Source organism: Schistocerca piceifrons, chromosome 2 (assembly GCF_021461385.2).
Source record: "Schistocerca piceifrons isolate TAMUIC-IGC-003096 chromosome 2, iqSchPice1.1, whole genome shotgun sequence".
In the NCBI taxonomy this organism is placed as follows: domain Eukaryota; kingdom Metazoa; phylum Arthropoda; class Insecta; order Orthoptera; family Acrididae; genus Schistocerca; species Schistocerca piceifrons.
The window spans coordinates 71,884,448-72,028,626 of NC_060139.1; the positions used below are offsets into that span (position 1 = coordinate 71,884,448).

Sequence of the window (144,179 nt, forward strand, 5' to 3'; positions counted from 1 at the left end):
TCATTAAAGCGTAATGAATCCCCTGAGGTCAATTACGCACTGCAAATCAATTTTAGCTTTTGCGTTACAGGCAATAGCGGTAAAATTCCAAAAGCAAATTGCTGTATTCTTGCTAATTCAAGTTTCCTCATTACAGGCAATGCTGATAAAAATGCAATAGCAAATTGTCGCATCAGGTTCAAAGCTCGTTTCTGCATTACAGGTAATAGTGGTGAAAGTACAAAAATAAATTGTCGTATACAGCTCAAAGCGTGTACCTGTGTTCTGTCATTATTAAATTCTTTACATTTTCTCGCGGATAAAAATTGCTCGTAATCTACGTTCTCGTCATTGAATTTTAGAACACGTTCAGGTTTGTGTGAAAGTCTGTTTGTCTGTGTCATTTCGTACTTCAAGTTGCGTAGCTTTTCAGATTTTAAGTCGCGTAGCTTTTGGATTTTAATTCGCGTAGTCTCTGTAAATTGTTCACATTATACACGCTGCGCGACTCTGACAAATGCTCGCAACGTGGCGGATTCTGTGACGTATTGGTGACTGAAATAGTTTTCAACTCTGTTACTGTAACACTTTCGTCAATTTGGTTGATCTGTCGTGCAAATTTCTCATCAACTTCCGTATTCGGAGTGTGTGAAACTTCCACTGACTCTAAATTAACTTCATCGCGAATCTGTACTGCGTTTTTAGGGCATTGTTCGGTGACTGCATTAATTTCGTGTATCTGTGTTGCGTTTGCTGAACATTGTTCAGTGACTGCATTAACTTCGTCTTTATGTAATTCTGTTGTGCTTACACGTGTACTACTTAATTCTTGTGCAACAGTGCCAACTTCTTCATTACTGTTATTAGCACAAGCCTCAGTATCCTCACGTAATTGTCTTGTATTATCACAATATTGCGCGGCAATGGCTTTAATCTGTTCACTAATCTGTTCATTCCGTTCACTAAGTTGTTTGATTTTTTTATTAATGTTGTCTTGTTCTTCATTCGATTGTTTATACCTTTCATTAATCAGTTACTTTGTTTAAGATTGTTATCCAGTTTTTCATTGATTAGTCGTAATACTGCCAAAATTTGACCCAAGCCATTATTACCTTCTCTATTCACTGTGGATCTGGAATTGTCTTGCTTTCTGTAACCATTTGGTTATTCTGAGATTTACACAAAGGTTTGCCAGTCGAATTGACACTGTCAGTCACTATTTCGGAATTAAATGGATCCGTCGTACTTTGTGTATTCTGTTCATTTTCATTGGACAAATTTGTGTCTTCGTCACGTGAATTTAGTAAACCGGGTGTGTTAAGCTGGGCAGCGCTCATTACAATAGTGCGTCCCGCGTCATCAATTGTCGTCAAATCAACACAAGACATAGCCGAGTTCGTTTGTTCATCATTAAGACAAAAGTCATCATTAGTGGTTGGAACGCATTGATTGTCAGTGGACGCAGGATTGTCATCATTACACTGCGTGTCACAAGTACTATCAGTCACGTTGTTTAAGTCGTTAAATTCATTCATAATACCTCGCGATACACTATTCATAGTCTTTCGCGGCATTTTTACAATAGTCACAATTATTCACAAAACAATAATCACAATGCAAAAACAACACACAAATACAACAGAGCAACGAATTGCCGTTGACCTGTAGAGAGAAAGTCACAAGATTAGTAAAAGCGTTGCGCCAAATCCTAATTATATTTAAGCAAATAAGAGCAGATATCTGACTGTCTTTCAAAAGATTCTCAACGATATACGATCCTGGACTGGGTGTCGCCAAGTGTAATAGAAATGGGACCAAACGCAACCTCCCAGCAATGAAAATCTACTGACAATGACAATTAAATGTTTGAATCGCAATCTGACTCAGGTGTAAGCTCCCACAAAAAAAATGAAAGACAATTCAGTGCTAATGAAACTTCAGTGACAATGAAAATTCAGTTAAACCGAAATATCGGTCTTTGGCCCTGTGCAAATAATCATAATTAATTTCTTACCTCATTGAAACTGCATGTCAAATTTCTGCTCTTATTGTTGGCCACGGCTTGGAGGAAATGCATTGCAAATAATATTTTTTTTTTGAAATTTAACTGAAACTTTTCTTTAAAGGAAATGGAATGAGATCGTTGGTTCAATTAAAAGGTTCTTTTGTAAAAATTGCTTTGAAATCAGAATTATTATTGGGGCGATTATTGCACAAATTAGTTACAGTTAATTTACATTATTAGCTGAGCGCATTTAAAAATAATATACCTCATCCTGAATCTTGACCAGAATGCCGTGTCGATGCCCGCCGACTCCCCACACACAACTGTACTCGACTGCTACTACCGACATACTGCTCTGCTCACAGACTGCCCACTGACAGACTGCTCGCAACTGTACTGCACGACGACTACCGACCGAACTGGACGCAACTGAACTGAGCTACTGCTACCGACAGAGTGCTCTGCACGACGACTACTGGAGTACTGCTCGCAACACTCGCGCGGTGAAGCCCAGACTAACCATGATAAAAGGCTCTCTGGTCAAAGATTTTATCATGCCTCACCATCGCTGCTACGTTACATACGTGTTTCAGTGTGCATAAAGAGGTATTTGCTCGTGTGAAAGGAGCAGATGTTTTGGAAAAGGATGTGACATTCGTGCCATGCCATGAGGGGAAGAGAGGAAGGCAAAGGGAGAGGAGAGGAGAGGAGAGGCTTAAACGAGGGTGTCGAGGTAGGTGGAGGTGAAGTGGGCTTGGTTGTGTAAGTGGTGAAGGTGTTGAGATGAAAGACTGAGCAGGTGGTGAGGGAGATCTGTTGGAGGGTGTGGGGGCTTGGAAAGGGTGAATGTTTTGGAGAACTATAGTTAGAAAACAGATGATGTCGTCAGCTGTGGGGGGCAGACAGAGGGAAATGTTGGGATGAACGGGGGAGGGGGTCGATGGGATGGACAGGGACAGCAAGCTTGGGGTGGTAGGAGGGGGCTCAGCCTTACACTTGTGGGAGTAGGTAGGATGGGGGCCATTGCAGGTGTCACAGGAAGGAGGGGTGGCGAGGTTGGGGCAATTTTTGAGAAAATGGGAGGTTTTGCAATGGGGACAGATAGGGAGTGGGGATTTGCAGTTGGGGGTCAGGTGATAATTATACATGAGGTAGTACTGGCAGTGGAAGGATGGGGGAGGGGATTTGGAGGATTCAGCTGGGTGGTGGTGTTGGAAAATCAGGGCTCCCTGGGTGAGGAGACCCACATGAGATAACTGGAACTGGAGGCATTGTGGATACTGCGGGCAGAGTGGATTTCCAGATCAGAGTGCCAATGCCTCATCCTCTGTGATCACTGGGCTGAGATTAATGATCACAGTTGTGTAGACTGGGGGCGATGGGGGGGGGGGCGGGGCTGATGAGGAAAGGAAGAGGAGAGGATGGTGTCAGGGACACGTGGGAGCCAAACATGATGCGTGGGAGTTTACTGAGTAGGTCTGTATGAAAGGAGAGGGAGGGGTACTTTATGAGGATGGAGTCGCTGCAGGGAATCATTTGGGGGGATGGGCGTGCCAGGGAGATACATATCTCCATGGTGAGGGTACGGGCATAAAAAGAACTTGGAGTCCAGAGATGACAGGACAAAGGTGTGGAGGGTAGGGCCAGGGCATGGGTCACAGGAGTGGTGGTATCCATGGAGATGGTGGTGGGAGGGGGAAGGGCCAGTGATTTTTTTCTGGGAATTGGCCAGAGCGGAGTCGGCATTGACGTGCTTCTGGGGTTTTTTGGAGAGGGCAGGCTGGGAGGAGGGAAGAGGGACATGGAGGAGAGGGAGGTGGGAGCTGGCAGATTCTATAGGTGTGGTGGGGGCACTGGGACGTGCAGTCGGTTCTGTTGTGGCAATGGCGGCCCAGTGTGACATGATGCGGGCAGGGGAGGCAGATGATGAAGTGACGGGGATGAGAGGGGGGAAGACAACCAGCTGAGGGGTTGCAACAGAGGCGGCAGCAGAGGCACATGGGATGGTGGGAGCAGATGTGGGAGCTTTTGCGGGTGTGGAGGCTGGGGGAAGACTGTAGATGTGGAGCTAAGCAGCAGGGGAGGAAATGGAGGAATGGGTGAGTGGGAGGGGTGGAGGGGCGGCGAGGTGTAAGGGGGGAGGCCAGGGGCGCCACTCCTGAAAGTGATAGTGGAAGTGGGGGAGGGGGGGTGTAGGTGACAGTGAAGGTGGGAAGGCTCATGACGGACGGACGGCGGCAGACGGACGGACAGCTGGCTGTTAGGTCAAGTCAGCATCCAATCTAAGGTGACAACTGTTTAAACTGCAGTGTCAGGGGGTGAGGAGAAATTGTCCAAACACACCACAAGTGGACTTAAACTTAGGACAAGCAATCTGTGTCACATGAAAACCAAGGATTTTTGAATTTTCCGCCAGATAGGTCGTAATGTAGAACACATATGAAATCTGTCAACCAAGCAGGCTGGACACGTGTCCTCTGGTCTGTCATCTTGGATTCTCATGTCACTGGGTTGGAGCAGAAAACCCAGTAGCCATATTGGATCATGTTCTTTGACTCTGACATCATAGCGCTGGGGGAAATCTGACAACAATGGGCGAGCACCGGAACGCAGCTTGGCGGACGGACGACAGTGGTCGACCGGCAAGCAGGCAGACGGACAGACAGATGGCAACAGCAACAACAAGGGTCTCTTCCAAAGCGTAGATGCACCCTGAGTGTAGCCCAGGCAGCGTAATCCTTCGACTTGGAATTGAGGGGATCTAACCCTCGAGATGTGATCATGAAGCTGTCTACCTGTAATATGTAAGTGAAGAGAAATAACGATTGTGATGACTGAATCAGAAACTGGATCAGCTGTTTTACAGACGCCATATTTTACTAGGCTAGAAAATCCGCTTCAGATCTTAACATGTAAACACGACAGCAAAAAAAGGTTTCATAAATTCGGCTTTCGTCTTTCGGAAGATGTATTGCTTGTAAACATAGTGATTAAAGAAAATGGTTTGAAAGTTTTCGACTTGGTCGACATGTGAACTCACGATGTGTCAAAAGTATTCGATAGTCGATTTATCAGTTCCAAGTTGCATGTAAACATAAACATAAAAGCGTAGTGAGTACAATACAAATACAAATGTAATATGTTTGTGACATTCACTGTAGAGGTTGTTTCCAAGAAATATTTTATTCATTAATTCAAGGTAATTACAACGCTTCGAACGTTTCCAGAACAATATGCTGTGTTACACTTTGTACTATTGACGTCATTGTCTTTGGCGTTTTTGCAGAAATGTGTTGTCTGCTACGCAACTTACGAACACTAAACCAAATTCTGTATGTCAACGTTTCTACGAAAGGAAATAGTGTATTCAAGAACTGGTCGAGATGCGTTTCTTATGTGCAAGGGCAGTCACCAGAACCGAACATAAGGGAATATTTTTACTACGTAGACCACCAAGGAATGGTAAGAATTTCTGCATTGTCGTGCCTTATCATCTCACGATCATTTTGACAGATCTTAATATTTCTTTTCAGCTGTTCCTGGATGACTCCAGAATGAAGAATTTCACTTCCTGTTTCAAAGGTATGTTTAAAAGCATAACGAAATACGCGCATTGACAAATATATAGGCCTGCTTGATTGTGAATGGATGTTTTACAGACAAAAAGTTCCTGGAATTCTTTTTTAAACGCCTGAGGATGAATACAACAGGGCGCTACACAGAAGACTTTCCTTACTTGTCACTTTGTGGTCGAGAACGAAATTACGTTAGATGTGATGATTATCCTATTGTATTCACTCATGTAATGAAAGACGCGCAGATGAATAATGTCTTAAGTTATGGCCATGCTGGAAATTTACTGACTGTTAAGTTTGAACCGGAGAAAGTTATAATGCTTCCAGAGACTGGGCGTGTTTATCATCCCGCACCGGAAAGAGTCGGTGGTATTGGCTTAATTAGATCCAAGTTAGCAATTGAATTAAGTAAGTTTTTTATATTTGAAAATGGTGAGCAACAAGAACCAACACATTTATCATGGGATGGTAAGATATATGAGTTAATAACGGATTGGTACAAAGAAGCAAAACAGCAGGAACTTGAGTGTTCAAATTAAATTAGATTCACCCATATATTATTGTGAGAGAAATTACTGACATGTTCAAATCCACTTCCAAAGACAAATATTTCTAGCAACTTGCCTGATGCTGAATATGTCATCAGGCTTGCTTGGATTGGAAGATAAGTGATTGTTTATTGTAAAATGTTGAGCTTCTTAATTTCTTCATAAAATAAGATGTAAATTGGTTTATACAATAACTACTTCTTGTTACATAGTACCTTTGGAGTAGCAAGTCACCAGTTCAATTGTTAATTGGCATTGTTTAGTCCAGTATTTGTGATTGTTATTAACACTGTTGTATTTTTACAGAATAAAGTTATGTTTTTCCAAAAACTCCATTGCAGAATAAAGTTACCTTTTCCAAAAACTCTATTTATTTATTAGACTTACCTACTGCGTTGAATCCTCAGCATCATTACAGCAAGGTGAAGTGAACTGGTGAAAAGTGGTAATGTCTCTGTGATTAATGCTTTTTTGTTTAACAGACATATGGAATAGTTTGTTCTCTTGAGCACTTGCATATCAAGAGCCTACTACTTCTTTTTTCAAATCTCATTAAAACTCATAGATGCCTTGTTCCATCAGAGCTCAGACTTTGTAACCTACACGAATTTCTCAAAAATGAATCGTAATCACTCAGAGTGTGAGGGTACATTAACTGACCATACTCAAAATATTGTTGGTGTACTGTATATTGTGAATCATTGCCTAGATTGAAGTAGGCAATCTTAACTGGCAGTGAGTCTTGAAATCAGGTGCAAGTTTTGTGTGATTTACGACTACTTAACTACGTAAATTAGTAACATAACCAGCTATTGCAAATTAATTAAAACAGACACTGATTGTGATGAGATTATGATAAAATTGTGATAACAGTTGGAAACATATTTGAAATAATTAAATGTTCATATACTTGCCAAATTGAGCAATTACAGGAACAATGAAAACAAGTAAGCTATGCTGTTCAGCATGAATATGACTACTGCGCAAAGTAGGAATGAACTCCAATGTGTAAATAATTAGCGAAAATGGAATCAATTGATTAAAATATGAATTTGACTATTGCCCAAAATAGGAATGAACTCCAGTGTGAAAATAATGAGCTAAAATGGAATCAATTGATCAAAGTCTCATCTCTGTATGCTTTGCACTTGGATGTCTCCCTCACTTTTTAGTCCTAAGATACATATTTTATTCACATAGTTACATTTCTTATTGTTGTAAGGAAATGTCTTTTGAAGTTAATAGCTTTAGCCAATGAAGCAATCATTCTGGAAAAGTCAGCAGTAAGAAACCTTTGTAATGAAGTGTGACATGGTCATAATGATGGGACAGCAATTCAAGTTTTTGTCTTTGATCACTAGAATTATTTGGTTTGGTTATTAATTTTAATTAATAATGATCATTTCCTGATAAGTCGTGTTCATAAAATCGTATGAAAATTAAATTTGAGCCACGAATGGCAGTGTCAGAAGTACAAACATGATAAAACTAATGGAGAAACAATTTACGTGACCATACAGTGGGACCATAGATGGTGTCATGCCCAGAACATGAAGGAATTAAAAGACTATGCAAGGTTGTACAACAGATAAGTACAGAAGCAATTGCATTTAGTCACTGGCCCACCATACGAGTCACATACAGTTGTTCAGTTGTTTGCCCTTCAGTTTTATCATGTAAAATATTTTTGATGCAATTGTTGACTCTTTTTATGTTGTTTTTTATACAATTTTACTAACACAGTCTGATATGAAGATGATCATTACTGATCTAAACCAGTCTCTGTATATGAAAGGAAATCAAGAGGCCGATTACCTCTTCGTTGCACAGCCCAAACCAATAAGGATAGAAAGTTGAAATTTGGAGATTATGGTGAGCTTATACTATAGGCACAGTTTACCAAGACTTTTTCAAAATTCCACCCATAGGGGGATGAATGATTTTTTAAAGTAAATCATTATTAAAGCATTTTGAAGCTTTAAATTCAACCATTAAGGGGGTAAATAGCAGGTGAAAGATTTTTTTAATAAATAATTATTAAAGTTCAAATAAAGCATTTTAAACCTACATCTATGAAAACTGCTATTTGATTCAGTTAAAAATTTAAAAAAACTGTTTCAAAATTCAACCTCGAAGGGAGGCGAAACAGGGAATCAAAAGTTTTACGAAAATATTTCATTATGAAAGCATTTTTAAAGCTAAACCTAAGAAACCAGTTAGAAATTTTGAAAAATATATGTGTTTCAGTGTTCTTGGAAATTCAACCCCTAAAGGGGTACAATAAGGAATGGAAGTTTTTAGGCAAATATTTCACTGCAAGAGCAATTTTTAAAACTAACTCTCTGAAAATTTGTATTTGGCTTCTACGTTAGAATAAAAAAATACTTGTTTCTGTGTTTTTTGGAAATTCATCCTGAAAGTTTCTATGGAAATATCGCCACAAGAACTGAAAAAGCAGAATTAACAAAGACCTCTGACTCCAGCTACCAGAACAGCTTTTGGCAAGGACTACAATTGGAAAAGACCAAACTTGTATGTTGTTAATTAGCATGAAAAGTTTGTAAGTTGTTGCCATTTGTGATCAACATAAAAATTTGGTTAAATAGAAACAAAAAAAATCTGTTTAAAACATACACCTACACGAGCAAAGCAGCAGGTGCTAAGCTAGTAATCAAATAAAATCTAAAAACTTCTGATCAAATACTACAAGAACATCTCAATTGCTCTCTATCACTTTTTATTAATCCAATCTAGTAAGGGATCCATACTATTGAGCAGTACTCAATAAATGGTCAAACAAGTATTTTGTAAGGCACTTCTGCCATGGATGAATTACATTCCTTTAAGATTTTTTCTATGAGTCTCAAGTCTGCCAATTTGTCCTTCACATTATTTGTTTTATGTGGACATTCCACTTAAGGGTGCTCCAGATGGTTACGCCTAGATATTTTACGGTAGTCATTGTTTTCACCAATAGTGTAATTGTACAATAGTGCATTACTCCCATGGAAGGGCAAAATGTTATATTTATTTGTGTTCAGGGTAAACTGCCAGTCTGTACACCAATCAACAACCCACTACAGATCTTCATGCAATTCACTACAGCCTTCTGCCATTGCCACCTTCTTACAGACAGTGTCTGCAAACAGCCTCATGGAGCTTCTGAAATTATCCACTAGATCATTTATATATACTGCAAACAGTAATAGTCCTATGACACTTACCTGTACATCTGTTGATTTTGTTTCATTGTGAGTGACAAATGAAGTTGTACCTGCAAGGGAGTCTTCTGTCTAGTCACAAATGTGTTCTGATATTCAAAATGCTTGAATTTTTTTTACCAAATGGCAGTGAGGAACTGTATCAAATGCATGTACAGACTGAAGTGACAAATGAAAATTTGTACCAAATTCTCATTCTCTGCTTCAGTGTACACACAAACATCATAGATGTTAGTGACTTGCAAAGGTCTCTGGAACCACATAATTTCATCTGCATCAAATGCTTTTGTATAGTCAAGAAACAAAGCATCAACCTGAGTGTTGATGTCTGTGGCACTCTGGATCCATTGCTGAACAGCGCTGTCTGTGCTTTGTTAAGATCTCCATTTGCAGAATCCATGTTGATTTTTACAGAGGAAATTTTTATTCTCCAAAAACGTCATAATACACGAACGTAAAACCTGTTCCATAGTTCAACGACAGATTGATGTCAGAAATACTGGCCTATAATTATGGGCATCTGTTCTATGATCCTGTTGAGAAACAGTAATGAACTAGTTTTTTTGTTCCGCTATAGTTTGCTACGACTGAAAGGACGGAACATATTCAAAATCTTCAGCTGTTTCAGATTTCAGTATTTTGGGCTTCTTTCTATGTTTTGGTGCCAGTATGGTCATTGAGTGACTGAATAGGTGAGTTTGATCTGCTTAATGATTTTATGTAAGACCAAAACTTCTTAGGGTTTTTAGTCAGATCGGTTGGCAAAATTATATTTTCCAAATCATTGAGAGCTTCTCTGATTGCTCTTCTTGCACTCATTTTCACATCATTCATCTTTTGCTTGTCAGGTAGGTTTTGACATTTCCTAAATCTGAAATGAAGCTTCCTTTGCTTCTGTAGCAGCTTTCTATCATGTCTACTGAAGCACAGTGGGTCTTTCTCAACCCTTAAAATCTTGCTCAGAACATACTTCTCTAAGGCATATTGAATTGTGCTTTTGGGTTTCATCAGAATATAGACAAACCACGGTTTGTATCCTGTTACTCTTGCTAAACAAAAATATTTTCCTATGTTTCTTAACAGTCCTCATAACACCTGATTCTGTCACAGCCGTATGATCACATGCCCTCTTCTATGTTAACAGGTTTGAAAAGTTCAGGTCTGTTTGTTGCTACAGGCTCTAAGATGTTGCCTTCACAACAGAGTAATATCACATGAAACCCTGTCTCTGGCAACAGTTTTAATTACAAGACTTTCCCATTCTATAGCTGGTTAATTGAGATCCTCTCTGTTACAATAGTGTGATCAGGAAATTTATTCACAAAATTCTGCAAGTTTTCTCTGAAGTGCTTGGCCACATTTCCTGATGGAAGTGGTATATTAAAAACACCCAATTACCATGTCTGACCTGCCTTTGATGCTTAACTTCACCCAGATTATTTCACACTCGGGTTCTGTAATAACCTCACTAGATGTTATTGAATTCTTTACTGTAATAAATAAGCTGCCACCATTGACATCTAACCTACCTTTACAATATATATAAAAAACAAAGATGCTGTGACTTAACAAACGAGAAAGCGCTGGTAGATAGACAGAATAAAAAACACACACACAAATTTCAAGCTTTCGCAACCCAAGGTTGCTTCATCAGGAAAGAGGGAAAGACGAAAGGATGTGGGTTTTAAGAGAGAGGGTAAGGAGTCATTCCAATCCCGGGAGCAGAAAGACTTACCTTTGGGGGAAAAAAGGACAGGTATACACTCGCACACACACACATATCCATCCGCTCATATACAGACACAGGCAGAAATATGTAAAGGCAAAGAGGTTGGGCAGAGATGTCAGTTGAGGCGGAAGTACAGAGGCAAAGATGTTGAATGACAAGTGATGTACGAGGGGCGGCAACTTGAAATTAGCGGAGGTTGAGGCCTGGTGGGTAATGGTAAGAGAGAATATATTGAAGGGCAAGTTCCCATCTCCGTAGTTCTGATAGGTTGGTGTTAATGGGAAGTATCCAGATAACCCGGACGGTGTAACACTGTGCCAAGATGTGCTGCCCGTGCACCAAGGCATGTTTAGCCACAGGGTGGTCCTCATTACCAACAAACACTGTCTGCCTGTGTCCGTTCATGCGAATGGACAGTTTGTTGCTGGTCATTCCCACATAGAAGGCTTCACAGTGTAGGCAGGTCAGTTGGTAAATCACATGGGTGCTTTCACACGTGGCTCTGCCTTTGATCGTGTACACCTTCTGGGTTACAGGACTGGAGTAGGTGGTGGTGGGAGGGTGCATGGGACACGTTTTACACCGGGGGCAGTTACAAGGGTAGGAGCCAGAGGGTAGGGAAGGTGGTTTGGGGATTTCATAGGGATGAACCAAGAGGTTACGAAGGTTAGGTGGACGGTGGAAAGACACTCTTGGTGGAGTGGGGAGCTTTTCATGAAGGATGGATCTCATTTCAGGGCAGGATTTGAGGAACTCATATCCCTGCTGGAGAGCCCCATTCAGAGTCTGATCCAGTCCCAGAAAGTATCCTGTCACAAGTGGGGCACTTTTGGGGTTCTTCTGTGGGAGGTTCTGGGTTTGAGGGGATGAGGAAGTGGCTCTGGTTATTTGCTTCTGTACCAGGTCGGGAGGGTAGTTGCGGGATGCAAAAGCTGTTATTGGTGTAATGGTTCAGGACTGGAGCAGATTTGTTAGCCACGAAGAACTAAGCTGTAGGGAAGGGACCGTATTCCAGTCTCTATTTAGGAATTTGTTGCTATTCACTTCGGTTTTAAGCAACCTTCTGGCCCTAACACTATCTGGCCATTATTATCTTTAATAATCAATACAGTGACTTTATTTAGTATAGATTAAGGAATGGTTTGTTTCATTAAAAACACTGAGCTTAGCAATGTTGCCATTCAATCTTTCTCAGTCAAACTGATACTCTCTAGATTTCAGCATTTGCAGCCAAGTTCATTGACAATCCCCTCAAACATTGTTTGGCAGATCCCTTGCCTGGCTTCCACAGGAGTGTGATGCACTGGTTTTCTTTCTGAAATCAAACCAAATTGTGAACTGGACAGACTGTGAGCCACCTTTATAATAGTAACTGTTTGTTGGTACTGACAGTAGTGTTCCATCGCAATTCTCATTGGTAATGCAGTTTTGAAAATCTTTTGTGAGATACACAGAACTGTTGTATATACTGCTTTTTTAAAAAAAAATATTTGTGGTAGTGAAATTTATTTATTCATCCATCCAGGGAAATTATCATCTTAAAACAATGAAAATAAATAACTCATAAGATACATTGTATAAATAAGGATGTTTTTATGGGGATAAGACAGGCAATTGGCCATGGCCTTGCTGATTGAGCCACCCAGACATCTGCCCAAAATGATTTAGGAAAATATAAATCATGATGACTGGACAGAGCACACTCCATTCTTCTGAATATTAGATCAGTCTATTAACACCTTCACTGCCTTGTCTGGTTGGTCCAAATTGTACAATGTTCTTTTGTTCATACACAATTTTCACAAGATAACCTGTAATATAAAAATGTGTGATGTAATGGAAAAGGATGGATTGCTGCTCACCATACACAGGTGTGGCATTCATATGGGGTAAAGGCTTGTCACTTAGTTGAATGGAAACATGAAGAAATGACATTTTATTCTAATAATCTATCAGGTTCCCTGGGACCATGCGAGGAAGAGCTATTTGGTATTGGGCAAGTCAGTACATAGTTTACAGGATTCTTATTAGAAAATTAATAAACAAAATAATTAATGAAACATAAAAAATGAGAGAGAATATACAAGTAAATAACAGATTACAGAGAAAAGTTCTCAATTACTCTAAGGGATTACCATACCACCATGTGTCACAAGGAAACCTTTCAACATGGATTTGAATACCTGGGGTTTATCAATCCTTTTTTATCTCTGCAGTTCCGCTGGAGCCTACTGAAAATGAAACCCGCTGGATAGAGCACACATTTCTGTGCAGTGGTTAAGGAAGTGTTGTCCAACTGTTTATTGTGTTTTGACTATTGTTTACTGAATGAATGTTGCAGTGTCTTCTTCAATGAATCAGTATTAACAACAACAAATTCTGTGATGGTACTGACGTAGAGGGGTGGGAGAATTCCAGGTCACTTCAACAACAGTCTACATGAAGCCTGTGAACTTACACTGCAGATCAGTCTTATCATCCTTTTCTAAGCTAAGAATATTCTTGGTGAGTACATAGTACTCCCCCAAAATATAACACCATGTGAGATAATAGAGTAACCAAAGTAAACAAGCCTTTGAATTTCAGTTTCAGAGACTGTGGGTTCATTCCCGTCATTCTTATAATGAAAATAGTAGCATTTAGTTTCTGCATGAGATCTTGAATGTGGTACTGCCAAGAAAGTCTTCTTCTACCTCGCATACTAAAAATGTATAATGGTCAATTCCACTGACTGACCGCCTTCAGACAGCAAAAACTTGCTTTTATGAGAGTTCCGCATCAGGTACTGTTTGCATTGTGTTTTGTTGCAGTTAAGCATTAATCTCTTCTCAGAAAGCCACATGACGATGATACTGACTACCCTATTAGCTTCATCCTTTATATTATGTTTCATGCTTTAGCAAAGCCAGCTGGGACCCATTTAGTTTTGTTATTTGCCTCCTTAATGATTTTTTAAAAATTGCCATTAGTGTTTGTGACAGATGAGCCATAGGATAAAGCTGTTATTCTGTTATCCCAAGTATAAGATCGGGTCCAACTTTACTAAATTACATTAGTCAGAGTAATTTCCTGATTAATTTGATTTCAAGTTTTGCTAAACCTCTGTTCAGTTATTTCTTATTCCAGTCACACTGTTGATATGTAAACAAATATAATTACTATATTATTGATGAAGTTAGGAAAATAACCCACAGAAATTCCTAAAGTACTCATGGAGCTAATTTCTAAAACATGGTAGGAACATCAGCACTTTATTAGTTTCCAGGTTATTAATGCTTTTATGTATGGTATTGTTTATTTAGCTTTCTTTGCAGTTTTTGTCATCAAGAAGGCTTATTTCAGTGAAAACTCGTATCGTTACATAAAGTTCAGACCAAATCAACTTCTCTGCACTATTCAATTAATTGGAGATGTAAATTCTAATTGTAAATTATCAAAAAATACACATTTACCAATGTGAAACATCAGCAGCCATTTTTGAAAAGCTGTACAAGCAATGGGCCTTAAGTAATTTTTTAAGTCAGTCTGTTCTGAGATTTTGAGTGTAGGACCTTTATCAGTCGAAACAGTAATAATGTAATGGTACAATGATGTATTGTTGTGAATAAGAAGACAGATGGTGAAGAAAGACGGTTACCAATGATTTCTGACTAACTTTAATATAAAAGTGCCACATGTATTGTTCATTTGAGTGAGACTGTTGTTGACTGGTTAGGTTATACTGCACCGTGACTATTACCATATACTTTGAAGGTGCAGTATGTGCATACCTGGTAAATGTGACTTAACTACATAATTAAGACACGGACTAGTCATGACTAATTCAATGAGAGTGGTCTGACATTTATGGAAGTAAAACTTCTGAAATCAAATGTGCGTGTGTGATGACCACATTATTGGATATAGATATTTGCAGCCAATTTTTTGCTGTGATTGCTGCCACCAAGGAACTGCAAGATGATTTATGATCACATATGTCACAATGTCTTTCACATAAACATTCATATCATGTACAAAAAGAAAATTTTTGGGGTCATCTGCAATGTTTAGTGGCAGATCATTATTGTTATACAACAATAATGAAAAAAGCAACACACTCAAAACAGAACCATGTGGCACTCTCCCACTTTACATGACCTCAGATTCAAACATCTTCCCCGTTTCTTGATACTGAAGAACACCCGTCTGCATTCTAGTTTCCAGATAAGAAGTGAAACATTGTTGAACTTTTTCCCTACTCCCTTAATGTTCCAGCTTATGTAAATGTATTGCCCATCCACATAAATCTAATCCTTTTCTTAAATGAAAAAAGACATCTTCTGACCTCAACCTGTCATTTAACTCCAACAGTGGCTCACACACAAAACAATAAACCGCATTTTCTTTAGATACTCCTTTCATGATACCAAACTGCAAGTCTGACTGCAAATTATGTGTACTAAGATCTATCATTGCTTTTTCAAAAACTTGTGAAAACACTGCTTAGCGAAGAAACTGTCCTGTAATTATCTACATTAATGGTGTGTTTCCGGGTGATCTCCCAAGTTATTGTTTCCATTTTAAGTAGAATATTTTGATGATTGACCCAGCTGTCTTCTTCAGGTGTCCCAAGTTTTGCTGTTATATGTACTTGCTGCCTGGACTCTAACAAGACTGTAAATTATTGTTGGTGTTGGGCCACTATTTATAGCTGAGTTTGATTCCTGACACCCACCATCCCCTTTGATGCATATCGGCATACCATTAATCACTCACACCAAGGAAACCTGAGAAATCGCAATTATCTGCATGTTTCACCTTTTTTTGTGTCACCACAGTTCCAGTTGACCATATAGGCCCACACAAGGGAGGATGACCTTAGTGTATCTTAAGCACATCAGTACCACTTCAAATTTTTTGCTTGCCATCCGCACACAAATGAAGACCAGGTCACATCCTGCACAATGGGTTGGAGACTAGCTGCAACCATATCTTCATCCCATTAACACCACAACTCAGGTGACTGAACTATCTTGAGTGACTGAAGGAAAAGGACAAAATCTGCCAATATTTTGAATAGATTGACCCCCCCCCCCACACACACACACACACACAGACGTCAGTGAACTGTCTGCATGAAGCTGAGCTGCTCCCATGTGTGTACGACCTGTTTGTATGTCAACACCATTCCGTTACAAATATTTGGGATAAAGAGGGCCAGTTACGGGGAGCAAAATGCCTCAAGAGAGGATGCAGCAGTGTGTGGTTATTTTCACATCAAAATCGGGCTAGCATTCATACCCAAAGGGGTGAAACATCTCACCGACAAGAACTTAAAGTGAGCTTGAGATAAGAGTTTCACTGTGTTTCTCACTTGATTTTGTAATCAGGGCATGAAATTAAATCACTAATGTGTTAATGTACTACCAGCTAAGTGCTTCTACTGTTTTCCCTGTACTCAAGGAAAGCTGTGAAAGGTATGTCATCTATGTTCACATCATAATCCATCAGCAGTGAAAACTATTTTCTGGCATACATTGTTTCGATATTTTAAAACATCCATCATACTTCATTTTACATCTGTAGAACATGCTACAAACCATCATCACAAATTTAAGCAGGGACATTGACAGTATAATTAACCAACCTAGTTAATAAATAGTGGAAAAGCCAGATTGGAATATCAACAATATTATTAGAAGGGTGGATTGCTACTCACCATAAAGATGACACATTGAATTCCAGACAGCCACAATGTAACCATTGTTACACACTTAGTTTTTGGCCATAGCCTTCTCCAGAAAAGAAAGGAAAGTGTGCATATGCACGCACAGACACTCTGACCGACTGAAACAGTTGGGGGGGGGGGGGGGGCGGAGGGGAAGGAGTGTGGAGGGACTAGAAGGTGGCTGTACGTAGCTTCCAGGACCTTGGGAGGCTGTGGTGGAGGAGGAGAGGAAGGGGAGCAGAAAGGAGAGGAGCACATAAGGGAAAAAGACTAGAGGTTGCATTGGTGTAGAGTGGCACATGATGATGGTGAGGGCACATGAATTGGAAGGAGTAGTTGGGTCTTGAGGATGGTGGGAGGGTTAGGGGGCATGTGGGGATATGGCACCGAAGATTGTTTGAGAACTAGGTATCTAGGATAGTGCCCATCTGTGAAGGGCTTTGTGAGACCTTCAGCATAGGGGAAAGGAAGTTCTTGTGACTGTAGATAAGCCATCCCCCTGTGACCAAGCTGTATGGGATGGAATTTTTGATGTGGAAGGGATGGCAGCTGTTGAAATGCAGTTACTGTTGGTGGGTTTAATGTGAACATTGGTGTGGATGGAGCCTTAAGAGGAGGAGATCAATGTCTTGGAAGGTGACAAGGACCAGGTAAAGTGGTTACGAGAGGTGTTAAGATCGTGAAGGAATGAAAGTAGGGTGTCTTGGCCCTAAGTGCAGATCACAAAAATACCATCAACGAACCTGAACCAGACCGGAGGTTTGGGGTTTTTGGAGGCTAGGAATATTTCCTCTACGTGGGCCATGAACGGGTTGACATAGGAGGGTGCAATGCAGGTGCCCATGGCTGTGGATTTGTTTTTTTACTTTCCCTTCAAAGGAGTAGTTGTGTATTAGGACAAAGTTAGCAAGGTGTTATGAGGTAGTGGGTTTGGAGTCTGAAGGGCACTGGGAGGCAGACAGTGTTCAATAGTGGCAAACCCATGGGCATGAAGGATGTTGGTGTATAGGGAAGTGGCATCACCAGTGACGAATAGGGAACCAAGAGGAAAGGGGTGTGGATGCTGTGCCTGGCAACTTTGCACTGCTGCTTCTAGTCCCTGCTCCGCCAGACAGCATTCTTTTACCACCAAACTGTACCCTGCTATCTCTGCTGTTTCTCTGCCCCATTCCAGACTGCTGCTTTCATTCAGTGCGACAGTTGCGGTCTAGCCAGTGCAGTCGGAGATAGTGGTCATGTGTGCGTGGGGAGTGCCTGCTTGTGAGAATTTGTGTGTGTTTTCCTTCCTCTTCTGAAGAAGGCTTTGGCAAAGCTCAGTGTGTAACAGTCTTTTCGCTGTGCCTGTCTGCAACTCAAAGTGCCATCTTTATGGTGAGTAGCAATTTATCCTTTTCATAATATTGTCAATTTAGTTACAAGTTATTTTAGAAATGTTAATACTAATTACTGCATTTAATAGTCTCTGGAGTAGGCCCTTGAAAAGAAATAAGGCCTTGTAATCAGTTTTGAGGCACACCCCCATAGCTACATGTTCAACAAACTGCCACAGGGGAACCCACATTCTTTTCCTTGAATTGACAATGATTCTTATAATTTATTTACTTCAATGTTCTGAGTCAAGTTCAAGTCAGCATTATGATGACAACTGAGGAGTTACGTGCAGAAGAAACTGCAGCTCCAGCTTTAAAAGCTGATTCAGTATGCTAAGCATGTTGTTGTTCTGGTCTTCAGTCCTGAGACTGGTTTGATGCAGCTCTCCATGCTACTCTATCCTGTGCAAACTTCTTCATCTCCCAATACGTACTGCAGCCTACATCCTTCTGAATCTGTTTAGTGTATTCATCTCTTGGTCTCCCTCTACGATTTTTACCCTCCACGCTGGCCTCCAACACTAAATTGGTGATCCCTTGATGCCTCAGAACATGTCCTACCAACCGATCCCTTCTTCTTGTCAAGTTGTGCCACAAACTCCTCTTCTCGCCAATCCTATTCAATACTTCCTCATTAGTTACGTGATCTACCCATCTAATCTTCAGCATTCTTCTGTAGCACCACATTTCAAAGGCTTCTATTCTCTTCTTTACTACTTTAAGTGTCTCATTTCCTAATCTAATACCCTCAGCATCACCCGACTTAATTCGACTGCATTCCATTATCCTCGTTTTGCTTTTGTTGATGTTCATCTTATATCCTCCTTTCGAGACACTATCCATTCCATTCAACTGCTCTTCCAAGTCCTTTGCTGTCTCTGACAGAATTACAATGTCATTGGTGAACCACAAAGTTTTTATTTCTTCTCCATGGATTTTAATACCTACTCCGAATTTTTCTTCTGTTTCCTTCACTGCTTGCTCAATATACAGATAGAATAACATCGGGGAGAGGCTACAACCCTGTCTCACTCCCTTCCCAACCACTGCTTCCCTTTCATGCCCCTCGACTCGTATAACTGCCATCTGGTTTCTGTACAAATTGTAAATAGCCTTTCGCTCTCTGTATTTTACCCCTACCACCTTCAGAATTTGAAAGAGATTATTCCAGTCAACATTGTCAAAGGTTTCTCCAAGTCTACAAATGCTAGAAATGTAGATTTGCCTTTTCTTAATCTAGCTTCTAAGATAAGTCGTAGGGTCAGTATTGCCTCACGTGTTCCCATATTTCTATGGAATCCAAACTGATCTTCCCCGAGGTCGGCTTCTACCAGTTTTTCCATTCGTCTGTACAGAATTCGCGTTAGTATTTTGCAGCCGTGACTTATTAAACTGAGAGTTCGGTAATTTTCACATCTGTCAACGCCTGCTTTCTTTGGGATTGGAATTATTATATTCTTCTTGAAGTCTGAGGGTATTTCGCCTGTCTCATACATTTTGCTCACCAGATGGTAGAGTTTTGTCAGGACTGGCTCTCCCAAGGGTGTCAGTAGTTCTAAGGGAATGTTGTCTACTCCTGGGGCCTTGTTTCGACTTAGGTCTTCCAGTGCTCTGTCAAACTCTTCACGCAGTATCATATCTCCCATTTCATCTTCATCTACATCCTCTTCCATTTCCATAATATTGTCCTCAAGAACATCGCCCTTGTATAGTCCCTCTATATACTCCTTCCACCTTTCTGCTTTCCCTTCTTTGCTTAGAACTGGGTTTCCATCTCAGCTCTTGACACTCATGCAAGTTGTTCTCCTTTCTCTAAAGGTCTCTTTAATTTTCCTGTAGGCAGTATCTATCTTACCCCTAGTGAGGTAAGCCTCTACATCCTTACATTTGTCCTCTAGCCATGCCTGCTTAGCCATTTTGCACTTCCTGTCGATCTCATTTTTGAGACGTTTGTATTCCTTTTTCCCTGCTTCATTTACTGCATTTTTATATTTTCTCCTTTCATCAGTTAAATTCAGTATTCCTTCTGTCACCCAAGGATTTCTACTAGCCCTTGCCTTTTTACGTACTTGATCCTCTGCTGCTTTCACCACTTCATCCCTCAAAGCTATCCATTCTTCTTCTACTGTATTTCTTTCCCCCATTCTTATCAATTGTTCCTTTATGCTCATCCTGAAACTCTCTACAACCTCTGGTTCCTTCAGTTTATCCAGGTCCCATCTCCTCAAATTCCCACCTTTTTGCAGTTTTTCAGTTTTAATCTAGCATATAGCTAAGCATATAGCCCTTTAATACCACTTTGAAGTGTTATTTCATGCATAGAATTAAATTGTTGTTTTTAGTTTAATTTTCATGGGTGTCTTCAGATCAGATATTTTTGTATTGTTGTGTTTTCCACATTTTACCTATGAGACCACAAGCATTGCAGTTGAAGTCATTTTAGCTATGTTTTCCATGTTGCTTGTTAGTTTAGTGGCTGTTGGACTACAGCTCCAAACTTCAGGGGTTCAATTTCATCTGTCTTATAATTTTTCCTGTAGCTTGCTTCAACTCTGGTAATATCTTGTTAATACGAATAATGCTAAGTTACTGCATGGTTGGAGTGCATATTAAACAGTATGTCCTCCTGCATAAGCCAGTTTGAAGGTCGTAAAAAGGAGAGGGCATACCACCAGAACCAAACACGATAGTACACTGTGTTGTTCAACTCAACTTTTGGTTTGAGGACATTTTTACCCTGGCTAATAGAAAGAATATAGGGTGTCATATAAATCTTTTTATTCTGTAAATAAGTGTTGGATTCTGTCTCAGGAATAGCGCCATTGCTGTTGCATGCTGAAAGTCTGTGAAAGGTGAACAAGATGCTGTACGAGGTGCATTCAAGTTCTAAGGGCTCCAATTTTTTTTCTAATTAATTACTCACCCGAAATCGATGAAACTGGCGTTACTTCTCAACGTAATCGCCCTGCAGACATACACATTTTACACAACGCTGACGCCATGATTCCATGGCAGCGGCGAAGGCTTCTTTAGGAGTCTGTTTTGACCACTGGAAAATTGCTGAGGCAATAGCAGCACGGCTGGTGAATGTGAGGCCATGGAGAGTGTCTTTCATTGTTGGAAAAAGCCAAAAGTCACTAGGAGCCAGGTCAGGTGAGTAGGGAGCATGAGGAATCACTTCAAAGTTGTTATCACGAAGAAACTGTTGCGTAACATTAGCTCGATGTGCGGGTTCGTTGTCTTGGTGAAACAGCACACGCGCAGCCCTTCCCGGACGTTTTTGTTGCAGTGCAGGAAGGAATTTGTTCTTCAAAACATTTTCATAGGATGCACCTGTTACCGTAGTGCCCTTTGGAACGCAATGGGTAAGGATTACGCCCTCGCTGTCCCAGAACATGGACACCATCATTTTTTCAGCACTGGCGGTTACCCGAAATTTTTTTGGTGGCGGTGAATCTGTGTGCTTCCATTGAGCTGACTGGCGCTTTGTTTCTGGATTGAAAAATGGCATCCACGTCTCATCCATTGTCACAACTGTGCTGTCGTTGCGCGTCAACATTACTTGGCAACATGCCACACGGGCAGCCATGTGGTCGTCCGTCAGCATTCGTGGCACCCACCTGGTTGACACTTTTCGCATTTTCAGGTCGTCATGCAGGATTGTGTGCACAGAACCCACAGAAATGCCAAATCTGGAGGCGATCTGTTCAACAGTCATTCGGCGATCCCCCAAAACAATTCTCTCCACTTTCTCGATCATTTCGTCAGACCGGCTTGTGCGAGCCCGAGGTTGTTTCGGTTTGTTGTCACACAATGTTCTGCCTTCATTAAACTGTCGCACCCACGAACACACTTTCGACACATCCATAACTCCATCACCACATGTCTCCTTCAACTGTCGATGAATTTCAATTGGTTTCACACCACGCAAATTCAGAAAACGAATGATTGCACACTGTTCAAGTAAGGAAAATGTCGCCATTTTAAGTATTTAAAATAGTTCTCATTCTCGCCGCTGGCGGTAAAATTCCATCTGCTGTATGGTGCTGCCATCTCTGGGACGTATTGACAATGAACGCGGCCTCATTTTAAAACAATGCGCATGTTTCTATCTCTTTCCAGTCCAGAGAAAAAAAAAAATCGGAGGCCTTAGAACTTGAATGCACCTCGTAGTACTTTGTAAATGTGCTGTGTACTTTCGGGCCATAATGGCATTGCTGTACTTTGATTTACTTCATGGACAGATACATAATGCTGAAAGCACATAATTTGCAACACAGTGTAGTTCAACAATGAACACAGATTAAAGGAAGAGTTAAGGAGCTTCACACTGATATGAAATTTAACTGCTCCAATGCTGTCATTATTGCATTAAAATTACCCTGCATGCTTGCTGCCACATGGAAGTTGAGGGAAGTAGACAACTAGCAGATATCACAGTGTTTGTGCATATAACATGCCGATAAACAAGACTGATTTGAAACTCAGTTACATGTAATATTTCAACAATCACTAACCCTGCATGTCACTTCTGCTTCCATAGCTGTATTTGCACTGACCACAGTATTTTCTGCAAGATCATATTAACAGCAACATGAAAGCTTAAATACCAGTCAGTCTGATTTGATTTCTTCCATTTCAGCTGCTCACTGCCAGTCCATATAGCCATTTTAATGCTTTCATAGTGGATAATGGCTGTGGACCCCAAACTGAAAGTCCAGCAGATTCATACAGTACACAATCATATTCAATTCATATCCAGATGAATGTTTTATAGATCTGTGGTACAATGGGGCCAAGTTTGCATCCCAGTTCTTGCCAATGAGGCACACTAAGCTGTTTGGTTCCTTTAGCCATCTTCACTTCAGTTATGTATGCGTGGATGTCTGGAAAACCTCATCCAATACAAGTTCAAGAAATCTTAGTGAATTACTAAAACTAATAGTGGCATCCACTACTGAAGGCGTAGGGAAATTGCAAACACAGAAAAGCCGAGCTGTTACAGAATATACAAATCACTTTTTGAGCCTATACTATAAGCCCAGTCTTCAGGCCCTGTAAGATTCAACTACAGGTGAAAAGCAGTGATTGCGAGGCTGTAATGAGAACAAAAACCAGAGTGATATTGCCCGCAAATAAATAGAAGTGGACTGTGTTCACTTGTAATTGGTATCCTGCTAATAGCAATAACAAAAGCCGAGGAAACACAATTCTGTGGAGGAAATTGGTCAGAATATGCATTACCAACTCAATACTAAAAATACCATTCAGTGAGGAAAGGCCATAATTACATGGAAAGATGTCAACTAAACTCTCTTTATGAAATTAAAGAACATTGTTATGTTTCCAGCTGTTATCAAGTGTTTTCTCTAAGTCAAAGAAAATACTTCTAAACTGTTGTTTTCACATGAAAGGCTTTTCTGTCTATATTACAGACAAGAGAAGTTAAGTGCACAACGTTAATCAGTAATCACTACACCCAGAATGAAAACTGTTGATTAAACAATGGATTTCTAGGACCTACAGTAGGCAGTAGTTAATTATTTGATAAGTATGTTTCCTACCCAGCAAATGAGAGCTTTTTGATTACCTGCAGAATAATTGAAATTAATTGCTAATAAACACTTAACTGATGAGCAGCTGACACTCTTTTGGCAAAGCTGCAGGAGAGCATGCGATCCTTTACAGGGGAGGTCCCCAACAGCACAATCGACTTTTTGAAACTATCTATATGGTGATGTAGGTTAAGATCCCAGGTATCTCACACTGCAGCCATTCATCCTGGTGGCCCCTCGTTTGTGAGTAATGGACAAAAAAAAAAAAAGGTAAATAAAATCAGAATATTGCATATTCAGCACCGTTAAAAAAGTTGCATTATACAGTGTGGTAGCATGGTGCAATAGATAGGATAACAGTTCTGCATGTAGGAGGATGGGGATTTGAATCTCAAGAGGTGCAGTAAGGGTCCTTTTTTTTGTTTTTAGATCTTTATCGAAATTACCTCAATCATTATTTTTATTCAATTAATTGGTTTAAATGTAATTTTTTATTTCCATTCCTTTGTCACATAATTTTAATCACTGTATTAACTTTTACATTTGTTTCATTTTTTCTTTATATCATTCTTTTTCCAGTTGGCATTTATGTGAATATGAATTATATTTATCTACCAAAATATTCAATTATTTGAAAGTTCCAATCTATTATTCAAAAAACAAAAGATAAACATTTGAAATATAACTTAAAAGCCGACTGCACTATAGAAAAAATAAAGCAGACGAAAGCTTAAATGAAAGACAGGTTTATAAGTAAAGCGAAATTCAAGCAAAATAAACAAATACAATGAGGCAATAATGTAGATGAAAAAACAGGGTGATAAAACAAAAAAACTAAACTGAAATTAATACATAAAATTAATTAAAAACATATGAACCAAGATTTAAACTGGATTCTGAAATCTTTTTTCGTCAATTACTCGCAAACAAGGGCCCATTAGGGTGAATGGCTTCAGTGTAGATAGTTTCAAAAAGTCAACAACACCACTGGGGATCTCTCCATGTTAATTTTAAAAGAGGTATCATACTGCCTGCCAGCATGAATCCACAGACCACTTTTCTGTTCAAATATTACAGAGCAAAAATACAAGAACTTGGTCTGATATTGGGCTTAGTTATTGGAGCTGCATTGTGAGCAGCAGGCTATGCAGATTGCGGCCATTAGGGATGAGTTAATTAACTTTTTAATAGCTTATCTCTTCATTTTAAGATGACATATCAAATATCATCTGTGGCTGGATAAACTAAATGATTAGCTACGTTATAGCTTCATGAAGCAAAATTTACTTCAAAGGTTATTTGTTTCAAATTTTTTAAACATACTGTTTTTATACTCACAGGATTAGAACTAACATATACAGTATTAGTCTAAGAATTTTGACAATAATTCTTTGCGTAACTGTCAGTCGTATTAATAGTAAGGCACAGAACTGTGACAAGTAAAGCAATTAGATACGCTCTAATTTCTGTGTAAATACTCTCTCTCTCTCTCTCTCTCTCTCTCTCTCTCTCTCTCTCTCCCTCCCTCCCTCCCCCCCTCTCTATCAGTGTGTGTGTGTGTGTGTGTGTGTGTATGTGTGTGTGTGTGTGTGTGCGCGCGCGCGCGCGCGCGCGTCAGAGGCTGACAGATGACAATAGCAGGAGTGGCGAGGATCACACTACAGTACAGGAGTTGCCACCCAGCTTCGAGTAAAGAAGTATCTGGGGAGCAAAAGAGGTGGAGACACAGTACAGTAACCTAACAGCATGGAGTTCCAGTTTACAGTTAGTGTGCCCAAAACATGAAAAAGATATGAACTGTATCCATCAGTTGCCTTTTTGCTTTCATTCCTCACTGAAATATTTATATTTTTGCACATCAGGTCTACTGCAATTAATATTAAAAGATTTCCTATAAAATACAGTTATCAAGGAATTACCACATGACACAGTATTTGTATTATCCTTTGAAGAATAGCTGTTGACTGTTGTTCATAGTTTCTCATTTTCTTTACAAACTAGATGAAATGAAAAAGTTATTTTATTTCTATTTGAATGCAGTGTGTGGTTTTATTTTATTTTATCAGTAATTGCTGCATGACCCTAGAACCAGTGTTTACTCCTTGTTTCAACAGTGAGTGCTCTTTGGAACTGAGTTACACTTGTATCGGCAAAACATTCACTATACAGTCAGTTTCATATTATAGGGCCCCAGTCATTCTGCGTCATTAAAATTCTCAATATAGGCCCAAATAGTGCTTGTTGACCCAAGATAAACTTTTAATTTTTATGATACACTTGTGAACTGGAGGTTGAAATACTTTCTAATAAACTTAAATACTTTATATAATAATGGAATCAGCATTTTGGTCTCTCTAAGATGACTTCCAAGCCCCATGCCGCCAATGTGGGTTCAGCACCTCAGTTGGGTTTCCTGCACTCTCAGGGTACTGCATTCATATTCCTTGCATGTCAGCTATTAAAATTTCCTCATTACTAGATAGTCTCTTAATATTTATTTATATTATCTTTGTACTGGGAGTTTTAACTAACAAGGTTACCAGAAGATCGACAAAAATGGAGCTGTACTTGAGGTGTGAGCAGAGGCACACAATGTTCAACTGACCCACAACTGCAAACTACCATCTTCTTTGAAATATGGTAGTTGGGGAAGAGGATACAATCTCGAAAACTTCTTTGTCTCCTTTGGTATCATAACCCAATGTGAGAAATGGGTGAACTGATACCACCCCCTCCCCCCCCCACACACACACACACACAGCACAGACATATCATATGCGTTTTCAGCACTGATGAAGTCACACTATGTGCCTTTTGAGATGTGGTGGTTCACTTTTTAAACAGCCAACTAGAAACACTTCAGCAAGGATGTGAAAATTGAGATATGGAGTGCACTGCCAAAGCCTGAGGAAAATGAAAACTTCAACGACCTAACCAAGCGAGGTTCAAGGACTCGATACCACAGGACAGAATATACATAAAACAGTTTTCTACATCAGTCACTTTCATATTCATAGGACAGAATATAATGCAGGACTGCTGGAGACTTCCAGATCTATAGAAGAAACTCCAAGATATCTACAAGAATAACCCATTTGCTGAAAATACCATACAAGCAATAGATGAGTTAATGATGCAAGCCATTGTTGAAAGCCAAAAGACAAAGTGGAGCAACCTGGTTGAAAATGTTGATATGCAAATGAAGAAATGTGAGTTTGGAAGCTGTTCAAGAACTTCAGCTGACTTTCCACAATCCAAAAACCATCTTCACTAAAGTGACTGCACATCCAGTGGCAAGCCAGCTGCTGCAGGACAGCAAAACTAATGTTAACAGGACTCAAGAGAATATAGCATAGGAAATGGAAAGTAAACATTTTCTTGAAAATATGTTCAGCATGCCTGAGCTGGAGTTGACAATCTGTTACATGAAGTTGAACAGAACAGCTGATGTTTTCAAACTGCAGGTCAAACAAACTGAGAACTATGGGATGAAAATCCCAAATGACTCCAGGATATAATGGATGCATGTGCTGCCAATTTGCAGCTTCTGAAGACGTGGAGGGAGACTGGGATGGTCACCCTATGGAAACCATGGAAGGAACCAAACCATCCAAACAGTTTCCAATCTTGTCACTGCCCTGCTATGCCTTCAAGATTCTATGCCTGATACTGCATATGATCACAAATATCACAGAAGAGAAATTTATAAACCAGCAAGCACCCTTCTGCCCTGGCAAATCATGTACTGACCATCTACTACACATGATGCAACTCATCAAGGAATGATTTGAATGAGAGAAGTTTGCTGGAGCGACCATCATCCTGACAGCTGCTTATGACACTATCAGCAACCAAAAGCTGCAGATTATGCTATATGAGTTTACAAGCAATCACCATCCAACATCCTTGATTGATTCTGCACAGTAGGGCATTTTATGTCAGCCTCTATGGGAAGAACAACAGGAGGAGGAATCAGAAGAATGGCTTACCACAGGTAAACATCTCGGCACCAGTACTATAAAATGTTCACACAAAATACCAGTCAATAATAAATCACTTCAGGCAGTCCAAATACACTGACAATACAGCAGTGCTATCTCAAGATTCAAGTTCCTCAGAAGTAAAAGAGAAATGGACAAACTTGAAGCTTTATTACATTCTTAACCACCTGGAGTGAAATCTCAGCAAAAAATTGGTCTGCATGTTTCATCTAAATAACAGAAAAACATGGCAAGAACTAAATGTGATGTGACAAGACAAACAACTCCAGTGCTATTTGCAGCCTAATCTTGGATTGCACGCTGTTTAAACAACATTCCATCAGTACCAGAGCCAAGGTCTATGCCATGAACAATATGTCTCTGACAAGCAGGATCAGGGTACCAACCTACAATTTTCGCAGATGTCATTTACAACACTCTGTGTATCTACTGCTGAGCATTCTGCTCGTGCACATGCAAAGAAGGTAGACACTGTGGTGAACAAGTCAGTGTGTATTACAACCGAGGCCTGCACATAACACCAGTACAGAAACTCAAGCCACTCATGGGCACAGCATTCCTCACCCATCCTTCCTCCCTATGTGGGACACTGCATCAGATTTGGAGAGGATGCAGGTGGAAACAGATTCCTGTCAAACAGTCCATGAATTGCAGCCCACTGGGAGATGCCTGTATTCCAGAAAAAGCTTTATGCATATAAAACAGTGTCTATCGGAAGCAATGGGTGGAAAGATGGAGGCCATAACTGGACAACCCAGACAACATTCCAATAGAAGACCTTACCCTGGCAGTGGGCTGCTTGGTGGACTAAAAGAATGTGGGTGTGAGTGCTGCACTGCAAGACTAGCAGGCTGAAGTGGGACCTTCTCCCAGACGAAGCAGATGTTTTGAATGTGGTGAGTTGTAAAATCCAGCCATCTGCCACAGATCCTCATGCACATGACAAGAACATTTCAAAGTTAATAATGACGCCGCTTCAGGCACAATTATCTGGAACCAACCTGCTTAAACAAGCACAGAAAATAAAAATGTGTATGAAATTTTATTCAATAAATCCTTTCCATCGTCTGTCTCTGCAAATTTCCAGTAATAACTTAGTTTTAAGTAGTAGGATGCTGATAGTAGAGGGTCAAAATAAAAGGCTGTTCTCCTTCCTGCAGGCATCAACTGCTGTAACCTTCAATGCAAAAAATTAATACTATTGTATTCTTGTGCCTGAAGATGGAGCCTTGTAGTTTTCAAATTGACTGCAGTTAAACTGAAAAACAATAAATACTGTCATCTGGATAAAGAAATCGTGAAAATCTGTGAAATTGTGTTATTTTAACTATAACATATTGACATACATACTTGTGCTGAATGTTTATTATTTTAATTTTGGCATTTTATGATTCAAGAATTTGATGTTTCTGACTTTTCCTTTATAGAAGCTGTTGATATATAATGATGTGGTTCATTTTCATGTGACATAGACAAACAGGCCAAATGGAGTAAAAATAAAATATTTATAATGGAGAGAATAGGAAGGAAGCATGAAACATCCAGCCTCAATAACACTAAGTTGTTCCTCTAATGTTTCACAGGAAACATGCAAGCATAGGGAGACAAAGGTACAGTGAAATCTGAACAATAATGGCAGCAATGTGCTGGATTTACTGTTCACTTATTTGCAATGTAGTACAATAATTGTTTTATCTCTTAGCTTAAAATGTCTAGGCAGCAGTCACAGAGTTAGACAAGATAGCAACTGAAAAGACATAGTTCTCAGTAAATTGTATTGTTTTGGGCATTCATGCCAAAACTGAGTTACAGTCCCCAATACTTAGATCACAAAGCTTTGTGATGATATCATAAAGTTTGATTTAAATTACAATGTTGCTTTGTACATGAAGCATTTAAAAGTACAAAGCAGGAACTTTGAAACTTCATTTCACACAACCAACATACTAGTACAATACAATCTTTTAGCAACTCATATATACTGTAGTTGCCATTTAATAAAATATACCGAGTTATCACTATAGGACATAGAAACACTGACACCAACAAAAATGAAATTTCTGATCAAATAAATAATGTATTTCGTGTATTTTGGTTAACAGTAATACTGATAACAGTTTCATTACTTCTGGAGTATTGCTTCAGAAGAAGACACAGTCTTTATTGTAATCTATGCAACTCCTCTGCACCAGATATTTTTGTACTAAATTATTGTATACCTTCTGTAAACTGACAAATACTATCCTTTTTCATTAATATTATTTCTACAAAACTTACGAATCACAAAAGTTGTTTAAATTCTGCTGTTCTTGACACTTCTATGAAGGACTGAAAATTTGGCATTTCTGATGTATCTTGGCTCCCTGAGCAATCAAGATTCGTCATCTAGTTCACAGCATCAAATACAGGGGCTTACTAAAAACAGATTTTCACAAATGTCAACTGGGGGATAAAGAACTTTCAACCATGGTGATGAAATGTCTTTACAACTCTCCACAGCAATTTATAGCACACAAAAGATTTCATTAACTGATATTATACAGAAAATGGTAACAGTGTGAACCTCAAATAATACATGATACACTGTACATTGTGCGTGTTAGTCACCAATGGTATTATCAACATCATAAAATACAAATTCTCATGGCTGAAGCACAGAGGTACACTCAAACTTAACTATAAACACGTAAGACACAACTATGGTTGATTAACTGTACAATGGAAGACCAACAAATGTTATTGCTTAGATCATACATCCCCTAACACACACAGCTTTGCACACACAAGAAGAATATTAACTATAAATAACAACATGTTATTTGTGTATCACTCGCAGGGTACATTAAAATGTAATGTTGTTTTAAAAGAATAACTTTACATTTGTTCAAAATTATGCTTCAGGAGACAGTCCATACCAGCACAAGAAAACCACAGAACTGGCATCAGACTGTATACATACCACCAATTGAATGTTTACCTTTCTTAATAAATGTACGAAAACTTTGTTTTTATAAAACCCCAAATTCCACAATACAAAAATTATTTTATCCTTATTACAATATAAATAATTTTTAAAACTGGTTAACAATTACAAGACATAACTTCCAAAAATCCTCACCTATAAAACATTTTAGATTCAGATTTTTCAGAAGTATCTATTTCATACAAATATCAAGAATCTGGCTTCGAAAAAGGCTGAAGCGAACCTGGCTGCACCCATGACAGTCCACCAGACCGATTCTCATTGTTATTCTCCTGTGGAAAATATTTTCATGATGTTATTTCAGTATGGGAACACTGAATAATTAAATGATTTGCATTTCAAAAAGACAAGTGGGTGGCAAAGTACAGTAAGTTAAAAATAAGTCCCTATGTGCTAACTGCAACACTTTTAACTTGTCTTATTTCTATGGAAGTTATGAGGAAAGAAAAAGAAACAGAATGAAGATGTACACCGTACAAGAGCACAAGACATTTTCAGTTACTCTTTCTGTTTGATATACTGTTTAGTTTACATTTAATATTAATTTTCATCCATATAACTCCAGTAAGCTCGCAACCAAATTACACGTCGGAACTTTTATGTAGTTCATTTGTTAAGAGAAACTGAAAACACCTGGGAAATGAGAATAAATACATAAAAGATCTTAAGAAGCACAGTGGAAGGAAAAGGCTACTTTGAATCCTGCATTTGATGCAAGAAAGCCAAATATCAATTTTTAATATGAGTTATGATAAGTTCAGTCAATGAATGAAGATGTGACAGCTTCTAAAAGCACTATGAATGAAACCTCAAGCTTTCAGAGATGTAAATTGTTGTTCACAGATAAAAGTGTAAAGAAAGTTATCAGATACAGCATTAAGACAGCAAAACAACATTAACAATGAAAACAGCAGCCCCCAATGTTCCACCCCTTTCTCTGTTCCAATTTAGGAAAAGAAACCTATCACTAGGAGAAGAAACCTACATAGTTCAAGTTCAGTGTTTGTGTGGCTAGCCTGTGGATGGCCAGAAAATGAGTCATAAGGTGTGTGAACAATATAAGTACGTGGCCAACCAATCACTGCTCATAATGGAGAGTATATTATAAAATCCAGGTATGGAGAACAGACTGCAAACTTCATTACACTCTCATCATGTTACTATTGTACTAACAATAAGTTAATTGAAGCTATTGAATGAAATATTCCGAGATTTTGAAAAAGAGGACCATTATTTTTGTTTCCTAACTAAACCATATGCTAAGTAAATCTAGAAAGTTTACTTAACTAACCTTCATTCTAATGATGGACTCTCGGACTGGTCCATGCACTTCATGATCATATGGCTCAAAGCAAATGTAATGCAAATCATCTGTCGGTGGTGGGTCATAAACATGTGCCTGGCTTTCTTTCACACATTCCTGAACTCTTTCTTGGAAAGCAGTTGGATTTTTTGAGTAACTGCCACAGAAGGAAAAAAAAGGATTATGTGTACACACTGATAAAAAGTTTAGTGGATTTCTTGCTGAACTGCAACATTTTTTCAGCTCTTTATTTTACATGCAGAAAAAAATTAAATTTCTCATTTAATATACTTTTTAAAGTGATATAGACTGCACATTACAAAATTGTGTGTGCATCAGAATCAAACAAGAAGGAATTACAAGTGTCTTTAAAATACTGAGTACAAAATGTTATATGAGAACTTCAAGAAGAAAAAATTTGAAGCTTACATTAAATTTTCATTACTAATGGCTACTAGACAGCACAGTAGTCAGAAAATAGGTAGTAATTCATTTGCTTAAGGAAACTGTTTGGAATTACATTGACACTTGTTTGAAAAAATTTGAAGCTTACATTAAATTTTCATTACTAATGGCTACTAGACAACACAGTAGTCAGAAAATAGGTAGTAATTCATTTGCTTAAGGAAACTGTTTGGAATTACATTGACACTTGTTTGAAATTCCCATGTTTGTATGTAAACCGTTTGTTGAACACCATGACTTCACACTTTGTTTCAGGCTCTACTTTCACAGCTTTAGTTCAGACTTTACTCAACATTGTAACTGTTCCTTATTTCACATTCTATTTCCATCCCAGGGCACATTTTATTTCCCTGTGAAAATTCAAAATGCTTCCTGGTGCGCAAAAGGCACTTTGTTTTGTTTTACCTCACCTGTTGACTCGGGGCTGGGAATTATGTGTTACCCAGTCACCTGTTACGCGTCAGACGCGTGGGCTGGCTTTCAGGAGCATACAGGGAGGAAGAAGAAAAAGAGGAACCTCAAACTCCGAAGTGGAGGAAGGATAGGAGAAGGTGAATGAAGAAAGAAAAAAAGGAACAGTGGAAAGTATTGTGATAATGACTACCGAAAATGCAGAATATGTTTCCAAAAACAGCCCACACATGTTCCCCAAGGGTGGGGAAAAAGAAAAGCAAAAGGATAGACATGCAGCATGGAAGGGAAAAGATGCTGAAAAGGCTGGGGCCTCACGGTAGCCAAGAACGAATCTGCCAAAGAGCGGCGAGCAAAAGGCATTTTGAAGATCTATGTGGATCTCTAATTAACTGGGGAAATCTGATGAGCAATTAAAGAGCTGAATGACACTTCATAAGCAATACTGTTTTGCAGTGTGCTAACCTTATATTTGGTATTTGTCTTTCAAAGTCTGTGTTCTACAGGTACATACTTAACATTGTTGAAGAACTCTGAAGCGGTATCTGGGGTGTGATTACCACTCTCAGTACTGAAGCTAAATGACAATATGAGAAACTATAAGAATAACAGCTGCACTAGTCAGTTCAAGATATGAATGCAATTGCTGTTAACTACACCGGTTACAGTGGCATATTTCACTATCATTTAAAATGTGAATGAAAAATATGTATCAGTAAACATATTTGGTGTCCAAGAATGATGACTATAGCAGATCCAACTTTATTATTAATTTCATGACAAAGTCCATACAAATATAGTGTGTCGATACAACTGATGTTATAATAATTTAGATTTAAGTATGAATGAAAATAAAGAAAAGCTATCAAGGACTCTGAGGGTTTGCAATTTTTGAGCATGAAGTCATATTAATGTATATGAGCTGTACTTAATTTTACCAAATAAAATGATGTAACATAAAAACACTGATTCTTATTTTGGAGCAGCCAGATACATATGCAGACCAGTGTGCTGCTTTAATTTTCTATGGTTTCTATACAGATCAACTGCATGACCCAGAAAATGAAGCCGTGTAAGTATTTGTGTGTGTTTTTGTTAGTTGGCTCTGGGGAAGGACATTGTCTGAAAGCTTAGCAATGATTTCAATCAAATCCATGTGCAACAGGCATATTGCTCACTCATAGATTATGTGGTCAACTCAAGTCCTTCCATTACTTGTATTTCATCCAGGATTGTCACATATTGCATAACAATTATGTAACTCTAACAAACAATGGAAAATCCAGGATGGATGTTACAATCGTGTAACTCTATTTTTCTAAAAAATTAAAGTGAGGAAATGTATAAATTTTCTCAATTTTCAACTTAAATGCCATGTGGTAGAGACCCCATCTGAACGGACAGAAAGGAAGTTACAGGTATGACACTGGAGAGAACTGAACATAAATATTAAAAGAGACATAATTGTCAAAAACACTTGCAAAAGCCTGTAGTCCTCTGTAGCTCTCATAGTGCACAATATTATGTATGTGTGCTGGGTCCCTCAGTTTTGCTGCTATACAGGATGGGAGTAAGTGACGTTTAAACGCCCCTCAAATATATTACATTACTATTTGGTAAGGAAAGTTCTGGCAGAATGTAAATAATTTACTTCCTAATATAGGTCGTTGCTCATGGGAATATAACAGAGATCATTTTTTGTGTTCCGTACCTCAGTCGGTTAAAAGGGGACCCTTATAGTATCACCTTGTCTTTTGTCTGTCTGTCTGTCCCACAGTTAATAATCAGGAATGGGTGAATGAATCAACTTGAAATTCATGTCACATACTAAGGTCTTTGGTTTGTTGGTAGAATAAAAAATTTAAGCTTCTAAGTCAGTACAATCAAAAGGTATGGCAATTTAAGTCATATACTTTGATACTCGCAAACTCACTCATTAAAAGCTGTAGGGTATGTCCTGTGACATATAATCATGAAATTTGGCACAAAGCAAGGTTTCACAGAACAAATAAAGGGGAAAATTCAAAAAACTATTAAACTGTAATGACATAAAATGAAAAATATCTTTTTGCCACTAGAACTTGTCATTGTAGTCAACACATGTCAAAAGTGTAATAGAAAAATATTACTGCACGCAAACATAAAATATAAGTTGTAGTCATGTTTTACTAAGTAAATAAAAATATTTTATTAAATATCTCTCTCTCTCTCTCTCTCTCTCTCTCTCTCTAAATACATAAACGGAAGCTCCCTGCTCACTTCTTTTTGTTTGTCCAAGACAGTCTCAGGAACTATTGTAGTGATTTTGTTATGCCCTTGGAATTCCCGGTATGTAACATTCAGTGTGCGAGTCCTACTTGCACTTGGCCAATTTTTTATGCTAGAAAGTATCCTACAAGACTCCTCCAGTGCCACAAAAAGTTTTACTTACATCCAGAAACAAGAATCCTCAAAAAGGCCAAAAGCTTTTGGTGGCCAGAGCGACTGGAGACAGTGGTCATGTGCGCATGAGGTGTGCTTGCTTGTGTAAAAGTGTGTGTGTTTTCCTTCATTTTCTGAAGAATGCTCTGGCCATAAGCTTGTCTTTTTGTTGTGCTTGTCTGCAACTCAATACATCATCTTCACAGAGAGTAGCAATCTATCCTTTTCATAATATTGTTGAAGACAAGCATTTACTGGATAATGTAACTGGGTGTAGGGCGTGGATGCATCGGAATGCATTGAATTAGTTTTCTGAACAAGCAACATTAAAATTGTGAGTCATTTATCACTACGAATAGATACTTCCAACAGACTGGGTTATTCAAGCCACAATATTACAAATATTAATAGTGTCAAATACACAAAAACATAAAAAACAGTTACAAGAACAAAATTAAAACTACTGACAGTATCATACATTAAAAAATAATTTCAAGTGAAACAGAAAGTTCTGTGGATTCCCAGCAAGGCAACAGAAAAGTATGTTAAAATTGCTGTATCACAAATTTATGGATTTGTGATAGCAACAATCCAATTACTCTAAATCTGCACTCAAATAAAGATGCAACAACTCAACTAAACGGACACTCTACATACAAAACTAAAAAGAAATTAAGATGCTGTCTGCAGCTCATGCAGTTTCATTTTGACACATATAATCTATTAGTACTATATACACAAAAGCTAACAGATGGATCATACACAGCAACACATATAATTCAGCAAAGTATAGTACGAAGCTGTGCACAGAGTTTTAATATCTCCATCAAATCCATGCTAGTTGTAACAATAAGATTGGCAACTGCAGTGAAACTTCAGTAATGTCACTGCCACCAAGAAGAAACACCAGTAGTTAGAAATAATTAAAGTTACAAATATAACCACAAAGAATTTTGTGACAGAATTGTTGTATTACATGTTCTAGTGGACTTGTCACATTAATTCTCTGTTATAATTTGAGCTTTCATGGATATCCACCACTGTCATCAGGAAAAAAATGGCTGTTAATGAAGTGATATAATCATAAAGATATTAACATCTCAGTCATTAGGGTCTTTTTCCTCGTTCCATTCATGTACGGAGTGTGGGAAGAATGACTGTTTAAATGCCTCCCTGTGCTCTTTAATTAATCTAATCTTATTCTCAAGCTACCTATGGTGGATATGCAGGGGGTTGCAGTACATTTTAGAGTCATCATCTAAAGCTGGTTCTTGAAACTTTGGAAGTACGCTTTCTCAGGATAGTCTACATCTATCTTCAAGAGCCTTCCAGTCTAGTTTCTTCAGCATCTCTGACACTCTCCCAAGGGTCAAACAAAACTGTGACCACTTGTGCTCCCCTTCTCTGTAAAAGTTCAATATCCCCATCAGTCCTCACACATTAGCAATATTCTACTATGGGTTGGAGGATTGATTTGTAAGCAATCTCCTATGTAGACGACTGCACTTCCCCCAGTATTCTACCAATTAACCAAAGTCTGCCACCCACAACAGAGCCTATGTGATCATTTTTCATAGCCGTATAATCCATACTAATGTTAAGTATGGGTTGACAAATTCCAACTGTGAAATCATTGATATTACAGTCATAGGATGCTACATTTTTTCGTTTTGTGAAGTGCACAATTTTACATTTCTGAACCTTTAAAGTGAGTTGCCAATCTTTGCACCATTCTGAAATCTTACCAAGATCTGCTTGAATAATTATGCAGCTTCTTTTAGATAGTACTTCATTATAGATAAATGCATCAGCTGCAAAAAGCCTGAGGTTACTACTAATATTGTCCGCAAGATCATTAATATACAACATGAACAGCAATCGCCCGAACATGCTTCCCTGAGGCACACCCAAAATTACTTCTACACGTGACTCTCCACCCAGGATAACTTGTTGCATCCTCCCTAGAAAAAAAATCCTCAATCCAGTTACAAATTTCACTTGATGTCTTATATGATTGTACTTTTGATAATAAGCATACATGCGGTACTGAGTCAAGTGCTTTCTGGAAATTGAGCATCTACTTGATTGCCTTGATCCAAAGCTTTCAGTATGCTATGTGAGAAAAGTGCAAGTTGAGTTTCACGTGAGTAATGTTTTCAGATGAATTCTGGTTGGCATGGAGGACATCACTCTGTTCAATATACCTCATTATGTTTGAGCTCAGAATGTGTTCTAAGATTCTACAACAAATGTCAAGGATATTGGACAGTAGTTTTCTACTACACTTCTTGTAGATGGGTGTGACCTGCAGTTTCTTCCAACAACTGGGCACAGTTTTTTGATTGAGGGATCTATGACAGATTATAGGGATTCCACTGGACCTGGGAATTTTGTTCAATTTGAATGATTTTGGTTGTGGCCAGTGACACTATGTTTATTTCACTCATCTTTTCAATAGTATGAGGATTAAATTGGGGCAATTCTCCTGGATTTCCTTTGTAAAGGAACATTTGAAAACAGAGTTAAGCTTTTCTACTTTTGCTGTCTCATCCAGAAGTGACAGGACACTAACTTTGCTGCCACTAATTGCGTTTACATATGACAAGAATTTGTTAAAGATCATTTGACAATATTCTGTTCTGGTAGTCATGGATGGCTTCATTGTTTTGCTCCCCTGACAGCCAAATGCACTTCATTCAGCATATATGTATCTATAGCCCTATGCTTTGTTTCACACCTATTGTGAAGTAGTGTCTGTTTCTTTGCAGTGATTGTACGCCGTGAATGGTCTCTCCCATTATGAACTGTTCTAATGAGTACATAACTATCCATTGCATGGTCAACTATTCTTTTAACCTTGAGCATTCCTCTACGTGCTCCTGTACTGTGCTAAAAGTTTTAAGTTTCTCATGGAGATATGACACTACTGATTTTATCTAGTTTACCGAATGCAGAAATCTTTCTAATTTTTTTACTTGCCTTTGTACCTGGGTAATTATTGTTGCTACATCTGTGTTATAGTGACCTATACCTGCTTCAATGTGGACATACCCAAAGAGGTTAGGTCTATTTGTTGCCATTATTTCCATCAAGAGTGGGGTTCCCACCTATATGTTCTAGGTAGTTTTCAGAGAAGGCATTTAGTAATGGTTCACAGGGCGATTTGTCACACCCATTCCCACAAAATCGTAATTTTTCCAACAGATTATTGGATGAAAGTCTCCCCAATATTACTGTATGATTGGGGAGCTTATGTACATGCAAACTAAGGTTTCCTCTAAAGTTTTTGGTTACATCAGGAGGTGAATATGGTGATCAGTACAAGGATTCAATTACTATTTGATGGCCATCCCTTATAATGAGTCTTGCCCAAACAATCTTGCATGCAGCTTCAATTTCTATCCTGGGGAGCTTGAGTTTCTTGTCTATTGGGACAAATACACCACCTCCATTTCCCACTAGCCTATTCTTTTGATATATGGTTAAATTTTCCTCAAAAATCTCATTGTTATCAGCTTCAGGTTTTAACCAGCTTTCTGTACCTAGTATTATGTGAGATTCAACACTTTTCAGGAGCGCTTTGAACTCTGACACTCCACTGCAAATGCTTCAGCAGTGTACAACTAGGATTATAATACTCTCCTCACCAGTGGGGGCATTCCTTTGGCTCTTACACAAATATTTTCAGGTCTCCTACAGTTGTATTATCTGGACTGGATGGAGTAAAAAATAAATAAATAAAATAAAATAAAAACAACCTCGTGTGCAACCCACACATAATCAGCTACCTGGGTAGCAGCCTCTGACGTGTAGTGCACACCTGACCGATTTAGGGGGACCCTACAGTTCTCAACTCTAAGGCGCAAGTTCGGGAAGTTGCAGCCTAGCTTTTCACAGACCCCCCCCCCCCTCCCCCCCCCCCCCCCCCATGTCTCTGTTTCAATCTATCCACTCAGCTGAGAACCAGGGGGGCCACGATCAATTCTGGGGACAGTACTGCAAACTGTGAGGTTCATTGAAACTCTGTGTGCAACGCTCATCTTCTCAACCTTCTGTGCTGGGCAATGGAATGATCCAAGCATGACCTATGAGGCTAAATGACAGGCAACATTTGTTCCAACATGCACCACAATCTGCAGTTGGCTGCACCCTCCCTCAATGGCTGCCAGAATAGCATCTTCAAATAAGGACCCCAGCTTACACACTGAGTGCTGCTGGTGTTCCTGTCCCCTCTGCTGAAACCACGGCAAATTCACGCCTTTGGTGCATGCATGGGATACAGGTCACGTGTGTGGACGCTGGAGTGTTCTGCGGTGCGGAACACAGTTACCTCTCTCTCTTGTAATCCAGACCTTGAGCAGAACAGACTTCTTTTTGAAAGGCAGAGCCTCTGGCTGTGCTTTTCACGACCCGCCACCAACATAAGTTAACATGAACTGCTTCCCTTTCCATTGCCCATTTCAATTAATTGTTTGTCCTCCTAGACTGGCCTAAACCTGGTAACTTCCAACCCTAAGTGTGCCCCTTGTATGTCATACTCTGAAATATATTCTCTTTATTGTATCTAATTTCCAGTTCTGTCATTTAACGGCGGCCCTGCATGCCCACTCTCAAGTCCTGACCTCCTGCACGTTGTCGTCATGAGGCATATGTAACAACCTTCTCCCCCCCCTTTCCCTGACCATATACAGTACACGACTCTTGGGAGCTCTCCGGCATCTGATTTGCTGCAGTTACCAATCGTTTGACAGTAGTCAGGGCGATTTCCAGCTGCATAAGAACGTCAATTAACACACCCCATGTGCGAGATTTGCATTCACGGTGGAGGGCTGCACTGTAGATGGTGCAGTTTTTTTATAAAACAATAAAAAATAACTGTAAACTAAGCTTGCTGATTTCCCATTTAATCTGCTGAGGTCAAAATATTAATAATTCTCTTTAAAAACTGAAGGTATTAGTACACAAAATGATATTTCTTTTAAGGCAACACAAACACCTGTGATAAAAATGACTAGTTTCCTAAAACTATATAGATTATAGTCACCAATAAACTTGAAAATAGCATTAATTTATGATAAATGTAGGTAATCTATACTCCTTTTGAAAAGGAAAACTACACGTAACACAATAGGTTAGTTTTAATATGTGCAACAGTAACTAGAACACATACTGTGAACATGTGGGGCGGCAGATTGAACTATTTTTATCAATTTTATGTTGTTTATATAAATGTTTGGTTTGTAGAATGTAAAACCAGTTCCTATTATTTAGAATGTTATTTATGCTGTCTTTCGCCGTTCTCAACACTGGCTCTCTAACTACAATATTGGCAACCAGAAAGTGATTAGCAAAAACGTGAAGCCTGTAATTAGAATTCCTACTGCCCACTTCAACTGAGAATACACTTATAGTTACAGCTTATAGCTCTGAGGAATTAGGAGATTGTCTGGGATTTATAATCAAAAACAGTCGTGAAAAAACGTCCTGTATTCTGAAAGTCACAGATGAAAACAAAAGAATCCACACAATCTAACTAACAGAGCAGTTCAGAGTCTAATGCGCTGATGCCACTATAACTGTCCAAATTAAATATTTAAAAGAATGCTCGCCATAATTTGATGATAAGGTTCATCAAATGCCACACTAACTAATGGTAGAATGTTTGTCCCGCGGCGGCACGTGAAAATACGACAATACGCAAACTGAAGATCGATAATTAAAGTCAACCCAGAATTAACACTTCACTCGAAAATGATTTCATGGCTACGCGTATCTCGAGTAACTTAATACGGCATCCGAGGCTGTTTGTAGCAATGATACCGATGCGACGCGACTCCCGACACAGATGGCGTGCTATTCAGCATCTGGAGAGAACTGGGGCCTTGCTTGCCTGATCAAATCGGCTCTCCCGACTAGCCGCTGGGCTAGTAATGCACCACTTTAAGTTACCGAATAAATCATAGCTTCTTTTGCTAATGGCCGGTGAAGCTCTTAATTTAAATGTGCATTCAGCACACAGGTAAGTAATCATAATAAAAGTTTGACATGGCTACGTTAAATATTTTGGGCGAGAGAATTAATTTAATTACACTGCACGCAGTAGACGAGCTCTGAACTGGCCCTTTGGAGATACGCTATCGCTATAGTTTTATAGGTATTCAAATGAAACTTCTCACATCCTTATGGTTATAGCGGATCTCCATTCTGCTTAAATATAAACATCCTAGCCTTATTTATTAGCCTAATTAATCTATCTTGCTTCCTTAATTTTTAAGACAAAACCCAGAAAATCATGAATTTCAACTAAAATCTTAATTTGTGAGATCCAGAAGACTGTTTCTATTAAATACGAGGGCCGTTCAGAAAGTAACCTCCGGTTGATTTAAAAAAATACACCAAGTTAAATAAAAATATTTTAATATATACATCTTACAACTACATCTTTGCACTATTTTTCTACATAGTCTCCATAGCGATTGAGGCACTTATCGTATCTCTTCACAAGCTTTGAAATTCCTTCTGCATCTAAGCTGTAGCACTTGTCACAAACAGTCAAAATGCCCTTGCATTTACCTTGTCAGAACTTTAAGCAAAGGTCATTTCAGATGTTAAATGGAAATTGTTACGATGCCTATGAAACACCTGTAGAAAATACATGGTACTTTGGAACAGGATCTGTCTGTACTACCGAGGTAATGACATAAAAATCTGCAGAGCCTTATTGACAATCTTACCTTTCATTCTCATAATATTGTTAAATTCCATCCTGGATTTTCCATTGTTTGAATTTCACAAAACGTCTGTGACTTTGCAGGTAATGTATGTGGGGGGGGGGGGGGGGGGGGCAGAAAAACCAACAACTGTGTTCTGCACATCTCAACGATCTCTTCATAGATACTCCTACTCTCTAGATTGTCTGTAAGGGTGTATTGGGCAACAACCATTTTTTGAAGATACCTGTGCTTAATGTGCTACTGATTTTCAGTACAGCACTGGGAAACAGTTCAAATAGACCATTCCCCTCCACTACTGACACATCCACATGGATAGTTTAAACAACTGGGGCACTGAGATCATGCCTATCCTCCACAGAGCACATCCTCCGTGTTCCTAAACAGTCAAAAGATTTGATCTCACGTCTCTTTCAGATTTGTCCAGTTCTACTTGATGATGTTACACAGAATGGAAGGCACATCTTATGCCAATCTTTTTGTGTTGATTGTCTGGATTTCTGTTTGCATTTTTCAAAACGAGCAGACCTGAATCCATGTGCCTGGTAACAATTTTGTCTGAAAACAGAGGTTAGCTGATTTATTTTGGCACCAAGAGAGTTCTCATGCAATATTATTTTAATTCTATGTATCAGAGGCTTCAGTACAGCTCTCTTTTGGGCAGGGTATTGTAGATAATCTGGCCAAGTAAGGCACTACCTTTAGATATTACAATGATTCACTCTTTCTTAGCTGTTAACTTTTCCCCAATGGGACACTGATTACCTTTGCCTCAACAGGGCACTGATTAACTTTGCCCAAATGGGACATTGGTCTCCATTATTTTCAAAAGGAATGTCAATTTTCCTTAACTAATATGCTGCAGTCTGCCAAGTATTTCAGAGCAATTTTAGTTGTGTCTTCACTGGAGCACAACGAATCGCTGTGATGATAATCTACATGCAAGTCATTTTCACCTATACTCTTGTAAAATGACATATCAGTCACTTGGATATAAAGTCCAATTGAACAAATATTTTCAGTCTTCCTCAGATTCTTCTGCAGATGTTACAAAGGTTTGAGAGGCAGAACAGTTATTTCCGTACTCTACAATCAAAGGTAAGAATCATATTTGCCTTACACTGCCAGTTCATTCTGGTAGGCATAATCAGATTATTTCCTTTGTTTTTGTATTGCAAGATGCATGGTTATTATAAAAACATTAAGCTACCAGTAATCCAGAAAATATTTTCAGGATAGGCTTGATTCACTTTGGCAGTCAGAAATCAAGTTGCTCCAACATTTTTCACATCTCTGAAAAGTCCAAATAGTGAACTTATTGATGTAATGAATACTTCCTACAGTGTGAGGCGGCCTGTTTATCGTCCCTATCCATTATCCAAACAGTACTTCCAAAAAATCTGTACACAGTTTTTCCCTCAATTTTTGAGTAGTAGTATGTGACTACTTCTAACAGGATCTTCCCAATTATGGGAGTACCTCTAGTTCAACATGCTGAATACATTATTTATTAAATTAATTAAGCTCTATAAGTAGGCATTTTTGAGTTACATAAGGTTTATTAACATTGTGTTACACATTTTGAAATATTAACTGTCACTATCAGGGAGTTCTGCTCTACATTTGAGGCAGTATCTGTTTAATGCTATGGCAGCATTTTCTTCCAGTGTTATCTTCTACACTGTTGGAACCTGCAACATTGGTTTATTTCCATTCCAGTCAGATAGATTCTGAGTTGGAACAGTCACTCATTTTGCAAATGCATTTTTGTGGACAGAAAAATTAGAGACAAATCATTGCATTACTGGCATCAATTTTGTTGTTATATGACAGACACTGTGGTGAAGTTTCATGTCTTTGGAAAGTTATGGTTAACTAAACCTTCACTTCTATATCCAGCATTACTGCAAAACAGTAGAGTACAATATGTATTCATTAATGTTTCATACTAATTTATCTGAAGAAATAAAAAGATTATCAAAAAATCATTTGGTACTGGATAAACAAGTTTCGAATTACAGATGAGCAAGGAACTGCACAATACCCGTAATAACTTTATAGCAATACTGACGTAGTTTCCCAGTTGCATCACACCTCACAAGGCCAGACAACCAAAAGTTGCTTAAGAATCCAGAGTACACAACCATGGCAGAGGGCTACTATACAATATGTTTAATCATTCAATCATAGTAAAAAAAAGAGAGGTTACCCAACTTCACTGCTAAAAAGAACTTACAGTTCAGATGCTTCTACATTTAATGGTATTTTAGTTTCCACCTTGTAGAAAGCTCGCCAGGTGTGCTGAAGTACCTGCCATATGTGATTTACATTTTTACACCATTCTGTGAATCCACTTCTGATGTCTATTTCGCCTGTTTCATTGCTGATCATTGGATGGAATATCTTGGACTGGAACACAATTCTCTGAAAGGTAAACCAAATTTAATTTTTTAGAGGGTGTATAATATCCAGTGGGTCTTTTTCTATAAACAAAAAATAAAAAGAGAAGTTAATTTTAAAATTGATAGCAACTGTACTGTAACATTTCCGTGCAGATCAGCAAATGCAGCTACCATAATCAAAATCCATCTCCTTTTCCTGTCAATTTGACACTACGTCACTAGATGAAAAGTCACACTATTCTACAAAAAGCAACTCAAAAGGTGAGCAACAGGATATAAAAGTACCTGCTTTGAAATGAATCAATCTTACAAATTTTGTACTGTTACCTGTTGTAACCTGATAAATTCAGTTACTACGTGCTTATAAAAATCAATTATTTGGAAAATGTGTCATGTGTGCAACTAAGCACATTTATCCTTTTTCAAATGTCAGGTTAAACATGACAGCAAAAAAATTATACACCTACTTATATACTTGTCAACAGCAATTATTTGCACACAGAGTCTCAAAGACTGCACCACAATACTTGGTCCACAGAAAACTTCCCAGCTTGATTCAGGGATCTTATCTTTCCTCTGTATTTAACACATTTGTTGAAATTTGGTGATACACTCCTGGAAATTGAAATAAGAACACCGTGAATTCATTGTCCCAGGAAGGGGAAACTTTATTGACACATTCCTGGGGTCAGATACATCACATGATCACACTGACAGAACCACAGGCACATAGAAACAGGCAACAGAGCATGCACAATGTCGGCACTAGTACAGTGTATATCCACCTTTCGCAGCAATGCAGGCTGCTATTCTCCCATGGAGACGATCGTAGAGATGCTGGATGTAGTCCTGTGGAACGGCTTGCCATGCCATTTCCACCTGGCGCCTCATTTGGACCAGCGTTCGTGCTGGGCGTGCAGACCGCGTGAGACGACGCTTCATCCAGTCCCAAAAATGCTCAATGGGGGACAGATCCGGAGATTTTGCCGGCCAGGGTAGTTGACTTACACCTTCTAGAGCACGTTGGGTGGCACGGGATACATGCGGACGTGCATTGTCCTGTTGGAACAGCAAGTTCCCTTGCCGGTCTAGGAATGGTAGAACGATGGGTTCAATGACGGTTTGGATGTACCGTGCACTATTCAGTGTCCCCTCGACGATCACCAGTGGTGTACGGCCAGTGTAGGAGATCGCTCCCCACACCATGATGCCGGGTGTTGGCCCTGTGTGCCTCGGTCGTATGCAGTCCTGATTGTGGCGCTCACCTGCACGGCGCCAAACACGCATACGACCATCATTGGCACCAAGGCAGAAGCGACTCTCATCGCTGAAGACGACACGTCTCCATTCGTCCCTCCATTCACGCCTGTCGTGACACCACTGGAGGCGGGCTGCACGATGTTGGGGCGTGAGCGGAAGACGGCCTAACGGTGTGCGGGACCGTAGCCCAGCTTCATGGAGACGGTTGCGAATGGTCCTCGCCGATACCCCAGGAGCAACAGTGTCCCTAATTTGCTGGGAAGTGGCGGTGCGTCCCCTACGGCACTGCATAGGATCCTATGGTCTTGGCGTGCATCCGTGCGTCGCTGCGGTCCGGTCCCAGGTCGACGGGCACGTGCACCTTCCGCCGACCACTGGCGACAACATAGATGTACTGTGGAGACCTCATGCCCCACGTGTTGAGCAATTCGGTGGTACGTCCACCCGGCCTCCCGCATGCCCACTATACGCCCTCGCTCAAAGTCCGTCAACTGCACATACGGTTCACGTCCACGCTGTCGCGGCATGCTACCAGTGTTAAAGACTGCGATGGAGCTCCGTATGCCATGGCAAACTGGCTGACACTGACGGCGGCGGTGCACAAATGCTGCGCAGCTAGCGCCATTCGACGGCTAACACCGCGGTTCCTGGTGTGTCCGCTGTGCCGTGCGTGTGATCATTGCTTGTACAGCCCTCTCGCAGTGTCCGGAGCAAGTATGGTGGGTCTGACACACCGGTGTCAATGTGTTCTTTTTTCCATTTCCAGGAGTGTATAAAAGTGGGATGAAAGTTGACAAGAAATATTTTGTGATAGACTGTTAAGCAATTCAAGTAGGAAGATGATGTCATACAATATCACCAGGCTTCATTTTGATAAGCAAAAAGAGAGGCGTTACTGAGGTAGTGACACAGCCTTAGCCAGTTACAGTACATCCTTCCATCCTTAAAATTGGTTAAGAAAGGTCATTTCATTATCTGTACAATGCTATTTTGAATCTCCAGCCACATTCCCACCCCACAGACACATGATGCTCCCATTCATTACTGAGGCTGTAACATGAAAGTGAGAGTACATTATACCACAATTTGTCTCCTATGAGCTTTCTTGGCCACTATGTTGGATTTTTGTGAAATTAATGTACTTTTCATAGTTCATCCACAAAAATAAAAGAGTAATTGAAGTAGTCAAATAAAATCAGGCAATACTCAGGGAATTACATTCAAAAATATGACACTAAGAGAAGCAGATGAGTTTTGTTGTTGGGAAGCAAAGTAGCTGACAATGGCTGAAAAGGAGAGGATATAAAATGTAGATCGGCACTAAAAAGGAGAGTTTTCCTGAAAAAGACAAATTTATTAATATCAAATACAAATAATGTGTGTACTTTTTGAAGATACTTGTCTGTAATGTAACTTTGTACAGATGTGAAACATCGGTGCTAAACAATTCAGTCAAGATGAGAATACAAAATTATGAAATGTGACGCTAGAAAAGAATGCTAAAGATTAGATGGGTAGACAGGGTAACTAATGAAAAGGTAATGAATCAAACTGGGAAAAAAGGAAATTTATGGTACAACTTAAGAAAAGATCGGTTCATGGGCCACATTCTGAGGCAGCTTGAGATTTGCCAATTTGATAATGGAGGGACCTGTGTGTGTGTGTGTGTGTGAGAGAGAGAGAGAGAGAGAGAGAGAGAGAGTAAAATTTAAGGGGGGAAGGGGGGGGGGGGGGGGAGGAGGAGATCAAGACTTCAAGGCTTCACTAGAGTAAACAGGAGTAAAAGGATGTAGGTTGAAGTATTTGTGCAGAAACAAAATGGACTGCATCAAACCAGTCTTTCAACTAAGGACCACAACATGATGAGGAGGAACAACTACTGAATTACCGGACTATAAGGCAACCCTGAATATAAGATGACCCCCCTTTTCTAAGAGGCTCCTTGAGAAAGTTTTATCATTAACATATTCTGACTAATCAAAATTACAAGCCGTTTTATTTACGAGGGCATTTCAAAAAGTAAAGATACAATAGAACATTTATTTAGAAAACGTCTGTTACATCTTGTTAACTGGATTATTTTTTATTTTTTGACACAATCACCCCCATTATCCAAACATCTGCTAAGTTGGTGCACAAGCTTTTGTATCCCACAGTCATAGAAGGTTGCCGCCTGTTGTCGGAACCACATTTCAACTTCATCTTTGATCTCTTCATCGTCGTGGAATAATTTTACACCAAGATGTGACTTCAGGTAATGGAAGACACGGAAGGCGGTGGGCGCAAGGTCCGGGCTGTATGATGGATGGTCCAATACATCACATTTGAACTGTTTAAGTAGTGCTTTGGTTACAAGCGCTGTGTGAGGCCGAGCGTTGTCATGAAGCAAGCGGACCCCACTTGTCAGCATTCACCTGCGTTTGTTTCGAATTGCCCTTCAAAGACGTTTCAAAGTCTGGCAATATGCAGCAGCATTAATTGTCGTTCCAGGAGGCATAAATTCCAACAGAAGAATGCCTTGTCTGTCCCAAAAAACAGAAGCCATGATTTTCTTCGCTGAAATCGACGTTTTGGATTTCTTGGCTTTTGGTGAATTCGAATGGCGCCATTGCATTGATTGTTGCTTGGATTCAGGTGTATGGTGATAAACCCACGTCTCGTCACATGTCACAATGTGATCAAGGAACTCATCACCTGCTGCAGCATAGCGTGTGAGGAAGTCAAGTGCAAAGCCCATCCTTTCCTTTTTGTGTTCTTCCGTTAACAGTTTTGGAACCCAGCGCGCACACAATTTCCTGTACCCTAACTTGACAGTCACAACGTCATAAAGTGTTGTCATTGACACATCCGGTATGATCTGATGCAATTCTTTCAATGTGAGATGTCTATTCGCATGAATTGCTTCCTCCGTTCTCCCAAGAAGGGCATCAGAGATCACAGCTGGCCGACCTGTTCTTTGTTTGTCATGAAAATCAGTCCTACCTTCAGAGAAATGACGACACCATTTCATTACATTTTGTCAATTGATAATGTTCCCATAAACAGAAACAATTTCTTTGTGAATAGCCACTGGTCGCTGATATTTTGCATGAAGAAAACGTATGACGGAGCGCACTTCGCATTTGGCGGGATTCTGAATCGGCGCAGCCATTTTAAACATGACCTACTCCAAGCAGAAGCAACGTTCAACTGCCAAACGACCGCAAGGAGAAAGCTAACGGTTCAAGGTTAACACCAGTGTTGCCAACTTGCTCGCCAAAACCCTTCTGTTCCTCTGGCATACGGTGTATCTTTACTTTCCGAAATACCCTTGTATATAAAGTATCTCACCACAATCACCGGAATCATTATCTGGGATGATAATTTCGCCAAACCAATGAGAGGTGAGAAAATAGGCAATGTATTTCCATATACAAGCATCAATTAAATTTATAACATTGGTTGTCACAAATGTTTGGCTGTTTCTTGTTTTTTTGCAAATACATAGTCAATTTTGCATTTATATTGACATGGATCGGTGACAAAATTTCTTTGTCTCTTGCTTCCAAACATGTTGTCTACCCCATGTTCTCTCATTAGTTGCAGAGAACCAGCAGCTGAACATTCCCTTTCGTTTCCATCATACACTATATGATCAAAAGTATCTGGACATCCCCAAAAACACACATTTTTTATATTAGGTGGATTGTGCGGCCACCTGCTGCCAGGTACTATATATCAGCAACCTCAGTAGTCATTAGACATTGTGTGAGAGCAGAATGAGACACTCCGTAGAACTCACCGACTTTGAACGTGGTCAGGTGATTGGATGTCACTTGTGTCATACATCTGTACGCGAGATTTCCACACTCCTAAACATCCCTAGGTCCACAGTTTTCAATGTGACAGTGAAGTGGAAACATGAAGGGACATGTACAGCACAAAAGCGTACAGGCCGACCTCGTCTGTTGACTGACAGACTACTGACAGTTGAAGAGGGTCGTAATGTGTACTAGGCAGACATCTATCCAGACCATCTCACGGGAATTCCAAACTGCAGCAGGATCCACAGGAATTACTACGACAGTTAGGCGGAAAGTGAGAAAACTTCGATTTCATGGTCGAGTGGCTGCTCATAAGCCACACATCATGCCGATAAATGCCAAATGACGCCTCGTTTGGTGTAAGGAATGTAAATGTTGGACAATTGAACAGCGGAAAAACGTTATGTGGAGTGATGAGTTATAGTACACAATGTGGCGATCTGATGGCAGGGTGTGGGTACGACGAACACCCAGTGAACGTCATCTACCAGCGTGTGTAGTGCTAACAGTAAAATTTGGAATTGGTGGTGTTATGGTGTGGTCATGTTTTTCATGGAGGAGGCTTGCACCCCTTGTTGTTTTGGATGACACTATCACAGCACATGCCTGCATTGATGTCTTAAGCAACTTCTTGCTTCCCATTGTTGAAGAGCAATTGGGGATGGCAATAACATCTTTCAACACAATCGAGCACCTATTCATAACGCACGGCCTGTGGTGGAGTGGTTACATGACAATATCCCTGTAATGGACTGGCCTGCACAGAGTCCAGACCTGAATCCTATAGAATACCTTTGGGATGTTTTAAAACGCCGAATTCTTGCCAGGGCTCACTGACCGACATCGATACCTCTCCTCAGTGCAGGACTCTGTGAAGAATGGGCTGCCATTCCCCATGAAACCTTCCAGCACCTGACTGAACATAAGCCTGCGAGAGTGGAAGCTGTCATCAAGGCTAAGGGTGGGCGAACACCATATTGAATTCCAGCATTACCGATGGAGGGCGCCACAAACTTGTAAGTCATTTTCAGCCAGGTGTCTGGATACTTTTGATCACATAGTGTACTACGGGGCGAGTGTTTGACAATATTGCTGCACAAAACATGTAAGTACACTGCAGACCCCTAGCTGGACTTTTACAATCTCCTGCAGAAATGTATACTACTCTTCAGTATTATTCAATTTTAAAGTCAATTCCGTTACAACTAGAAACAGATTCAGGCAAACTGCAGTTTAAACATGGTAAATGTTCATAAAAAGCTAAGGTATTTGGAACGCATTCATGTGTTTGGCAGCATGACAAAATTTTTCCAACCCTCTTGAATTCTTTAAAATAAACCTGCATGTGACACCAGCTGCCAAAGCTTTGGCTATAAACATATGATGACCGTTGCGGTAATCTATTACATAACATACAAATGTTGGCCTCAGCAGCAATAGTTTAATCTTTGACTGTATTACAACCCTGTATTTTCTGAAGGCCAAGTTGTGGGGGAAAAAACTCACATTATAATCAGATAAATATGGTAAATAGCAACGGCAGTCTTCTACTTAGACATGACAATGTAGAAATGGAAAAGTTAAAAGCAACAACAAAAGCCGTAAAAGTGTTTTAAAAATTTAATCTGAAGTACTAATCTAACAGTATTCTTTCAGTATTGAATACAATCAAACAATCCAATGGAGACTTAGTTCAAATTCAAGAAATGTGCTGTATACGTTGTACATCTGGGATCTTCAATATTGTGAGTCTGCTGCTGTTGTTGCTGACTTAAATTATGTTAGCACACCATGTTTAAGTTTAGCTGTCAATAAAGATTTCGTTTTATGAGAGATTCTCATAGTAGAACTCCACATTCTTGTGAATGACAATGTCGCTTCCCTGCTAAACGTAGTAAAAGAGGAGTCCTCACTCAAACAACACTTTGCAGCTGATCTGGAAATCTGACAATATAAGCATAGTTGACATATTTGGCTTCTTGTGCTGTGGTCAAAGTCCTGGAGTTTGTCTCCAACTGGAGGACAACTCATTCAACAATACCCCCTGGATGTTCATTTCTATTCTTCTGTCAAACCCTGCCCTTTCTTTCCTTGCATTTTTAAGTAATGTTCTTAACTACCATATTTACCCATGTACAAGAAGACCCCCTCTTTTTAAGAGGCTCCTTGTGAAAATTTTGTTTTTAACATAATCTGACTAATCAGACCTATGAACTTCTTTATGAACATAAAGTACCCGCCCAAAAAAGTTACCATTATACCTACTCTGAACTTTAATAGTCTACATTTTGATAATACAAGAAGAAATAAAATAAACAAAGAGAAATGGTTTACCTTAAATTTATTTTCATTTCCTTAGTTGCTTACAATCAGCATGGTGTCACTCTTTTTAACCTTTGTCAACATCATCATCATTGTCTTCATTATCATCATTGTTGCTGTCATGATCACCACTTCATCTTCATTTGTAAGTCTTCAGCATTTCTTCCTTCTTGCTTCTTGACTCTCCTCCCACAGCACATCATCTTCTGACCCATCCATTGCATTAGATACACAGCACTTTTTTTAATCCCTTCATAATAGATTAACTTGAGATTCTGCCTAGGGAGTAAGGAAGCTCTGGCCTAGCCTGGATACTGCAGGTGTCTTTTGTCTTTAATCCCCCCCCTGGTGTGAGGCCATGGTCTTTTTGAAGAAGCCACTCACTGTAAAGCTGTTGCAAGTGAACCTTAAAAGATTTATTTACAACAACATCCATTACTTGAAGTTGTGAGGTCATGCCACTAGGAATTATTATGTCTGTGTCGTTCTTTGCTATCAGTTCCTTAACTTCCGGGGAAGGTATTGCCTAGAAGAGACCAGCATCAGCATTTTCTTCCCATTAAGCAAAATGCCTGGTATTCTGTTCCAAACAACCTCCAACTGCTCTAGCATCGGGTCATTTGTCATCCATCCCTTTTCTTGACATCTTAAGATAAGACCTGCAAGTAATTTTTCTTTCAGTATCATTTTCCTGTGAAGATTCACATACAGGGAAAGCTTCCTTCCATCTGCTACTGTACCCAGCGTTACTGTTATGTTGGCCTTTCCACTGACAGAACTCCTTATAGGTACACCTTTAATGCCATTCATATTGACAGTAACATCTGACGGGACATCAAAATAAACGGGCATCATATTAGCATTACCCATATGGTCTGGCAAATAATCATGCCATTTTCTAAGACTGATTATGAAACAAGGAAAAATATTCAGTTACTGTGTGGGCTGGGTTCTCTGCGAAAGATAGGGGATGTGGATAGCACCAGACACGAGACCATGTGAGGAACGCAAGTCTTTAATTATTCCGTCCTGCTAGTTCAGTTGGTTAATCCCATTTTCTTCTTCACATATTATTTGGCACTGTAGTGGCCAGCAAGGTAACGGCCGGAGGTGCAGATAAGTACACTGCTTACACAGTGAAGCAGTGACATGGTGCATCGGCTCAGCAATGGTGCAAAAATCACACATGGTTAGGCTGTCATACAGAACAGGCAGCGGATGATGTCGGCCAGCATAGTCGGAGGTCACAGTACTGCCCAAAATCTGATTCTGAACTGCTGGATGGACCTTGGCGATGGTGAGTGACCCTGAGGAGGTGGCGGCTGGAGAACTGTTGGCTGCCCAGGCTTGGCAGGCAGACATATCTCCTTTGCAGCCCAGTGGCAGCAGAGTTACAGTGCTGGCACAGAGAAACATAGACTGGGTGTCACTCACTGTCCAACTGGCTGAACACACAAATGGTCTGGTACGGCCGTGGTTAAACACTGTCTCCATCCACTGACAACTGTGGAAGGTGCAACATTTTGGTGTCACTCTGAACCATCTGAAACAGGACAATGGCTGGGGTCTGATGTAATTGGCAGCACATGTTATTGACACAAAAGTCAGTGGCTTCTCAAAGACTAGCCCCTGGGCTATGAGACCCAGAATTACGTCACAGACGTCTTGCTGCTGCTGAGGATTGCTGATCAAGCACGTGCGACGGCCAACTGCAACAATTGTCCACGATTTGTGGTCTGATTTCGGGGCCCATGGTCTGATGACCAGCACCTACTGTTTGGCTGTGATGTCGAGATGCAAACCTGAGCTACGACTTCTGCTCCATATTGTCCTATACTCCTATGCATTACACTTATATGACATTGATAGGCTTGTAGTTTGCCACCATATACACTCCTGGAAATTGAAATAAGAACACCGTGAATTCATTGTCCCAGGAAGGGGAAACTTTATTGACACATTCCTGGGGTCAGATACATCACATGATCACACTGACAGAACCACAGGCACATAGACACAGGCAACAGAGCATGCACAATGTCGGCACTAGTACAGTGTATATCCACCTTTCGCAGCAATGCCGGCTGCTATTCTCCCATGGAGACGATCGTAGAGATGCTGGATGTAGTCCTGTGGAACGGCTTGCCATGCCATTTCCACCTGGCGCCTCAGTTGGACCAGCGTTCGTGCTGGACGTGCAGACCGCGTGAGACGACGCTTCATCCAGTCCCAAACATGCTCAATGGGGGACAGATCCGGAGATCTTGCTGGCCAGGGTAGTTGACTTACACCTTCTAGAGCACGTTGGGTGGCACGGGATACATGCGGACGTGCATTGTCCTGTTGGAACAGCAAGTTCCCTTGCCGGTCTAGGAATGGTAGAACGATGGGTTCGATGACGGTTTGGATGTACCGTGCACTATTCAGTGTCCCCTCGACGATCACCAGTGGTGTACGGCAAGTGTAGGAGATCGCTCCCCACACCATGATGCCGGGTGTTGGCCCTGGGTGCCTCGGTCGTATGCAGTCCTGATTGTGGCGCTCACCTGCACGGCACCAAACACGCATACGACCATCATTGGCACCAAGGCAGAAGCGACTCTCATCGCTGAAGACGACACGTCTCCATTCGTCCCTCCATTCACGCCTGTCGAGACACCACTGGAGGCGGGCTGCACGATGTTGTGGGGCGTGAGCGGAAGACGGCCTAACGGTGTGCGGGACCGTAGCCCAGCTTCATGGAGACGGTTGCGAATGGTCCTCGCCGATACCCCAGGAGCAACAGTGTCCCTAATTTGCTGGGAAGTGGCGGTACGGTCCCCTACGGCACTGCGTAGGATCCTACGGTCTTGGCGTGCATCCGTGCGTCGCTGCGGTCCGGTCCCAGGTCGACGGGCACGTGCACCTTCCGCCGACCACTGGCGACAACATCGATGTACTGTGGAGACCTCACGCCCCACGTGTTGAGCAATTCGGCGGTACGTCCACCCGGCCTCCCGCATGCCCACTATACGCCCTCGCTCAAAGTCCGTCAACTGCACATACGGTTCACGTCCACGCTGTCGCGGCATGCCAGCAGTGTTAAAGACTGCGATGGAGCTCCGTATGCCACGGCAAACTGGCTGACACTGACGGCGGCGGTGCACAAATGCTGCGCAGCTAGCGCCATTCGACGGCCAACACCGCGGTTCCTGGTGTGTCCGCTGTGCCGTGCGTGTGATCATTGCTTGTACAGCCCTCTCGCAGTGTCCGGAGCAAGTATGGTGGGTCTGACACACCGGTGTCAATGTGTTCTTTTTTCCATTTCCAGGAGTGTATCTTGGGAAGTCAGCAAGCTAGCACAGTTCTGTGTCACAATGTAAGCCCTGTCCTCTTATCACACTCAAGCACTAGCAAGTACATGCTTTGAATTTTGCAGTGCGTGCAGCTGTAAAATTATTTTTTATTTCCGGTACCTTCATACAAATAATTTCTCAAGAAGTCAGGAAGTCATTTGCATTTTTCTTGAATGTATTAACAACCTACAACTAATTGTAAAACCCTCCCTGTTTTAGTCACCTGAAAGTTTGATATGTAGAACTGTTTTTCTTTAATTTGTTCTTCACCTGACACCAACCATGAACATTCACTTCTGTGACTCCAAATGTTCTTTTTGCTGTGCAATTATTTGTGGCCTCTCCTTCATGAATCATCATTAACTTAAAACTTGTGTGGTACTGTCTGCATGAACCAGTTGGCAACTGCAAACTCTTAGATCCATGATTCTCAACTGAATCGGGGATGTAATTTGCATCATTATTGATTGCTACAATTTACAGTTCCTGCACACTGACAATCTTATCATACTGAATTACACCAAAGCGGTGTTCTCTAAGCTCCTTTAAGCTGAATTAGCAGAAATTGTCCAACTTTGGATTACACCGTTGCCTACTGTGAAACTCAACAGTGCTGAAGAGTGGTGGAAGCTTTAGGGGCTCCACATGTGAGTGTTGGAAATCCTGACATATTAAGAAATACACAGCCAAATATTTTTGACAAGCAAAAATGCAAATGTCATTGCCGCTCATGAGCTATACTATTAGGTTCCTGCCTAAACACAACCTGCTTTTTACAATACTGTTTATATATTAGTTTCAGACATTAACTTCATTTATGTGATTATATTGCACGTAGCTGCTTCATAAATCAAAAACAAAGCAGTCACCAACCCAAAGGTTGTTTTGAACATCACAGTGCCTTATTAGGCATAGTCATGTTGAGGGTAGTATGCCACTGCCCTCCTCTAACCTTTGATAACTTACTTAGCCAGTTATAGGGGGACCTACAGTTTAGTGTTGATTACGAACCATGGTGCAACTCAGCATTTTTTACACCAATAAACATTGCCAGAGGTGAAGGAAGTGATAAGTGACATTTCAAGTCTGTTTTTGCAACTACAAGAAAAAGTGTATTTTCTCACCAAACATCTACATCTACATATATACTCCACTAGCCACGAAGCGGTGAGTGGCGGGGGGCACAACTTGCACCAAAGTCATATTCCCCCCCGCCCCCCTGCTCGACTCGCGGGTCACGCGAGGAAAAAACGATTGTCTGAATGCCTCAGTATTAGCTCTAATTTCTCTTATCTTCGAATGGTGATCATTGAGCGATTTGAAAGTTGGTGGTAATAATATATGCTCTACATCCTCGGTGAAGATCAGATTTCGGAATTTAGTGAGCAGCCCCTTCCATTTAGTGCATCATCTATCTGCGAGTGTGTCCCACTTCAAACTTTCCATGAGATTTGTAATGCTCTCGTGATGGCTAAATGTACCAGTCATGAATCTTGCCGCTCTTCTTTGGAGCTTCTCAATCTCTTGAATCAGACCCAACTGGTAAGGGTCCTATACAGACGAACAATACTCTAATACTGGATGAACTAATGTATTGTAAGCAATTTCCTTTGTTGAAGGACTGCATCGCTTCAGGATTCTACCAATAAACTGCAATCTAGAGTTTGCCTTGCCCGTTACTTGTGTAATCCGACCATTCCATTTGAAACCATTTCAAATAGTCACACCCAGATACTTCGCAGATGTTACTGCTTCCAAAGACTGGGCATTTATTTTTTACTCGTACATTAATGGGTATTTTCATCCTGTTATACGCAGTAGTTTACACTTACTAATATTGAGACATAACTGCCAGTCATTACACCATACATTTATTTTCTGCAAATCCCATTGATTTGTTCACAACTTTCGTGTGATATTATTTTCCTGTAGACTACATCATCATCCGCAACCTGTCTAATGTAGCTGTCAATACGATCAACCAGACCATTTATGTAAATTGTAAAAAGCAGCGGACCTATTACGCTGCCCTGGGGCACACCTGAAGTTACACTTGTTTCTGTTGAAGTCAGCCCGTTCAGGAGGACATACTGCTCTCTGTCTGTTAGAAAACTTTCTATCCAACTGCATATGTCATCGGATAGACCGTAAGCATGCACTTTTTGGAGCAAGCGACAATGCGGAACTGACTCGAACGCCTTTCAAAATTCGAGAAATATGGCATCAACCTGGGAGCCGGTATCTAGAGCCTGTTGTATATCATGCACAAAGAGGGCCAGCTGTGTCTTGCATTACCACTGTTTCCTAAAACCGAGCTGGTTTCTGCAGATGAGCTTCTCAGAGTATAGAAACAAAATATGTTCCACGGTTCTACAACAAATTGATGTCAGTGAAACTGGCCGGTAATTATGTGCATCCAATTTTCTACCCTTTTTATAGATTGCTATGACCTGGGACTTCTTCCAGTCCCATGGAACTTTACACTGTTCCAATGATCTCTGATAGATGATGGATAAGAATGGTGCTATATTTGTAGCATAGTCAACATATAATCTTATGGGGATACCGTTTGGGCCAGACGCCTTCCTGGCGTCTAAGGATCTTAACTGTTTTACAATCCCAGATACATTAAACACTATGTCAGCCATCCTTGCATTTGTTCCATAATTGAAAGGGGAAATGGTGCTGCAGTATTCTACTGTACATGAGCTTTTGAAAGCTAGGTAGCATTTTACTGAAATAAAACATAATCCATTGTCTTGTATATTTTTCAGGTAGTCCATTAGCACTGTTGATTCTAGTCTATGCCCACACTGCTTTGTGGTGCTACATTGTGTTGTGTTTTACATCAAGAAATTCAGAGTTCTGCAATGTCATGTGGGATTAGGGTGGAATCAACAGTGCCAAATGAAGGAATACCTCGAAAGCATGCAAGCAGATGGCATTTCCTGATGTGAATGAACATTGGACATAAAATACTGTACGTAAAATCAACATCTTTTGTAACGAACTATTTTTCAGTCTAGAAACCAAGTCACATTGTAAATATCTTTCATTACAGATCACTAAAGAAGATTTATTTCAATAAATTGAAACATGTTTACTTATATTCTTATAATTGGAAAGACAGATTTACTGGTTGCACACTTTTACTTGGCTCCTGGGCAGAGGATGCTGGGAGTGGAACACTGCAATTGGCTCATTACACACTGTCTGCTGAGACAAGCCCCACTTCCTCCTCCCTGAGCAGCAAGCTTACAGCGTATAAAACCAACAAACATGTAATGGTTTAACAGCCTCGTCACTTATTTTTTTTAAACAGTGTTAACAATAACACTTTATTCACAATAGTTAGTTGCTGTTACAGAGTTAAGATTGGCAACAAGCATAAATATTCTATGCTAGTATAAAGTAAGTGATGTACACCCAGAGACCAAGATAACGTGTGCAACCAGTAAAATACCCGCAATACAAAACCTTTCTTATTTTATTTTTGCTGCAAGCATAATGTTTTATGATATGACTGGCTGATGAGATGGTGTGTCCTGTTTTGTGATTGGCTGACAGAAGCAAATCAGGTAGTGCCCATACTGACTTCACTTCTTACGAAGCTAACATCATTCGTACCTGAAGGTTTTCGAATTTATACTTGTGTATTGCGGTTTGCATCATGCCAAGCATTTGTTTTTGTGTTTCAAGAGCCACTTGTAGCTGTTAGACCCCCAAGTCGAGTGACAGCACTCCTAGCAGCAGTGCATGAGAGTGCTGTGACTTCACACAGCTTCTCATAAAAAAGCGACTTACTTTACATTTTGTCTGTGTTCTTTAGCATCAACTCTTATACTTAATGTGTGTTTGTATATTTGGCAGGCTGTCTTTAGTGTGGATAGGTACTGTGACTGCTGTGTTCAGATGCGAACCGAGTTGATCTACCTTCACTCATACTCCAGGCAATGTTGGCTTCGGTCATACAGCTTCACGCGCTTCACGGGCCTCCCCGGTTTTTCTGACAAACGGGTTTCAGGTGCCACCTATGGATGATGAATTTGTGAGCCAGATGATGTCACTCATCCTGTTCCAGAGGAATCCTCTCAACCTGCAAGGTCTGGGCATTCACAGAGAGTGGGATTACTGGTAGTTGGGTGTTCCAACATTAGGTGCGCAATGGAGCCCCTAGGGATATGGCTGCAAAGGAGGGGAAAGAATTCCATGTGCAATCTGTGTGCATGCCGAAAGGAATCATGACAAACATGGAACTGGTGCTTCTGGATGCCATGAGGAGCACAGGGTGCAGATGACTGCAGGTGGTGGCTCATGCTTGTACCTACAATGTGTGTTGCGAAATAGTAAAGACTGCTAGTGTTGCTTGAAAGTTAAAAGCAGAGAAGCAGAGACCACCATCAGTAGTATTGTTGACAGAACTGACTGTGGTCCTTTGGTACAGAGCTGAGTGGACGGGAAGGTCTGAATCAGAGGCTCAGGCAGTTTTGTAACCATGTAGATTGCAGATTCCTCAACTTGTGACATGCAGTGGTGAGTTTCCACATTCCACTGAACAGGTCAGGCATCCACTACATATAGGAAGTAGCTACAAAGGTAGCAGGAGCTGTGTGAATGGGTCCGGGAAGTTCTTTTTAGGTTAGAGGGTTTCAGGAAAGGGCAAAAAGGCTTCAGTTTCACAGGGTGCAGGATGAACACAGAAGAGGGTAGAAAGGAACAGTCAATATTGTAGTTGTAAACAGTCATACTGTGTTGGAAAAGAACCAGAGCTCCATGCAGTAATAAAAAGCAATGAATCTCAAAATTGTTATAGGTCTGGAAAGCTGGCTAAACCAGAAATACGTTCAGCCGAAATTTTTACAAATGACCTAACTGTGTCAGAAAGGATGGATTAAACAGAGTTGGTTGTGGAGTGTTTACCACTATCAGAAATAGTTTACCATGTAGTGGAACTGAAATATGTAGCTCCTTTGAGTTAGTAAGGATAGAGGTTATATTTGACAACCAGAAAAATTAATAATTGGTTTCTTTTACTGAGACCCTGACTCAAATGATACAGTTGCTGAACAGTTCAAAGAAAACTTGAGTGTTATTTCAAACAGATATCCCACTCATACAATTATAGTTCATGATTACTTCAATCTAAATGTTGCAAAAATACATGTTTAAAGTCGGTGGTAGCCATAAAATGTGGTCCAAAATTGTACTGAATGCCTTCTCAGAAAATTATTTTGAACAACTCATTCAGGAGCCCACTTGAAGTGTAAATGGTTGCAAAAACATACTTGACCTCTTAGCCAATCAATAATCCTGACCAAATAAGGAGCATCGTGACAGATACAGGGATCAGTGACCACAAGGTTGTTGTAGTTAGACAGAATGTCTTAACATCCAAACCCACCAAAAATAAATGCAAAGTACATCCATTTAAAAAAGCAGATAAAAATTGGCTTGACACCTTCCTAAGAGAAAGTCTCCACTCCTTCCAATCTACGTACGCGTAGACCACGTGTGGTGAATTCAGAGAAATAGTATCGATGGCATTTGAAAGGTAGATACCAAATAAACTAATAAGAGCTGGTACTAACCCCTCGTGGTACACAAAACAGGTAAAACACTATTGCCAAAGATATTCTGATTGTATGTAAAGTACACCAGTGGCAAACGCAATCAATACCTTCACTGCGGGATAACAATGGTGGTGATGCTGATGACAGCACCACTAAAGCAGAGTTACGAACAGTTTTCTGAAATTTCATCACAAAAGAAGGCAATTTAAATATTCCAGAATTCGAATCAAGAACAGCTGACAACATGAGTAACTTAGGAATAGATATCCTTGTGTAGTGAAGCAGCTTAAAACACTTAAGAAAGGCAAAGCTTCCAGCCCACATTGTATACTAGACAGGTTCCTTTCAGAGCATGCTGATACAAAAGATACTTGCTTAGCAATCATATACAACTGCTCAGGTGTAGAAAGATCCAGACACAGAGAATGGAAAGTCGCACAAGTCACACCAACACCCAAGAGAGGAAATAGGAGTAATCCACTGAATTGCAGACTCATTTATCATCGATTTGCACAATTTTGGAACATAAACTGTGCTTGAACATTATGAATCACCTCAAAGAAAACAATTTCTTGGCATATAGCCAGCACAGATTCAGGATATATCATTCTTGTGCAACACAACTAGCTCTTTATTCTCATTAAGTAATGAGTGCTATCATCAGAGGATGTCAAACTGATTCCATATTTTTAGATTCTGAGAAGGTTTTTGATATCGTTCCTCACAAACAACTTATAATTAACTTGTGTGCCTATGGAGTACATCTACATCTACATCTACATTGATACTCTGCAAGCCACCCAACGGTGTGTGGCGGAGGGCACTTTACGTGCCACTGTCATTACCTCCCTTTCCTGTTCCAGTCGCGTATGGTTCGCGGGAAGAACGACTGCCTGAAAGCCTCCGTGCGCGCTCTAATCTCTCTAATTTTACATTCGTGATCTCCTCGGGAAGTATAAGTAGGGGGAAGCAATATATTCGATACCTCATCCAGAAACGCACCCTCTCGAAACCTGGCGAGCAAGCTACACCGCGATGCAGAGCGCCTCTCTTGCAGAGTCTGCCACTTGAGTTTATTAAACATCTCTGTAGCGCTATCACGGTTACCAAATAACCCGGTGACGAAACGCGCCGCTCTTCTTTGGATCTTCTCTATCTCCTCCGTCAACCCGACCTGGTGCGGATCCCACACTGATGAGCAATACTCAAGTATAGGTCGAACGAGTGTTTTGTAAGCCACCTCCTTTGTTGATGGACTACATTTTCTAAGCACTCTCCCAATGAATCTCAACCTGGTACCCGCCTTACCAACAATTAATTTTATATGATCATTCCACTTCAAATCGTTCCGTACGCATACTCCCAGATATTTTACAGAAGTAACTGCTACCAGTGTTTGTTCCGCTATCATATAATCATACAATAAAGGATCCTTCTTTCTATGTATTCGCAATACATTACATTTGTCTATGTTAAGGGTCAGTTGCCACTCCCTGCACCAAGTGCCTATCCGCTGCAGATCTTCCTGTATTTCGCTACAATTTTCTAATGCAGCAACTTCTCTGTATACTACAGCATCATCCGCGAAAAGCCGCATGGAACTTCCGACACTATCTACTAAGTCATTTATATATATTGTGAAAAGCAATGGTCCCATAACACTCCCCTGTGGCACGCCAGAGGTTACTTTAACGTCTGTAGACGTCTCTCCGTTGATAACAACATGCTGTGTTCTGTTTGCTAAAAACTCTTCAATCCAGCCACACAGCTGGTCTGATATTCCGTAGGCTCTTACTTTGTTTATCAGGCGACAGTGCGGAACTGTATCGAACGCCTTCCGGAAGTCAAGAAAAATAGCATCTACCTGGGAGCCTGTATCTAATATTTTCTGGGTGTCATGAACAAATAAGGCGAGTTGGGTCTCACACGATCGCTGTTTCCGGAATCCATGTTGATTCCTACATAGTAGATTCTGGGTTTCCAGAAATGACATGATACGCGAGCAAAAAACATGTTCTAAAATTCTACAAGAGATCGACGTAAGAGATATAGGTCTATAGTTTTGCGCATCTGCTCGACGACCCTTCTTGAAGACTGGGACTATCTGTGCTCTTTTCCAATCATTTGGAACCCTCCATTCCTCTAGAGACTTGCGGTACACGGCTGTTAGAAGGGGGGAAAGTTCTTTCGCGTACTCTGTGTAGAATCGAATTGGTATCCCGTCAGGTCCAGTGGACTTTCCTCTATTGAGTGATTCCAGTTGCTTTTCTATTCCTTGGACACTTATTTCGATGTCAGCCATTTTTTCGTTTGTGCGAGGATTTAGAGAAGGAACTGCAGTGCGGTCTTCCTCTGTGAAACAGCTTTGGAAAAAGGTGTTTAGTATTTCAGCTTTACGCGTGTCATCCTCTGTTTCAATGCCATCATCATCCCGTAGTGTCTGGATATGCTGTTTCGAGCCATTTACTGATTTAACGTAAGACCAGAACTTCCTAGGATTTTCTGTCAAGTCGGTACATAGAATTTTACTTTCGAATTCAATGAACGCTTCACGCATAGCCCTCCTTACGCTAACTTTGACATCGTTTAGCTTCTGTTTGTCTGAGAGGTTTTGGCTGCGTTTAAACTTGGAGTGGAGCTCTCTTTGCTTTCGCAGTAGTTTCCTAACTTTGTTGTTGTACCACGGTGGGTTTTTCCCGTCCCTCACAGTTTTACTCGGCACGTACCTGTCTAAAACGCATTTTACGATTGCCTTGAACTTTTTCCATAAACACTCAACATTGTCAGTGTCGGAACAGAAATTTTCGTTTTGATCTGTTAGGTAGTCTGAAATCTGCCTTCTATTACTCTTGCTAAACAGATAAACCTTCCTCCCTTTTTTTATATTCCTATTAACTTCCATATTCAGGGATGCTGCAACGGCCTTATGATCACTGATTCCCTGTTCTGTACATACAGAGTCGAAAAGTTCGGGTCTGTTTGTTATCAGTAGGTCCAATATGTTATCTCCACGAGTCGGTTCTCTGTTTAATTGCTCGAGGTAATTTTCGGATAGTGCACTCAGTATAATGTCACTCGATGCTCTGTCCCTACCACCCGTCCTAAACATCTGAGTGTCCCAGTCTATATCTGGTAAATTGAAATCTCCACCTAAGACTATTACATGCTGAGAAAATTTATGTGCAATGTATTCCAAATTTTCTCTCAGTTGTTCTGCCACTAATGCTGCTGAGTCGGGAGGTCGGTAAAAGGAGCCAATTATTAACCTAGTTCGGTTGTTTAGTGTAACCTCCACCCATAATAATTCACAGGAACTATCCACTTCTACTTCACTACAGGATAAACTACTACTAACAGCGATGAACACTCCACCACCGGTTGCATGCAATCTATCCTTTCTAAACACCGTCTGTACCTTTGTAAAAATTTCGGCAGAATTTATCTCTGGCTTAAGCCAGCTTTCTGTACCTATAACGATTTCAGCTTCGGTGCTTTCTATCAGCGCTTGAAGTTCCGGTACTTTACCAACGCAGCTTCGACAGTTGACAATTACAATACCGATTGCTGCTTGGTCCCCGCATGGCCTGACTTTGCCCCGCACCCGTTGAGGCTGTTGCCCTTTCTGTACTTGCCCAAGGCCATCTAACCTAAAAAACCGCCCAGCCCACGCCACACAACCCCTGCTACCCGTGTAGCCGCTTGTTGCGTGTAGTGGACTCCTGACCTATCCAGCGGAACCCGAAACCCCACCACCCTATGGCGCAAGTCGAGGAATCTGCAGCCCACACGGTCGCAGAACCGTCTCAGCCTCTGATTCAGACCCTCCACTCGGCTCTGTACCAAAGGTCCGCAGTCAGTCCTGTCGACGATGCTGCAGATGGTGAGCTCTGCTTTCATCCCGCTAGCGAGACTGGCAGTCTTCACCAAATCAGATAGCCGCCGGAAGCCAGAGAGGATTTCCTCCGATCCATAGCGACACACATCATTGGTGCCGACATGAGCGACCACCTGCAGATGGGTGCACCCTGTACCCTTCATGGCATCCGGAAGGACCCTTTCCACATCTGGAATGACTCCCCCCGGTATGCACACGGAGTGCACATTGGTTTTCTTCCCCTCTCTTGCTGCCATTTCCCTAAGGGGCCCCATTACGCGCCTGACGTTGGAGCTCCCAACTACCAGTAAGCCCACCCTCTGCGACTGCCCGGATCTTGCAGACTGAGGGGCAACCTCTGGAACAGGACAAGCAGCCATGTCAGGCCGAAGATCAGTATCAGCCTGAGACAGAGCCTGAAACCGGTTCGTCAGACAAACTGGAGAGGCTTTCCGTTCAGCCCTCCGGAATGTCTTTCGCCCCCTGCCACACCTTGAAACGACCTCCCACTCTACCACAGGTGAGGGATCAGCCTCAATGCGGGCAGTATCCCGGGCAACCACAGTCTTAGTCCGATCAGGGGATGCGTGGGACGAGCTGGCCGTCCCCGACAAACCCCCATCCGGACCCCCACAGTGATGCCCATTGGCAACAGCCTCAAGCTGTGTGACCGAAGCCAACACTGCCTGAAGCTGGGAGCGAAGGGATGCCAACTCAGCCTGCATCCGAACACAGCAGTTGCAGTCCCTATCCATGCTAAAAACTGTTTTGCAAAGAACGTCTGAACTAATCTACAGAGAGCGCAAACAAATCGACAAAATTTAAACGGTTATTAAAATACAAGATTGCCTAGTAAATGCAGTAATGCTGCTACTTGCGCACTGCTGACACTGCTCAGCGGCAGAAGGAGACTAAGCGAAATTACACTATTCAGGTACTAAAACACGATGCTACACTCTCAAATACTATAATACGCCCGAAATTTATGAATTAAACAATGCAAGTACCAAAAACACGCAAAGAAATTAAGAATTAAACTATGTAACAAATGAGTGAGCTAGGAGTATACGACTTGCTGCTCAGCTGCTTATCCAACGGCGGCAGGGAGCACACTGACTGCGACCAACCGACACTGGCCGTTCAAAACAAAACAGTAGACAAACGACTACGCGAATTTACACTATTCAGGTACTAAAACGCGATGCTACAACTCTCAAATACTATAATACGCCCGAAATTTATGAATTAAACAATGCAAGTACCAAAAACACGCAAAGAAATTAAGAATTAAACTATGTAACAAACGAGTGAGCTAGGAGTATACGACTTGCTGCTCAGCTGCTTATCCAACGGCGGCAGGGAGCACACTCCGTCTAAGTTGTGTGACTGGATTCATGTTTTCCAGTCAGAAAAGTCACATTTCATAATAACTGATGGAAAGTCCTCAAGTAAAACAAAAGTAATATCTGGCATTCCCAAGGAAGTGTTATAGGCTCTCTGTTGTTCCCGATCTATGTAAATGATTTAGAAGACAATCTGAGCAGTCCTCTTAGATTGTTTGCAGGTGATGCTGTCATTTACCATCATGTAATTTCACCAGACGATCAAAATAGAATGCAAAATGATTTAGACAAGCTATCTGTATGGTGCAAAAAGTGGCAATTGACTCTAAATAATGAAAAGTGTGAAGTAATCCATATGAGCACTAGAAAGAATCTGCTAAATTTCAGCTACACGATAAATCACAAAAAACCTAAAGGCTGTAAAATTGACTAAATACTTAGGTATTACAATTACAAATAACTTAAACTGGAATGATCACATAGATAATGTTGTGGGGAAAGCAAACCAACAACTGCAATTTATTGGCAGAACACTTATATAAGAGACTGTTTACACAATGCTTGTCTGCCCTCTTCTTGAGTACTGCTGTGCAGTGTGGGATCCGCATCAGATAGGACTGACAGAGGACACTGAAAAAGTTCAAAGAAGGGCAGCTCGTTTTGTATGATCATGAAATAGGGGAGACAGTGCCATGGTTATGATACACAAATTGGGGTAGCAGTCATTTAAACAAAGGTATTTTTTGCTGCACCACAACCTTCTCATGAAACTTCAATCACCAACTTTTTCCTTAGAGAATGAAAATATTTTGTTGGTGCCCATCTACATAGAGAGAAATGATCATTACACTAAAATAAGAGAAATCAGAGCTTGCACAGAAAGATTTAAGAGTTTGGTTTTCTCATACGCTGCTCCAGAGTGGAAAGGTACAGAAATAGCTTAAAGGTGGTTTGATGAACCCCCTGCCAGGTGCTTAATTTTGAATTGCAGAGTAATTATATAGATGTAGATGAAAGCATGCAGTTTCAATGAAACAACACATTAAACATCTCTTCAAAATGTGTTGTTCTGCTACACTTGCGGAAGTGTTACTATGGTATATAAAACCTTTACCTAGCTGATTAAGTAAGTCATCAATCCAAAGATTTTTTTTGGAACACAACAGAGCTTTACTAGGCATGGTCCTGTTGCAGGTGGTATGTTACTTCCTTCCTCTGACCTTTGAACTAACTCAGTCAGTCAGTTATAGTGGGATCTACAGTTTAACATGGAGTCCGGCACTATTTAGCAGTTTTCACACCAATAAACATTGCCAGAGGTAAAAGAAGTGATATGTGACAGATAAAAATCCTAGGACTGATCAGTAATCAAAACCAAGACCTATGGATCTGTAGTTCCATTACTGTAGCATGTTACCTAATCAATTACACACCATAAAAATGGTAACTTCAGTACCAGTAGTTCAATCTCCAGAAGTATGATGACCCTGTATTGTTTGAATGACGAATTTGGGAAAAAATCCACGCCTTACAATCTGGTAAATATGGTAATCTTTAAAATTACTTGCCATGACATTCATATGAGTTGTGGCAGTCAGTTTAAAACGATGATCATTATTACCTTTCACCTCACTGCATGACAACACAATACAATACTTGCAACTTACAAAAACTGAAGATGTTGTAGAGCTGTTTCTTTTAATAGTACATTTCTTTCTTTATCTATAAGAAAAAGATTCAAAGGACAGGATAAGAAGGCACCCTGAGTAATGAAATGCTAACAACATATGTCATTTACAAAAACTGACAACTGTCAAGGGCAGAGAGGACAGCCGATAAATGGTAAACAAGAGGACAGTTACATATATTTAAAAAAAGAAATTTCCATCCTGTAATTTGTATTCATAATATCTGTAAACTTAATTAGGAGGGGGGGATGTCCATATCTCTCTCTCTCTCTCTCTCTCTCTCTCTCTCTCTCTCACACACACACACACACACACACACACACACACACACACAACCTCATTCTGCAGAGGTGACATTATGAGATTTATTTGCAGATTTCAGTGTGCCAGTTAATACCACGGATCTTTTTGCATAAAAAAGGGTTACTTTTAGAAACCCTATTTACTCATTTCATTATACATTCCAGAACGCTTGATGTACTGTTCCACCATCACAAATTGTAAATTTATATAGAGGGTCACTGGCTTTCCTATCACAATGACTGATTTTTGGATTTGAATTACAGTTGTTTTTCAATGTGATTTACTCTTCACCAGTGATTTGTTATATGTTAATTCATAAAAATTCTTAGAGCTTTCTCTAATGATGCGCCAATAGCAATGAAATTTTTTTTTATACTTACAGGAAAACCACCATCTGGGAAGGTCTCTGGAAGATGTAATGTGAATCTAAATACTCCACCCTGGTACATCCCCTGCCTGACGAACAGGACCCCAAACCACACTGTAAGTATTCATTAAGCTGTAAGTTAGAGAATGGTATTTGGAAGGCATTAAAATGTGTTAGTAATAGTCTTCTCACAGTAAGATACAAAAGCAGTACACTAAAATCAACAAGCTCTTACTACAATACATTTTTTTAAATGTACAACTGTTTTTTCAGTATATCCATTGTGGATGACGAACTGCAACTGTGATTTAAATTGGCATTTATCTGGGAATAAATATCTAACCAGTCGCTTTTTTACAATTTATTCAACCATGTACATCTTTTCAAGCCACTGCAGGCTCATCATCAGATGGAGGTGTTACAAGAACATTATGTTGTGGACCAAGTGTAGCTAGATGCAGTGCTGGTACTGCTGGCGGAAATGACGGAATTTTAGTAACTGGTTACGAAACATTTACAAACCTGAAAGTTTTTTTATGTTTTAGGTACTTACAGTGCACTGCCTTGTGGTATCCACGTCAGATTGCTTCTTATAATGTGGATTATTAAGCTATGTACACAAATAAACACAGTATTTAGCTACACTTGGTTTTACACTGATCACAGAATGTAAACATTTGATGTTTTTACAAAGAATATGGATATGACAGATACTACACTTTACTACATAATAGTCTTTGGGAAGAGATGCATTATATTATGGCATAAATATTACTAGTACAGATTTTACATTTCAGTAAATGTTTCTTGCTGCAGGAGTGTCTTTATATCGGCTAAAATTTTTTTAATATGGGTTAACAATTAGACAAAAGGTAAACAGCTAGAGTGGAACATTTAATACATAATTAAAAACATTTCGTAAGTTACATAACACATGCATAAATCTTGTTGTTCTTGGCATGTAACGACTATGATATTATGTAACATAAATATTCCACTCTAGCTGTTTACCTTTTTATAAAATTGTTCACCAAAATTAATTTTTTTTCTGATATAAAGACACTCCTGCAGCTAGAAACATTTACTGAAATGTAAATTCTGTACTAATAAGACATGTACTTTTGCATCTCTTGCCAAAGACTATTATGTAGTAAAGTGTAGTATCTGTCATACCCATATTCTTTGTAAAAATATCGAATGTTTACATTCTGTGATCAGTGTAAAACCAAGTATAGCTAAATACTGTGTTTATTTGTGTACATAACTCAATAATGCACATTATAAGAAGCTACCTGATGTGGATGCCACAAGGCAGTGCACTGTAAGTATCTCATCACCACCACCACCATCATCATCATCATCATCATCTTGGACAGTTCCCAGTCTCTGGCTGGGTCTGTATGGAACATAGGCCTCTCCATCGTCTTCTGTCTTGCCGCCATCTCTCCGTCTTCACCTTGGTCCAGTCTTCTTCTTTCTTCTGTACGCATTCCTCTACTCCATTCAGCCATCTGTCTCTCGGTCTAACTCCTGGTCTCTTTCCTTCCAGTTTCATCTCGTGTATCCTCCTGCATATCCTCTTCTCCTCCATTCTCTTAACATGCCCATATGATCTCAGCCTTTATTTCTCTATCTCCTCCTGTAATGAATGTTTCCACCTTCATTAATATTCTTATCCTCTCATTTCTTAACCTGTCTATTTTTGTCACTCCAATACTGTTTCTCAAGAATTCCATCTCACTAGCTTGTACTTTGCTTTTTTCTCTTCCTTTCATAACCCAGGTTTCTGATGCAAATGTCAGGATCAGGTCATAGTATGACCGGTATATAACCTTTTTACTGATTTGGGGTACATCCTTGCTCCATATCAGGCTTCTGACACACTTCTGAAATGCTTTTGCTTTTCTCCCCCACCCATTTATTTCTCTGTCATTTTTTCCATCTTACTGTATCAGGCTTCCTAGGTACTTGAAACTCTCCACTCTCCTCAACTGTTCCCCACCAATTGTTAATCCAGTAGTTCCTCTCTCCTTCTTTCTTGCTGTGATAATCATCTCACTCTTACTTATACTAAATTTCATCCTATATTCTTGTACTGTTCATTCCCATACATCCAACTGCTCTTGTACTTCCTCCTCCTCATTCCCCAAACCATCAGATCATCTGCAAACACCATAGCTTTCATCTTCCTTTAACCAATTACTTGTGCTACTGTACTCATTATAGCATCCATCACTACAATGAAGAGTAATGGTGAAAGGGCACTTCCCTGCCTCAAGCAATTCTTCAGCTCAATCCAAGCTGATCTCTCTCCTCCCACTGTAAGTAAGTACTAAAACTGTAAGTACCTAAAACAACTTCCGAGTTCATAAATGTTTCATAACCAATTACTAAATATCCATCATTTCCACCAGCAGCACCAGCACTGAATCTAGCTACACTTGGTCCACAGCATAATGTTCTTGTAACACCTCCATCTGATGATGAGTCTGCAGTGGCTCGAAAACATGTTCACGGTTGAATAAATCATAAAAAAACGACTGCTTGAACATTTGTTACCAGATAAATGACAATTGTTCGAATGTTGTTTTTACTACAATGGTATAACACTTATGTGACTGCTCACTACAGGCAGGCACTTTCCCGGATGCATTGAAAACACAAAAGTTATCCCAGTATATAAAAAAGGTGAGAAAGGAAATGTAAATGACTAGAAAAAGTTATGTATGACAAACTTATGAAATTTACAAATAAAAACAACATTCTACATAATGAACAACATGGATTCAGAAATAAGAGGTCAATGACAACTGCTATTTACGAGTGCATCAACTCCATCCTAAACCTGGTGGACAAAAAACAGGAATCAATAGAAGTATTTACTGACTTATCAAAAGCTTTTGACATGGTAGATCATAAAATTCTGCTATCAAAGCTTGAAAGATATGGTATTCGAGGTCTGTCCAACAACAGGATCAGTTCCTTCCTGACTAATCGTAAGCAGACAGCGAGCATCAAGCACATAAATATTGAATTATAAACTGTACTTGAACACTTATCTGACTATAAACAAATTAAAAGTGGTGTGCCCCAAGGATCAGTAATAGACCTTTCTGTATGTAAATGATCTAAACTCAAATGTTGATGGTAACAGTACTGAAACCAAATTCTTAGGACTGTGGCTGCAGAGCAATGTCAGATGGAACAAGCATTTTGAATATTTCAGTGTAGAGTTGAACAGAATATGTTACCTTCTTTGCTCAGTAAAATCATGTCATAGTGAGAAAACAGTAATGAATGCATATCATGTCTACTTTCATTCTTGTCTTAGATATGGGGGTCACCTTCTGGGGAAACTGTAAAACAGCTAATTTCACTTTTAAAATACAAAAAATGACCATTGAATCTCATTTGGGTGCAAGAATACAGATTCTTGTAAACCTCTGTTTAAGAAATCTGGTATTCCTCCATACCATGTATGTATGTTACTGAAACCCTTTTATTCTTTAAAATAAATGTAATAGGTAAGGACCGCTGACTGCAAAAAAACTGTGATATGCATGACCGCTTTACCACACAAAACAGAAACTTACATATAACCCAAGTCAGCACAGCTCTGTGCCAAAAAGGTACTTTTCACATGGGAGTTAAGCCTGAAACATAAAAGCTATTACTGGGTCAATACCTTTGGAAAATCTCTAAGTCATATTTACAGCATCACTGCTTTTACTCCATTGAAGAATATTTAAATTTATGAAGTGTGTTATATAAATACTTATGTATAAAGTGTATTGCTGTAACCTTAAATAAGTATGCCTAGAAATGACTTTCAGTTGTATACTTCTAACTTGACTTGTCCAATGTCTAACGCATAAGCTGCTTTGTAGACAACAGGACCAATAAATACAATACAATACAATACAATCCATTTGAAGTGTAATGTTTACACATGCAGTTTGCATTAGAAAAGTTCTGTGAATTCAGTCAACACAATTAGGAAGTTTACAATCAACAACTTGATCAAGACAAAAAGTTGACAGATGGACACTGAAAAAGATATTTAAGACAGCAACAAAATGATCAGAAATCTTTCATACTTACAGAGTGAGCTCCGAGCAGATGGAATGACGTAAACACCAGGCAAATCTTGTTTTCTTAGCATGTTGCTGAAACACGTGATATAAATATGGAAGAATGAATAAAAACTACAAAAAAAAGGCTCTAACAAAATTTGGAAATAAAAACCATAAACTTAAGAACAATATGTTTTAAAAATGTTTTTAAGTAATGTAAGAAACAATAATGTAACATTAAATCTTACAAAACTGAAATTATTAAAAATGAAAAACAAGTGAATGTTAACAATATTTGTGACAGTGGAAGGAGGACTAATGTCAGCCAAAACTAAAGGAACAACTAGGAGAGGGTGACAGATTTGCAATTTGGATAACACAATTGATTCTCTCACCACTGTAATTTTTAAATAATTTCTTCAACAACGGATAAGACAGAAAAAAGTAAATACAAATGGGAGGTAGTGTTCCTGAAGAGATGGGAAAGCTCTTTCAAACTGCAAGCAACATGAGTTACAAGAGATAAGTCACAGGTAACATGCATACATACCTACAGTCACATATAATGTTCTGTGGAACGAATCAAGTTATACATTAACAGAAAAGAAGTAAACACTACTGCTACTTCTGTACAGTACACTAATAACATATTATGACTGATGCAAATCCTTCACACCAATAAGTACAGAAAGTGCTTCTAGGTTACTTAATACACATTTAGAAGGACAAATGCAACTACTTTGAAAGAAGCCACTGCTCCTTCTGCTATACTAATAAGCTGCTGTTTTTACCCAATACTTCAGAGAAACTATGAAACCATACATAGGTCATAATCAGCTATCTATATACTGGTAAAAGCAAAATCTGTCTGCTACAAATATTACAGTTATGGGGCATTTACATTCCTGAATTCATGTATTCTAATGATATGTAGATAGTGTGGCTAACAAGTTATTCTTTTACTTTGTTTTTGAATATTTGGAGATTTTCAATTTCCTGTCTGATACTGTTATTGACTTTTGCAATAGAATATAAAACTCTACTCTGCACCCTGCACAGTCTATACCGAAATCATATTTATGTCTAGTGCTGTGGTTGTGCATCCTAAATACACTTCTGTTCCTCACCACAAATATCATTAGGGAGTATATGTATTGAAACCCTGAAGAAGCCTCTGCAAGATGTTCAGTTATCAACTTTCTTATATTTTCCTTATCTAAGTTGCAGGGACACAGAAGATTACACCGTAGGATAGTACTGAGTGACAGTATGAAAAGTGTGCTAGCAACCCCATCTGCAGATCAGCACAACTTGAGAGGCTTCCAAGTGCAAAGCTTTTTATTTAACTTCTCCATATGCTGATGCCAACTCAGTTTATTATAGATCTGCATGCCCAGTTTTCACACATGGAGCCTCATCTAGTGTATATCCATCTCCACCTCTGGTACCCGTAAGTCATTTTGAGTTGCCTGGAACGTCATAATATCAGCTCTTCGAAGATTAAGGGTTAAGCTATTGGATGTGAGCCAGCTGTAAACATGTTCCATTATTATGCTGGCTACATACAATGTGGATGTGTTGTGCACTTTGTCAGTACACTTACATCATCAGGAAAGATTACAGTTTTTGAAGAGTCCTGCAATGTCCCTTGTAAATTATTTATGTAGGTCAAGAACTGAAGTAGGACAATCACTGAATTTTGTGGAGCTCCATACTTAATGTTTCACCACTTCAAATTTAGTCTTATTCCCTTGGAATCATTTGTTAATGAGAGCTCCTGTTGACAAATTTATGTCGGTATAATATGAAACCAGACAAACTTTTTTTTAAAATTTTAATACACTTTATTTCTTGTATCATCTAGTTTTCAAACCACTGCAAGCTCATCATTATCAGATGGAGGTGCTACACAAACATTATCTGGACCAAGCACAGCCAGACACCACAGTCACAGTGATTGCACTGCCTCGTGGCATCCATCCATCTCCATCTCCATCTCCACCTCCATCTCCATCTCTCTCTCTCTCTCTCAATCTCTCTCTCTCTCTGAGCACCCTCATTCACAGTGAACTAGTTAATGGTACCAAAAAAAAAAAAGTCAACATCCAAAACACAACTTGTTGCATATTACACTGACATAACAAATTTAAATCACAGTTGTAGTTCATCTGAGCCTCAGTTTTCTAGTGCTAAGACACAACGGCACACTTACTAGGGACTAAAGTGCACTTATGGTGTCCATGGCTCTTCTGTTGCCTGCTGCTGTTGACAGTTGGTTATTGTTGGTCATAGTCAATCAAGTGATAGTACATGGTACCCAAGAAGAACTTCTCAATGTTATAATCTCGTTTGTCATAAAAATTTCTTTGTTTCTGAATTTGTCATGATTTTTGAGTAATGGCCAACTTCTTGTCAGTCAATGTGACTTTTTGTTGTTTGTTTTAGTGAGTAAGAACATCTAAGGTCATAACCGCCCATGCCATAACCTTAGATTATCAAGAAGTAAAAGAACTTAAAAACGACTATAAGTTTTAAGCCCAATCAACAGAAGGAAAGCAAGCTAAGAACAAGGACTTCCCCAAGGAGAGAGGTCCACAAAATACGCTGTAGGGATATTGGAGGTCCCGAGCCAAAGAATATCCTTGCCCTATTGCTATGATGGAAACAAAGTAAAACACGATCCACAGCCCCTGTTTTATTTGCTAAAACAGCTGATAACTCAGATGGCAAACACACGAGAACATAAGTGGTTAGAAAAATGGCATCGATCAGGAAATGGCGAACCATCATAGGTTGATGACAATGAGCGTAAAGTGGTAGGGGGTCACCACTTAACAAATGGTGATGGCTAAAACGACAATGCCCAGTACACAACCTAGCTAAAATGATCTCCTAGTGGCAAGAGGGCCGAGATGAGGTTGGCTACGCCACAGTGACACCACCTGCTAACAGACAGCAACTCAGAGATCATCCTAAGGGATGGGAGGGCTAGCTCACTGCAGTAGAAGGACTGCAACCTTGGAACAGTGTCAGCAGCCTGACAGACTGATGTGACCAGGAACATATATGAACAACACAGTGGCTCCCTCATCAGCGAGCAAATGGAAGCTTTCCTGGACCCGCAGCACTAAGGGATGCTATGAAGGGCACTGAGAAAATAGGAGTATATGACACAATTAAAAATCCATTGCTGCCAGATGTACTGGGTGGACTGATAGAAGGAGAACAGCTATGCTGTAAATGTTGAGCAGTGTTCTGGAAGGTGATGCCAAAAATGGCAGGTGTCAATGACAAAAGGCACACCTGACACCACGGTCAGTCTCAAGCCGTCGGCACACGGATCATGCTGTCGAACGTCAACATTGAGTATGCTGAGTTCAACATGCTGCTGAACGCTCAGAAACGCTACTTGTGCATATGGTACGTGGGGCCCAATGTGGTATACGCAATCACAGTGCACTCCAGCAGCAGTTGCCGGATGTTTCTAGTTCATAAATCACACTGTTTACTAAAGGGGCGCGTGTAAAATTCCCATATGCCAGTCATGTTGTTTTATATGCAATACACAAAAATAAAAAGTTCAGTATCCATGTACATGTTTCAAGATGAAAGGGAATGTACCATGTCCAATCAGTAAGGACACAGGTTTATAAAAGTTCCATTACAAACAGTGCGATACAAATTTGCAATAGTTCTCCACATAAGATAAACATTATTTCATCACTCCCACATTTTAGTAAAATCCCAAGGTCATTCTTACTTGATCACTGTTCCTACCCAGAAGCAGAATCTTTGCAACACGTGAATTACAAACTTATAAAGATATTTTGCTCCTTTTTCTTTTACAAGTAGCACAAGCTGTCCTGTAGTTTAAGCCAATCAAGCAAACTCACTTCTCAAAATAGGTGAACTTAAATTTACATAACACTAAATATTATAGTATATACTTATATTAAACTAATAATAAAGCATCAGAACCTATTAATAATGTGAATGTTAGGAAAATTTTTTTTTTGACATATCCATCCATGGATATGTGTGTGTGTGCGAGTGTATACCCGTCCTTTTTTCCCCCTAAGGTAAGTCTTTCCGCTCCCAGGATTGGAATGACTCCTTACCCTCTCCCTTAAAACTCACATCCTTTCGTCTTTCCCTCTCCTTCCCTCTTTCCTGATGAAGCAACCGTTTGTTGCGAAAGCTTGAATTTTGTGTGTATGTTTGTGTGTCTATCGACCTGCCAGCACTTTCGTTTGGTAAGTCACATCATCTATGTTTTTATATTATATACACACACAAATCAGTTGGTTTTACTGAGAAATTCATCAATGGAGTAGAAGGAGTTGGCCACAAATAAATCCTTTGTGCTTCTCTTAAACTGAATTTCATTGGTTGTCAAGCTTTTTATGGCTGCTGGCAAGTTATTGAAAACGTGTGTTCCTGAATAATGCACACTTTTTTGTACAAGACTAAGTGACTTTAAATCCTTGTGAAGATTATTCTTATTTCCAGTATTGATTCCATGAATTGAGCTGTTGGTTTGAAAAAGTGATATATTTTTAATGACAAATTTCATTAAGGAATAAATATATTGGGAAGCAGTAGTTAGTATCCCTAGTTCCCTAAACAGGCTTCTGCAGGATGTTCTTGAGTTAGAGAGACGGGGAAGGTGCCATTTTGGATCATTTTTTATGGTTCAAATGGCCGGCCATTTTTTATGCTCTTTCCAGTGATATACAACACAACATAGGTACTAATTACGAAAATACTTTTCAAAATACAAAATAAGATTTTGGTTTAATTTTTTTCCAAAAACACGTAATTTAAAATTTTCAAAATATTTCCATACATACTTGTAAATCATATTGAAAAATATAAATAAGGGATGATGATGGGTTCACTGTAAAAAAAAATATTCCTGACTTTTTTTCTCCTCTAATAGCCCTGTCTTACCACACCTACCTTTGACAAATAGGAATTTGATTAAAATATACAGAGAGGTAAGCAAAAATATTAGAAATATATATTAGAAATATCAAATTTTTAATGCAAAAACAATTAGTATATTCCATAATTAAATTAAGTTTATTGTTTACTTCCATTTTATACAATTCCAACTAATAGCTTATTAACTGATGAAACAAAAATATTGGACATGGAACCTATAACTACATATTTAAATAAGATATGAAAAAAGTGCAAGTACTGATGTAATAGTTCTGGTCCAATATGTACATTTCATTTCCACAAACTTGAGCCAGTATATGCATTCCAGGCAAGTTCACTTGCTGTCTGTACAATCATACATGACTAGAGCCTTTGCTGAGAGGAACTGTTCTGTATTGTTTCCTTCTAAGGTGAATAATGAAACTTTTTATATTATTGGTCCTAAGCCATTGTAGTGCAGCACAGTATTAATGTAAAGCAGTTATTAAACTACTTTGAACATTTTTTTATCTAATAAGTTTTATTGGAACTGTTTTAACAGTTCATTTGCAAGTAAACTGAAGGAGTGTTTTTAATTGGTCTTTCTATCAACATGGAACCTAATAAAAAAATGCAGTACTGTAAGAGCACAGCGTTGTAATCCATTGAATAAATAAAATAATTTTATTAGAGACAGGAAAAACTGAAATGTAACAGTGTGGATGTCCAAGCTATTTCCACAAATACCTAATGGCCCCATGATTTGCAATAAATGTAGGAAAGATGTAAACAAACTGAAAAATACAGAGCCAATAAGCGATAAAAATGCTGAAATTGAAGTTTATTCTGGATCAGAGGTAATCATCCCAGTCAAAGACTCAGACTTCACTATAACTTCAATGGTTACTCAAACGTTTGACACATTGTGACGAACAAGCTGGAACCTTTTTATTTCCTCTCTTGTTTTGCCATCTGCCTCCTTAATTTCATTTTTTTTATTTTTGACTAATTACCATTAACATACGTAAGTATAATCTACATTTTCATAAAAGAAAAAGGTTGGCCCTCAGTTTTACAGAATATAGCACCAGGTCTAATTTTGTGCTAAGTTTCATGTATGTAATTAATTTGCTGATTTACTTTGACTATTCCTAGTTAATATCTTTCATTATAGGGTGAAATCAGTAACTGTTCCGTGACTTAGATTCTACTGTTGACTTGTAAAAAAAATATAAATTCTGTAATAATGATAAACATTTGGAAAAAGAATCGCTGGGATTCTTAAAGTATTTATATGACTCTATTCGAAAACAGGTTAGCAAAGTCAGCTCTTAATTAATTCCAAAGTAATTACCAGTTTGGTCAAAAATATTGTTTGCGTAACTATCTGTTAATTTCACGATTTAAACAAATAATTCGGCTTAACCCTTGTGGCAGAAGAAACTGTTAAAAAGAACCAACTTTTCGATGTATTCAGTTACTTTAATCAGTGATGTTTTAATTGTAATTTCTGTAAATTAAACACCAAACAATGTACAGTTTCAGTACCTATTATTGTGATGTTATATAAAAGCCGATTTTTGGGCTCGAGTCAGTCAATGCATCGCCGAGTTTCAGACAAGAAACCTGTGTTGGTCAGAACAACAACAATGCATCAACTTCACTGTGAAATAAGTGTAACAAAAATAGGCCGTGTGTTAATACAGTATATAAAATGGAAATGCCATGTGGCTAGGGCCTCCCAGCAGGTAGACCATTCGCCTGGTCCAAGTCTTTCGAGCTGACGTCACTTCGGCGACTTGCATGTCAATGGGGATGAAATGATGATGATAAAGACAATACAACACCTAGTCCCTGAGCAGAGAAAATCTCCGACCCAGCCGGGAATCGAACCCGGGCCGTTAGGCATGACATTCCATCACGCTGACCACTCAGCTACCAGGGGTGGACGGTTAATACAGTGACAGTGCCTGTTAATTTTATTTGAAAGACTGTGAACTGTGTGGCTAGGTTTTACTGTTCATAGATGTTCAACAGTAAACTATTGTAGCAACATGCTGACATATGCCTGCAAACTATTAATGAAGCTTATCAAAATTTGCCAATAGTTAACTTGCCATATAACTGAGTAATTCTGGGGGCACATGAACAGTGAAAGTAAAGAACTTTGAAACAAAACTGTGCAGCTGTCGGCTACATCATTTATAGTAGTCAGTGTTGACCCCCCATTTTTCAACCAGTATAACAACGCAGTACAGTGACACCGAGGACAATCAACGAAGAAATAAAGCAGGCGAACATCACTTCAAAAGCTATGTGAGTCCCCAATTGTTAAGAAAAAAATAATGTCAAAGCAGTATACCAAATTAAAAGTGAAAAAATTCTTTTCGTCAATGAAACATTAACTATTTGTTGCTGCTGAAACTTCATCAGATAATGATACCAATGTCAATGAAAGTGTTCTCTAAAATCTCAAAACTAATGTTTTTACTCCTGCAAGTAGCCCACAAAGTTAATGATTCTCACAAGTTTACCCAAAAAGTGGACTATCAGGAATATAATGAGCAAATTTCATGCTCTTAATTACATCGTTTACCATTTTGAAAGAAAAGGGGTTTATGAAAAGTCTGAACCAAAAATCAGTGGAATGTTTACCCGTAGATACTATCAAAACTGTACATTCCTGTTATGAAAATGAAGTTACCCGTGCAATGCCAGGTATTAAAGATTGCATGACCGTTACAGAACCAAGTGGAAGTAAAACAAAAATATCAAAGACTTATTTTGTGTAACATTAAAGAAGCTTACAACCATTTTAAAGAGAAGTTTCCTAACATAAAAATAGGTTTCTCTAAATTTACTGAGTTGAGACAAAACATTGTGTATTAGCTGGACAGGATGGCATACTCTCCGTCTGTGTGTGCACAACTCACCAACACATAATATTAATGATAGAAAATGCCAAACTAAACACAGTAATAAAAGGAAGCTTAAAAAATTACGAGGAAAGCATTGCAAAACTGGTTTTCAACCCATCATCAATTGATTGCAACAAGGTAAAATGCGAATATTGCCTAGGAGAAACTATAATACATAAAACTTTACAAGACTCCTTTGATGAAAATTTAATTGAATGAATTCAGTTCCACCAGTGAGTGTCAGCTGACTGCTGCAATATGGAAATTGTACAGAAAACTTCTGAAGACTTTATCGATTTATTCTGTACTAAGATGTCTTCTTCAGTTTAACATTACTTCACTGCCAAGCAACAAAGCTTAAGTCCACAGATGAAAATCTTAATGGGTTGGAATTTGCTGTTACCGTGATTTTTTCAGAAAATTTTAGTGTAGTTCTATAGGACAAAGCCCAGAGTGGCCACTGAAAACGATAACAGGTTATTACACATCCTTTTGTTATATATTAGAAACAGCAAGAAAAAATTGAGCATGTGAGCTTTGTCATTGTTTCTGACTGCCTAGAGCACAATACAGCTGGTGCTTATAGCTTTCGAAAAAAGCTAACTTTGTACCTAACAAATAAACTTCAAAAACTTCCAAAAAAGATTTACTTTTTTTTCAGGTGGTTCTGTCACTCAATACAAAAACAAGAAACACTTCCCGAACCTTTGCCTTCATGAGGAATACTTCCAGCCAACGGAAAAGACCTTGTGATGGCGTAGGGAGTTCCGTTAAAAGACAGACAGCTCATGCAAGTTTGCAAAGCCCATACCACAACCATATCCAAACCCCATGAGATCTATTTGAGTGGGCAGTAGCTAACATAACAAAATCAGATTTTGCCTTTTCCACTCCAGAACATTACAATAATTCAGAAATGTTCTTAAAAAGCCAGTCTGAAGAAGTGTTGACGATCAAAGGAACACAGCAATCTGATGCAGTCTTTACCAAAACAACAACAAAATTATTAGCGAAACACTTCTCAATTGATGTGCAGGGTTGAGAGAGGGAGGTAACTGCATCAACAGACAAAGTGAAGTTACAAGACATATCAGGCTACACCACCACTGCGTCTGGCAAAAATTGGTGGCTTGGGTACATTTTACAAGAAGGGGGGAAAATCCCCTTGATTAACTGAGAAAAAACAAAACTGGTGGCTTGGATACATTTTAGGGAAAAGAAAGAACATGATGAACTGAAAATAACTTTTCTATACCCATTTCGATCAGTTACACCATTCTCTTATGCTACACGTGCAAATATCCAGTGGAGTACCAGTTGTGGATGTTCTCACAAAACAAAATCTGTTTACTCTGATGGGGAGAACATACACTCTTGTTGAAAGTGATGTAAGCTAAACCAAATTGTTTAATATAATCTGCATAGGTCCGAGATAATTTTCTGGAGAACTGCTTTTAAACTCAAAACTTAATTTTTTCTCAGGTTCGTGTTAATTTATATGTTGTAGATAGTTATTTAAAAATTATTACCAACACTTACTGTAACACAATTAGCTATATATAGACACCTATTACTATCAAAACCAAGCACCATGTATTTAATTGTTCTGGTCCAAGCACCATGGACCAGAACTATTTAATCAATATTTGACTCTTTTCATACATTATTTAAATTTGTAGTTATGGGTCCCATGTCCAATATTTTTGTTTCACCAATTAAGAGTCTATTAGTTTAAAATGTAAAAAATTAAAGAAAGCAATCAACTTAATTTAATTATGTAATATACCAATTGGTTTTGTTTGAAGAAGAAGATATTTTGATATTTCTGGTATTTTTTACTTACCTTTCTGTACATTTTAATTAAATTCCTGGATGAAATGTAACAATATTATGAAAAGGAAAGTTGCCACTAACCATATAGCGGAGATGCTGAGTCGCAGATAGGAATAATAAAAACACTGTCACAAATTTGTGATAGTCTTCTTTCTTTGTTGTGCCTATCTGCAACTCAGTATCTCCACCATACAGTTAGTGGCAACTTTCCTTTTTATAGTTTTGTTAATTTAATTCGTATTTGTTGCAGGTAGGTTTGATCAAAATGGGGCTATTAGTGAAAAACAAGAGTCAAGAATTTTTTTTATCGCATACTTATATTTTCCCTTGTGATTTACAACGGTACTAAGTATTTGTGGACAAATTTAGAAAATTTTAAATTATGTACTTTTTGGAAAAAAATTAAATCAAAATTTCAATTTGCATTTTTAAAAAAAAAAAATCATAATTAGAACCTATGTTGTGATGTATATCACTGGAAAGAGCATAAAAATGATGACACCTTTACCAGCTTTCTAGCTCAATTATGACAGTTCCCATTCAAGATTTTTTGGCCAGTTTTTGAAAAATTTACATAGCCATATCTCATAAATGGCTTGAGATACAAAAAATGAAATTTAGTATTATTTTTAGTCTCAGCACCCACTATGAGTATACCCAATTTTGGTAAAATCTAAAATGGTGAGGTAAATTGGGTGGGTTGATTTACACTGAATGGCCACTTACATAATAAGAATGCACAGTAGCAGTATCTTGCAGAGGAAGCACAGGGTGCTTCAGGGATGCCTGTGCCATGGAGATGTGTTTTGGCAGTAACAGGCTTGTGAGGGTCAGGGACTGTCAGAACCTGGAAGGCGAAGATAAGTGTAGAAGGAGGGGTGGGATCCAGACAAAGGAAATTTTATGTTTAGGCCATTGGGTGACATTCCATGGTTTAGGAAGTATTTCAGAAACAGTGTGTTGGACTGGGTTTTAGGCAGGGAAAGGAAAATTTTTCTGAACTGGTGCAGAAAGATGGAGCAGGGGTCCACTGTGGCATGTGTGGTTCTTGGTAACAGGAAATGACATAGGAAAAGGGAAAATTAAGGTGTTAGGTGGTTGTGAGGGGATCTAGATAACAGAAAAAGATGTGTACAAATATGTAACAATATGTGCAAACAGATATGTAAAAAACTTACTATTCAGATATAATGCAGTACTCCTGTTGAAACTGACTGTACACCTTTTGATTGCCGCTGTTTATAATAGGCCTGTCAATCATTTTTGCTGACATGCTGAGTTGAGAATCTGCACTAGGATCTGATGGTAGCACCTTCCTGAATGATCCTTGTCGTTTAAAGGAGTCGCTTCCATCAGCATTTGAGCTGACCTGCATATGTTGTACAAAATAATTACTTTCTTGTTTCTCAAAGATTGCCAAATGAAAAAAATATTAACTGAAAACTTCTTATTACAAAAAATAGCCTACTATTATAGTAGATTCGCAATGAAAACCAAGTTACACAGCTGCAGCAAATTATGAAAGACACTCCAGAAAGAGTAAATGTAGCATCACTGAATGTACTGGAAATAAGAAGCTGCACTTGGCAAGCCACAGATGATGGAAACAGCCAGACAATTAACAATATAAATAAGAGACTTCAATAAACTGGAATTATTAATTGAGATTATCACTAACTTCGGAAACACACATTACAAGGCGCACATATGGATTTCCACCTTTTCCTTGGTGACATTCCAGTCTTAACCTTCAAAGAGCTTTAATTTATGCAAACCATTCTTTCAATCTTCCAGACTGCAAACTTTTAATATGAGCAGGAATCCCTAAGAATCAATTAACTGTGACTTTTATTACAATGAATCGCATTTTTCAATAGTTAAACTAATAGGGTATCAGGTTGAGTTATCTTAATATGGACTGTCCACTGTTTTCCACAAATAATTTCAGTCAATTGCTGGTGAGGTTTCTACTCTAACAGCTCATAGCTTTCCTATTTCCTGACCATTACCTCACTTAGCACACTGTTACTGTTTAGTATATAATGATAATTTTTAAACTTGCAACTTGTTCCAATATTGGTGCTAGGTCTATGGAATACAAAATAAAGTACCCTACATGAATGAATTAATTTAATTGTTCTTTATTCTTAGAACCATGGCAGGCTCCCCCTCCTCCCCAACACATGCCCATTTGATTATGATGTGTTGTTGAGAATTATATGAACGACCACAAAGCATTATTGACATATACAAAAAACAGGCATCATTTATATACTTACATTCTTAGGATTTTTGTATACGATCTTTTTTTAAATGGCAACAAGAGGAATTTATTACTTCTGGATTTGAAACACAGTCTTCATGAACCGTAATTATGAGTGTCACTGCTAGCAGATAAGTAAGAAAATTAGTACGATGTTTCTATTAGGCACAAACAATAATAACTACTTTAATGATAAATCTGAGAACCCTCTTTCTTCAAGTTCATATAACTAGTCTCCAGCACAGAAAAATCTGTTTTAATAACAAAGCACATTGCCGATCACATTAAACGAATTTTTTTTGAAAAAGGAGCCACTGTCAAGGAATATGGGATAGTTGCAAAATAACAGCATTAAATTTTAAGTGTATGTAGCTGCTAAAGTAAGTAAGAGATTTGGTTTTCGACGGAAGACTTATTTCAAGGCTATCAATATCCTTCAAATCTATCATAAGCTTTGCATGATGTTGTCAAAACGAAAACTGGGTTATACTCAGTAATTTAGGTAAGATTACGAAACAATTACAGCGTTAAATTCTCAGTATATGTGGCTGCCAGAGTAAGTAAAAGAGTTTTGGTTTCCACGGAAAACTTATTTCAGAGTTATCAATAGTCTTTCAACTTACCATAATCTTAAATTCTTCATGCAAAACCATAATCATAATTTGATTTCGAGATTTACCTTCTCAGCCTGCTGTGACGCCATCCGCTGCTATGAATATCCTTTTTCTATACATTCATTGATTGTACACAATTCGGGTGTATCACAATAACCGAAAAAATGTAGAAAAAACATTATTTTGATTCTCTGTCATTGCCGCCCAACACTGTGTATACAAAACAAATGTAGCACAGATGAGTCATAGATAACTCTCATAACATGAGTTGCGTGGTGATTAGAATCTATGGAAATGCTCTGACTAAAGGCCCGTCCACACGCAACGATCTGTCTGCGCAAATGTCTGCGCACATCACATCTGCGCAGACAGATCGTTGCGTGTGAACAGAAGATTTGCACCAACCTGAGGTGTGTGCAAACCTGGAAGTTGGAGTTGGAGGTTTGAGCGAAACCTCTCAAATCTGTCGGTTCAAACCACATCTGCGCAGACAAGTTGGAGCGTGTGGACAGGAGATCGGCGCAAATCTGGCGCGAAACAGCTGTTTGCTCAGTCTAGTGTTTGTATTTGTGTGCACAGGGCATTAAAATGGCTGATACTCGTCAGTGTTCTGGAGAGTTTGTAAGTGAATTCATTGAAATATACAGAAACCACCCATGTTTGTGGAAGATTAAAAGTAAAGAATATAGTGACCGAGACAAAAAGACAGCAGCATACAATGCTCTAATTGAAAAATTGCGGGCAGTTGGCGCCTCGGCAAACAGAGAAACGGTAATAAAAAAATAATTTCGTTGCGAACTGGCGAAATTATTTGCGGATGGATGTCGAAACTTATAATTATCTCTTAAAGCATGTAACCCCTTATATTATGAGAAAAATACTTGTATGAGAAGGGAAATTTCTCCTCATGAACGCCTGGCAGTAACATTAAGATTCCTAGCAACAGGAAGGAGCTACAATGATTTGGAATTTTCATCTGCAATATCGAAACAAGCATTGAGTGAAATAATACCCAACACATGTGAAGCTATTTACGCTTTCCTGAAAGATGAGTTCATGAAGGCAAGTCAAGTAAATTAGTCTGTCAGCGAACTGTTTACCGAAAAGAGTTATCCAAAGTTCAGAAATCTAGAAGATCTGGTGAAGGAGTAGATCAAGTATACCAGCCAACGGTATGGTATTTTGATCTGCTTGGCTTTCTTAGTGATCAAGAAACGCCAAGACCAAGCAGAAGTACAATTGAAGATGAAATTGGAGTGCCAATGTGCGAGGAAATGGAACACGAGGTTATGTAAAACAAAACAGGTTCGCCCTGCAACTCTCGCAGTAAATTTACGTGACAAAACTGCTTTCGCTTTAGTAGCCACTGTCTGCACCATTTTGACCGCTTTCTCTGTTTCCTGCGGTTGGTCTGAATGTTTTTTGCAACACAAGTTGCGAACACAGACCACAACAGAACTTCCTCCATTTCTATTTTTCAAAATAACTGAATTAAATTTTGACGTTTTTGGGGAGCGTAGTCGCTTGCCACTGATATTTCTTTTCTACACTGACAGATGGCGGGCGAGTAGTAGATTGGGGTTTGTGTCGTGTGAACACACCACATTTGCAGCGATCTTTTGCATGTACAGACATCTGCGCCGATGTCTGCGCAGACAGATCGTTGCGTGTGGACCGGGCTTAAGTCCACTGGTTCATATGAAGCCAAAATTCTGCGCAGATTTATATGCATGCAAAAAATCGCACCAAATGTGTTTTCATGCGACACAAGTTCCAATTTACTGCTCGCCGACCACCTGTAGACGTAGAAAAGAAATTTCAGCAGCAAGTGACTAGGCTATTGCATTCCCAGAGTTTATTTCATTTATTCAAAAATTGATAATGGAGTAAATTCTGATGTGACCTATGTTCGAAACCTGTGTTGCAAAATAAGAAAAATGCAAGAAACGGAGACCGATCAAAAAGGTCTACACAGTGTTAGCTTAAGAGAAGGCAGCTTTCTAACATAAGTTTACTTCGCTAGTTGCAGGGCGAAACTGATGACTGATGTAGGGATGAATTTGGAAACATATAATTATCTACAGTCCCTCCTGTGATACGGAAAAATACTTGTATGACGAGAATAGTTACCCCACATCAATTATCTCTCATGAGCGGCTGATGCAGACATGAAGATTCCTGGCAACAGGAAGAAGCTACAAGGAACTAGAATTCTCTACTGCAGTTTCGAAACAAACATTAAGTGAAATCATATCCAACCCATGTTGAGCTATCTATGCTATCCTGAAGGAGGATTTCACTAAGTCAAAGTACATTAATTATGTAATATAGCAATTCTGACAAGTTAAGGATATTTTTACCGCTTTAGACGATTTTTAAACTTAACATAGTCTTAGCAATTAAAGTTATGGCCAATGAACTACAGTTTAGTTTGTCTCTGAGGTGGGATTTTCACTTCGCTGCCTGAAAACTATCAACAATTTGTTACAGACTTTTGCACCAGAATATAAAACTCTATCCTGAACTCTAACAGGGATTCATAGTCGAAAGCGTTACTTCTAGTATCGTGGTAGTGTATTCCTCAGTTTACCTCTGATTCATTGCAGTTATGAACCACGGGGAATTTTAGAAAGTAAAGCAATTGTAAGAACCCGTAAGTCCCTGAAGGCACTGTTGCCAAATCTCCATCATCAGCTTAACACAATAATCTGACTGCACTTTCCTTTAGAATAAACAGGGCCTATTTTTTTCGCTATACTGTCACGTAAGATTATAAATGATGACTAACTGACAACCTCAGCTGCCGACAGGTGTTGTTGATATACCTCGATGTGGACAGCTGAAAATGTGTGCCCCGACCAGGACTCGAACCCGGGATCTTCTGCTTACATGGCAGACGCTCTATCTATCTGAACCACCGAGGACACAGATGAATAGCGCGACTGCAGGGACTTATCCCTTGCACGCTTCCCGTGAGACTCACATTCCCAACTGTCCACAATTCTACATATGTATTGTACCTTGTCTATAAGGTACCATGACGTTTTTATATTAGACGTGAGCACATTAGAACTAATGTTTTTCCAAATCTCAGTCCACTCAATGTTTCGAAACTGTCGTTGTACGCCCGCATCTCGTGGTCATGCGGTAGCGTTCTCGCTTCCCACGCCCGGGTTCCCGGGTTCGATTCCCGGCGGGGTCAGGGATTTTCTCTGCCTCGTGATGGCTGGGTGTTGTGTGATGTCCTTAGGTTAGTTAGGTTTAAGTAGTTCTAAGTTCTAGGGGACTGATGACCATAGATGTTAAGTCCCATAGTGCTCAGAGCCATTTTTTGTCGTTCTATTTTGTTCCTTCCTTCGCTTTTCTTTCGTTCCCGCATTATGGCTCTCGATGTTAAGTGTTGTGACTGCCTTAGTTCGACAGTGACATAACTAAACTCAACATTGAAAATCCTCACATGCTGTAAGCGACTGTTGATATTCTGCATGTCAATCGGGGGAAGCAGGCTTCGAGGTTTAATGATCTCGAAAAGTTGGCTGGTTATGCTTTCTTGCGTCTCTTATTAAATTAACTTGCCTTTTGATAAAAAGTGCAGAGGCTTTATCCGTTATATCAGTTAAACCTAGTCCACCATTTTTAAGATCTAAAGTGGCTACTTTAGCAGGTCTCTGAAAACTTCACCTCTCCACAAAAAGTTGGTGATTTTGGACATTATTCTCCTCGCTATTGGAAACAGCTGGGCAGTATAATAAGCTTTAGCAAGGATGCATGAGTTGATATACTGTGTTCTTTGAACTTGGTTCATATACGAGTTAAATTCTCTATAATGGGTCCTTGCACTTTATCTGCTGCAACTTTCCAATTTAAAGCCGTCATTTTCATAGGGCATGCTGTCAGGGTGATCCCAAGTGTTTTATGTTGTCGGACTAATTTTGCCCACCCAACGTTGATATTATCAAAACCTCTGAGATTTAAGATCTTACTTTTTTTTTCGTTTGCATTGACTCCAGATGCTCTACAGTACGAATCAATCACTGTTGCTAGCGTGTTTACCTCGTCATTATTCCTTATAATGACCCCTATATCGTCAGCATAGTTAATTTAATAAGAGACACACAAGAAAGCATAACCATTTCCTTTTAATATAGCATGGACATGTTGGAGGAAAGGTTCCAGCGAAATGGCGAAAAGCGACATGAACAAAGGACTTCCTTGAGGAACGCCTCGTTGTATTTGCATCGGCCTGGATTGTTGACAATTCACCGCTATTGTAGCATTTATTCCAGTTGCTATATTCTTAATCAACTGTATAACCCTATCGTTCAAACCCATTTTCTTCAATGTCTGTAGAAGATTTTCATGATTTACTATATCGAACGCTTTATAATAATCTAAAAACAATAAAGCACACTTTCTGTTTGTTACAGAAGTTATTGCAGTGATATCACTGAATTCCGCGAGATTTTGAAAAATGGTTCTGCCTTGTGCGCAGTTCTGATGTTGACTAATAATTTTATCTGTAAGGCATGAAATTGTCTGGTTTACTATTCTAGCTATTAATTTATAATCAGAATTCAGCAGTGAAATTGGACGAAAATTATTTAAATCTTTGTTTCCATGATTTTTTGCCAGTAGAACAATTTTACTCTCCTTAAACTCAGCCGGAATCATTTTACCCTGAATAACCTCATTTACAATGTCCGTGACTTTTGCACCTACTATTGGCCACTAATGGATGTAAAACTCTGCTGGCAGATCATCCGGTCCTGGGGATTTTTTTGGTGGTGAGGCGCACAGAATCTCATACACATCGTCTTCACTGACAACTTCGAGAAAATGTTCGCTGCCATCTTCTGTCAGCTGTGGGGCTAGGACGTCAAGGAATTCTTCCAAGGAAGCATCACTACTTTGATGTACAGAATATACCTCGCAATAATAGCGATAAATCTCGTCCATAATCTGCTGTGTTCTGAGAATCGTACTGTGTTTTGTTCGAATTTCATCAACAAAAGTCCTCCTCCCGTTCTTTGTATGCTTCACTAAATGAAATGGGGAAGTTGTTTCATCTTCTGACACCGAATTTGCCTTCGATTTTATTTTCAACCCTTCCATTTGACTTCTCTTGGTATTAAGTAACTTGGCTTTGACTTTTTTGATGTCTGCTATCCGAAGTGAGGAACCTGCTGAAACTTGATCATATATCTCTCTCAAAACAGAATAGTTATACTCTATAGTGCATTTCATTTCCCTTGTGCTCTGGGCACTGTATTGAATAAGAACCTCCTTAACTTTGGCTTTGCCATTTTAACCCACCAGTCAATAGCAGTGGCATATCTACTACGAGCACGCAGGAATATTGCCCATGTTTCTTTAATTAGGTCTTCTAAATCATGATTTACTAACAAGGAAGTGTTCAAAATGGCTCTGAGCACAATGGGACTCAACATCTGAGGTCATCAGTCCCCTGGAACTTAGAACTACTTAAACCTAACTAACCTACGGACATCACACACATCCATGCCCAAGGCAGGATTCGAACCTGCGACCGTAGCAGTCACGCGGTTCCGGACTGAAGTGCCTAGAACCGCACGGCCACCACGGCCAGCCCAAGGAAGTGTTCAAATTCCACTGATTCTTGAACCGGCGAACCGGTTGTCTTGTTAGATTTATGCAAGCTAAGACACTTGAATGGTCTGAAAAGTACGTAGGAATGGTTTCTACTTTTGTCACGGAAGTTTCAAGATTTTTAGAAATATATAGTCTATCAATACTACTACTTGATGTTGCCATGACATAAGTGACTCAACAATGGAGGGGTATTTGATTTCTCATATATCCTTTAATTCTAAACCAGCAACTAGTTGTTTTAGTTCACTTGAGAAATTAAAATTAGGTAACTGATCTTTTCGATTTAGAACACAATTAAAATCACCTCCAAGTAATAACTGTCTTGGAGTTTTCCTTAACAAGTATATCAGGTCATCTTTGAAGAAACGTGCCCTGTCAGCTCGGTGAGAACTTCCTGAAGGGGCGTACAAGTTGATGATAGTCACATCATAGATTTTTTAGTCCTATTCCCGTTCCGGATTCCAGCCGTTACACCTCGCTTACTGTAACCCCTTCCCTCACCAAGGGCCGATAATTACAAACCGGTCGTAATTTTATTTATGTTTATAGTAGTGACAGAATAAGATTGCGTCATTGTACTGTAACTATGTAGTTGGTTGGATGAACTAATTTAGTTTCCTGTGGTTCAGGGTTTAGTTAAGCTGTAACAGTTTTCTCGGAAATCTGAACGTGGAATAACACTTCAATCAGTTTATTAGTTACTGTTCCGTTTTTTTCTACTTCTGATGTTTTCTCTTGTACCGCAAGCAGACTGATTTACAGGTGAACTTTCTGATTTTTCCTCCAGTGATTCGTATAAGACCGTTTCAGACCGAACATTCTTTGGGCTTGGGTCGCCCCTACCGGATTTTTCCTTCCCTTGGTTACGAGCTACGTTCCCATTGGGTTGCGTCGGCATTTTACTTCGCGGTTTATCTGAAGCATCAGCAGACGCTTTCGCAATTTCGGTTGCCGGCGCCTGGCCTGAGGTGTTGACTGTGATTTCAGTTTGGCACCACTACCTCGTTCTTTATTAATTTCACTCACTTCCTGATCGAGGGAAACAAATGGAGACTGCAGTTTTGCAGCCTCTCCCTGAATTTGTTTATTAACAGATAGCTGCTGATCTTTGCAATCGGCTACTGCACCTGTTGTTTCTTGGAAATTAATGCTTATTACACCCCCTTCATTTTCTGGTACCGTATGTGTATTATCTTTCTGTTCATCAGTTTCTGTACGCATTTTGCCTTCAGGTTCCTCTGCCTCCTTATCGCACTGTTTTTGCTTGCGAAGTAGGGAGTGGGACAGGACAGCTCGTCCTCTGAACAACTATTAGTTATCACCAGAGGTCGTTTTTTTTCGGTTGCAATTCAGTTTCACGAGTAGTGGTAACAGGGTTTCCCTTTGTTGTTAAAGGGGGAAATTGACTGTTATCATGAAGGGAGATATCTGCTTGGCCTGCTGCGTTAACATCCTCAACCAACTGATCCGGGCTATTCTTTGATAACAGATCATTTAAGGTAAGCTTCTGACGCTGTATCAAATTACTTTTAAGAACAACAGTTCTCCACAGACATTCCTGTCTGAAGTGGCCGGTTTCGTTACATATATGACATGTAGCTTCCTGACCTGTATAAACAATTTGTGCCTTATACCCACAAACAGTTATGTGAGACGGAATATTCGTCTTAACGTCCATCTCTACACAGCGGACCCCATTGAAACACTGCAGTTTAAAGCGAGGCGACCATCTTTCATTTGTAATTGATTTAACGTCTCCGTAGTTTGAAAGAGCTTCCTTAATCATATCATTTTCAATTTCAATGGGAAGATTCAAGACACGAACGGTTTTGTAATGAATGTCCGCTCTATAGATGGAAACCTTACTTTTATAACCATTTCTATGCACAAAATCTACTTCATAGCCCCACTTACGTAACACTTTATCAACAGTCGCAGCACTGATTAACTAGACAAAAACACAGTATTTTTCCTGATCCAGTTGCCAGGTATGGACGGTTTCAGAATTGAGACCAATTACCTGTGTAATTCAGTCATCTATTACCAGGGATGTCGGCTGAACAGGACGGGATTCCTTGTCAAAAGCAAATACCAGAGTATTCTTCCTGAGGTTTGTAGCCATGGTTAATCCAGCAACGCAATTTCGGTTAAACAACCGAAATTCCAATTAGCAGCAGCAAGAGCAGAAAGAGCGATCAGCTCACAAGGAATAGGAACGAACACGGAGATTAACGGACGGACAGCACTCGGCGAAGCACAAGCACAGCGATGGAAACACGGAAGTGCAGCGCAGCAGTCAACAGCGGCCACTCGCGAGCGCGCCTGAAACGGAACTGGCACGCTGAGCTACCGTGCCGTCACCACTCGACTGCAGCCGCTTCGTGGTTAAAATGGCCACGCACAGATATATAAATATATTCGACGAACGAAATTATCTTGCGATTTTCTCAGTAACGCTTGAGAAGTATGCGCTACTGTTTACACATTTTGTTGTCCTCATGGAGTACTACGAGTGTACGAAGTTTACAGTAAATCCACGTTCCAAACGTCGTGGCCTCCCCTTGTAAATTTAATCCCCATCTTTTTGCATCGCCTGCTAAGGCGCTAATGACCACATTGATCTTTTCCTGGTCGGTTACATACTAAGGAAAATACATTTCACAATTTTTCAAAAAATCTAAGGGCAGCCATCCATTATGCTATTTAACCAGATCGAATCGTTCTAGCCGGCCAGAGTGGCCGAGCGGTTAAAGGCGCTACAGTCTGGAACCGCACGACCGCTACGGTCGCAGGTTCGAATCCTGCCTCGGGCATGGATGTGCGTGATGTCCTTAGGTTAGTTAGGATTAAGTAGTTCTAAGTTCTAGGGGACTTATGACCACAGCAGTTGAGTACCATAGTGCTCAGAGCCATTTGAACCATTTTTTTTTCGAATCGTTCTTCGCCCTCCAGCAATTTGCTACAAATTATTCTATCAGTGGTATAATTTGGTTTTTTCTCTTATTTTTCGTTCAAGGTCGCTCATTTTACCTTGAGTCTGAGAAGTGTTCTGTTGGTTGGTTGGTTTGTGGGATTGAAGGGAACAGACTGCTAGAGTCATCGCTCCCTTTTTCCACAGATGTGAAATACCCACAAAGCATAAAAACTAATAAGGAGATAATTCAGAGGCTTCCTTTACCAGGATACAGGTTGGCTGGCAGCTTTTCGAGGAGCTGTTTGCGGTGTGGGGGAGTAGCCATGTATGTGAAAAACGGCATCCCATTTGAGTCAATTGATGTTTCAAAGTACTGCACTGAAAAGGTGTTTGAATGTTGTGCAGGTGTGGTTAAATTTAACGGAGCTAAACTTCTAACTGTTGTTATTTATATATCCCCAGACTCCGATTTCACAACATTTTTGTTAAAGCTAGAGGAGGTTCTTGGTTCACTTTATAGAAAATACAAAAAGTTAGTTATATGTGGTGACTTCAATATTAATTGTATAAGTGATTGTGCAAGGAAGAGGATGCTGATAGACCTCTTTAATTCATATAATCTTATGCAAACCGTATTCTTTTCAACGCGAGTGCAAGGGAACAGTAGAACAACCATAGACAACATTTTTGTTCATTCCTCATTACTAGAAGGGCATTCTGTTAGCAAAAAGGTGAATGGCCTTTCAGATCATGATGCACAAATTTTAACTTTAAAAGATTTTTGTGCTGCAACACGTGTTAAATATAGTCATCAGCCGTTCAGGAAAGCTGATCCAGTTGCTGTTGAGACCTTTGTAAACCTTATAAAGGAACAAGAGTGGCAAGATGTTTATAGTGCTGATACAGTAGATGATAAATATAATGCTTTTCTCAAGACTTTTCTCATGCTCTTTGAAAGTTGCTTTCCGTTAGAACGTTTAAAACAGGGTACTAGCACAAACAGGCAGCCTGGGTGGCTGACTAGAGGGATAAGAATATCTTGTAGAACAAAGTGGCAATTATATCAAAACGTTAGAAACAGTCAAAATCTAAATGCAGCAGCCCATTACAAACAGTATTGTAAGGTGCTTAAAAATGTTATTAGGAAGGCAAAAAGTATGTGGTACGCAGATAGAATAGCTAAGTCTCAGGATAAAATTAAAACCATATGGTCAGTCGTAAAGAAAGTTGCTGGTCTGCAGAGAAAGGTCGAGGGTATAGAATCAGTGCGTAGTGGGAATGTCCATGTTACTGATAAGTCGCATATATGTACAGTATTTAATAATCTCTTTCTGAATATAGCAAGTGAACTAAATATAAACCTAGTCCCAACAGGGAATCATATAGCGCTCTCAGAAAAAAGTGTTCCGAGACTGTTACCTGAAATGCTCCTCCATGATACTGACAAGAGGGAGATTGAGTTAATAATTAAATCACTAAAGACCAAGGACTCTCATGCATATGACGGGGTATCTAGCAGAATACTGAAGTATTGTTCTATGTATGTTAGCCCAGTTCTCAGCCATATCTGTAACTTTTCCTTTAGGAGTGGACGGTTTCGTGACCGATTAAAGTACTCGGTAGTGAAGCCACTTTATAACAAGGGAGACATTGATAATGTTGACAATTTTAGACCTATTTCTATGCCATCGGTGTTTGCTAAAGTTATCGAGAAGGTTGTATATACAAGGTTACTGGAGCATTTAAATTCACATAATTTGCTGTCAAATGTTCAATTTGGTTTTAGAAATGGCTTAACAACTGAAAATGCTATATTCTCTTTTCTCTGTGAGGTTTTGGACGGATTAAATAAAAGGTTGCGAACGCTAGGTGTTTTCTTTGATTTAACGAAGGCTTTTGACTGTGTTGACCACAAAATATTACTGCAGAAGTTGGACCATTATGGAGTAAGGGGAGTAGCTTACAGTTGGTTCGCCTCTTACTTTAAGAACAGAAAGCAGAGGGTAATTCTCCGCAATATTGAGAGTGGTAGTGATGTTCAGTCCCAAGGGGGCACTGTTAGGTGGGGCGTTCGCCAAGGGTCGGTGTTGGGGCCACTGCTGTTTCTTATTTATATAAATGATATGCCTTCTAGTATTACAGGTGATTCAAAAATATTTCTGTTTGCTGATGACACCAGCTTGATAGTGAAGGATCTTGTGTGTAATATTGAAACAGTAACAAATAATGTAGTTCATGAAATACGTTCGTGGCTTGTGGAAAATAATTTGATGCTAAATCACAGTATGAGTCAGTTTTTACGGTTTCTAACTCACAATTCAACAAGAACCGATATTTTGATCAGACAGAATAGGCATATTATAAGCGAGCTGGAACAGTTCAAGTTCCTAGGTGTTCGGATAGATAGTAAGCTGATGTGGAAAGCCCATGCCCAGGATCTTGTTCAGAAGCTAAATGCTGCTTTATTTACCATTAGAACAGTATCTGAAATAAGTGACACTTCAACACGAAAAGTAGTCTACTTCGCATATTTTCATACTCTTATGTCATATGGTATTATTTTTTTGGAGTAATTCTTCTGATTCAAAAAGGGTATTTTAGGCTCAAAAACGGGCTGTTCGAGCTATATGTGGTGTAAGTTTGAGAACGTCTTGTCGACCACTATTCAAAAATCTGGGAATTCTGACATTGCCCTCACAGTATATATTTTCTTTAATGTCGTTTGTTGTTAGCAATATTAGCCTATTCCCAAGAGTTAGCAGCTTTCACTCAGTTAATACTAGGCAGAAATCAAATCTGCATGTAGAATGCACTTCCTTGACTCTTGTGCAGAAAGGAGTGCAGTATTCTGCTGCATCCATTTTCAATAAGCTACCACAAGAACTCAAAAATCTTAGCAGTAGCCCAAACTCTTTTAAGTCTAAACTGAAGAGTTTCCTCATGGCTCACACCTTCTATTCTGTCGAGGAGCTCCTGGAAGAGCTAAAAAATTAAGCAAATTCCAGTGTTACATTGTTGATTTTCTTCATTTAAACTTACGACTTGTCACGTGAATATGTTTTTTTATATTTCATTTTATCTGTTTCTAATATCGTGTTATAATTTCATGTATTGACTCGTTCCACGACCATGGAGACTCCTTAATTTGGTCCCACAGAACAATAAATAAATAAATAAACTAACAATGGAGACGACAATAGACGACACAGGACAATAAAGACTCACATAGAGACATGACAAAAGGAATTGAAATCACACAGGGTGTGACAGTGGTTGGCCGACCATAGAGACAAAAAAGGAAAAGCCAACCACCAAGAAACACACTAAAAAACTGAGTCTAAAATCGTAGGCCAAAGGCCAGACTCAACACAAAATAAGGACAAACACTTAGAACAAGTGATAAAACCTCCCTGCACGAATAAAACGCAAAACTAAGCCTGCCATGGCAGTATCATCTGTTAAAAGTGCAGGGAGCGTATCAGGCAGCGCAAACGTCTACCTGAGAGCAGTTAAAAGGGCACAGGCCAACAAAATGTGGACCACCGTCAAAGCTGACCCGCAGTGACATAGAGGTGGGTCCTCACAGGGCAATAAATAGCTGTGTGTCATCCAGGTGTGGCCAATGCGCAGCCGGCGCACAACAACAGACTCCTTGCGAGAGACCCGCAAGGAAGTGCGCCACGCACCGGTAGCCTCCTTGGTGGCCCGAAGTTTGTTGGGTGAAGGCAGGGTGCGCCATTCTTCACCCCAGGTGCAAAGTACCTTCTGCCACAAAACTGACCTGAGGTCACTCTGAAAGGCCAATCGCCAAGGCTGGTGCACTGACAGCCTGTTTGGCCAGCGAGTGAACTCTTTCATTTCCTGGGATGCCGACATGACCCGGGGTCCACACAAAGACCACAGAGCGGCCGCAACGGCAAGAGTATGGAGCGATTCCTGGATAGCTATCACCAGACGAGAGCGAGAGAAACATTGGTCGATAGCTCGTAAACCGCTCAGGGAGTCACTACAGATAACGAAGGACTCCCTGAGCAGGAGCGGATATACTCTAGGGCGCGAGAGATGGCGAACAGCTCGGCAGTGAAAACGCTTCTGCCAGCCAGCAATGAGTGTTGTTCATAATGATCCCCTAGAGTAAGAGCATAACCGACACGACCAGCAACCATCGAACTGTCAGTATAGACAACGTCAGAGCCCTGAAAAGCGGCAAGGAGTGAAAGAAAGCGGAGGCGGAGGGCCTCAGGAGGGACTGAGTCCTTTGGACCTGTGCAAAATCGACCCGAAGGCATGGGCGGGGCACGCACCATGGGGGTGTACGCAGAGGGGCCCGGAAAAGAGGTGAAAGAGGGAAAACCTCAAGCCCAGAGAGAAGAGCTCTGATGCGAACTGCGATCGTACAACCCGACCGGGGTCGCCGTGCGGGAACATGGACGACGGACTGAGGGAACAGGAGACGATAATTGGGATGCCCAGGCAAGCTACAAACGTGTGCAGCATAAGCAGCCAGTAATCGTTGGCGCCGGAACCACAATGGAGGGACACCTGCCTCCACAAGTATGCTGTTGAGAGGGCTTGTCCAGGAGGCCCCAGCAGCGATCTGGAGTCCGCTGTTAAGGATGGGGTCCAGCAAATGCAATGTGGAAGTGGATGCCAAACCATAAGCCAGGCTCCCATAATCTAGGCGGGACTGAATTAATGCCTGGTACAGCTGTAGAAGGGTAGACCGATCGGCCAGCTGGTGTGGCTTAAGCAATGAAGGGCGTTAAGATGCCGCCAGCACATCTGTTTAAGCTGTCGAATATGGGGCAGCCAAGTCAACTGGGTATCGAAAACCAACCCCAAAAACTGATGTGTCTCCACCACTGCCTGTGGTTCACTGTCAAGATAAAGCTGTGGCTCAGGGTGAACAGTGCATCGCCGGCAGAAATGCATAACGCAGGTCTTGGCAGCCGAAAACTGGAGGCCATGCGCTACAGCACAATACTGCGCCTTGTGGATAGTGCCCTGAAGCTGCCGTTCAGCAGCTGCAATGCCAGTGGAGCCATAGTATAGACAGAAGTCGTCAGAGTACAAGGAAGCTGAGACAGACGTTCCCACCGCCGCAGCGAGCCCAGTAATTGCAATTAAAAAGAGGCAGACACTTAAGACAGATCCCTTGTATCAATCGTATAACCGCGGCTGCTGGCACGAATTATGCCGATACTAAATCAATTGCTAAATCCAACATCACTTGATAATTAAATCAAATTACTGCAAAAAGAACATTTAGTTTAACAAAACTTACATATAATACAAAGAAAAAGTGAATAAACACGCAAGAATAAAACTTTTGGAAACAAAATAAGAAATTTGAAAATTTATAAAATTAAGAAAAAATAAAAGATTCAAATATTTAAAGAAAAAAAAAGAAAAAAAAAACACAAAAAATGACAAAAAAAAGAAACGCACCCTCGAATGACCACAACAACTTCTCTATTATATATAAATAAAGATTAATATGGAACATGTATACCAATAATTGTATTATATTCTTTCTTATTTAATCTTTCTTTTCACTAATATTAAAGAAAGATTAAATAATATAGTAAATATATTTTATACAATTATGTAATTTAATGTAATATGTTATTAATATAAAATTAACTTTATATTAAATTAACTTAAATATTAATTAGTTAAATAATTTAATTATAGGAAATTATTGATTTGTATTATTATAATTAATATAATTATTTATATTAATATAATATTTTATACTTAATATTATTAATTATATTTATTATATCCAATTATAATAATATTTAATATTAAATTACATATTATTATATAATTTATAATATAATAACCTATTTTAAGCTAAAAACATAAGTAGCTATAATCCTAGGTAAATAAATGTATTAAAATAATCATTTAATAATAATAAAATAACATTATAGGTACTTAAATTTAATTAGATGTAATATATTAATATAAATTATTTATTATATATAATATATATTCAAATTATCCGAACCGAGATAAATTAATTAGAAATAACCAAAATAATACATAAACAAATTTAAAAAAAAATTTTAATTTATATATTAAATATAAATGAAGTGTCTGATTAAAGGGTTACCTTGATAGGGTATATCAAGTAAACAAAAATTACCTTCATTAAAAATTACAGAAGACAGAATTAAACTACCTCCTTTAGTATAAAAAACTAATGTGCATCATACACCTTAATGTAAAAAGGTAAGCTAATCAAGCTAATGGGTTCATACCCCATTCATAGAGGTATCAATCCTCTCCTTTTTAATGACCAACAACTCTACAAAACTTCTCTTCCTATCAACATTAATGATAGGAACGATCCTGTCCATTTCATCAAACTCCTGATTTGGAGTTTGAATAGGACTTGAGATCAACTTACTTTCATTTATTCCGCTCCTAACAAGAAATAAAAATATAATAATAAATGAGTCATCAATTAAATATTGTATTGTCCAAGCAATAGCATCGACAATACTATTATTTTCAATTTTGCTGATTCAAATAAAGTATCCAATAGGATGAGAAACAGAATTTATTCCATCAATAATAATTAGATCTAGATTATTATTAAAGATTGGGGCTGCACCCTTTCATTTTTGATTTCCAGAAGTAATAGGGGCTTCGAGATGAAATAACTGTTTAACACTAATAATATCACAAAAAATTGCCCCAATAATGGTATTATCTTATTGTATTCAACTAAGAACTTTCATTTGAACAATTATCATTCTAAGAATTATTATTGGGGCAATAGGTGGTTTAAATCAAACATCTCTACGACAACTTCTAGCATATTCCTCAATTAGACATTTAGGGTGAATAATTAGATCCCTAACAGTTAGAGAAAACATCTGAGAACTATACTTTATTATTTACTCACTATTAAGATTAATTATGGTCTTATTATTTAAGCAAATAAATCTATTTTTTATAAACCAAATTTATTCAGCCAGAAATATAAAAACTGAAATTAAATTCATAATATTTTTATCTCTCCTATCCCTAGGTGGTTTACCACCATTCCTTGGATTTCTACCAAAATGAATTGTAATACAATCATTAATAGAAAATAACATAACAACTATTATAACCATTATGGTTGTATTAACTACAATTACACTTTATTATTATATACGTATTAGATTCTCAGCCCTAATTATGTCATACACAGAAAATTCATGATCTATAAAAATAAAGTCTCAAAAATCAAGAATTATTCTTCCTATAACAGTAATAATTTCAACAATAGGATTAATCTCAACATCAACCTTAATCTCATTGTACTAAGGACTTAAGTTAATTAAACTAATAACCTTCAAAGTTATAATTAAAAGAATAATCTTTTAGGCCTTAGTAAAATTTTACACCACTAGAATTGCAGTCTAGAATCATAATTGAATATAAGGCCTAAAACATGGTAAGAGAGAAACATCTCATAAGTAGATTTACAGTCTACCACCTTAAATTCAGCCATCTTACCGCAAAAATGATTATTCTCAACAAACCATAAGGATATTGGTACTTTATACTTCTTATTTGGAGCGTGAGCAGGAATAGTAGGAACATCAATAAGAATGCTTATTCGTGCTGAACTTGGTCAACCAGGATCTCTAATTGGAGATGACCAAATTTATAATGTTATTATTACAGCCCACGCATTTGTAATAATTTTTTTTATAGTAATACATATTATAATTGGTGGATTTGGTAATTGACTCGTACCATTAATAATTGGTGCACCAGATATAGTGTTTCCACGAATAAATAATATAAGTTTTTGATTACTACCACCTTCACTAACCCTTCTTCTTACATCTTCTATAGTAGATAATGGTGCTGGTACAGGACGAACAGTTTACCCTCCTCTTGAAGGAGCTATCGCACACGGAGGTGCATCTGTAGACCTAGCTATTTTTTCACTTCACTTAGCAGGTGTATCATCTATTCTTGGTGCAGTAAACTTCATTACAACAGCAATTAATATACGATCAGAAAGTATAACTCTAGATCAAACACCTTTATTTGTGTGATCTGTAGCTATTACAGCCCTTCTCCTCCTTCTATCGCTTCCAGTATTAGCAGGAGCTATTACTATACTATTAACAGATCGAAATTTAAATACATCATTCTTTGACCCTGCAGGAGGAGGTGACCCAATTCTATATCAACACCTATTTTGATTCTTTGGACACCCAGAAGTTTACATTTTAATTCTACCAGGATTTGGAATTATCTCTCACATTGTATGTCAAGAAAGAGGAAAAATTGAATCATTTGGAACATTAGGTATAATTTATGCTATATTATCAATTGGACTAATAGGATTTATTGTATGAGCACATCACATATTCACAGTAGGAATAGATGTTGACACAGGAGCATACTTTACATCAGCAACAATAATTATTGCTGCACCTACAGGAATTAAGGTATTCAGATGATTAGCTACACTATATGGAACTAAATTCAAATTCTATCCACCACTATTATGAGCTTTAGGATTTATTTTTCTATTCACAATTGGTGGACTAACAGGATTAGTATTAGCAAATTCATCACTTGACATCGTATTACATGATACATATTATGTAGTAGCCCACTTCCATTATGTATTATCCATAGGAGCAGTATTCGTAATCATAGGAGGTGTTATTCAATGATACCCACTATTTACAGGATTAACTATAAATAATACATGATTAAAAATCCAATTTACAATTATATTTATTGGAGTAAACTTAACATTTTTCCCTCAACACTTCCTAGGGCTAGCAGGAATACCACGACGATATTCAGACTATCCAGATGCATATACATCATGAAATGTAGTGTCAAGAATTGGGTCTACAATTTCTATTGTAGGAATCATTATATTCATTGTAATTATATGAGAAAGAATGGTTACAAACCGAGCAATCATATTTAGAGCTAATATAAGAAGATCAACAGAATGACTACAAAATAACCTGCCTGCAGAACACAGTTACTCAGAACTACCATTAATTTCTAGATTCTAATATGGCAGATTAGTGCAGTAGATTTAAGCTCTACAAATAAAGGTTTGACCTTTTATTAGAAAAATTCATTAATGGCAACATGATCAAATTTATCCCTTCAAGATGGAGCTTCACCATTGATGGAGCAACTATCATTCTTCCATGATCATACTATGGTTGTATTATTATTAATTACAGTAATTGTAGGTTATGCCCTATGTTATATATTATTTATTGCCTATACAAACCGAAACATACTTCACAGACATTTAATTGAAACAATCTGAACAGCACTACCAGCAATTACACTAATTTTTATTGCACTCCCATCATTACGACTACTATATTTACTTGATGATTCAGTAGATGCAATAATCACAATTAAAACAATTGGACGACAATGATACTGAAGATACGAATATTCAGACTTTATAGACATAGAATTTTACACTTATATAACACCAGAACAAGACCTAGAAAACGTCGGATTTCGACTTCTAGATGTAGATAACCGAACAATTCTACCAATAAATATGGAAGTACGAGTATTAACAAGAGCATCAGACGTTCTACACTCATGAGCAGTACCTGCATTAGGGGTTAAAATTGACGCAACGCCAGGTCGACTAAACCAAGGAACATTTACAATAAACCGACCTGGACTATTCTTTGGACAATGCTCAGAAATCTGTGGAGCAAACCACAGATTCATACCAATTGTAATTGAAAGAACTTCAGTAAACTTATTTATCAAGTGATTATCTAAGATAATCTAAGTAGTTAGTTAAAATGTATAACATTAGAGTGTCAATCTAAAATAACTAATTAGTACACCTTGAAATACATCAGATGACTGAAATATGGGGCAGCCAAGTCAACTGGGTATCGAAAACCAACCCCAAAAACTGATGTGTCTCCACCACTGCCTGTGGTTCACTGTCAAGATAAAGCTGTGGCTCAGGGTGAACAGTGCATCGCCGGCAGAAATGCATAACGCTGGTCTTGGCAGCCGAAAACTGGAGGCCATGCACTACAGCACAATACTGCGCCTTGTGGATAGTGCCCTGAAGCTGCCGTTCAGCAGCTGCGATGCCAGTGGAGCCATAGTATAGACAGAAGTCGTCAGAGTACAAGGAAGCTGAGACAGACGTTCCCACCGCCGCAGCGAGCCCAGTAATTGCAATTAAAAAGAGGCAGACACTTAAGACAGATCCCTGCGGTACCCCATTCTCCTGAACTTGGGAGGAACTATGGGAGGCCGCAACTTGTACGCGGAAGGTACAAAGTGACAGAAAATTTTGTATGAAAATCGTCAGCGGACCCCGAAGACCCCAACCAAGAAGCGTAGAGAGGAGGTGATGTCGCCATGTCGTATCGTATGCCTTCCGCATGTCAAAAAAGACGGCGACCAGGTGCTGACGGCGGGCAAAGACCGTACGGATGGCAGACTCCAGGCTCACCAGATTATCGGCGGTAGAGAGGCCCTTACTGAACCCACCCTGAGACGGAGCCAGAAGGCCCTGAGATTGAAGTAGCCAACTCAACAGCCAGCTCACCATGCGTTCGAGCAACTTGCAAAGAACGTTGGTGAGGCTAATGGGGTGGTAGGTGTCCACCTGCAGTGGGCTCTTGCCACGTTTCGAAATGGGGATTAAGATGCTTTCCCGCCATTGCGACGGGAACTCACCCACAACCCAGATACAGTTGTAAAGGTCTAGGAGGCGTCGCTGGCAGTCCACTGAGAGGTGTTTGAGGATCTGACAATGGATGCGATCGGGCCCGGGAGCCGTATCAGGGCAAGCAGCTAGAGCACTTTGGAATTCCCACTCACTGAACGGAATATTGTACAATTCAGGGTGGCATGTGTGAAATGAAAGGCTCCAACGTTCCAACCGCTCTTTGAGGAGCAGAAGGCCAGTGGGTAATTCACAGAAGCGGAATTTTGAGCAAAATGCCCTGGTAAGCGGTTTGCAATTGTGTCGGAGTCAGTACAGACTGCTCCATTCAGTGAAAGCGCAGGTACACTGACAGGGGTCCGATAGCCATAGAGTTGCCTAATCGTGGCTCAAACCTGCGATGGAGAGATACAGAAGCCAATGGTGGAGACATATCTTTCCCAGCGTTCTTGCTTGCGATGCCAAATGAGGTGGCGGGCCCGTGCACGGAGCCATTTAAACGTAATGAGGTGTTCCAATGAGGGATGCCACTTGTGACGCTGGAGTGCACACCTGCGATCTTTAATCGCCTCAGCGATCTCGCGTGACCACCAAGGGACAGTCCTCCGTTGAGGGGACCCAGAAGAAAAGGGAACGGCAGAGACTGCAGCAGTAACGATGCCAGTGGTGACCAAGTGAACCACCGCGTCAATGACGTCATTGGAAAGAGGCTCAATAGTGGCAATGGAGGTAAACAAGTCCCAGTCAGCCATATTCATAGCCCATCTGCAGGGGTGCCCAGAAGAGTGACTCTGCGGCAGTGACAGAAAGATCGGAAAGTGGTCACTACCACACATGTCATCATGCACACTCCATTGGACAGATGGTAATAGGCTAGGGCTGCAGATCGAAAGGTCGATGGCTGAGTACGTGCCATGCGCCACACTGAAATGTGTGTAGGCACCAGTATTTAAAAGACAAAGGTCGAGCTGTGCCAATACTTGCTCAATGATGCTGCCTCGGCCTGTTGCTGACTCCACCCCGCAGAGGGTTATGGGCTTGAAGTCGCCCAGTAACAGAAAAGGTGGCGGGAATTGGGCTATCAGCGCAGCCAGGACATGCTGTGGGACAGCACCATCTGGTGAAAGATAGAGACTGCAGACAGTAACTGCCTGAGGCGTCCACATCAGAACAGCAACAGCCTCTAAAGGTGTTTGTAGAGGGACAGACTCGCTGTAAAGAGAGTGAAGGACATAGATGCAGACACCACTAGAGACGCTTTCATAAACTGCCCAGTTCCTATAATAACCCCAATAGCCACAGAGGGCGAGGGTTTGCATCGCCGGTAACCAAGTTTCCTGAAGAGCAATGCAGAGGAAAGGGTGAAGGCTCAGAAGTTGTCGAAGCTCAGTAAGATGGTGGAAAAAACTGCTGCAGTTCCACTGGAGGATGACATTGTCCATGGCCGAGAAAGTCGCGAAGGGACTGTGGAGGCAGATTATGCCACTTGGTCACCTGCTGTCACCGATTGAGTACCTGTGCAAGTGCTATCCACTGTGTCTGAGGGACCGGCGAGATCTAGGTCCTCAGTGGATACCAAAATCTCCACCTCATCCTCAGACACAGAGCTTGAAGGTTGTAGTGGTGTGGGTGCCACCGCAAGTTCCTTGGTCTTAGAGGACTTCTTCTTGGACTTCTCTCGCTGCTCCTTGGGTTTCACTGGCTGGGAGGGCTTCACTGATTCAGTCCCCAGGATGGAGGAGGATCACGAAGCCCTACGACCAGCTGCTTGTGGGCACTTATGCCACTGTTGGGCGTCATCCTTCCGGATGGATGGGGGGGTGTTGCTTCTGAGGTAGGTGGCGCAGGAGCAACTGGGTGGGTAGTGCCCTCCAAGGGCAAGGGGGCATGTGGAGGTGTACAGCTCGGCGATCCGACTGGAATTCGCTGAACTGATGGGGCTAGCACAGTTGTTGTAGCGGCGGCATATGAAGACGTCATTCACACAGGATGTAGTCGTTCATATTTCCTCTTAGCCTCAGTATAGGTCAGTCTGTCCATGGTCTTCTATTCCACGATTTTTCGCTCTTTCTATAAGATCCTGTAGTCTGGCAAGCAAGGTGAATGATGCTCTCCACAGTTGTCACGGATGGGAGGTGGGGCACACGGAGTATTGGGATGTGATGGGCGTCCGCAATCTCGACATGTGAGGCTGGAAGAACAGCAGGAAGACATATGGCCGAACTTTCAGCACTTAAAGCACCGCATCGGGGGAGGGATATTGGGCTTGACATCACATCGGTAGACTATCACCTTGACCTTCTCCAGTAATGTATCATCCTTGAAGGCCAAGATGAAGGCACCGGTAGCAATCTCATTATCCTTCAGACCCCGATGAACGCACCGAACGAAATGAACACCTCGATGCTCTAATTGGTGTACAGCTTGTCATCAGACTGCAAAAGAAGGTCCCTATGGAAAACAATACCCTCGACCATATTATGGGGTGTGATGGTAACAGAAACATCCCCCGACTTGTCACAAGCAAGTAACCTACGTGACTGGGCAGAGGATGCCGTTTTTATCAATACTGACTCAGAGCGCATTTTGGACAAGCCCTCCACGTCCCAAAACTCGTCCTCTAAATGCTCTACAAAGAACAGAGGCTTTGTTGACATGAAAGACTTCCCATCAGCTCTTGTACAAACTAGGAACTGGGGCCTGGGGCAAATAAGTGTCACTGTCATCCTGAGACTTACACTCCACCCACAGTGTGGCCAGGGCGGGGAACGTTTTGGGATCGTATTGCTGAGAGTTAAATTGATACCGAGAACACTTAGAGACTGCTGGCGACTGGCCACCAACGAGAGATGATGTACCAGGCTTCATTGCGGGTCATCCGCCCTGATGCCACCCATTCCGACCAAGGGCCCTCCCCTCGGGCGCCACCCAGCCTCAACAAGGGCCACCTGGCAGGATGGCCATTGCCGGGAGTCCCAATGCCCCAGGGAGATAGGCATCTAGTCCTTGGCATACTTGGGGAGTTAATGGTGCAGGCATCAGCAGAGCGATCCCTGTGTTGTTAGGGGGCTACTTTGCAAAGTAAATCAAGACATACTGAAGGTAATGATAATGATAGATTTCTCAGATCAGGGGTTTACAAGATCCAATGTGGTGACTGTAGAAAAATATACATTGGCCAAACAGGCCGGGCCTTTGCTATATGATACAAAGAACGTACATCAAGTACCGCACGAGCAAAATCAGTCTTCGGCCATCACATAACTTTTAATAAGCATGCCAAAGGGACGGTACAACAGAATTTGCAAGTCCTTCATTACGCTAATAAAGGCTTATTATTAAATATTCTGGAGGAGATCGAGATATATGCCCATCATAGAAATGAATCTTCAGTGCTTCTCAATGAACAGTGGGATTTTAGTGAAAAACATTTTTATGATCTCTTTGACGAAATTCTATGAACATGTATGTACTCTTTTGTTCAGAAAATCATAGGACCCAGTTGTATCCATGGCAGAAATGTACCTTAGAACAGTGTGTAAACATTTATATCATAATTTTAAACTTCCAACTAGAAATATTACGAAATATGACTCCATTTTTAATAAATCAGTTTTATGCCATTTTAAAAGTGTGTGTAATACGATAGCACTCTGCAGCTGATCATTCCATTATTACATATATCACCAATGGCAAATAAAGTATAAGACAGACAGAATCTAGCACAGGTGTATACCTGCAGTCGAGTCACAACTCACGTATCGATATGTTGCCGCAATGCCAAAGACCTTCACAACATCATTGACTTTGAAACCATTGTGGTAGTACCACCTTAGCCCATAGAGGGCACACTGAGTATACAGCATCTTTACAGTTATTTTAAAGCTCTGAATTGATATTTTATACAATGTTTAAGTAGTTCCATGCTTGTAAAGAGATATTTTATACATAACTATTTTTATGTTATTATTGTACTTTGTTTTTTTTACGTTTTGACGATTATGTGAACCCGTTTTACACTGATTGGTTGACGTGAGGTAGAGGGAGAAGAGGTAGGCGGAGCATCTTCGTATTTAAGCTTATGCCCGACACTTGCTGGCACCAGTTGACATTACAGCAGCTGAGAAGAGTACTCCACCTACCATCTTCAAAGAATGCCATAGGTATAACAAGTCTAATTGTATTTTATCCTTATAAGCATTTTGTCATATTTTATTGTCAATCTAGTAAGGTTTCTATTACTTTCTAAATTAAATTTCAGGTGCAATGATATAATATGATATGACCGAAATCGGTCACCTATGTTCCTGTAGCATACGTGGTGTGATCAAGACTGAATTTTAAAAATAAAAATCATTCCTTATTGCTGAGAGTACCATGCAACAGCCAAATTCACATCCGAGGCAAAATTCTTTGCAAAATGGCTTTCAAATGTCTCCCTTGGCACCCTCGATGTATACCAGGGAATGGCTAAACACTGACTGCGTCCAGTTCCCACCAAGGAGCCGTCCAGTTCGACCGCCAAAATCACCTTTTACATCGCTACAAGCCACTTCCGTTGAGGAGGGACTTCCCTACATCTTTTACATTATACAATACAAGTGTGCTTACCATGAACCAGCTTCTAACATACTATGTTTTTTTATAAACAAGCATATATCGTAAGTGTTCATTATTTTAAACATTATTTAGTTTTTTTCATACATACATTACAAACGTTAAATTTCCTGTCACAAATCAATGGCCTTAAGTAACAAAAAACAAACACTTCATAATCACAGATACACTTACATTGTATAAAACTACTTCTAATCAATACAGGTGTTACAACACAAACTAATGACTTTATTCTATTTGCGTATGTATGCCACATGACACACCTTAATTATGTCAGAGTAAGTATTTAAGATTCGAGTGCAATAATGTGAACAGAATGCTGTAATCCATAATCTTAATAATACTGCTGTGTAACTATGTCTATGGTTGAATTGTTATTGACAAATTAAACAGTTTTATCTGTGACTTTCGTGATGTGGAATGATAAACATCTTCATTGTTTGTAACTATGACTACTGCTATGACAGATCACCAAAGAGTGGGCCTGAGTAAATGGGAGAGCTTGTTTGCACTGAGACGAGCTAAGGAAGTGACATCAAAATTACATAGCCTAGTGTACAAGATATACGTCAATACTTTGATTGGCGAATACAAATTGAGTTGACATGAAAGTAACTTAGGCCAGCCAGAGCCGTTCCTTTGGAGCCTCTCACGAAGTCTCTGTGTAGACAGAGTGGCTGCTGATGAGGCAATAAAGCCATATAGTTAACACATGGATAAATTGTAAGGTCTTCTGTTGTATTCTAATTAACTGTACTATGTCTGTGGATTGATCAATGGTAAAATATCCATACAATATATATGTGTTCCAATTATATTTACAAAATTTTACATATTTGAATAATAAAATGAAATATTAGCAGACATACTCCAGAAACACTGCATGCAGAATCTAAAAATGCTTGTAATTGCTTTGTCAGAAAAGAAACAAGGCAATTTGTTGCAATGTTTTCACTGAAGTGTCATAGACACCAAGTTCGTTATCTACACTCCTGGAAATGGAAAAAAGAACACATTGACACCGGTGTGTCAGACCCACCATACTTGCTCCAGGCACTGCGAGAGGGCTGTACAAGCAATGATCACACGCACGGCACAGCGGACACACCAGGAACCGCGGTGTTGGCCGTCAAATGGCGCTAGCTGCGCAGCATTTGTGCACCGCCGCCGTCAGTGTCAGCCAGTTTGCCGTGGCATACGGAGCTCCATCGCAGTCTTTAACACTGGTAGCATGCCGTGACAGCGTGGACGTGAACCGTATGTGCAGTTGACGGACTTTGAGCGAGGGCGTATAGTGGGCATGCGGGAGGCCGGGTGGACGTACCGCCGAATTGCTCAACACGTGGGGCGTGAGGTCTCCACAGTACATCGATGTTGTCGCCAGTGGTCGGCGGAAGGTGCACGTGCCCGTCGACCTGGGACCGGACCGCAGCGACGCACGGATGCACGCCAAGACCGTAGGATCCTACGCAGTGCCGTAGGGGACCGCACCGCCACTTCCCAGCAAATTAGGGACACTGTTGCTCCTGGGGTATCGGCGAGGACCATTCGCAACCGTCTCCATGAAGCTGGGCTACGGTCCCGCACACCGTTAGGCCGTCTTCCGCTCACGCCCCAACATCGTGCAGCCCGCCTCCAGTGGTGTCGCGACAGGCGTGAATGGAGGGACGAATGGAGACGTGTCGTCTTCAGCGATGAGAGTCGCTTCTGCCTTGGTGCCAATGATGGTCGTATGCGTGTTTGGCGCCGTGCAGGTGAGCGCCACAATCAGGACTGCATATGACCGAGGCACACAGGGCCAACACCCGGCATCATGGTGTGGGGAGCGATCTCCTACACTGGCCGTACACCACTGGTGATCGTCGAGGGGACACTGAATAGTGCACGGTACATCCAAACCGTCATCGAACCCATCGCTCTACCATTCCTAGACCGGCAAGGGAACTTGCTGTTCCAACAGGACAATGCACGTCCGCATGTATCCCGTGCCACCCAACGTGCTCTAGAAGGTGTAAGTCAATTACCCTGGCCAGCAAGATCTCCGGATCTGTCCCCCATTGAGCATGTTTGGGACTGGATGAAGCGTCGTCTCACGCGGTCTGCACGTCCAGCACGAACGCTGGTCCAACTGAGGCGCCAGGTGGAAATGGCATGGCAAGCCGTTCCACAGGACTACATCCAGCATCTCTACGATCGTCTCCATGGGAGAATAGCAGCCTGCATTGCTGCGAAAGGTGGATATACACTGTACTAGTGCCGACATTGTGCATGCTCTGTTGCCTGTGTCTATGTGCCTGTGGTTCTGTCAGTGTGATCATGTGATGTATCTGACCCCAGGAATGTGTCAATAAAGTTTCCCCTTCCTGGGACAATGAATTCGCGGTGTTCTTATTTCAATTTCCAGGAGTGTATATTTGCTGTAGAATATGTGAAACTACTAGGATCTGCACATCATTTATAACATTCATTCTCACAGATTAGATTAGATTAGTACTTGTTCCATAGCTAATGAATACGACACTTTGTATTGATGTGGAATGTGTCAGGTTATTAAAAGGTGTCTATACAGGATATTACATTACACAAAATATTACGTGACACATGTGGTCTGAGCTCCCAGTTGGTGCACATCGACAGCGCAGAAAGATACGTATATAGCTTCTTTTCTGTGTTTACTTCGTAGATTCTTACCTAAATTACGTGTGAGTTTCGTATAGGAGGTGTAATTTCGAGTTTTAGTTACTGTAATCGTAAATTCAGGCAGATTGTAGCGCAGTCGTTAGGCATTTGTACAGGTTAGTTCATACATTCTTTGCGTGTTTCACTTGTGTTATCTAGGCACAGACTCGTGTTTCAGTAACTGTTGTTCAACATCGGTTTGAATGGACAGGGACTGTGATTGCGGTGTTCGGATGAGGGCTGAGTTGGCATCCCTTCGCTCACAGCTGCAGGCGGCACTGACTTCGGTCGCGCAGCTTGAGGCTGTTGCCAATGGGCACCACTGTGGGGAGCCGGACTTGGGTATCACGGTGATGTCAACCTCTTCCCATCTGTCCCCAGATCGGTCTGCCACTGTGGTTGCCCTGGTTGCTGCCCACAGTGTGGCTGACCCCTCGCCTGTGGCTGATTGGGAGGTCGTTCCAAGGCGTGGCAGGCAGCGAAACACGTCCACAGAGGCTGATCAGAAAGCCTCCCCGGTGCCTCTGACAAACAGAGCCAGATGCAGCTGCTTGCCCCGTTTCAGAGGATGATTCTCAGCCATCAAGGTCCGGGCAGTCGCAGAGGGTGGGCTTATTGATAGTTGGGAGCTCCAATGTTAGGCGCGTAATGGGGCCCCTTAGGGATATGGCGGCTAAGGAAGGGAAGAAATCCAGTGTGCACTCTGTGTGCATTCTGGATGGAGTCATTCCTGATGTGGAAAGGGTCCTTCCGGATGCCATGAAGAGCACAGGGTGCAGCCAGCTGCAGGTGGTGGCACATGTCGGCACTAATGACGTGTGTCGCTTTGGATCTGAGGAAATTCTCTCTGGATTCCAGCGGCTATCTGATTTGGTGAAGGCTGCCGGTCTTGCTTACGAGATAAAGGCAGAGCTCACCATCTGCAGCATTGTTGACAGAACCGACTGTGGACCTTTGGTGCAGAGCCGGGTGGATGGTCTGAATCAGAGGCTCAGACGGTTTTGCGACCGTGTTGGCTGCAGATTCCTTGACTTGCGCCATCGGGTGGTGGGGTTTCGGGTTCCGCTGAATAGGTCAGGAGTTCACTACACTCAGCTGGCGGCTACACGGGTAGTGGAGGCTGTGTGGCGTGGACTGGGCGGTTTTTTAGGTTCTAATTGTTGTAGTTGTGCTGGGAAAATCCCTGAGCTTCAAGCGCTAATAGAAAGCACAGAAGCTGAAATCGTTATAGGTATAGAAAGCTGGGTAAAGCCTGAAATAAGTTCTGCAGAAATTTTTACGAAGTCTCAGACGGTGTTCAGGAAAGATAGATTAGGCAGAATTGGTGGTGGAGTGTTTGTGTCTGTCAGTAGTGGTTTATCTTGTAGTGAGGTCGAAGTAGATACTCCGTGCGAATTGGTATGGGTGGAGGTTATACTTAACAGCCGAACTAAGTTGATAATTGGCTCCTTCTACCGACCCCCAGACTCCGATGATGTAGTTGCTGAACAGTTCAGAGAAAATTTGAGTCTTGTAACAAATAAATACCCCACTCATACGGTTATAGGTGGTGGGGACTTCAACCTTCCCACGATATGTTGGCAACAATACTTGTTCAAAACCGGTGGTAGGCAGAAAAAATCTTACGAGATTGTCCTAAATGCTTTCTCCGAAAATTATTTCGAGCAGTTAGTCCATGAACCCACGCGAATTTTAAATGGTTGCGAAAACACACTTGACCTCTTAGCCACAAACAATCCAGAGCTAATAGAGAGCATCATGACTGATTCAGGAATTAGTGATCACAAGGTCGTTGTAGCTAGGCTCAATACCATTTCTTCCAAATCCACCAGAAACAAACGCAACATAATTTTATTTAAAAAAAGCGGATAAAGTGTCACTAGAAGCCTTCCTAAAAGGCAATCTCCATTCCTTCCGAACTGACTATCCAAATGTAGACGAGATGTGGCTCAAATTCAAAGATATAGTTGTTGTTGTTGTTGTGGTCTTCAGTCCTAAGACTGGTTTGATGCAGCTCTCCACGCTACTCTATCCTGTGCAAGCTTCTTCATCTCCCAGTACCTACTGCAACCTACATCCTTCTGAATCTGCTTAGTGTATTCATCTCTTGGTCTCCCTCTACGATTTTTACCCTCCACGCTGCCCTCCAACACTAAATTGGTGATCCCTTGATGCCTCAGAACATGTCCTACCAACCGATCCCTTCTTCTGGTCAAGTTGTGCCACAATCTTCTCTTCTCCCCAGTCCTATTCAATACTTCCTCATTAGTTATGTGATCTACCCATCTAATCTTCAGCATTCTTATGTAGCACCACATTTCGAAAGCTTCTATTCTCTTCTTGTCCAAACTATTTATCGTCCATGTTTCACTTCCATACATGGCTACACTCCATACAAATACTTTCAGAAATGACTTCCTGACATTTAAATCTATACTCGATGTTAACAAATTTCTCTTCTTCAGAAACGCTTTCCTTGCCATTGCCAGTCTACATTTTATATCCTCTCTACTTCGACCATCATCAGTTATTTTGCTCCCCAAATAGCAAAACTCCTTTACTACTTTAAGTGTCTCATTTCCTAATCTAATTCCCTCAGCATCACCTGACTTAATTCGACTACATTCCATTATCCTCGTTTTGCTTTTGTTGATGTTCATCTTATATCCTCCTTTCAAGACACTGTCCATTCCATTCAACTGCTCTTCCAAGTCCTTTGCTGTCTCTGACAGAATTACAATGTCATCGGCAAACCTCAAAGTTTTTATTTCTTCTCCATAGATTTTAATAGCTACTCCGAATTTTTCTTTTGTTTCCTTTACTGCTTGTTCAATATACAGATTGAACAACATCGGGGAGAGGCTACAACCCTGTCTTACTCCCTTCCCAACCACTGCTTCCCTTTCATGTCCCTCGACTCTTATAACTGCCATCTGGTTTCTGTACAAATTGTAAATAGCCTTTCGCTCCCTGTATTTTACCCCTGCCACCTTTAGAATTTGAAAGAGAGTATTCCAGTCAACATTGTCAAAAGCTTTCTCTAAGTCTACAAATGCTAAAAACGTAGGTTTGCCTTTCCTTAATCTTTCTTCTAAGATAAGTCGTAAGGTCAGTATTGCCTCACGTGTTCCAGTGTTTCTACGGAATCCAAACTGATCTTCCCCGAGGTTGGCTTCTACTAGTTTTTCCATTCGTCTGTAAAGAATTCGTGTTAGTATTTTGCACCTGTGACTTATTAAACTGATAGTTCGGTAATTTTCACATCTGTCAACACCTGCTTTCTTTCGGATTGGAATTATTATATTCTTCTTGAAGTCTGAGGGTATTTCACCTGTTTCATACATCTTGCTCACCAGATGGTAGAGTTTTCTCAGGACTGGCTCTCCCAAGGCCGTCAGTAGTTCCAATGGAATGTTGTGTACTCCGGGGGCCTTGTTTCGACTCAGGTCTTTCAGTGCTCTGTCAAACTCTTCACGCAGTATCGTATCTCCCATTTCATCTTCATCTACATCCTCTTCCATTTCCATAATATTGTCCTCAAGTACATCGCCCTTGTATAGACCCTCTATATACTCCTTCCACCTTTCTGCTTTCCCTTCTTTGCTTAGAACTGGGTTTCCATCTGAGCTCTTGATATTCATACAAGTCGTTCTCTTATCTCCAAAGGTCTCTTTAATTTTCCTGTAGGCAGTATCTATCTTACCCCTAGTGAGATAAGCCTCCACATCCTTACATTTGTCCTCTAGCCATCCCTGCTTAGCCATTTTGCACTTCCTGTCGACCTCATTTTTGAGATGTTTGTATTCCTTTTTGCCTGATTCATTTACTGCATTTTTATATTTTCTCCTTTCATAAATTAAATTCAATATTTCTTCTGTTACCCAATGATTTCTACTAGCTCTCGTCTTTGTACCTACTTGATCCTCTGCTGCCTTCACTACTTCATCCCTCAAAGCTACCCATTCTTTTTCTACTGTATTTCTTTCCCCCATTCCTGTCAATTGTTCCCTTATGCTCTCCCTGAAACTCTGTACAACCTCTGGTTTAGTCAGTTTATCCAGGTCCCATCTCCTTAAATTCCCACCTTTTTGCAATTTCTTCTGTTTTAATCTACAGGTCATAACCAATAGATTGTGGTCAGAGTCCACATCTGCCCCTGGAAATGTCTTACAATTTAAAACCTGGTTCCTAAATCTCTGTCTTACCATTATATAATCTATCTGATACCTTTTAGTATCTCCAGGGTTCTTCCATGTATACAACCTTCTTTCATGATTCTTAAACCAAGTGTTAGCTATGATTAAGTTGTCCTCTGTGCAAAATTCTACCAGGCGGCTTCCTCTTTCATTTCTTAGCCCCAATCCATATTCACCTATTACGTTTCCTTCTCTCCCTTTTCCTACACTCGAATTCCAGTCACCCATGACTATTAAATTTTCGTCTCCCTTCACTATCTGAATAATTTCTTTTATTTCATCATACATTTCTTCAATTTTTTCATCATCTGCAGAGCTAGTTGGCATATAAACTTGTACTACTGTAGTAGGTGTGGGCTTTGTATCTATCTTGGCCACAATAATGCGTTCACTATGCTGTTTGTAGTAGCTTACCCGAATTCCTATTTTCCTATTCATTATTAAACCTACGCCTGCATTACCCCTATTTGATTTAGTGTTTATAACCCTGTAGTCACCTGACCAGAAGTCTTGTTCCTCCTGCCACCGAACTTCACTAATTCCCCCCATATCTAACTTTAACCTATCCATTTCCCTTTTTAAATTTTCTAACTTACCTGCCCGATTAAGGGATCTGACATTCCACGCTCCGATCCGTAGAACACCAGTTTTCTTTCTCCTGATAACGATGTCCTCTTGAGTAGTCCCCGCCCGGAGATCCGAATGGGGGACTATTTTACCTCCGGAATATTTTACCCAAGAGGACGCCATCATCATTTAATCATACAGTAAAGCTGCATGCCCTCGGGAAAAATTACGGCTGTAGTTTCCCCTTGCTTTCAGCCGTTCGCAGTACCAGCACAGCAAGGCCGTTTTGGTTAGTGTTACAAGGCCAGATCAGTCAATCATCCAGACTGTTGCCCCTGCAACTACTGAAAAGGCTGCTGCCCCTCTTCAGGAACCACACGTTTGTCTGGCCTCTCACAGATACCCCTCCGTTGTGGTTGCACCTACGGTACGGCTATCTGTATCGCTGAGGCACGCAAGCCTCCCCACCAACGGCAAGGTCCATGGTTCATGGGGAGGGAAAGATATAGTAGCAACAGGAATTGAGAGATTCATACCTCATAAATTGGTAAGAGATGGAACTGATCCCCCATGGTACACAAAACAGGTCCAAACGCTGTTGCAGAGGCAACGGAAAAAGCATGCCAAGTTCAGAAGAACACGAAATCCCGAAGATTGGCTAAAATATACAGACGCGCGAAATTTGGCACAGACCTCAATGCGAGATGCCTTTAATAGGTTCCACAACGAAACATTGTCTCGAAATTTGGTAGAAAATCCGAAGAAATTCTAGTCGTATGTAAAGTACACAAGCGGCAAGACGCAGTCAATACCTTTGCTGCGCAGTGCCGATGGTACTGTTACCGACGACTGTGCCGCTAAAGCGTAGTTATTGAACATAGTTTTCCGAAACCAGGGAAGACGAATGGAATATTCCAGAATTTGAAACACGAACAGCTGCTAGCATGACTTTCTTAGAAGTAGATACCTTAGGGGTTGCGAAGCAACTCAAATCGCTTGATACGGGCAAGTCTTCAGGTTCAGATTGTATACCGACTAGGTTCCTTTCAGATTATGCTGATACAATAGCTCCCTACTTAGCAATCATATACAACCGCTCGCTCACTGATAGATCTGTACCTACAGATTAGAAAATTGCGCAGGTCGCACCAGTATTTAAGAAGGGTAGTAGGAGCAATCCATCAAACTACAGACCTATATCATTGACGTCGGTTTGCAATAGGGTTTTGGAGCATATACTGTACATTCAAACATTATGAATCATCTCGAAGTGAACGATCTATTGATACGTAATCAGCATGGTTTCAGACAACATCGTTCTTGTGCAACACAGCTAGCTCTTTATTCGCACAAAGTAATGGCTGCTATCAACAGGGGATCTCAAGTTGATTCCGTATTTCTAGATTTCCGGAAAGCTTTTGACACCGTTCCTCACAAGAGACTTCTAATCAAGCTGCGGGCCTATGGGGTATCGTCTCAGTTGTGCGACTGGATTCGTGATTTCCTGTCAGGAAGGTTGCAGTTCGTAGTAACAGACGGCAAATCATCGAGTAAAACTGAAGTTATATCAGGTGTTCCCCAGGGAAGCGTCCTGGGACCTCTGCTGTTCCTGATCTGTATAAATGCCCTGGATGACAATCTGAGCAGTTCTCTTAGGTTGTTTGCAGATGATGCTGTAATTTACCGTCTAGTAAGGTCATCCGAAGACCAGTATCAGCTGCAAAGCGATTTAGAAAAGATTGCTGTATGGTGTGGCAGGTGGCAGTTGACGCTAAATACACATGAGTTCCAAAAGAAATCCGTTGGAATTCGATTACTCGATAAATAGTACAATTCTCAAGGCTGTCAATTCAACCTGGGTGTTAAAATTACGAACAACTTCAGTTGGAAAGACAACATAGATAATATTATGGGGACGGAGAGCTAAAGGTTGCGTTTCATTGGCAGGACACTTAGAAGATTCAACAAGTCCACTAAAGAGACAGCTTACACTACTCTCGTTCGTCCTCTGTTAGAATATTTCTGCGCGGTGTGGGATCCTTACCAGGTGGGAGAGTGTGTGGCAGATATGATATGCGAGTTGGGATGGAAGTCATTAAAGCAAAGACGTTTTTCGTCGCAGCGAGATCTATTTACGAAATTTCAGTCACCAACTTTCTCTTCCGAATGCGAAAATATTTTGTTGAGCCCAACCTACATAGGTAGGAATGATCATCAAAATAAAATAAGAGAAATCAGAGCTCGAACAGAAAGGTTGCGGTGTTTGTTTTTCCCGCGCGCTGTTCGGGAGTGGAATGGTAGAGAGATAGTAGGATTGTGGTTCGATAAACCCTTTGCCAAGCACTTGAATGTGAATTGCAGAGTAATCATGTAGATGTAGACGCTTAATATTTTTAATTAATTTTTTTGTGGGGGTTGGGGAAATTACCCACTTACTATATCCATAAATTGATATAATGAGTAGAAGGAGCTGGCATTCAGAAATTCCTTTTAAATGCTATATGGCTATCTGTCAGATTTTGATGCTATTAGGTAAGTGACCAAAGACTTTTGTGGCAGCATAATTTATCCCCTTCTGAGCCAAAGCTAGATTTAACCTTGAGTAGTGAAGATCATCCTTTCTCCTAGTGTTGTAGCCATGTACACTGCTATTACTTTTGAATTCGTTCGGATTGTTAATAACAAATTTCATAAGTGAATATACAGGGTGGTCGGAAAATGTCTGAAACGCTCATAGGGGTGTTGCAGGGCAGGTTGCACCGTGACATAAATGTTAAGAAAAAATTCGATACGTTGCACCGTTTTCGAGTTATTTAGCATTGAAGTTAGCCAATCGGGGCGTCGCGCGCTCACATTCAAGCGGCCTGCCAGGGGCGGTGTTACCTAACGAGTGCTTTGTTTGGTTAGCAGAAACTTGAATTCGCGCGCGCAACGACCTTATTGGCTAACTTCAATGCTAAATAACTCGGAAACGGCGCAACGTATCGCATTTTTTCCCTAACATTAATGTGTCAGTACAATCTGCCCTACAACAATACGACAAGCGTTTCAGACATTTTCTGAGCACCCTGTATATACTGTGAGGCTACAGTGAAGATCTCTAGCTCTTTAAATAAGTGTCTGCAGGATGATCTTGGATGAACTCCAGCAATTATTCTGATTACACACTTTTGTGCAATGAACACTCTTTTATTCAATGATGAGTTACCCCAGAATATGATGCCATACGAAAGCAGAGAATGGAAATAGCCGTGGTAAGATAATTTACTCAGATATATATAGCCAAAATTTGCAATGACCGTAATAGCATAAGTAGATGAACTCAAACGTTTCAGCAGATCCTCAGTGTGTTTTTTGCCAGTTCAACCCCTCATCAATGCATACACCTAGAAGTATTGAATATTATACCTTAACTACCGATTTCTGATCGAAGTCTATATTTATTACTGGTGTCATTCCATTTACTGTGTGGAACTGTATATACTGTGTTTTGTCAAAGTTTAATGAGAGCCCATTTGCAGAGAACCACTTAAAGATTGTCTGAAAAACATCGTTTACAATTTCACCAGTTAATTCTTGACTGTTGGGTGTGATAGCTATACTTGTAATATCGTCAAAAAGTACCAGCTTTGCATCTTATTATCTCTGCAATTTCCAAAGTTAATGTGGATGTGATTCACGTAACTATTTAATAAGAAATATAAATAAATTATAAACCAGTTAAAGGTACTCTCATCTGAATCTTATTCTTGTGAAAGGATATTTATTGTGTTACACGATTTTCACTAATAGAAATGTGCAGTCTCGAGAGACACATAGATAATCATGACTCCAGACATACAGAGCTGTACCAGTAGCATACTATAATGACTGGCTGTTGGTTGGGCATAATATTTACAGCTTTGGAACCTTTTTTCACTAAAGGGTGACATGGATTCCTTTAACAACAATTTGTTTTGTGTTTTAAAACGTGTATCATTGCATTTCTTTCTTTTTGTAGCATTTATAAATAAATTACACATCTGTATTTGGAATGTATTCCCATACATCAATAATTGAATGGAAATTGCAAAAGTAGTTGGCTTCTTTGGAAAATAGCTGGGTAACCCATACAAGTTTGTCAGTTACACAGCCACAATAGTCTGTTAAATTGTTTCATTTGTTTGCATCCAGATACTGACACTGAAAACTATTTTAACAGAATGATAACATTGTTGTAATATTGTTTCTTTTGTACTCCCCTTTGGTATTTAGCACATGTTGTTCATTGCCATTTCCTCAGTCTTCAAAAGGTCGTTATTTGTAAAAGTTTTGGCAACACTCATCTCAGAGTATTTCATGCAAGGACACTGAGGACCTCACTCTTCCATGGCATAAAGCCACAGTCAACAATATTGTCATGAAAGACATAAAGCAGAAGTTGCAGACTCACTCACTTGTCCAAATGTAGAAGAATACGGAAGATCCAATTCAGTCTGGTGACCATCATTCTCTATATTTTATTTATTGTTATTAAAATTGTATGTGTTTGATCATTGTTAGCAAGACAGACTATCAAGCGCTGTGCGCTGTACAGAGATTAGTGGTAACAGTAACCAGTGGGCACACAGAACGCACTTTGTTGTGAGGTTTTGAACACATTTGGTTATTCATGGAGCAGATGAGGGGTTCAAAAACCAGGATGGAGAAAGCTCCTGGCTACACTATTACAAAATGGCAGGGAGAAAGGGGCGTGGATCCAGGGCCAGGGTAGGAGGAGAGGGAATATCATGGGGACGGGCTTGAGGAATGTATAGATGGTAAATGAGAATAATTACAGCAATACAGTGAGTTGGAAGATAGAAATGAAAACTGTACATAAGGTCATGTGGAGAGAGACAGAGAAGAAAAAAAAGTGCAGAGTGAGAGCCATATCCTCCTTACCACAAGGTATCACTCACCATTTAAGAACAGCTCTGGTGTGCTGCCCTTCTACTCTGTGGAAAAGCAAGTGTGTTCTGAACGTAAGGACTGAGGGTATTATGTGCTCAGTCCGCCATGTTCTCAAATGTGATGTCATTATTTTTCAGACACCAGTTTGCTTTTTAAGTACTGCTTGTTACCTTTCTCTCAAAGCATCTGGTAAGCCTTGCAGTATAATTTGTAGTGAATAATTCTGTCTTCTAAGACATTGTATTAGTAATATGATGCTCCTTTTTTGCATTAAATCCATCCTTAGGGACACTGGCAAATTTTTAAAGTAATTATTTTCCAAAAAACATTTTGAAAATGTTATAAAAATTCGTGTACAAATACATTTAATTTAGTATTGAAATTGTTGTTGCTATATACAAGAGACCATCATCAGCTAGAATTTAGGGTTGAAGATTTTTCATGTCCCCCCTAATTATTAACTGGTTCTGGACTGCAAAAACACTGTACAATTAAGATCTTTCAGTTAAGAAACACACATTAAAAACTCCCCTCAAGATTGTCCTTATTTAGTACTATATGCAGCAGGTACACTGTTTACCATAAAAATACTGTATTGGCATACAAGCGATTCATAAACTGACAGCTTTCGCCAGCATGGACTGAAATTTCTAATGTGTAGTTAGTTATTTGTTAATTACTTTTTACATCTGTACTTGTTTGTGCAGAATAATTATATAGCTGGTCTACAATAATGGGCAAAGTCAGTGTGTGTCCATGTGTACATGTGAGAAGCACAACAAGTGACCGTTGTGTACACACACTGTGTTGCTCAAGTACCCAACGAATAGGTCTGTATTGCGCTCTTCAGCAGGATGATGCCTATCTCTCAGGGCAGGCCGCAGATTTTTGTATCAGTAGTGGACAATCATTTTCACCACATATATGTGTAACATTAAAATTTGTTTTTAAGCCCCAAAACAATTATTAATGGTAAGGAAACAATTTATTGAAGGAATATGTTTCAGAAAGATAAAATTCTGGGAACATATATATTCTGTCAATAAATTGTTTTATTACCATTAATAATTGTTTCAGCGCTTTTTAACAAATTTTAATGTTTCTTTTGCATAATGTTTATCGTTCATGCAGGGAATGCAGCTAGATTTAAATTAACAGTTCGGAAAAAACCAGTTCATTACACACAACAGTGTAAAGTTGAACAAATTCATTTACATTGTGATGGAAGCTTATTTTATGCAGTTAAAAACAGTGTTCTGCAGCTGTGCAATGTAGTAACTAAGAACGATTGTTTCATGTGATACAGATCTGTTTTACAGTAGGCCTATGCATTGTAATATGCTTACTGAATTACTGTTGTTCACTGAAGAGCGTTTGTCGTTTCATGGTAAGCTAGATGTTTTCCCCTTGTATGCAATTTATAAATTGAAGAATTTTTATCTGGTGTTCATTTTCTCCTGATAATTACTATAGTGCACTTTTAGTATGATGACAGAGTTATAAACAAAAAAACTAACAGTACAACTATTGTAAAACCTGTTTTTACATTCGCAGACTTTACATTTTCCTGCCATTTTCATTATGTTAGTTTGGTCCTGTCGTAAGTTTTTTCTCTCTGAATGAACTGTTTCCCGGTTATTAAAAATTTGATTTGGATAACGTTTCTCACATTTTACGGTTTTCAGCCACTATCAAAAGACTCATCATTGATTTTCATATTGAGTTATGTGAAAATTACATCGAGTTCCCACACACGCAAAACTGTTGGATAATGTACAACATGAAATTATACTGTTTGTTTCAGATTAATTTCACGGTGCGGGGAAGGCAGAAAGAGAACGAATGAGAGGAGGAATGTATTCTAATTTGTCTTAGAATGCTGACATCTCAGGCTAGAGCACGTTTCGTACAGATCAGCAAAAAAATGGTTCAAATGGCTCTGAGCACTATGGGACTCAACATCTTAGGTCATAAGTCCCCTAGAACTTAGAACTACTGAAACCTAACTAACCTAAGGAAATCACACACACCCATGCTCAAGGCAGGATTCGAATCTGCATCCGTAGCAGTCCCGCGGTTCCGGACTGCAGTGCCAGAACCGCACGGTCACCGCGGCCGGCTACAGATCAGCAGCTTTGGTATAAATTACACACGGAAGGTATATAGATTAGTGAAAGCGCGTTATAGATATGTTCGTATTAACCTCTTCAGTCCTGGGGTAAACACAAGAGCACATGAGGTCTTTGCAGTGTAGTCATGACAGGAGACATTTTTTCTGAATTAAAAGAAAAAAAAGATAAATTAAGAAAAACTAAGAAAAAAAGAAAAAAACAAAAAATTATTAAAAAATAAAAAATAGAAAAAAACACAAAAAATAAAATAGTTGCTATATTAACTTGAGTATGTTGTTAAATCAACTTAATTATGTCATATATTGCAAAATTTGACTTGTTCCACATCATTACGAAATATCGTATTCATGATCCATGGAACTAGTATTAATCTAATCTAATCTAATCTAATCTGACTAGCGCAGTCATTCATAGGGCTAACGTTATGTTGTGTACAGTTGTACACTTCAGGTCTCAGTTCGTAAAAAATACCTCATGTGCACATATGTGTACTGAAGAGGACTCATGACATTATGTTGCTTATTTCTCAATTGGCACATGTTAACAGAATAAGACTTTGCCATGGTACTATAGTGCCACTTATTACATGGCTGACGTTGGCAACACTTGAGAACAGAACATAGTCCTCACGAAGTACATCGATTCTTGTCAAAATATAACGAAGAGAACTCGATTGACATGTGACACACTTTTCGGTGCACTTTCTAACACATTTTTCAGTAATATAAAACACAAAGGGGACAGTTTCTCGCCGCAGTCATACTTTTTTACTTAAAAACATAAAACATTCTAACCAAGTACTTATTACCTTAGTCACACACCAGATGAGAGGCACAGTAAATAACATTTTGGATACCGCTAGGTTAGCAAAGTCGATCGACGAATGAAGCATAACTCAGCGGCAGTTGGTATGTTTGCAATCGCTAAACTTTTTTTTTTCAGCATCTGAAGACAAACTTTTATCTTGCGTTATATTCATAGCCACTGATTTATCTTCATTGTTGTGAAAGGATCATTGAACGCACCAAACAACGGTGTTCTGTAGTTGGACCCCTTCGCACGGAGCCATTTAGGCCCGTTGCACACACAGCGGATTTCTCCGCAGCGGTCAATTGACCGTCGCTGCCGTTCCAACAGTAGCGTACTGAAGGTAGTTTAGAACTTCCACATTAAGTTAAAAAAAAAGAACGAGCGGCAAATTTACCGTCGACCACCACTGCCCAAGTAATAGCGCGTGTGACCAAATGCACATTTACACTCAAGGCGGATTTCTGTCGTCGAGATTTATTTTGTTCAGTGTGAGTTGAGTGTTCGAGAGTGCACACAGTAAGTGTTGTTATCTGCTTCTTTTTACTGTAAACATGAGTAACCTAGATACAGACAACGAAATTTTAATTTCTTAATTGAGGAAAGGACTGTTTTGAGAGATAAAATGTTCTGCGCATTCAAAAACTGAGACGCTGCCAGAAAAGCTTGGGGTGAAGTTTGACTGGGAATTAGTAGCGACTTCAATGTGCTGAACGAAAGAAACTTCAATTATTTCGCTAAGTACACACTTTTTTGCTTATTTGTACACAGTCCTCACACTGTATGGTGGAACAGGATCGTTATATTGTTGGCCATTCCTGACTTAATTATATATATATTTTTTTCAATCGTGCCAAAAAGGGAGTCTGCCAAAGGAATTCATTGGCATTCTGAAGTACTAGAAGGATATCTTGTCATCCTCTTCAAACAACATGTAGAGACCGCACAGAATACGGTGACCGACGCGCAGTGACCAATTTTCGTCCACTGAGCCAGGCAAGTTCATTCGTTTGTTCAGAAGGGAAGGCAAACAGTGTTTGCCATCTTTCGACCAGTTGACAGATCGAGGCGCACGCCTTGCAATCTTTTTCAAACGATCTTACTGAAACTATTCGATAAAAAATTTTATTTTTGCGTTAGTTATACCTTTGTATTCCATGTTCATGATGATATGACCATCATTTCGTTAATGGCCATAGGTTTTGCGATATTTACATGGAAGTAAGACGCTGCGAGAAATTCGAAAAAGTTTGCAATGAAAGTTAGCGATCGCAATGATATTGCGTTTGGTGCATATTACATAATATGTTGCTGCATATGAAATTTAGCGAACATGTAGAATTTTTCTTCAGACTTGGGCGAAGACCTCAATTTGTCACCAAGCTATAGAAAATTGATCTAACATAGCACACTTATTTGCGATCGCGTCGAGCTAGCGATAAAACCAGTGTGAAATATCCATAACATTCCTTATGTTTCATAAAGGAAAAGAGATTTAGGCAAATGATAGCGTGCAAAGAGGAGAGCATTTTGTCATAAGTTTATTATGCAAAACTTCATAATCTACCATGTTATTCCACTAACTACAGACTTTTTAATGAAAGAATTTAATTTTCAAAAGCCATCAATAGCTGGTGAAATAAGAAATGCTGTGAGGTTGTGAACAACATAATTGAAGGCATTAAACGTTTATTTTGTAATGAGGATGTGCTTTTTCATGAGCTACTGATCTTACTTTTCCTCAGTTCCTGACTTAATAAACTTAATAAACCACTGTTTCAATTCTCTCACAGTTGTGTCTGCACAACACGTTAGTTAGGTGACGTTCTGTAAACTCCACCTTCTTTTGGCAAAAGAAGCACATTTTAACAGTGCAGCAAGAGAAATGTCTATGTTTTACTCAAAATTCGCCACTGACGACGCTTCTCTGGACGTTACAAATGGTTAACAAGCCAAGCGAAAATAAATCGCTACATTTCGCAGATTCACACAAAACAAACGTCGCAGGATACTGGCAATTGGAGTTTGTCTCCAGCACAACGCGCGTCCACACATCGCTCATGCAATACAAGAGTTCTTACAGCCCGATCGCAAAATCACCTAGTGACTATCATCTGTCCACTAAATTTAAGGAACACCTTCATGGAAAACACCTTTCCTACGACGACGAGGTGAAAATCGAAGTGAAGAACTGGCTGAAAAAGGTAGTGGGAGACGTCTATGACACAGTAATCAAAAAACTCGTTCCACTGATGAGAAAATGCATTGAATTAAATGGTGATTATGTGGAAAAAATACTGCAACACATATAGTACAGTGCATGTAAATTTTATCAAAACAAATTCATTTTTTGTATTTCAAAAAATTCTTGTAGCATCAAGTCATGTAATGAACAAAATAATACACAAGAAACAATTGATTTCAACTTCGCATGATTAGTTTCCACTAATTTCGTACGATTCTCATTGGTGAGTTCTTCCACGCTTTTAATTTTGTTTGTCATAACACTAATAAAATTATTTGACTTTTCTATTGCATCTTTATGCCATTCAGGATTCATATGCATTTTTGTACATTCATGAAACTTTTTCAAATTAGTGAATGGGCGGCTTATGAATGTGCGATGATGATTACCATGCATTATGTGTGGGCGGAAACGCACACAAAATTTGCAGAGGGTGCTTTTAACTACTTTACAATTCACCAGCCACAGATATAATGAGGGCCAGACTGATCGAAATGTTCTTTTTCTGCCTTCTACGTCATTCTTAAAATTATAATTTTTTTGTGTTGCAATGGATTCAATTAAATCTTATGCTTTATGTAATTGTCAATACCCTTTTATTTCACAATGTAATTTCCTTCATCGGGAATACTGACCAGGATACCCTTTTCATCTATGAACTTGAAGCCAGTAGAGGTACTAGCTCCATCTCTGTTTTGTCCATCAGTACAACTACTGGAATTTTTAATAGCGATGGTTGCGTTTGCTCACCTCTTTCCTGTGATACCTCATTATAGACAGTATATATCGGTTATTTTGTTACTGTTTCACTAAGTTTTTACACTTCACAATGCACAAAAGCCTATCCAAACCACAATCATGCACCATTCACACTGAATTTACACTACCCCTAACGCGATGTGATGTCGAGGCGAGCTGAACGACGACTAGAGAACAGAAGCTGAAATCATATCACAGTGAAGGGAGGGAGGAAGAGGTTTTGTTTCAACAATGTCCATTTGACAGCAGGTTGAGCCAAGCAATGACTCGTATGTAATCGCAAGCCAGTGACTTTGTGTTTCATGGGATTGTTTGGAGCAGTTTCTTGCGAGGGATGTGGAAATCCTCTTAGAACATAGTAAGACTCTCCTAGAGCGTTCTGGAAATGAAGGTACTCACTGGCATTTCAAACTGGACGTCGTTTGGAAAAAATACTGACGATTTTGAAAGATATGACTCCACGGCAGACAAAAAGCAATATTTCTCACAGAAACATAACCCCATCTCAAATCGACGATGACTGCTGTTTCAGATAACAGTGTTTCAGCTGGTGAGAAAAACCTATGTGTATTAGAAAGCTCAACAGAGGTGACAAAAAATTTGAGAGGGCAGCGTTTCAATGCCTCCATCCTACATCTACATCTACATTTATACTCCGCAAGCCACCCAACGGTGTGTGGCGGAGGGCACACTCTCCACTCACTCTCCCAACCTCATATATCAGTAACTATATGACAGAAAGAAAAGAAAACAGAAATACAAAAACTGAAAATTATTGAGAAACAAAATGACAATTGTCACTTTCTACCGAGTACGCTGGCCATCATGCAGAAACTATCGTCTGAACCTTAGTTCAGAATACAATTAAAATGCAGCAGTTTTTATTGAAAGAATTGCTACGGTCTTCAATCTCTTTCACGCACATTCCTCCTTGTCTTGTTAAAGATTTGAAAATCCTCAAGCTGATAGCGTGATTTTAAATCCTCGAGTTTACAGACAAGTCGAAAATTTCTGTCAACTATCATAAATACTATTACAGCAACTCTCTCTCAGCTATGTTCTAAATTGCAAACTATGGCGAAAATGTTCACAAATTGTAAACTGATAATGGTTAAAAGCGTTTTGTAAACTTAATAATATGTACTTAGCTGCTGGTGACCATAAGTTTCTTTTCAGCGGTAATAGTCTTGTTGATCGTTCTGTAATCTACTTCAAACAGACGACAAGGTACAGTGGAATGCTTGCACTCATTCTGAAATAATCCCAAAATTTATCTTCATATTTCTTAACTCACTATACAAATGATGCAATTCTGATACAATCATCATCTCCTTGTTGATTTTAAGCACCAATTCACAACTTTCTTGAATTCTGATAGCACTGTTTTCTGTTAAACCGACATCATCTCAAGACTGTTAAAGCCCCTCCTCTCCCCTCGCCACAGGGCAGTGTAAATTCTAGCTCATTGTTGACTATGGAAAAATTGAGCAATAACTTCAATGCACTGGCGCTGTACAGATTGGTGCATTATGGAGACATTCATTCTCGAATGAGGTGCTTAATTACAATAAAGATTATGAAATTAGTTACATGAAGATTGTTGTACAGCAATTACTCAATGAGCGCCACATCCAGCTAGATTACATACGTTGACAGTAGTTCCAGTGATGAATACTACCTCCTTCTACACACAAGTAGCTATCAGTTGTCAGACAGTACCCACGAACACTACTTCAGCAAACGAAAAGGAACATAACACAATGAGGTCACTTAAATTAGCGCCTAACACTTGTTAAACATTATCTGAAATTTCAAAGAGTAAGATTCTGTAGAGTGTGTTTTGTTGTGCAATGGTATTGTGTTGCTAGTTGAAGTTTATGAAGGTGTGCGTACCTATTAACGTGGAAAAAGAGAGGGTGACATTCTTATACCACAGAAGCCAACATTTCCGAGACTGAACTCTCACCGTGAATACTCTTCTCAATGGAGCCATGTACACATGTAGTCGTTCCGTCACTCAGTTGATTGGCAGGTTCACTTTATTCTATTGTAGCTTATTAGTAATACCCAAAATTTGTTAATACGTAATGATTCATTCCTTAAGAGATATGCATTGTTTACAGCTATTAAATTCTCGATTACTCCAGCTACAGAAATGTATCTTTAATTTTGCACCTTTGTTCATATGGATACTGCATCACAGTTAAACAAAGAACAATGCGCGTTCCTTTGGGAAAAACGCTTAAAAGTTGCTCAATAATGTGTTTGTAAACGTAAATAATAAATTGTTGGTTCATCTGCTCATTCTCATTGTTGTCTCACTTGCTGTACCGAGCGAGGTGGCGCAGTGGTTAGCACACTGGACCCCTCATTCGGGAGGACGACGGTTCAATCCCGTCTCCGGCCAGCCTGATTTAGGTTTTCCATGATTTCCCTAAATCGTTTCAGGCGAATGGCGAGATGGTTCCTTTGAAAGGGCACGGCCGATTTCCTTCCCAATCCTTCCCTAACCCGAGCTTGCGCTCCGTCTCTAATGACATCGTTGTTGACGGGACGTTAAACACTAACCACCACCACCACCACCATCACTTGCTGTGTTAACTTCTACCACATGTGTCTATAGAAACAAAATGTTTTGATTGGCAGGAGAGCCAACACCGTGTTACTAGAGGAGGCCGAAAGGCACGCGTTTTAGCTCACGCAGGCTGGCGTGAGGTCTGGAACAGGACAAGGAAATTAGAATTTAGAAAAACGGACGTAGCTGGTGGAATACTTAACTTTAATCCGTTAATGAAAAACGTCAGTCTTGCCGGTACATGATTCACAATATCAATGGTACCCGATAATGGGGCCTTGCTAGGGCGTAGCAAATGACGTAGCTGAAGGCTATGTTAAACTATCGTCTCGGCAATTGAGAGCGCACTTTGTCAGTGAACCATCGCTAGCAAAGTCGGTTGTACAACTGGGGCGAGTGCTAGGAAGTCTCTCTAGACCTGCCGTGTGGCGGCGCTCGGTCTGCAATCACTGATAGTGGTGACACGCGGGTCCGACATACACTAACGGACCGCGGCCGATTTAAAGACTACCACCTAGCAAGTGTGGTGTCTGGCGGTGACACCACACAAAATGACGAAATTTCATAGGCAATAGCTGTAAGACAGGTGTATGACAGTTTTGCACGTCATCAGTGAATAATATTTCTTTTAAAAAATTTAAAATTTATGATCATTTTTAATATTAGTTCCATCCTCCTATAAAGTTTTTCATTGCCCTAGCTCAGTTTGTAACTCAAAAATGGTTCAAATGGCTCTGAGCACTATGGGACTTAACATCTGAGGTCATCAGTCCCCTAGAACCTAGAACTACTTAAACCTAAGTAACTTACGGAAATCACACTTATCCAAGCCAGAGGCAGGATTCGAACCTGCGACTGTAGCGGTCTCGCGGTTCCAGACTGAAGGGCCTAGAACCGCTCGGCCACGCTGGCCGGCTTGTAACTCAGTTCACATATGTTTTATATCATCTTTACGTCATTATATCCATATTTTCCAGTTACTTTAGTGGTAATTTTACAGTTATTTTAAATCATACAAACCTGAGCCCTAATATTACAGGTCTTTTTTATAATCATAAACTGACCGAATTCTCATTACGGAAAATTGCGCCCCTGCAGGTCTACTTAAATATTGGTCACTTTTTTTGGAATGAGATTTTCCTTTATAATAACTTAAGTATGGAATTCTGCACTTTAGTTATCAGTCCAGCAACTTTTTTTTTATTCCTGTAACACACTGACTGCCATGTGGTCACCACCAGTTACAGCAGAACTGAACGCCAGACAGTGTGTGGCTGCTGCAGGACACAGCGGAGCCTTGCACCTAATGCCATGTGCTTGGCCTGGCAGTAAAACAGCCATCACCAGCCAGCATGTGGCAGTCAACGTATTAAACACTATAACAAAATTTTAATTTATAGCCATTTGCACAAGTAAAACTTGGGTTGAATGAGAGCATGTCACATCATATTTGGATATACAAAACACACTTGTTCCATCACATTAAACGTGTAGTGGTGGCTTAATAAATGTATGGAGTCCTTTCCTCTTTTAGTACTGGTGGAGCAACGTCTATAAGACATCGCCTGTCAGACCAACACACCACAGACACATTATAGTACTCCCCCAAGTGATTTGGAACATTTACAGGGAGAATTATTTTAGTAGCTTGTGTTAAAGGAATTCCATTTTGGTCCTTTCAGATAATGAGGTACAAAGCCAAATAGGCTAACATATGTAGAATTTTCTTTACTTGACATTCTGGCATCAATAATGAAGACAGCAAGATTTTTTTAATAAAACACGAAGTACCACAATCAAAGCATTGTGGACTCATTTTTAATACTTTCTGCATTTGTGCAATCATGTCACACCGCAACATATTAGTGGCTGGTGATGAAACTAAAGTGCTTGTGCTACCTACAATTTGAAATGCAATGTATCTCATAACATACGAGACAAATCATGTGATTTGTTGTAAAAACACGTAAACTGCATACTAAAGATTGTCAGTTACAAAAGTGAAATAACTAAATTTGAGAACCATTATTACTTCAGCTCTATCATTGATATGCAAGAGTATTTATTTACATCTTGAAACATATCTCCTAGAGTTACAGCAGACTCACAATCATGAATTATCTAATCGAATATTAACACCTCTTGCTGGGTTACCAACGTTTCTAACGAAATGTTAGTACCTTGGGTTCATTCTTCCCAGAAAATACCATACTGAATTATTATCTACCTGATGCCTGTTTGGTGGTGCCACGGGATACTGAAAAGATGAGAGAGAGAGGCTCGAGAAATACTAATGAAACAGGAAAATGACAGGCTCAGGAGAGAGGTAGCAGGTATGGAAACTCCTCTGAAGTAGAGTCGTTACTAAGTACATATGCCATCATTTTTAAGTTCTCCTAACCCTCATGTGAAGTAAACAAATCTAAAAGGTCTAAGTCTGTTAGTCCACCTGCATTGTTCGGGCACCACAATTGTCTGCTTGTTAATTTGCAAGACATTAATAAAACTGTTCATAATTATTGATAGCACATTGTTGTATTATCTATAGCAAGGAATACATTAAGCTTACTTTTCTAAATACATTTGCATATTCAACAACATTGGATTTTAAAAACAATGTAACTACTAGTCAATTTGAACAACAGATCATGGGCAAGCTTAAAACAACAATGCTTGTACAAGACACACTCTGACAAAGATGATAGAAACATAGTTATTTCCTCTAAACTGATAATATATTTAGCTCATATGATTTATCATAAAAGAAAATAATAATTACACAACTGCATCTGTTCATTCCAGTTATGTGTACTAATATCATAATTAAAAAACAGCATGTGTATTCAGACTCTTGCAAATCTTGGGGAGGGACAAATACGTAAGTAGACATATTTTGCATATTTTCATTCAATAATGTCATATGGAATAATGTTCTGGGGTAACTTTTCTGTATGAAAGAAAGTCTTCATTGTGCAAAAACGTGCTGTAAGAATAATATGTGAAGTTCACACACAATCATCTGGTAGACATCTGTTTAAGGAGTTGGAGTATAGCTTCACAGTATATATATTGCCTCATGAAGTTTGTTGTTAATAACCCAATGCAGTTCAAAGGAACACTCGCATACACGGTTACAATACCAGAAGAAAAAATCACAATCATTAATCCACATTAAAGTTACCTTTAACACAAAAAGGAATATACAGGGTGATTCAAAAAGAATACCACAACTTTAAAAATGTGTGTTTAATGAAAGAAACATAATATAACCTTCTGTTATACATCATTACAAAGAATATTTAAAAAGGTTTTTTTTCACTCAAAAACAAGTGCAGAGATGTTCAATATGGCCCCCTCCAGACACTTGAGCAATATCAACCCGATACTCCAACTCGTTCCACACTCTCTGTAGCATATCAGGCATAACAGTTTGGATAGCTGCTGTTATTTCTCGTTTCAAATCATCAATGGTGGCTGGGAGAGGTGGCCGAAACACCATATCCTTAACATACCCCCATAAGAAAAAATCGCAGGGGGTAAGATCAGGGCTTCTTGGACGCCAGTGATGAAGTGCTCTGTCACGGGCTGCCTGGCGGCCGATCCATCGCCTCGGGTAGTTGACGTTGAAAGGTGGCTACACTGTGCCACTGCGCCAGAGATTGCGCCAAAGAGTACTATTAAGCCGCCTCCACAGTGCTTGTTATGAGATTGTAGAAGTCAGTGGTTGTTGAGAGTTCGTGGCAGTCAGTGCTTGTGAAGAGATCGTAGAGGACAGTTTTGTCGAGAGCTCGTGGTTGTTGTGAAGTTGGAGCAAGATGTTGTAGTAAAGAGTATAGTTCCATGTCTTATGCAGTTATTTGATGGGAGAGATAGCAGGTGTTATTGTAATGAGTGCATTTCGTCAATATATATGAAGGTAAAATTTATAATGTTCCTTTATTAGTTGTGTATCTGAAATAATGTGTCACTACAGGTTCAGTCAACAAAGCATCTGGCTCGTGTTCTTGTATTAGAGTGAATTTTGGTTTTCTTGCGTAATTATAGTTTTTCTAAATTTCTTTTGTCACGTCGGTATAATTGGTATTTAAGAATTCTTGTCTTGTTTGAGAAGAACCATGCCAGATGTGGACGTTGAGTCACACTCCCACATACAGAACAGTTACTTTTGTGCTTATTGGTTTTGTTGGTTTTTTTAGTTGCTGGGGACTTAATTAATTAACTGTGTTTACTGAAATTTTCTTACATTGTTCTCTGCAGTCAGATAGCGTAACAATTCTAGTCAGGGCCAACCGATTACGAGACTTACGTAATCGGACAGACAGCTACAAAAATCATTTTCAATTATATATATTAAAATAAGCCCCCATGCACGTGGCGACCGCTGCTTCGGATCGTCCCTTGGAATTTTTCTGATTGTGAAAATTGTAGACTGTAGTATTGTTGTAGTAATTTTGAGTTTAGTGATTGTAGTCTGTATTGAGTGTGTAGATTTGGTAATTGGCATTCTTCTAATGGTATTTTTCAAAATTTAATTTTTATTGCCTTGTATACGCGTTTGACAATTTTGTGTAATTATTTCAATTGTTCGTTAATCGTGTTTGAGGGAGACATCTAGTGTGAATAGTATTGTTGGAGATAAAGAGTCATTGTGTGTAATTTTCGTACAGTGACGAATCTTTCGTATATTTTGTAAATGATTACGCGATCTATGAAAAAGGCGAAAATGATGAATAGTGAGAATAACGAAATTGTTGACATGGCGAACTCGCCAACACAGGAAAACAGTATGGTGGATGATGGAGTTGAAAACAATGTAATAAGTCGGGAAAATAGTCCAGAACCATTTCAAAATTTTTCTCAATCAGAAAATTTGCAGAATACGAGATTAATGACAGAAGATTCTGGAATAGTATCGAACACAGATAGCCTTATGGCTATGCAGAAGGAAGTTAGTTTTGAGGGAAATGTTAGGGGCGAAAGGAATTTCGAAAAAGTTAGTACGGAGCAGTTGATGAGTGCAATATTAAATTTGGGATCACAGTTACGATCTGAATTAAAAACAGAGATAGGAACAATTAAAACACAGATGGGAACAATGGAAACACGGTTTGGATCTGAATTAAAAACAGAGATAGGAACAATTAAAACAGAGATGGGAACTTTACGATCTGAATTAAAAACTGATATGGGAACAATGGAAACACGGATAGATTCACGAATAGGGACATGTTTCAAAAATATGAAAGATGAATTAAAGAAAGAAATCAGGGAAGAAGTACAACCGATTCTGAATTCTCACAATAATAGATTAATTGCAGTAGAAATCAGACAAAGGGAACAGGATAGAGAACAGGAAGAAAGAGATCGCGTGATAGTACAGAATTTTTCAGAGTTAAATTTACAACGTGCAAAGGATAAGGAAGAAATATTTGAGAGAATCGAAGGATCCGTACCTAATGACAGATTAAATAACCTAACACAACAATATGTACAGCTAGCTACCAAATGTGACAATACTGAAACCCGAGTCGCGACACTTACGGAAGACGTAAACAAACAGAAAGAAAAAATAGGTGACTTATCGGAAAGAGTTGAGGAAATTTCAGATAAATTGACAAATCTTAGTTTACATGGGGACAGAGATTCGGATGATACAGCCCCATTACCATTTGCAGAAACCGAAGAGTATCAGAACATAAATAAGCATGTTGAGAATCAGGGAAAATTTAATGAACGCGTGAAAAGAGAATTTGAGGCATTACGGAAGCAAGTCAAACAAATTGAAGGCGAAATAGTAGGAAAGGACAGTAGAAGGAACTTAGAATCACAGATAGCAGAGGGGTATGAAGAAAACAATTTATTTCATTTACGGGATGCAGAAAGAGAGCGCGAGGCGCGTGAATTTAACAATAATCGACATTCGGACTGGGACAGACGCGGTAGGTCTTTGTCGCCACGAGGCGAAAACTTTGACTATAAACACTTTTTGACTGTTCGGAAATTTAAGATCTTCCGCAACTCTAAGAATGACATACATCCATGTGCATGGCTAGATCAATTTATGTACGCACTTCCACCAAATTGGCCACTAAGTCACAAACTAGAATTCATGTGTGGATATTTAGAAAACGAACCGGCGACGCGGATGCGCGCACTCATTAGAGATTGCAATAATTTAAATGATTTTTATCATGCATTTCTATCGGCATATTGGTCCGAAAACACACAAGACAGAGTCAAACATAGTCTGATTATGCAGCGTAATTTTAAACAGTCTGAGTTCCGCACGCCGGCAGAGTACTTTGAAGACATGATTCGAAAGAATCAGTTTCTGTCGAACCCTTATAGCCCGACTGAATTAATTCGCATTTGTTTAACTAAGTTGCCACAATCCATAAGACAAATTGCTTTGGCCGGAAGATGTAAAGATGACATTGAGACTTTTAAGACTTTGTTGCAAGAATTGGAGTATGACAACGACGACGGGACTTCTTGTAACTTTTTTAGTAACAGTATTTATAATAGACTTTCAGAGAAAAGAAATAGTGATCGGAACGGGCGTTATATGGGTAATTTTGAGAATGACAGACGTAACAGACACGACAATAGATACCAGCCCTATGACAATAACAGACGTTCTAACAGAAATTACACAGACAATAGCGGTAATTCGTACCGGAATGATCAATCATACGGAAACAGTAATCGGTATCATCAGGACAGAAATCATTCATACAGTAATAGAAATTCTTACTACAGAAATAGTCAGGGTAGTAGATACAACAATAATTTCAGAAATGACAGTCGAAATTACACAAGAAGTAGTTATGCAGACAGACAGGAAAACAGAAATTTTAATAACAGACACAACCAAGAATTTGTATCTAACAGACAGGAGGGACCTAATTGGCATCCTCCACGTGACAGAATTTCAGAGAGACAAGTGCAAATCGTAGAAATGGATCCGCGAAATGACGCGAATACTCAAAGACGTGACGCAAACAATCGACAATGACTTGCAGCTTCGGCTTCTGGCAGCAATATAGACGGTTCAGAAAGTAATGACACTACGACTTTACACTACGTACGTCTGGAAGACATGAGAGACATTTTGTTAGACGAAAAAGAAAATAATGTAGACGCATTTTTACATCCTGTTATTGAAGTATGTGTGGGTAAGAATAAGTTCACTGCAGTATTAGATTCTGGGAGCCCATTGAATGTCATTAGTGAATCAGTTTTTCGTATATGTGAAAGAACTATTGCCTGTCCTGTGTTACCTATTTCTAAAACTACAATTCGAGGTGCGATTTCTGGAAAAAGTGTGGAGGTCAAACAACAGACCAATTTAAATTTCGTTTGTCAAGGATACGAATTTTCTGCTAATTTTATTATTGTTCCATTACTCAGTACACAAATTATATTAGGTATGGAGTTTCTTAACGCACATAAGGCAATTTTGAACTTTAAAGAAGGAAGTGTAAATTTGACTGTTGCTGGAATGCCGAAATGTTTAAAATTTTTCGAGTGTTTAACAAGATCTGAGTCAGATACAAAATGTTTAAGGTTTCTTACTTCTGATGTTTTCGTTGAGCATTATGACGACAATGTGTTTATTCATGATAATGACAATAGATACAGAGACGCGATGGATGATATAATTAATAGCGAAGAATTAATTAATGAAAAGGTTAAGAAAGCTGAAGTGCCAGATGACGTTGCAAGAGAAGAGCTGCACCACATTTTAACTTCACATGCTACAGTGTTTAGTCATCACACAGGAACTATACAAGGCTTACAATATTTATTTAAAGTAAAAGAACACACACCATTTCGCGGGAAAACGTACGCTATTCCTTTGGCTTACAGAGACAAGGTTAAGAATGAACTTCAGTACATGTTAGATCAGGGCATTATTGAGCCTGCAGTCAGTCCTTATACTAGCCCATTACACGTTGTTCTTAAAAAGGATGGATCAATTCGTCTGGTTCTGGATTCCAGACAAATAAATAACATCATCATTCCTGAAACTGACCGCCCACAAAATTTAGATGAACTTCTTCAACATTTCCATGGAATTAAAGTTTTATCCACGATTGATATGCGCGCAAGTTTTTGGCAAATAGAACTCCACCCTGATTGTAGAAAATATACTGCCTTTTTAGCCTTTGGTAACTGTTACCAATTTCGGAAATTACCGTTTGGACTTACTGTATCTTCAGCAGCATTCATTCGTAGCTTAAATGAAATTTTACCTGTTTGTCTTCGTGACAATATTACTTCTTATGTTGACGACATTCTTATCGCTAAACGTTCTTGGAGTGAGCACAACAAAATTTTGGACTCATTATTACGTATCTTTGCAAAAGTTGGCATGACAGTGAACTTGGAAAAATCTGAATTTGGTCGTTCTCAGGTGAAATTTCTCGGTCACATTATTTCTACAGAAGGTATTCTTCCTGATCCAGAAAAATTAGATGCTATTCGTAATTATGCTGTTCCGACTACAAAACGTGATGTTCGTAGTTTCCTTGGTGTCTGTAATTTTCTTCGACGCTTTGTTAAATTGGACGATTTGGCCACACCTCGTTTATGTGAACTATCTGGAAAGAAATCTAATTGGTGTTGGGATGAGGAAGCTCAGTCAGAATTTGAACAGCTTCGTGATGCTTTAGTTGCTGCTCCACTTCTTTCACATCCGGATTTATCTAAAGAATTTTGTTTGGCGACGGACTCATCATACAAAGGCCTAGGTGCACATTTATTTCAAGAAATAGAAGAAAACGGCGTTGTAGTCCAGAAAACTATTGCATTTGGAAGTCGTGTTCTTTCTAAATCAGAAAAGAATTATTCGATTACAGAACTTGAAGCTTTGGCTGTTGTTTGGGCTTTCACAAAATTTCGCACATTTTTGTTTGGCAGACATACTAAGGTTTACACCGATCATCGAGCTCTGGAATTTCTTATGTCAACAAAATTAACTCACGGCAGATTGTCACGATGGGCGTTGTACCTACAGGAATTTGACTTTAGTATTGTTTACATACAGGGTTCTTCAAATACTGTTGCTGATGCTTTATCACGTGCACCTATGGGTTTGAAACAAAGTGCTGAAGAGGACTGCAAAGAAAACAATTTTTGTTTGATGTATATTCAAGGTGTTGCTTTTGAGAACTTTATTTCGTCTTCGCTCCAGGATATCGCTAAGGAGCAAAATAAGGATCCAATCTGGAAGGACATTAAGGAGAAGTGGAGGAGAAAGGAGAGCGTGGCGATTAGACAGCATTATTTAGTTCGCAATGACATTCTTTTTAAACGAAAATCGGTCGACAACTCCGTTTGGTTAGTTTGTATTCCTGATGAGTGGGTCAATAAATTGATTTGGTATACGCATTTCAGTTATGCACACTTTGGTCCCAGAAAATGCTTTCATAAATTACGAGAAAATTGCTACTTCAGTAATATGGAAAAACGTATTCGATCTGTTCTTGCCAAATGTAAATTATGTCAAATGGCTAAGCCTCCAACGATTTCTCACAGAGCACCGTTGTTTCCTGTCATTCCAGCGAAATTAAAGGACATGGCTGCAGTCGATTTGTTTGGTCCAGTGGTTCGTTCTACTAATGGTTTTGCGTACATTTTCGTAGCAGTGGAACTGACGTCAAAATATGTGTGTTTTACACCTTTACGCAAAGCAACAGCTCGTTCAGTATCTAATGCTTTCATCGAACATTTTCTTAAAGAAGTTGGTCATGTTGATAAGGTTATATCAGATAATGGATCACAGTTTCGTTCTAAAATTTGGCTTCGTACTCTACAGCGTCGTAAAATTAAACCAATCTTCATCTCACTTTTTCACCCTCAATCTAACGCTTCAGAGAGATGGATGAAGGAAATCAATAAATTGTGCCGTCTTTATTGTCATCAGAATCACAGAACTTGGGATCAGTATCTTCATATTTTTCAAAACATTCTGAATGAACTCCCTAATGATTCAACTTCTTTACCGCCTATAATGATATTAAAAAACAAAGCACCGACAAATCGCATATCTGAAATCGTTCCTTTTCCGCCTTCACGGAAACTGCGGCATTCTGAAGTTGTCAACCTGGCTCTACGAAATATTGCGTCTGCGGCTGCAAGAAGAGAGAAATCAGCAAAACGTCCTGGTCGTTTAAAAATCTTGTCAGTTGGTCAAAAGGTGTTAGTTAAGTCTCACCGTTTGTCTCATAAAGGAAAAGGCTTATGTCGCAAATTTTTTCTGCTTTATAACGGTCCATATAGAATTCGCAAAATTATACATGATAACACTGTCGAAGTAGAAACTCTTAAATCACGACGCTCTAAAGGAATACATCATATATCAAACGTAAAAATTTTTGTGGAATGACATACTTGTGAGAAACTAACAGCTACATGTAAACATGCGGAGAGTACAAGGATACCGCGCTGTGTTTTGGCGGCGGCACATACTCAAAGCAACAGTCAAGTCTGCGCGCCGCACAAGGCCGTCGTTGACCGAGAACAATAGCTTCCTACGTCACGCGTCTACAGCTGATCGAGCGCTCAGTGCGAATGCACTGACAGACGTAAACAAATACTCAGTGTAATTTCTCCGACTAAATTCTGTATAAAGCTATAAGGACTTGTTGAATTGTGTTATTAACATTCAGTATTTTTCAGGATACGGTTGTATAAAGTATTTAAGACCTTCAGGTAAATTCTGTGCGTGTCCGACGTTAAGACGACTTGCTATCGAGAAATTTTCAGGAAGAATGTAATTTCGAAGAAGAAACTAATAAACTAAAAAAGGTAACTATTAATTGAGTTCATTTTTCAGGTAACATATTTCCACTTAGGTACGTACTTTAGACGTAATTTGCTGCTCGCGATTACGTGATTCATACTTTGTTCTAATTTCATGTTCTATGGATTTACTTGTGAAGCGACGTGCTTGCATACATTTACTGATTTTGACAATTATTGATTAATGAACAGGGTTGTTATTTGTATATACTATGCATCGCTTGGCTGCACTGCTTTTTCACTGATGTCATATTTTTTAATTATGTGCCTGCTGTGCTTATTTATTTAAATTATAATTGTCACCTGATTTATTGTGCTGATGTGTTTAGGTATGTCAGTTATACTTTGTGATTTATCTGCTTGCGCCTTCATGTTTATTTATTAGGATGACATATGAACATTTATTTGCTTATGCTGATATGATGCTAATGACTTGTTTATTACGTAAGATATATGTTTACTGCTATGCGTATGGATTACATATTTATACATTTCTGTTTTGTTGCCATAACTGCTCTTTAATTTGGTGTATAGAAATGCTGAAATACTGTGTATAAACATAGAGTTTAGGTCACACTATTGGATTAATTATAGATTGTTCGCTTGGCAGAGCCTCGTTGTAGGAATTGTGCTGCATCCACTTGTTGACATTCTGTTCTTTACTGGTCTATTTACTCGCTATTGCTTGTTTTGCGTACGCTAAGTGCCTTATATTTTTAAGATAAGAAAATTAACTGCTATAATTCGACGAACGACATTAGTACAAGAAAGTCATTCAAGTCACATGAGCTAAAGTTTTATGGAAGCTGTATAAATTTATGCAAATAGGAAGGAGGCTAACGACATGACAGACCTGAAACTAGGTTTAGACCATTAACAATTATTAGACTGCATTTTTCGTAAGCAATTGAAATAGGAAGTGACACTTGACACAAAAAATACTCCACATGTTTGCTTCTGCTATGATTCTTGAAGTGGATACACACTGTGAAATATTATGATCATTCACACTCCGTAATCGTACTTAATTACTGAGAGTTATTCGAACTAAGTCTGTTAGAGGTCAGGTATGCATTTCTTTTATTTAATGATGGACAAGGAACCAAAATGTATCTTATAATTTATAATGAGTAGAAAATTTGGGTCAGATGGATTACACAGAGGTTGTGTGTTGGCAATGTGTCTTCAGATTGTATGAGATGATGAGGTTTGCATTAGGATTTTATCTGTACTTGTTCAAGGAGACTGACTAGAGGAAAGAGTTGTTATGGAAGTGAAATGATATTGGTGCTGAGGTTTATATGTAGCGACGTATTATTGAGGTATTGAGAGTATATTAAGTTGTTGATTATTGGAGTTTTTGTGGACAAGAGGTAAGATAAATGATATTGATGATAAGAGTTATATGTATCGACGTATTGAAGAAGTATTAGTGACGTATTGAGATTATGTGATGCTGTTGATTATTGGAGTTTTGGTGTATAAGAGGTAAAGTAAGTGAGGAGCATATTTTTTTTTGTTGGTCTTATGGAACAAGGAGGATGAAGATTGCAGACTAAAACACTAAAGTAGAAAAGAAGACAGTCTATACACACACTTTGTTAAATCACTAAGCAGTATATACTTTTTTTTGGAGAGAGGAAGTAATTGCATATCTTGGCTCACTGACAGTTGTTCAACAACAGTACATTTTGATCTGGCTTGGCAAACATTGGTCTTGACATGATGACTATGACGTTGACTAACTATTATTGACTGTTATACATTGCTGCCAGTACTACTTGATACACATGATGAACATCAGATTTTGACAGAATTACATTTACACAATTAACACTATTCAGTTACACAGTAGTACTTAATGTGGATGAGAGATGAGTGAGTGTGTTCTGTGTGTTTTCCTTTACTAATCCTAACCACCTATCTCCTAAATATTATTTTATTTGTGTGTAGTGGCTTGCACTGACACCCATGAATATTATAGGTTTACTGGTATTTGTGTATTGTAATAGTTAATAGGACAATTATCTGACATCATTTGTGAGTTTGTTATGATTTATATGTTACTGTAAAAGCTTTTGTATGTGCATTCAAACTATTGTTCATGCCTGAACTGTCTGATTAGTGAAGATAAATATTCTGAACTGTTACCTGCCCTTTTCAACATGATGTGTGACATTAGGACATGTTTAATTTCTGCTCATAAACTCTGATGAACAGTATGATTAGTGCTAGTGAATTTTGTGGAACTGCTTCGGCTGAGAGAAGTCACTTGTTGCTGTTTGCACCTGCTCAACATTGCTGGGTGCAACTAATGAACTGTTTCTACTGAAATGAAGTCACTTGTTGCTGTCTGCACCTACTCAACATTGCTGGGTGCCTCTGATGGACTGCTTCTACGGAACTAATGTGACTTGTTGCTGTGTGTACCTCTTGAACTTTACTGGGTGCCACAGATGGAACTGCTTCTACTGAAATGGTGTCACTTGTTGCTGTCTGCACCTGCTCAACATTGCTGGGTGCAACTGATGGACTGCTTCTTCTGAAATGATGTCACTTGTTGGTGTCTGCACCTGCACTCAACATTGCTGGGTGCAACTGATGAACTGTTTTTACTGAAATGAAGTCACTTGTTGCTGTCTGCACCTACTCAACATTGCTGGGTGCAACTGATGGACTGCTTCTACTGAAATAATGTCACTTGTTGCTGTCTGCACCTGCTCAACATTGCTGGGTGCAACTGATGAACTGTTCCTACTGAAATGATGGTCACTTGTCGGTGTCTGCACCTGCTCTCAACATTGCTGGGTGCAACTGATGAACTGTTTTTACTGAAATGATGTCACTTGTTGGTGTCTGCACCTACTCAACTTTACTGGGTGCCACAGATGGAACTGCTTCTGCTGAAATGATGTCACTTGTTGGTGTCTGCACCTGCTCTCAACATTGCTGGGTGCAACTGATGGACTGCTCCTACTGAAATGAAGTCACTTGTTGCTGTCTGCACCTACTCAACATTGCTGGGTGCCTCTGATGGATTGCCTCTACTGAACTAATGTGACTTGTTGCTGGGTGTACCTGCTAAACTTTACTGGGTGCAACTGATGGACTGCTCCTACTGAAAAGATGTTACCTGTTGGTGTTCTCTTTTTTGTATTAACTAATCATTGAAAGCATTTTATGTGAACATTTGTATAAACTGTTTTTTTTTTGTATATTGTGTAAACTATTATGTAAAGCCACGTGTATGAAAAGAATTTGTATTGCCTACTGTACTTTATATATTAGGCTAGTAAAAGGTCAGTGCAAAGCCAAAATTTTAACTAATTATGTGACATTTAGGTATTAATATTATCTTTTATTTTTGTCTGTATTTTTGTGGACGAATTTGGTGGTATTTTCACCACCAATGCTGGCAAAAATACCATCAAATTCTGGCCTGTGGAGGAGGGGCATATGAAAGGTGGCTACACTGTGCCACTGCGCCAGAGATTGCGCCAAAGAGTACTATTAAGCCGCCTCCACAGTGCTTGTTATGAGATTGTAGAAGTCAGTGGTTGTTGAGAGTTCGTGGCAGTCAGTGCTTGTGAAGAGATCGTAGAGGACAGTTTTGTCGAGAGCTCGTGGTTGTTGTGAAGTTGGAGCAAGATGTTGTAGTAAAGAGTATAGTTCCATGTCTTATGCAGTTATTTGATGGGAGAGATAGCAGGTGTTATTGT

General features: G+C 39.7%; 2 protein-coding genes across 3 annotated transcripts; one reads left to right on the forward strand and one right to left on the reverse strand.

Moving 5' to 3' along the window:
- Nucleotides 1-5,035: 5,035 nt before the first annotated feature.
- On the forward strand, nt 5,036-6,438 carry LOC124776836 (UPF0598 protein CG30010). Of its 2 annotated transcripts, XM_047252003.1 has the most exons (4): nt 5,036-5,183; nt 5,271-5,446; nt 5,518-5,566; nt 5,644-6,438. In XM_047252003.1, exons 2-4 carry the CDS (start codon nt 5,273-5,275, stop codon nt 6,096-6,098), a joined length of 678 nt encoding a protein of 225 aa, XP_047107959.1. In that variant the 5' UTR covers nt 5,036-5,183; nt 5,271-5,272; the 3' UTR covers nt 6,099-6,438. The 2 variants fall into 2 exon arrangements, with proteins under 2 accessions (XP_047107959.1, XP_047107960.1); XM_047252004.1 differs by lacking the exon at nt 5,036-5,183 and having other exon boundaries at nt 5,249-5,446.
- Nucleotides 6,439-29,307: 22,869 nt separating this feature from the next.
- LOC124777262 (protein crossbronx homolog) lies at nt 29,308-85,134 on the reverse strand. Its single transcript, XM_047252592.1, has 7 exons — nt 84,961-85,134; nt 83,197-83,387; nt 72,373-72,437; nt 68,285-68,385; nt 44,241-44,428; nt 31,965-32,133; nt 29,308-30,945 (listed from the first exon to the last, which is right to left on the reverse strand). Exons 1-7 carry the CDS (start codon nt 84,982-84,984, stop codon nt 30,862-30,864), a joined length of 822 nt encoding a protein of 273 aa, XP_047108548.1. The 5' UTR covers nt 84,985-85,134; the 3' UTR covers nt 29,308-30,861.
- Between the last annotated feature and the right edge of the window lie 59,045 nt (nt 85,135-144,179).

Excerpts from the sequence above, each read along its gene's own strand:
- LOC124777262 (XM_047252592.1), bottom strand. The coding sequence starts at position 84,984 with ATGGCGTCACAGCAGGCTGAGAAG. Across the intron at positions 83,388-84,960 it reads CGTCACAGCAGGCTGAGAAG|GTCAGCTCAAATGCTGATGG; the intron begins GTAAATCTCGAA and ends CAACATATGCAG. Across the intron at positions 72,438-83,196 it reads TACTGCATTATATCTGAATA|CAACATGCTAAGAAAACAAG; the intron begins GTAAGTTTTTTA and ends CACGTGTTTCAG.
- LOC124776836 (XM_047252003.1), top strand. The coding sequence starts at position 5,273 with ATGTGTTGTCTGCTACGCAACTTACGAACACTAAACCAAATTCTGTAT. Across the intron at positions 5,447-5,517 it reads ACGTAGACCACCAAGGAATG|CTGTTCCTGGATGACTCCAG; the intron begins GTAAGAATTTCT and ends ATTTCTTTTCAG. Across the intron at positions 5,567-5,643 it reads TTTCACTTCCTGTTTCAAAG|ACAAAAAGTTCCTGGAATTC; the intron begins GTATGTTTAAAA and ends GATGTTTTACAG.